The sequence below is a fragment of the Cervus canadensis genome, chromosome 24 (genome assembly GCF_019320065.1).
Source record: "Cervus canadensis isolate Bull #8, Minnesota chromosome 24, ASM1932006v1, whole genome shotgun sequence".
Lineage (NCBI taxonomy): Eukaryota > Metazoa > Chordata > Mammalia > Artiodactyla > Cervidae > Cervus > Cervus canadensis.
In genome coordinates this window covers 40,025,033-40,168,424 of record NC_057409.1, presented here as the reverse complement: position 1 = coordinate 40,168,424, position 143,392 = coordinate 40,025,033, and the positions used below count along the sequence as shown (strand labels likewise).

Below are 143,392 nucleotides of genomic sequence, written 5' to 3'. Positions count from 1 at the left end.
AAAGAAAGCTGAGTGCCAAAGAATTGATGCTTTTGAACTGTGGTGTTGGAGAAGACTCTTGAGAGTCCCTTGGACTGCAAGGAGATCCAACCAGTCTATCCTAAAGGAGATCAGTCCTGGGTGTTCTTTGGAAGGACTGATGTTGAAGCTGAAACTTCAATACTTTGGCCACCTGATTCAAAGAGCTGACTCATTTGAAAAGACCCTGATGCTGGGCGGGATTGACGGCAGGAGGAGAAGGGGATGACACAGGATGAGATGGTTGAATGGCATCACTGACTCAATGGAGATGAGTTTGGGTAAACTCTGGGAGTTGGTGACGGACAGGGAGCCTGGCATGTTGCAGTCCATGGGGTCCCAAAGAGTCGGACATGACTGAGCAACTGAACTGAACTAAACTGAAGTTGATATTGGCTGTTACCTACTGCTCACTAGGTTTAAGGGCAAGTTAAGGCACAAAAGAATGACTTATTTATTCTGAGATCAACCTGAATAGTTATACCAGTCAGACTATTAAGATGTAACTGGTGTGTGTGTGTGGGTGTGTGTGTGTGTAACTCACAGGCTTTTTAGTGACTGGATTGGAATCTATGTATACAAGGGCACATGGTTATATGCTCTGTCTCTGGTTCTAGATGGTCTGAGTTTGAATCCTGACACACACCTTTATTGTTTGGGGCTAATTATTGCCCCTGTATCCCCCTTCTTGGGCTCCCCAGGTGGCTAGTGGCAAAGAACACTCCTGCCAATGCAGGAGACATAAGAGATGCAGGTTTGATCCTTAGGTTGGGAAGATCCCTTGGAGGAAGGCATGGAAACCCCCTCCAGTTGTCTTGCCTGGAGAGTCTCATGGACAGAGGTGCTTGGAGGGCCACAGGGTCTAAAAGAGTCAGACACGACTGAAGTTACTTAGCTCGCATGCATCCCTCTCCTTATCCATAAAAATAGGCAAAAAATAAATCCACTTCATTATTTTGAGAATTAAATTGATTTGCACCAGTAACCTGGTCAGAACAGTGCCCAGGTCATAGCAAATATTTAGTAACTGTAAACTAGTATGAAGAGTGCATATCTGGCCTGTAATATCCATTCATTTGTGGGAAGGTATGTGGCTCAGATGGTAAAGCATCTGCCTACAATGTGGGAAACCCAGGTTCGATTCCTCGCTCTGGAGGATCCCCTGGAGAAGGAAATGGCAACCCACTCCAGTACTCTTGCCTGGAAAATCCCATGGATGGAGGATCCTGGTAGGCTACAGTCCATGGGGTTGCCAAGAGTCGGACACGACTGAGCGACTTCACTTTCACGCGTGGATACAGAATCGATCAGTGCCTCACTACTACATAGGGAGCACTGAACAGTTCTTGTGATGGTTTGCCTGTGAACTCAGGCGCTTGTTCTCCACACTGAATCACTCTCCTGTGGGGCTGGGCGGCAGGTGGTATGCTTGACAACCTACAATGGTGTGTCACCACCACTCCGAGTCCCAGAGGGCGTCTGAAAACCAGCAAGAGGAGACCCATCAGGTTTCAGTTAAGAATCACAGAGCTCTTCTCTCTGTGCTTGTCCGTATTTTTCTGGCTTGTTACCTTCACGGACATTTCTTTTTCTTTATCATGTCCCAGTGGTAAGTTTTCACTCTATTTTTGGACACACGCTTTTACTTCTTCGCCAATTTCCCTCCCCACTAGCACTGATCTGATCTTCATTTGCATCCCCTTGCTCACGTGAGAGAAACAATTGTGCATGAGTGTCAAGCAGATGAAGTGATTCATAGGGGAAGTTTATGTGTCCTTGGAGGCCTCCCACAAGGTAACTGCTGACCCCCATGCATCCCATTCATAGAGCTTCAAAATTTGTTCAGCTTGCTAACAAGTCAGAGAGTGTTTAGAGAGGAGGGATGAGTCAAATGGGGACCATGAACAGATGGAAAAGAGCCAGCTGTTATGCTCCAAGTGCATTTCCCACATTGGAACACGCGCATCAAAGCCTGGCGGTATATACTGCATGCGAGGCACCCACGTAGGATAAAACTGGGTTAATTTACTACCAAGCGCGTTGTTTCTCCATTGCATAATCACAAATGTGCCCCCAAAGAGGCAGTGTTGGAATGTAAGCCAGGGCAAGGAGCCAGCCAGACAGGAGTTCCTGTCCTCATCAGACAGCTTCTTCCGCTTTCCTGCCAGTCCTCCGGGGCCATTCCGTCTGTGACGGGGACACACCTGGATGCCACTCATGTCTGTTGACTTGTCTTCGGTGTACCAGGCTGGTGATGTGTGTGTGTGTGTTGACAGCCAGATCCCAGAGCAAGTTGGTGACCTATTTTTTTTTTTTTTTTTGGTGACCTATAAAGGGTAAGTGACCTGGTGCCTTTGAGTGTGGAAGTGACTCCCAGCTACCCCACCCTATTGCTGCCTCTTGTCTTGTGAAAATTGCTGCTCTGAAAACAGAACTCAGTGTCCCTTGAGAAGGGCCTGGAAAGGCCAGACCTCATCACGTTTTCTTCCAAGGCCTTACCATTAAATCTCCTGCAAGCTTAGGAACAGATTGTCAGAGACCCATTTAGCAGGCCCCAAACACCTCAGTTGCCTCTACTGGGTGAGGAAATTGCATTCAGGGAAAGATGCATCTCAAGAAAGTTGGCTACACAGAATGGGTTTCTATAAAGTGAATTTCATTTTCTTCCGGCTTCCATTACAAAATTGGAAAATTTGTCACACTGGGGGAAAAAGTCTCTCAGGAGACTAAAATGAACATTTGGGGTGAAAAAAAATGACTGTAAACCCACAGCAATGGCACGTCTCTCATTGCAATGAACCAGGAACTGCTGAGAACCACCTAACGGTTCACTTTTCTTTGAATCATTTCCAGCATTTTGTTGGCACTCGTGAACCTCACCCACACACACTGTCAATCTTTTTCCCTCCTCGCCCAAATATATGAGAACTGTCCCCATGACTGAAGGTCCCATTTCCGTGTTCTTGCACCTCTCAAAACTTGGACTGTTCATTCAGTTAGTCTGAATTAGTCTGAATCTGGCATTAGGCTGCAGCATAAGATTTTATTCATTCATTCACTTATTTATACCCTGCTTCATTCCTGTAAATAATTTGATGTACCTTACAGGGATAAAGATTATGACATGGTATGTTTGCATTTCAGATTTACTTCTACTTGTTTGCCCTCATTAAGTCAATTTTGACATTTTAATGTCACAAGTTACAGCATTAAATAATAAATATTAACCTATTTGAGTTGAAAGAGTTTGAGGGGGTATGTAGCCCTACCTCTCTCCCAACATAGCTTCTGCCACATCCTAACCAAGGAAATGGAGAGAGATTTCTACCTCCTCTCTGTAAGAGATGACTATCGTGTGTCACTGTAAGGCTTCCACAGAAAGTCCTCACTTATGACATGAAGCTTGGTGGGCTTCCTCATGAGTGAAGAAAAGCTTGAGTCTATCTGGCAAACTCTGGCACAAATAACCCATTTCCTTTCCCCCTGCCACCACCAGATGAGAACATTTATTTTTCCCTCAGTAGTGACACCTGAAGCATTTCTGACTTCAGTTTTTCTTTCTTTTTAATAGAGATTCCTGGAAAAGCAAGTCTTTGCTCTCTGAACCCAAGCTCCAACCCCCTCCCACCACCACCTGACAAAAACTGTTTCTCTCATTGTCATCCACTCTCTGACTCAGTGGAATTTCCTGAACTTCGTCCACAGAATCCCCCTTCCCCAAACTTCCCCTTTTCTGGATCAGTTCCCCCAGTTATTTCTGCTTTAAAGGCTTTGTAATGGTGAATAAGTCACCGGGGTCCTTCTCTTGGCCCCATGAGGAGTGACCACAGGTCCCCTTTGGGGAGGGGACAGAAACATTGATCTGACAGCTGAGCTGCTGGGCTGGTAGCCAGACACATCTCCTGATCTCCCCACCCATGTCGTGGGGTCAGGCCACCTCTTTCTACAAGGACACATTCTCCCTCAGAAGTGGCGTAAAGCCCCTTCCTACACTGTTTCGGGATCACAGGGCACATCCTCACGAGGTCCAGTGGATTTATAGAGCCTGTGCTCACCAGATTCTGCTGTTGTGACCCCAAGATCTCCGTGACTTAGAGTACAAAGGTCTGTGTCCCCCTCAGAGCACGTGTCAGCACCAGTCATCTGCGGCTCAGCTCTGCTCCTGTGCCCTCTTCATGCTGGGATCCAGGCTTATGGGCAGCCCTCGGTGGGCACATGCCCTTCTTGCTCATGGCAGAGGCAAAGGGCAGTGGCCAAAGCTGACATTGGCTCTCCAAGTGTCTGCTTGCAGGTGACACAGGTCACTTGCCCTCACTTCTCAGCAGCCAAAGCACATTCATGGCTGAGTCTGGGGTGGAGTCATGTCAAAGGGGTGGAGGTGTAACCACACTGGTTAGAAGGCACTGCACACCACAGACCGAAGAGGGATGTACAACACTTTTGCTGCAAATGAGGTGAATAACTGGGACAATCATACAGTCCATCATGGTGCCATTAAAGTTTGGGGCAGGCTCCCATAGAGGAGCTAACTTGTTTATTCCACCTAAAAAGTATCACAGAGTTTTGCTTTACAGCTTTTGGAGGCATCAGCTCATTATGTCTTCAAGTGGTATTGAGTGTCCTCCACAGAATCTCTTGTCCTTTCTTTACACCACACTCTTCACTCCCTCCCTCCTCACCACACACACACACACACACACACACACAAACACACATACAAACATACACACACATCTGGGTCTTCTTGACTCACCCCAGTTCCCTCCCTCCCCTTCACTCCCAGGCTGCAGTCCTTCCCAAAGCTGCCTCCTGTGCCTGGAAAATGTTTAGGGGTACAAAGTACAGATGCTTTTGCCTGGTCCCATTTCTCTGCTGGTTGAGGTAAGAAAGCCTCAGGTCCTTCTGCTGAAAGAAGGAAGGAAGGACCTACTATGGCCTAGCCTCTAGGAGACAGCTTGCTGTTCTTTGCACCCTCTTTCTGAGTGTCTTTAGTTATGGTCATTTCAATAAATCAGGTATCTCCTCTTTCAATAAATCAGGTATCTCCTGCTGCAAGAGTTCATCTTCTGCCAATGGGTCCCTGAGTTTATACATGAGACTCATATTCTTCCCACTCCAGTATTCTTGCCTGGAGAATCCCAGGAACGGAGGAGCCTGGTGGGCTGCCGTCTATGGGGTCGCACAGAGTTGGACACGACTGATGTGACTTAGCAGCAGCAGCAGCAGCATAATCTTCCTGCTAATAAAGCTTTTGTAGCTTTTTAGACTAAAAGGATATCTGTCCCCTTCACAACTTTGGTTACATATAAATTATATTAACTTATCCTTGAGAGTGTGCCCAGCATTGCACTTTTAAGATTTCTCAGCATGTCAGTCCATATGTGTATGCATGGGCTTTTTTTTTTTTTTTTTGCTTTTTTTGTTGTTGATCATTTGCTTTCAGCAGTAAGTGAAATCCCTTCTGCCACTTGATCAACTGGAGCCCAATGCTGGGAACCATCCACACCTGTTGACCTGCCTCACCCCTACACCAGCATCACGCTTTCTCCTCTCTGCCAAGAGTGCCACTATGTTCTTATACTCTTCTGGACCTCCCTCCTACCCAGAAGTTGCCAGGTACAGTTGAGCATCTTCAGATTCCTGAGCCCACAGGAGCTTCTCTCAGCATTGCGCCATTCCTTGTCATTCACCCAGGACCTCACATCACTGGTTAAGTCCCCACATATTTTAGGCAAATAGCCTGGGGTTGTAACCCCCCTCTCATGCTTCCAAATCATCTCCAAAACAGTGCAGATGTCCACCAGCACTTTCATTTTTCAGTTTGCCAAATTTTCTTTCTAAGGTCATGTAAAGAATTCTAGCCTGAACACTGCTTACATCACCCAGTCTCCCCTGAAGCAGAGTCCCCCATACTCAGGGTGGAAAGCAGCCTTGAGACTGGCCCAGATCAAGACCCTAGCTCCACTCAGGTATGCAGTTGTCTTGATTTCCATCCAGAAAGGTCACGACCTTTGACCTTCATGATGTGTGCATCCCTGCCCCTATGCCTATTCCTGCTGCTTTGGGACAAAAAGTGCTAATCTATAAATTGCCAGACTTATAAAGGATGGATGACCATTTGATATCATGTAAAGCTAACTGCTTCATGAAAGAACATTTGTGGAGAAAGGGTTGTTGATACAAATGTCCAGTGAGTGAAGGCTTCATGGACTCAGGGAGGAGAAGGAAGGCGAATCTTTGAGGGAGACCAATCTATTCCAATCCCCCTGTTTTACAGAGGAAGACAAAGATACCCAAAGCACCAAGTAAAACTGCATGCAAGGCTGATGAATGACAGAAAGTAGACTATTTATCCATTAAAGCAGCACTTTCTGCTTTACCATGCCCCCTCCTTGGGCTAATTTTTTTTCAGTGATTTCTTTTCAGCCACAACAAAAAGGTATTTGAGGTATTTCTATTTTTGAGAACGTTACATGGGCTGTATATTGTCACCTTGCTTATTTAACTTGTATGCAGAGTACATCATGCGAAATGCCAGACTGGATGAAGGACAAGCTGGAATCAAGATTGCAGGGAGAAATATCAATAACCTCAGACATGCAGATGATACCACCCTTATGGCAGAAAGCAAAGAGGAACTAAAGAGCCTCTTGATAAAAGTGAAAGAGGAGAGTGAAAAAGCTGGATTAAAACTCAACATTCAAAAAGCTATGATAGTGGCATCTGGTCTCATCATTTCATGGAAAATAGATGGGGAAACAATGGAAACAGTGACAAACTTTATGTTTTGGGGCTCAAAAATCACTGCAGATGGAGACCGCAGCCTTGAAATTAAAAGACGCTCGCTCATTGGAAGAAAAGCTGACAAAAGCAGAGAGATCACTTTGCCAACAAAAGTCTATATAGTCAAAGCTATGGTTTTTCCAGTAGTCATGTATGGATGTGAGAGTTGGACCTTAAGGAAAGCTGAGCACTGAAGACTTAATGCTTTTAAATTGTGGTGTTGGAGAAGACTCTTGAGAGTCCCTTGGACTACAAGGAGATCAAACCAGTTCATCCTAAAGGAAACCAGTCCTGAATATTCACTGGAAGGACTGATGCTGAAGCCGAAGCTCCAATACTTTGGCCACCTCATGAGAAGAACTGACTCATTGGAAAAGGCCCTGATGCTGGGAGAGACTGAAGGCAGGAGGAAAAGGGGATGGCAGAGGATGAGATGGTTGGATGGCATCACCGACTCGATGGACATGAGTCTGAGCAAGCTCCAAGAGTTGGTGATGGACAGGGAAGCCTGACATGCTATAGTTCATGGGGTCACAAAGAGCTGGACATAATTGAGTGGCTGAACTGAACTGAACTGAATATGATGAATAGTGGCTACTTGTTCCCACTTAGACAGGTGTTGGTTTATTTAACCTAGTTTCCATCAGAACTAGTAGAAAAAACATCCAGTGGTTCTTTTCACCCAAGCACACTTGTCTGCTTGTTCCTAGAGCGATCTATGACACCAACAACAGAAGTTATCACTCGGTGGGCATGTGTGTCTTACTATCCATGGCTACCAGGTCTGGATCTTTCCTTGTCTTGCTCAAATCTTACTCTGTGTCATATATAGACTGAAGGACAAGTTATCTCTTCTCATGACCCCAACTAGGGAGCAATTAGGTGCATTCATTTCAGCTCAGTTGCTCAGTCATGTCCAATTCTTTGTGACCCCATGGACTGCAGCACGCCAGGCTTCTCTGACCATCACCAACTCCTGGAGCATGCTCAAACTCATGTCCATTGAATCGGTGATGCCATCCAACCATCTCATCCTCTTTTGTCCCCTTCTCCTCCTGCCTTCAATCTTTCTCAGTATTAGGGTCTTTTCCAATGAGTCAGTTCTTCTCATGAGATGGCCAAAGTACTGGAGCTTCAGCTTCAGCATCAGTCCTTCCAATGAATATTCAGGACTGATTACCTTTAGGATGAACTGGTTTGATTCCTTGCAATCCAAGGGACTCTCAAGAGTCTTCTCCAACACCACAGTTCAAAAGCATTAATTCTTCAGTGCTCAGCTTTCCTTAAGGTCCAACTCTCACATCCATACATGACTACTGGAAAAACCATAGCTTTGACTATATGGACTTTTGTTGGCAAAGTGATCTCTCTGCTTTTGTCAGCTTTTCTTCCAATGAGCGAGCGTCTTTTAATTTCAAGGCTGCGGTCTCCATCTGCAGTGATTTTGGAGCCCCCCAAAATAAAGTCTCACTTTTTCCATTGTCTCCCCATCTATTTGCCATGAAGTGATGGGACTGGATGCCATGATCTTAGATTTCTGAATGCTGAGCTTTAATCCAGCTTTTTCACTCTCCTTTTTTACTTTCATCAAGAGGCTCTTTAGTTCCTCTTCATTTCATCCAGTCAGGCATTTCGCATGATGTACTCTGCATGTAAGTTAAATAAACAAGGTGACAATATACAGCCTTGATGTACACCAATTAGATGCATTGGTGCTTAGTAAATGCTATTGCATGGTGACATATTTTTACTACAGTGGTGGTAATTGTTTGTTTTTTTTTTTTTAAATCAACATCCTGGTGACAGACCCCAGTTTGGCCAACTGATGCTGATTTTTGGTATGTTGCAATATTTCTTTTGGAATCTATCCCCAAGCTCTTCTACAGGCATGTGAGTAAACAGACCACGTGGAGAGAGATGCAAAGAGCTGGCACTTGGACTCTGAGTGTTGCCCTGTGGTGAAAGTACAGAGCTTGGTGTCAGAAGTTTAGAGTTTAATTTCCTGCTCAGCCAACAAGTCTTTGTGTGATAAATAAACGGGTGTGCTATACCCATAGGCAGAAAGACTGTCTACACAGGTCTGGTGCAGGGGGATCTGTTTATTTTGCAATTAGCAAAAAGGTAAAGGGTCTTGTCTGAAACGTTTAGGAAGGATCCCAGACTTGACAGTCCTTCCACGGCCTGTCAGTGTTGTCTTCCTCTTTAAACAACCCTCCTGCTACCACATTTTAAGAGAGTTTGAGAATTTTTTTTCTTATCAACTCTAACAAATATCACAGCAGCATTTGCTCACGTTAACTTTTTAAAATTGTTTTACTTGAATCTGGGATTTCTCTGAATATATTCCCCTTGAACAAAAAGGATCAAAATACAGAAGCAATGGTAACAGCATTTCTGATGAAATCGCCCGGGTGAGTATTTTAAAAATAGCAGTAGAAGAGGGTTTGATTCCTTCCCATCATAATGTTGCAAAAGAGTCTAAATACAGCTTTGCATTTGTTTAACTGAAAGCTGCCATTTCTCCATGTCAGTTGGGTGTTACATCTCAAAATGATGAGCACAGTTAACTTCAGCTACTGTCATTGCTAAAATGATTCTATGAAAGATTCTACAAAGAGAAACTCTGTAAAAACTGGAATTACATAGAGAAATATTTGGGATGGGTTTGCATTTGATATGACTTACATTTGACAAAAACAAGAAATGTGAACATATTGAATTTTCCCGACCTGGGAAAATTTGTCATTAATTGTTGTTGTTCAGTCGCTGTCTTATCCAACTCTTTGTGACCCCATGGACTGCAGCATGCCAGGCTTCCCTGTCCTCACTATTTCCTGGAGTTTGCTCAAACTCATGTCCATTGAGTCAGTGATGCCATCCAACCATCTCATCCCCTTCTCCTCCTGCACTCAATCTTTCCCAGCATCAGGGTCTTTTTTAATGAGTAGGCTCTTCCCATCAGGCGGCCAAAATATTGAAGATTCAGCAGCAGTCCCTCCAGTGAATATTCAGGGTTGATTTCTTTTAGGAGTGACTGGTCTAAACTTGTTGTCCAAGGGACTCTCAAGAGTCTTCTCCAGCACCAGTTTGAAAGCATCAGTTCTTCTGCACTCGGCCTTCTTTATGGTCCAAATCTCACATCCATACATGACTATTGGGAAAACCATAGCTTTGACTATATTGGACCTTTGCTGGCAAAGTGAGGTCTCTGCTTTTTAATATACTATCGAGGTTTGTCATAGCTTATCTTCCAAAGAGCAAGTGTCTTTTAATTTTGTGACTGTAGTAACCATCTACAGTGATTTTGGAGCCCAAGAAAATAAAATCTGTCACTGTTTCCACTTTTTTAAATTTGTCATTAATAATGAGAGTAATAGCAACAACAATAACAATACAAATAAAGATTACATAAGATGATGCAAAGGCTTTTCATGATTTTTACACATTTTGATCTAAGCAGTAGTAGTTTCAGAACCTATTCCAAACAAATAGTTTCAGGTCAATCTACACTTACTGGGTTGGTCAACACTGGGACCCTCATTCACTTAAAAAATACAGACTTCCTTCAATTTAGTGTCTTCTTTTAGATTGTTCATAATATACTTTGATTCACAAAAATGTGATTTCCTATGAGCTAGCTCAAGAGCACATTTTTGCATGAGTCAAGTTGCCGCATGATGGAAACACAGCCCCATGGCCATTGTGTTGACCTGCACCAGGTAAGCAGCTGCAGTGTGACTGGGATGCCTGGATCCTGGTGTTTCTTCTTGGTACATGTGTGTCTGCTCTGCTTCAGGAAGGCAGGAGGGGATGGATACAGAACATTGAGTGTAGAAATCCTAAACTCTGAGTCAATTTGCCTAGCCACAGATTTTCAGGCAATTAGGTAAATGGACTTGAAAATTAACTCATGGGCATGTGTAATGGGCCCCAAGCGGATCTGTTGGTGCTTTCCTTTCTTAAGGATGATTTATCGTTGATTCCTCAATGGGATCGCCTCGGTCTGGTTCTCCCATCCCAAAGGATGTCAACTAGGGTTCTAGGCAAGGAAGGATGGAAGACGTGGGTCATCAATTTCTAATCAAATGCATAATCTTAAAAATTATTCTGAGACAGAAAAGCACACTACTTAAGCCACAACTAAGAGGGGGGAAAATCTGTGTTAAAGTAAGTTTACTGCTGCATTGAAAAAGGTGACTTAAATGAAGACTCGCAAGACTAGTTTTAGGAAGGCAGAATTATCTGAATCCCCAGGGACAAAAAAATAGAAAAACTTCCTCACTAATTCTTTTCTTTCTTTAAACATTCTAAAGGTTTATTGAATTACAGTTGAATTATTGAATTACAGTTATAAGTAAGAAGAAGGCAGTTTGCCCTACTTGGGAGAAGAACTTGTTAAGCTCTTTAAAAAAAAAAAAATTAACAGAGTTTCTGAGAATTCCAAAAAAAGGCAATTCCTAGCACCATAAGCAGAGAAGGCAATGGCACCCCACTCCAGTACTCTTGCCTGGAAAATCTCGTGGACGGAGGAGCCTGGTAGGCTGTGGTCAATGGGGTCGCTAAGAGTTGGACACGACTGAGCGACTTCACTTTCACTTTTCACTTTCATGCATTGGAAAAGGAAATGGCAACCCACTCCACTGTTCTTGTCTGGAGAATCCCAGGGATGGGGGAGCCTGGTGGGCTGCTGTCTATGGGTCGCACAGAGTCAGACACGACTGAAGTGACTTAGCAGCAGCAGCAGCTGCAGCACCATTAAGAGCTATGTAATTTTGAATTTGGTTCACAAGGTTGGCATTTTGGAAAAATATAATACATTATGTTGATACTTTGGTAAATTATTTGGTAATTCATGCTGCTGTATTTAAGACCTAGTGCATAAATATCACATTTCCATTAATTCAAAAAGCATTTATCTAGCATCATTTATATGCCTGAAACTGGGTTAAACACTGGGATTCTCTGATGAACAATACTACTATTTATTCAACAAGTAAAATCAAGCAAGAACTCTGTTCCATTGGAGCCTTGCTATAAAAATTGAACAGAATCACAGAATTTGAGAGCTTGAAAATATGTTAGAGATCACCTAATCCACTGAAACCCACAGAAAGTAATATATTTTTACATGTGACCCAGAACACATGTGTATGTTTATGTGTGTAGGAAATATATACATAAATGGAAGCAGGTTTCATGAAACAATATACACTCTTATTTTATTCTGATCTATTGCATTTTTAAAATGTTGATCACAAATTTCTAAGTTGATTTCATAACCCACTAATGGATCTCAACCTGGACTTTGAAAAGCACCAGTGTAACAAAACTTCTTATCTTAAAGATGAGCAATTAAGCCTAAGTTAGGTTATTAGCCAATGAATAGTCTTGGTTAATGGAAAGACTAACTTAGATTCCCTGTCCAATATTTACTTGTCTCTATCATGTTATCTTATTTTGTTTTTCTCTTAGAACTCCCTGTCATCACCTGAAATGACCTTGCTCCTTGTTGACTTGGGTGTTATCTGTCTCCCCTACTAGGAAGTAAAGCCCCTGAGAATAGTCGCCTTCACTGATGGTCACCATTATTCCAACCATGCAGGCTCAGCATATAGTACCTGTTCAATAAATGTATTTTGACTCCATGAAGGCTCTAAACTGGACCCTGCTTTAGATTCACCTGAATATTTGTTAAAGTCATTATTTTGGAATAATAACATGTTCTAATAAGTGAGGAAATAGAATCACAGAGAAGTGAAATTATTTGACATAAGGCATACACACGGCATCAACAAAAAAGCAAGAACCAGAAGCTAGGTCTCCTGACCCACTTCAGAGCCCTCAGTTTCCTCTGACATGTCTGTCAACCTACATTGCTAATCCAATTATTAAGTTTATTAGACTGACTTGCCCTCAAACACTCCTCACCCCCAAAGTGCAACTTTTCCATTTTCCAAGGGCTAAGGGAGCTTAGTGTTGGAGGAGATGAGGTCTGTGAAAATACTGTCAGTCGGGTATAGCAACAGGAAAACATGCTTCCAAATGTGTTGAAAGGTCAAAAATTACATTTCCTTCTTCTAAATTATGATCAAATCAAATGGGAAATCAAATGCAAAGTGTTTTTACATCCTAGATCCTAGCCAAATTCTAACAAAGAGACAAACTTGCTTTGTCATTTAACTTGGGGGGGGGGGGGGCGGGGCTTGTGTAAAGGGAAGCAAATTGCTTCTGGTCAGAGAGGTTTTTATTTGGCCAAGTTTCCAGTATGACTTTTCAAACTTGTTAGAAACTAAACTCCAGGACTCCATGTCAAAGAAAAACAGTATGAGAGAGAGAGAGAGAGGGCTGAAGAGAGCTTCTGACTTAAGGCTACAGACGAAAGCCCAACAACCACTGCAAAACAACCACTTTTGAAATAATCATTTTGCAACTCACCCCAACACATCAAGCTCCACTGCCCGCTTGACAAAGCCCAGCTTCATCTGGCACAGGGTTAAGGGGCTCCCCATGACAAGTGCACACCAGGCTTTCTCAGAATTACCCCAGCAACCCCCAAGTGTCCCCTGTCCATCCTGGGTCTTCAGTAAATCCAAGAGTCTAACATCAGAGGTCAGTGATTGAGAACAAGTGCCTTTCATCCTAAAAGGAAAGTTTCCACTGGATTTTAGTGAGTGACATCGGGTGTAGAGTTTGGGACAGCCTGGGAATACTTTGTCTTCTGAATCAGACTCAGCAAGTAATAAATACAGGAGGCCGGGCACTCCATTCTTTATCCAGTGACCCTAGACCAGGGTTGTGACAAGTTTTTGTTACCTATCTTAATGTTGGGGAGGGGAAGTTTGGAGATTAAATGAAAAGTGATCAAATTTATTGTGCTCTAGAATCAACTTTCCAGTTCATATTACCTTAGCATAAATGTTGCCCATGCATTCCAATCACAATGAAAAACATCAGGGTACAGAACTCCCAAGAGGGCTGGTTTCTGCCTAATGTACCCACAGGGAAGAGCCTAGAAAACATTAAAGCGGTAGCTAGGAGCTTTAATGAAGTTAACCTGCTGAAACCAGGGCAGGTTTGCCTGAACTACACCTGAAAGCACTTTGATTATGGCATTGGCTTCAAAAGAAACGTGGTCCCTCATTTCTGAGCTCTGCTGCGTTAAGAAAGAGAATGGCACCTTTATATTCACGCTAATTTCGCTGCCTCGCTGAGAGCTGAAAGCATGCTGAGGATGGAAGGGAAGCGGGATGGCCCTCCAACCCCAACCCCCACATCACAAGTCCAAATGGGCAAGGGGTGGAGCTCTGTACCCTTAAGTTTCTAACAGGTCGGAAGAATGGAAAGTCCGGCATGAAAAATGCCTTCCGGTTCACATAAAGATAAGCTTCCGCTTTCTGCTCAAGTTGAGCTAATCAGGTTCTACAGATTGGCTTAAAAGAACTTTTTTTTTTTTTTTTCCGAATAATTCCTAGCCTTTATAAATTTCCCCTCTCTCAACACATAAACTTCCTTTAGCTTTTTAATATTACAACTTCCTTTTATTTTGTGATGTTTTGAATTTGTTAATTTCGGCTTTCTTTTTCATTTTTCTCTTCTGCTGATCTCTCTCCTAAATTCCTTTCCTTTCACATATCTTCCTCTTGGATTTTAGCGCTGCATTTTCTCCTATTGTTTCCTTTTCTGGTCACAGCTGCCCCCTAATGGTTTTCAAGATCATTACTGCTTAGGGCTAGGAGAGAGAGAGACAGGGAAGGGAAAAGGGCTGGAAAAAGGAAGCTGAAGAAAAATATAAAATACGTTTTTGCTTTAAACTTGGAACATAGTCTCAGTATCTCTGGAAGGATACCCAAAACCCGTATCAATAGGGAGATGAGTTGGAAAGGTGAACTGCAAAACTGGGAGACATTCAATGAAACTGAAGTTTTCATTGAACACTTTTGCTTGGAATTTTTAAAATGATGTCCATTTATTACTTACTCTCTTTTTTAAATTTAGAAAATAAATAGAATTCAAGTCTGGAGATGGAAAAGGAGACAGCCTCTACAATTTATCTTGGTGCCTGCAGAAAGCAAGCGTCAACCCAAGATCCTCCCCATCCAGAAACTCAGTTGATTGGCAGCTCAGTAAACTGCGTAGGAGTAAATATGAAGGAAGAGAGTGGGAACAAATGACTCTGGTGGGTGTGAATTAACCCACTCCGGAGCATCCTCAATAGCCAAAGGTCAGCTCCCTGACTCTTGCCTTTCCATCGGGGCTTTCACAGTCAAATTAGCAACTATTGCCATCAGACTGCAACAGTCGCTAGACAGTGTAGATGTCTAATCAGGCACGGTAAGTCGCAGGTTGGGTTTCCTGGGTGACTCAGCCATAAAGGATCCACCTGCAAGTGAAGGAGCTGTGGGTTCGATCCCTGGGTCAGGAAGGTCCCCAGGAGAAGGAAATGGCTCCCCACTCCAGTCTTCTTGCCTGGAAAATTCCATGGACAGAGGAGCCCGGCAGTCACTAAAAGAGCCGGACACGACTTAGCAAGTAAACAACAACAAAGTTACAGGTTACAAATCTGAAAACAGCAATAAATAACAACAACAAAACCCCTTACAAATCAGTGGGGGTTTGAGAGGATATATACGTATGTGAGGGAAGGAAAAGGAATACATCTCAGGGATGGAAGATACACATTTCCAGGAATTTTAGTCTATGAGTTTAGTGAGAGAATGGGAACCTGCAGCTTAATTTAAGATTTTCCTGAATGGTAAAAATTTCCTATCATAATCCCCAAATTTCCCATCACATCATCTATAAATGCCATGAAGTTACAAATAAGTTCTTGGCCTAATCGTCAAATGGAATCTGTATTTTTTTTTTTTTTAGGAACTAGGAAAGGTCTTTGTCCAAGAATCCAAAAATATCTCTTCTGAAAGCCCTACCAAGATGCCTAACATACTTACTATTGCTTATGCCTTGGGAAAAGGTACCAAATGAAACAGGCTTCCCAGGTGGCTCGGTGGGAAAGAACTCCCCGCCAGCACAGGAGACATGAGAGACACCGGTTCAATTCCTGGGTCGGTCAGGAAGATCCCCTGGAGAATGGCATTGTAACCCACTTCAGTATTCTTGCCTGGAGAATCCTGTGGACAGAGGAGCCTGGCGGGCTACGGTCCATAGAGTTGCAAAGAGTCGGACACGACTAAAGCAACTTAGCATGCACACACCAAATGAAATGTTGGGTAAATATTTTATATAACATCTTGTAGAAAAACCCAAATGAACTTTTTGGCCCAGCTCAACACTGTGAAAATGGAATAACCAGTTAAGCCTCATCCATGCATTTATATTTTCTTGGGGGATAAAGGATTATCAGTTTTAATAGCTGATCATGTCTCTGAAATTAAGACTAAAACCAACTTTAAATTCACAAATGTGGATGGAGTCCTGGAAGATCCCAAGCCAAATTTAAAAAAAAACTGAAAAAGGGTGAATGTCATGGAAGAATGTTGATTTGAATGACTTTTCCTCCTACATGTGAGGAAATTGGTTCCAAACTGGTTATCAGACTTTTCAAGGACACCAAAGGCCAGTGGAGGACAGAAGTCCATCTGCCCTAACCTCAGGTTTCTGCTGCCCTAACCTGCTTCTTACCACTGAGGGCTTGAGTCGAGGCCAAGAGCCCAGAGCACTGTGAAAGGCCTGGCTCCTGGTCACTGCTCTGGAAAAACTGTCCAAGAGAGCAGAGAAGGGGCACAGGGTGATGGACAGTAATATAAGCCAGCCCTTTTCTTCCTCCACAGGTAGAAACCAAACATTTTCAAATGTTCCCTCTGCTGCTACTGGGATTCCCTTTTGGGTGAACAAGTGAGGGAGCCTCGGAGACTAACAAGGGGGTGAATTTCTAAGGCTTCTATGGGAAATGTTCAGCTCTGGTCTTTTGATTATCTAAACCTGAGCGGTTGCATTTGTTTAATAGCCTTAACATCAAGCGGAATCTTTTTTTTTTTTGAGGGACTAGGAAATTAAAATTTTTAAATAAAATACAATTTAAAATTCTATTATCAGTCACACTAGGCATATTTTAAATGCCTAATGTTGTTTTCAGTCACTCAGTCATGTCTGACTCTTTGTGACCTCGTGAACTGCAGCATGCCAGGCTTCCCTGTCCTTCACCATCTCTTGTAGCTTGCTCAAACACGTCCGTTGAGTCGGTGATGCCATCCAACCATTTCATCCTCTGTCATCCCCTTCTCCTCCTGCCTTCAAACTTTCCTAGTATCAGGGTCTTTTCCAATGAGTCAGTTTTTCACATCAGGTGGCTAAAGTACTGGAGCTTCAGCTTCAGCATCAGTCCTTCCAATGAATATTCAGGACTGATTTTCCTTAGGATTAACTGGTTTGATCTCCTTGCAGGCAAGGGACTCTCAAGAGTCTTCTCCAACACCACAGTTCAAAAGCATCGATTCTTGGCGCTCAGACTTCTTTATGGTCCAGCTCTCACATCCATACATGACTACTGGAAGAACCATAGCTTTGACTAGATGGACCTTTGTTGGCAATGTCTCTGTATTTTAATAAGTTGTCTAGGTTGGTCATAGCTTTTCTTCCAAGGAGCAAGTGTCTTTTAATTTCAAGGCTGCAGTCACCATCTGCAGTGATTTTGGAGCCCAAGAAAATAAAGTCTGTCACTGTTTGCACTGTTTCCCCATCTATGCCATGAAGTGCCTAACAGCCACGTGTAAAGCACTGACACCTCTTTCAGTGCAGAAGGTTGTACTGGAGAACATGGCTTTTATAAAATTATTTGCCTGTGCCAGATCTTAGTTGCAGCATGCTGGATCCTGGATCTTCATTGTGGCATGTGGGACCTTTAGTTGAGGCATGTGGGATCTAGTTCCCAGACCAGGGATTGAACCCATGCCCCTTGCATTGGGAGTGCAGCATCTTAGTCACTGGACTGCCAAGGAAGTGCCTGGAGAATGCTGCTTTAAAGTGAAGGACGGATGGAGTCCTTTTTGAGAGTGATGTCTCACATGTATAAAAATGAGTATATCAGAGGGAGAGCAGACCCATGCTTAAACCACAAAGAGTAGCAAGAGTGATATGACTTCTTTAGTTTTCTTTGCCAAAGATTCTGGAGATGTTTGAATGAATTTTGCACATTTCACTTGTTTTTTCTTTCTTTTTTTCATTCATAAGTCTCCCTTCTACATGGTCTAGTGTCTGTGTCTGAGAAAGAGATGAGAGACACATACAATAGAGTGAAGATCTCAGTGCTTTATGGAAATCTGTGAGGATTCTGGAAACGCACCAAAATAATATCAAATAGTAACTACATGGTAGCATTCAAATGTATTGAATAAAGAAGAATGTTGATTGTTTAAAGAGTGAGTAGTAAAAAAAAAAAAAAAAGAAAACTTATTGACCAGAAACCCAGACTTCAGCTTCAAACAAAACGGAGACTAAAAAATGAAGACCTATTACATTTCAACTGAAGCTTTGCCTCTGAGACAGATGCAGCTAAACATTAACTAGGGCAGTGTGGTGAATTACAGATTAAGACTCAATTATGTCTCCCATCTCCGCCTTCTGGGGTGAGAGCTTGTCGATGTCAGGGCTCAGATAAGGGGAAACACCGTGTGACAGGTGGCATCTACTGTGGAAGCTTGAAACTTCTGTAACTCTTAGATCCTGTGTTCCCAGGAGACAGGACCCCAATGTCTTACTTGCCTGCACACCTCCTGCAGAGTCATGCTTCCACGAGCATTTAATAAGCACAATACGATGAACACAGATGGAAAACTATACCTGAAACTAAACCTCTAGTAGCAACCAATAGTTCGGTGGGTGGGTGGTGAACGGGCTGGATCCAGCTCCATAAACCCCACCAGCTGGCACTTTAAATATGTTTTTACAAATCTCTTGCACCCATGAGGTAAGGTTTGGTGTCTTCAAAAGGCTCTTTGCTATTTCTACTAAATAAATGTCATAAGGCAAAGCTGGAAATACCACCACTCTGGCATTTGTAAGGAATATTTTCTTGGGGACTTTCCCCAGAAACTTGAATCATCTGCTTCCTATCTAAAAAGTGCCTGGAGAGGAAATGTGAAGAAATAAATACTTGCCCAGGTCCTTCGATAGAAGTGCACATAACTAAGATATGTGCAAACACAGTGTCTCAGAACAGAGCTCCTCAATTTGCAGTCTGATGAACATTTACGTAGAATCACCTAAAATGTGGGTTAAAAATGCAGATTCCCAGATGCAAGGAATCTGATCAGCAGGAAGATGTTGCCCAGGGATCTGAATTTTTTAATACTCGCCCTAGGTGATTCGGATGTAACCTTGGGTTGGGACTGTTGAACAGGAAACACCCATCTCTCCTTAGGGGTGTGGCTAGCCTACAGCTTTCTCTTCCAATCTTCTACAAACCTGTTTTTTGTTCCCCACATCCCTTCCTGTCAAAGGAACGGAATGTGGGATGGGATTATCTATTATTATTTCACAATTAAGGATAATGGTGTAAAAGGTCCTAGGTGAGTCAGTGATTCTACCAAGAATCTCGACTTCACTAGTTAGCTGTTTTCTAGTCAGTTTAGCATTTCTGTTAACTAGTGCATTGTTTCTGTAAATGCCACTAGTCTTTAGTAGGCAATTTTCTCTATGACAGTGGTCCCCAACCTCCAGGATCTAATGCCTGATGACCTGAGGTGGAGCTGATGTAATAATAGAAATAGTGTACAATAATAATAGAAATAGTGTACAATAAAGGTAATGCACTTGAATCATCCTGGAACCAACCCCTCCTCTCAGTCCTTGGAAAAACTGTCTTTCATGAAACCAGTCTCTGGTGCCAAAAAAGTTGGAGACTGATGCTCTATGGGACTCACAGGAGTGAAAGATGTGGACTCACAAAATAATGAAAAGTACTGTGCCTGGCTCACCCCTGCACCTCTGGCCAAAACCAAACCAACTGCAGCCAAACCCCTGAGATTCCAGTCCAGACAAAAACGGGCTGGCAGGTCTGAGCCAGTTCTGGTCTGGAGAATTTCCCTAAAGATTGGATTTCAGAGGGCACTGGTAGGATTTGTTTTTTTGTTCCCAAGAGTCCTAGGAAGTCCTGAATTAAAGCAATTCTGAGTCCTCCCTGAGTCCATGGGCTCTTGTTCACAGTGGACTGGTGAGATCTGGTCTCATCCTGAATCTCCCCTGGTCTGATAAGGGGCTGTGGGCTCCTGGAAGTCTCATAAAAGCACCACCAGAGGAGCTTCTGCAGGTACTGTTACAATTATTTATTGAGTGCTGCCCCCTAGAGGATTAAAAATGGCCTGGCTGCGCTGGGAGTCCCCAGGGCTCTGAACCAAAGACTCACCCTCTCTACCCAGCTGAAGGAAGCCAGGACTTGACTCAAGTGGACTGATAGAAGTCTTGGAACACTCTTTCTGAGGACTCCCAGAAAGTGAGTTAGCCCCTTCTTAATAATGCCTCTGTAAAATTTAAATCCATGACTGGAAATCAAGTCCAGGAACAGAACACTGAAACTGACCCTTCTCCCTGCCATACCAGACCCTCAAAGCAGCCTCATAGGGAGCTTCAGCCCTGAGACCCTAAGAGCAGAAGTCCAGAATTTCATTCTTACGGTTTCCCAGTGGGCTTCAGTTTACTTTTACTTTCTGTCTCCCCTTCATCTGAACTCTGGCTATAATGTTCTCAGAAACAGAATTCTTCCCTGTTGAGCACTTGCTAGGTTGGTTGGTAGGGGGACATGATTCTAAAGGACTCTCTTTATTCGGCCTCTGTCAATGACAGAAGCTGAGATCTCAAATTGAGGTTCAAACTCCAGATTGCCTCTTTACTCCATTAAACACTGGGGGAGCAGTGGTCTTTCTTTACAACTGACATTTAAACAGGAAAAAAAATAGTAAATTTGGAGTCTTCAATAATATGGATGTGCTCTCAAGGCCAGGAAGAAAGGAGGGAAAGAAGGAAGGGGAGAGGAGGAAAAAAAATGAAAGGAATGAGAGGTGGTCTTTGGGCCAGTCTGGGAATATGCACATTGGAAGAACTCACCAGGCCTCGGTTAAATGCCCTTTCAAGCCAGGCGTCTAAGATTAACAGTGTGATATGCAGCCTGTGGATTTACACAGCACCGTAAAGTCCTTGCACGGCTTGGCGCAACTATTTGCAAATGACTTCTGATTCAATTTTGTTTTGGTTATCTCAGTGTAAATAACAGTTAAGTGGGAGTTACAGATTTTTCAGACACTAAAAGTGATAAACAAAGCTAATGGCAAGTCCAGATAAGGAGGAAAACCACCCAGAAGAATCCACCAGCACAGGCAAAGAAATAAATGGAATAGTCAGATGTGTGTGTGTTTCTTGTCACCAAAACTTTATTTTTCTTAATCTGCGGAGTGGCAGAAAAGGTATACGCAGAGTGTTTAGCCTGTTTCTGTTTGAGTCTTTATGATGCTGTAGTAATAGGTGCCCAGTGAAGCAAGACAGTTTGGAACCCACAAAGACATCCTTCGAAACAAAAATACAAGTGTTTTCCCAACTGTTAGCTCGAGGCTCCCTCTAAACAGTTTTCACGCCTCCATTTAAAAAATAGTTGGCATAATGCTGTTTTCTTTCTCTCGGTGGTGTGACCACATTTCCAAGGGGAAAATGTGAAGAGAAGTAGTTTCTGTAGCATTTTGAGAAGAAGCCTTCCTACCTGGACATTTTTGTGGAGGGTTGGCGGAATCCAATTTAATTACCTGAAAATTTGCTTTGAAGAACGTCTTTCCTCTTCTGATAGTTACAAGTTAGGAACACAGGGAAAACTAAATCCTCACGCACAGAGGAGAGGAGTCTGTTTGGGACACAACAAAGGATCTGAGTAGTAAACGCAAGGAGTGTTTGGGGTTTTATTCAGCCAGGGCTGAGCGTGTGTGTCGCCGCCACGCACTGCTGCCTGGGCGAACGCATGGCTGAGCTGCGCCGGGTTCCCTGCTCCCAACACCGTACGCCAACTCCTCTTGTAACGCCATTGCGCGTGGCATTGTGCTGGGCTCTACGTGTGTGGCACCGGAGTCGGGGAATCGGGGGCGGGGGGACAAGAATTTCGTCCGTTTCCCGCGGAGTCTCCCTCGGACGGGGGCCAAGCGGCCAAGGGCAGCGCGCCCGGGAGGTGCCCGGGGGCTCTCCTTCTGCAGGGCATTACGCACGGGCGGCCTGGCGAAACCCGGCCGCCGTGGTGCCAGGGTGGGCGGGAGGTGCTGTGTGGAAGATGGGTGGCTTGAGGGGGGAGCTGCCTTAACTTTGATCCGTCCGCTGCCGGAGGAAAACCGCCGCCGCCCCGCCCGAGCTGGGTGCCGCGGCACTCGCCTCTGCGCCGCGCGTCTCCGCGGCTGCCTCTTTAATCAGGAACACAGAAGGGGCGGGCCCTGAGCCGGCGCGTAATCGGATAGCTCTGCCGCGGCTCTGACATCCACATGCTGCTCGGCCTGAAAAGGCAGCGGGGGGAGCCGGAGGGGAAGCAGAGAACGCGAGCTAGGCACCAGCCCGCAGCCCGCCCCCAGCACATCCTCAGACGCGCAGACACTCTGCCGGGCGCTGGGCGAGGTGGAGGTGAGGGCGGGCGCGGGCGAACTCGGAGAGGGGCTCGCTCACTCCCAGGCGATCCCAGCCGCCGCCGCCGCCGCACCACCGGCAGCCACAGCAGCCGCAGCCGCATTAGCTTCCTTCCTCAGACTCCCCTCGCGAGGCTGGCCAAGCGGGTGTAGCCGTTAGGGGAGGCTCCTGCTAGGGGAACCCGGCGAGGGCGAGAGCTGGGCGGCCGCCTCGCGCTCGGGCCGTCCGGCGGTCTGTGCCTCCGCCCGCGTGCCGGTCCCCAGTGCGGAGGGATGTATGTCAGTGTACGCCTCTGAGATCACACAGCTGCCTGGGGGCCGTGTGATGCCCAAGGCAAGTCCTGGCTTGTATTTTTATTCTTTTATTATTTTTTTTTTTTTTACGCTTGGCTAACGGGAAATACTCGGGAATGTTGTAGGATAAAGGAAATGATACTTTGAGGAACTGGAGAGGACATAGATGCGTTTTGTTTTTAAGAGAGGAAACCCATCCTCTCTTCCCGGCTTGCTCCCTCTTTGCTGATTTCAAGAGCTACCCTCCTCCTGGTGAGGTGGGGACCCAGCAAGAAGAAAGGTGACGACAGGCCGCCAGGACTCAGGAGCGAAACACTGACCGGTAGGAACCTTTGCAGAGGACACTAAGGAAGAACACAAGCGAGCGAAAAACACAAAGACTTGTCATTAAACAAGAAATCTACAAAAACAGCTCTGGAGAAAGCCTTCTCCAAAATGGATATGTTTCCTCTCACCTGGATTTTCCTAGCTCTCTACTTTTCAGGACATGAAGTGAGAGGCCAAGCAGGTAAGCCCCCCGAAAGTTTTTTTTTTTTTTTTTTTTTTTCATTTCAGCATGCCTTTACCTTTAAAAACAACTGCTAACGCAGGGGGCCACACGCAATGGCAAGAGAAGGAGGATCGCTCAATACTGAATAATTTAGAGAGAGATCCCAGTCGGCCCTCCCTAATCCACCACTGCTGCTAAAACCCAACTTTTCTTTCCTGCTAGGAGTATGTGCCTGTGTGTGTGTTTTGAAACATAGACAGAATTTGGCGGTGTTCAGATGTCACATATGGACTGAATCAAAGGTTTAAAAATACTACAAAGCCTTTGCATTACAGTTTTGGGGGATTTTTTTCCCCTGTCTTGAAGCAGAACACATCTCCCATGAGTTTCTTCAACCTAGCCAGCGAAATATAAATCATTTGCATTCCCTCCACTTAGCTACATTGAGCAATGTTAACTGAAGGGCTTGGGAAATACAAGAATCTAGTTTGGGTTTTCCAATGCTGTGGCTTCTTTGCAGAGTGTGTGGATGAGCCTCCGAATCATTGGGCTCAGGCTGATGGAGCAAGTTGTCTCCTGGCTGGGCTCCGCGCTGGGCGCTGCTGCCAACCAAGGCGGTTGGTCGTCCAGTTCTCTTTCCTGCCTCCATATATTTTCTGGGGGAAGTATATCACATGTTCTTTTTAAAACTAGTATTAGATAAAACAAACTGCCTGGCCCTCAAAGGTCTCTCACTCTTGTGAAGTGGTTAGAAACTTTTGGGTAGAATTTGTTCTCAACCACTGCCAAAAAGGGTGTGTGGACAGACTGCAGAGATGAGCACTGCAAGGCCCAGAAGGGTCTGGGGCAAGTATTTGGCGGGGTGGAGCGGGGAGGGAGTGGAGTCTGGCCAGGGGCACTGCTCTTTCTGAGAAGGGCTCTCTGGTTCCAGAAAATCCAGTGGGGCACGTTCTTGCTTCCCCACACCACTTTCCGGGCTGAGCCTTTCTCCCCTCTGACAAGAGTCTCTGGAATCTGACAAAACTCTTGAAAGCTGCTACAGGTGATGGAGAGTGGGGAAAGCATCCCTGGAGGAAATGGAGAAAAGAGAGAGGAGAAAAACGCTTCCTGGAGTGCCCTTACCCGGAGGCACGTCTAAGGCTGCCACCGCAGCGGTAGCGCGAGCCCCTGGCAGCCTCCCGGGTCCTCCCCATCACAGCGGGTTAGTCGATCCTGCGGGAGCCGGGGACTCTTGATTCTCACTCCCCAACACAGGCACGCGCCCCACTTGAAGCGTGGCTGTTTATTTGAGGGAAAGAAAGATACGTGAACGCCCTTACTCTCCAGACCCACACGTTTGCTGCTTTCTTCTCTGCCATTAATGGTCTTCAGAGCAGCCGCAAATCGTATCAAAGAGATGGGTGCAGGTCCCACTTGAGGAAATTTCCAGTGGCTTTCAGTTCCCCGTTCTCTTAATTCTAAATTCCCAGCTTGAGGCGAAATTAAATTACCTCCCACAGACCTGAAAGCGGCATAAATTATGGATGTTTGTGTGATTCGCTCTGTGTGTGTGTGTGTGTGTGTGTGTGTGTGTGTGTGTGTGCCCGCGTGCGCGCGCGGCGAGGATGCCCACGGTACATTATGTATTCAGGCACGGACTCCGGTAGGCCCGGGTGCGCGAGTGCGCGCACACTGGCGTACACATTGGCACGCACACACACACACAACTTCAGGTGCTATGTGCTGTGCGGAGCGGGAGGGGTCGTAAAGACTCAGGGGCCACCTCGTACCCCAGATGTTCTCACATCTGTCCCCGAGCGCTGCGCGGAGTGTGTACGTGTGTGCGCGACACCCGCTCAAACCCACTCCGGCTCTGCCACCTGCCTCCCGCGCTCTCCGCAGAGCCCCCTCCCACCCCGGCCCCGGGCCGCGCTGCGTCACTTCTAGAGAAGCCCAGAGGCGGGAGCGCGGGCTGGTCACCCTCTCTGAGGCCTCAGGCAGCCTCGGACCCAGGGTGGGATCTCCCTACGGGACGCGGAGCTGGGGCCCGCCCGGGGTGGATATTCTGCAGCCCCCGGAAAAGGCGATCGCGAACCGCCGGCTGCTAGGGCTTTTGGTCGGAACAGTCGACTGGCACCGGGGGAGCTGGCAGCGGGTAGTAAAGGGCGAGGCCGAGCTAGACCTCTGACTCACCCGGTGCGCGCCGGCCGAGAGGGGGCCGGGCCCAGCCTGCAGCGACGGTTGAAACCCACTCTGACTAGTTGGGGTGGGGTGGGGGGACGGGCGGAAGGAGCAAGCCGGGGAGCAATTGAGCAAATAACCTCGTGGCCACGGCGCGTAGCCTCTCGCACTGGCTGGAGGCTGGGAGCTGAGTGGGCGTCGCGCACTAGGCTGCCCCAGTCCTTGCCACGCCGGCCGCCTTGCCGGATCACAGCGCCGCCGCCCTCCTAACCCCGCTCGGGAACTCGGGGGAAGCTCCGAAGGCCCTGCAGGGAGCGCCCCCTCCTGCACTTCACTCTGCGCTGCAGTTCCCCCGCCACCCCAAGAGAGCGGGCTCCGAGGGGCTGGGGGCCGGAGCGCTGGCCGAGCTGGTGGCGGAAAGCCGGGGTGGGATTCGGACCTGAGGTTGGAGGCAGAAGGGTGGCAGCTTGAGCCGCGGGAATGCGCGCAACTTTAGTAGCGCTGCGCGCCGGGCGCCCGCCGGTGCGCGCGAACAGGTGAAGAGCACGCGGCGCGCGGGCATTGCACGTGGTGGGGACGTGGTGGCCCCCCAGCCGGCCCTCCCCACCCCCCACCCCGCGCCGTCTCTAACGCCGCATCGATTTGTTTGGGCTACGCAGTAGAAGCAGCCGAGCGATCCATAAACATTCTATTAGGCAAAAATATTCCCAGAGAAAGCAAAACCGGAGCTCCAGCCCGGTTAAGTGGGCCGCCTCCAACTCCTCCAGCTTTGTCCCCTCCTCCTCACTCTAAGGACACCCCCAGGGAGCAGGCTGCGGCATTTCCTCAGCACTGCCCACTGCCAGAAAGTTAAGTCTCCGCTGCGGTCTTCGGCCTGGGAGAATCCTCTGCAGTCGCCGGCGAGTTCCGCCTCCCCTCCGCCGCCGCCGCCTCGCTCTTTGCTTTTCCACTGGAGAAAAAGAAATAGTCACGGCCAAGGCTGCATTTTCACTGATTGATTTCTTTTTAATATCAACAGAAGTTAATGGAGGCGAGGCGAGCTGTGATTAACCGGCTGCCCGCGCCCTTCGCCTGGGGCTAGCGCACCGCGTTTTTTCCCACCAGGTCCCGCCCAGGCGCCCAGCGACCTGGGTGGGGGGCATCCGCGGAGCTAAAGTCCCGGCGGCTGGGTGGGGGGGCATCTGCCGAGCTGAGGTCCAGGGCTGCCGGGGTCGGGGCTGGTGGAAGGAACCGCGCGCCCCTCCGGGAACCAGGGGGTTATGGGGATGGTTATCAGCTTTCCCAGCCAAGTTTAGGGGATCCGGCTCCACTGTGTCATCGCTTCTGCGGCTCCGGCTGCATTTCTCTGGAAGGGGAAGGAGATCGACGCTCGGGTTGATTGGCCGGTGCTCACCGCTCGCCTCCCTCCCACCACCTCCCCTCCTTTCGGTTTCAGACAGCGAGGAGAGCCCCCTGGCGCTGGCCATTCACGGTCAGCGCCTGGCCACGAAACTCCCCTTTGCTAGACTTAATCTCGTGGTCTGCGGGGAACTGGGTTTTGCTAGGAAATCATCAGGCCCTGACAATGGGTTCCTTTCAGATGATGGTAACTCCCAGCCCTGACGTTTCCCAGCCTTCGGGTCTCATCGCTTGGGGCCAAAAGAACACGGACCCTGTAACCATCAACCCCCACCCCCAACCCTCACCCCTACCCCCGCCTCCTACCCCTACCAGCCCCTTGCCTGAAGAGCTTTGATCTGTGGTTGAGTTTTAACACCATTGCCATGGTCCCTGGCAGAAGCGGTCAATTCAGGCTTCCGTCTGGACAGGATGATCAGATAAGAGGTGTAAATTGGCTGTGGGAGACAGGTCTGGGTTCAGACAAATCCACGGTCTAGGCTCGGGAGGAGAGGAGTTTGAAGAGCGTTTTCGGTTTTGTTTTCTTCTGTCTCCCTAAATTGCCCGATGACTGTGGGCAGGCATAAACATTTGCAAGTAGAACTATAAACTCCTGGGTTTGGCACAGACGACCTGCTCTAGACTTTTAGGGACTGGTCTCTTGCCGGCTTTCAATGAGTACCAACTCCATTTTACCCCATAAACAGCCCCTGGAGGTAGTGAAGCTAGTGCTAGTTGCCAGCAGAGCACACAGTGCAAAACAGTGGAAAGAGAAACGCTCCCCACGAGGGTCCCAGGGCAAGCCCCTTCTGGTCCAAGTTGTGCCTGGTCCTATTGTGACTGCCCAGGCAGCCCCGCAGGTCTGGACTTTTATATCATGCTGAGGAGACCTCAGTTAAGCCACAGAGCACCCAGTTGGCTAAATGAAATGTTCGAAGGCTGCAGTGACTGGAACCCTGAGCTATCCAGACAGGTCTCCTGCTGTGTACCAAATGGCTCGCATCTCGTACTGTATAGTTCATGTTCTGCACCTGAAAGGCCAGTTCCTGCCTTCACAGTGTAGAGGAGACTAGGAGTTCAAATGCCAATTCATGAGCAATGAGGCATGAAAGTGAATAACAGCTGGGGAGAGGGCTGTGGGGGGGTCAGTTGGGAGAGACACCGGGCCTGATGGTTCTGAGGGTCCTGTCTGGTGTTTGTCGTTTGCCTCAATGCTTATTAAAGCACTCAAGAGGAGGAGCTGTCTTTGGGTGACCCAAGTGTGAGACAGTTCTGGGCTGTCAGAAGTCAGAGCCAGGTCCATTGGTAAAGAATTTTCAGAATCTATTCCCCAAAAGTCCTGTTTGGAAAGACTTTAGGAAATTAGAGACAAGACTTTCCTTTTTTCAAAAACGGAGCAGAAGCATAATACCTTTTTAATTTCTTGCACTGAGGAGAAAAGACTTGAAAGGTGATGTCTGGGCACTAGTTTGTAGTATCATTAGCATATTTGAGGTGTTTTATCATCTGATACCATCACTAGCCACTGGATAATCTTTGTCTCTTGTCACTTGCCATACTTGTTTGATCCCTAAAAGTTTTTGTATGATTCCTTCCAAGTAAGGAATTAACTTTTTTTTTTTTTTTTTATTAACTCATTCCTGGAAGACATTGTGAACGTTTGTCCTGGAGAACCCACAGCCTTTTCCAAAGCTTTAGCTGCCTCTATGAGAAATGGCTGAAGGGCTTAATGGGCTCATTACCTAATAGGAATCAGTAGGGGTGGATTCCAGGACAGTGGCCTTGTAGTGTGGCTGGCCCTCCAGGATTTGAAAGCATCTTCTAAAGGTTTAGGAAGCTGTCAAGTTTAGATAAGGCTGAGCTCCGATCCTATGGGACCTTGGTTGTATTAATAAGGAGAAATTAATTTTTAACCACTGGGAACATTGCCAAATTATGTGACCTTTGGCAGACCAGCTGTGCTATAAAAATAAATCCCCCATCTCTGAAACTGCTGCTCCTCTCCAGTAGAACAATAACAACCGTGGCATTTAGGATGGAGAAGACTGGGATTGAGGAGACAGGAGAGAAATGGAAACTGCCAGGAGAAAAAAAAAAAAAAAAAAACCCTCTGATATTGTGACACATAGTTTCAGACTTGAGTGATCTACTCACACCCCCGCCACACCCTCCCCCTAAACACACACCCTGGTTTCCAGGAAGCAGAAAAGAGGGCCAGGACGACAAGGAACACAAGGAACACAGTGCCTGTGTGTTGGGAGTGAAGAAGGTGTTAAGTGCCTCCAGCCCACTCACACCCCAGCCTTGAACACATCTCTCATTGTTCACACACAGATTCCTGGCACTGGGAGAGAAAAAGGAGTTTTCAAACAGGGAAAACATTTGTCTGTCTCTAAATGCTATTGAATAAGTTTGTCACTGCACGGTTCCCGGAGACCTTCATCGGACCTCCTGGCTTCTGGAGCATTAGAGCCAGACCTCCTGTCAGTCGCCTGTCGGCTCAGTGATCCTGAATTCCTAATTTCTGTCCACCTCAGTGTCTTTATCTGTAAGTGTGTTTGATCCTAATAGCTGACTGATTTCTAGGGTGTTGGGCTATTTCAGATTACATAGAGTACTGTTGAGTACGTATTAAGCCGCCTGTTCGGAAGTCATTTAATCTTCAAAACAGCTTCAGTGGGGTTAATAGTATCTAATGATCTTAGAAAGACAGAAAGCACACTAACACCCTTGCAGTAAGTTTGTGTTACTTTTATGAGTTTGTTCTTTTTTAAAAAAAATCAGTAAATAATTACTCATTCTCAGCTCTTACCCCACTAGACCTTTGTCTGATTTTATAAGCGTCAGGTTAATCTCTCGGCACCCTGTTCTTCAGAGATGCATGTTCTCTGCTGGATTCTCATCTTAGATTTACATCAGTTCTTTACACTTTTTTTTTCGCCTTGGTTTTCCACTTTCGGAGTTGTCGCCTCTACTGATTTTTTAAATCTCTCTCCTTCCTTTCCTCCTCTTCCATCCTTCATCCCTGAAAGTGTACTCAGCAAGAAGCGCCGCATGGAAGGGGCTCCCCAAATGTGTAATAACTTCTACTCTGGCAGTAAGGCCCCTCAGCAGCTGAACTCAAAAAAGTCGTTGTAAAGACAAAATAGCTTTTACCCAGCAAGACTCTTAATAATCCCATTTCCCTCTGGGTCTTCATAAGAGAGTCATGATCTAATCCAGAAAAAAAAAAAAAAAAAAAGGAGGGGGCTGGGAATAACAAAAGGAAAGCATGCCTTGGATGGGGCTGCTGGCCAGTCTAATGCACACAGCCAGTGATACCCTGTTCACCGCCTCTCAAGATCCTGTGATAGCCAGGGCTCTGGGTTCTGGCCAGTCTTTCAGTGAAGGAGATAAAGGGAATTGTAAATGACTGGACCAAGCGGCAAAAATAATTTATTTTGATAAAGGGGAAAAATAAAACAGATGTGCCTAAAAGGCATCTTGGGGGCCAGGGGAAGGGAGCTGAGGGGGGAGGATGGGTAGAAAGGAGTGAACTGAAATGCAGCAAGAGTTTAGGGATAAAGTAGTACTTTGAAGCTTCTTGGTGCTACTGAAAACAAATATCTAGAACTTGCCCTTGGGAGGATGGGGGGATGGAATGAGGGGGTAAGAAAGCCCTCAGATAAAATTAATTTTACCATTATTAGAATTAAAGTGTAATGTCCTTTGAACTTCGTCATCATTATCTGAGGTTACTGTGTCCTATGAGTTCACACTAGCTCTACCTTGATCTATGACTAGGTATTATTATCCCAGACAAGTCCTCTACACTCCTGGTTCGCCAGTAAAAAATATTTACATTTAATAGCAGCTGTGAGTTGGGAAGGAAGGGTGGAGGCAGGACACACAGAATACTTTGTGATAAGGCTTTCTTAGAATTTGTGATATCTACTGATATTTTGGGTATTACCCTGCTGAGTCAGCGTGCATAGGTGCTCAGTCGTGTCTGACTCTTTGCGACCCCATAGACTGTAGCCCGCCAGACTCCTCTGTCCATGGGATTTTCTAGGCAAGAATACTGGATTGAGTTGTCATTTCCTCCTCCAGGGAATCTTCTGACCCAGGGACTGAACCCACATCTTCTGCATTGGCAGGTGGATTCTTTACCACTGAACCACCTGTTGTTACCCTAGTCAATTATTAACTCATTAATTCATCAAGCCTCACTGAGTGTGATCTTTGGCAAAGACTCTGGGTTTGATGCCGTAAGGTTTGCCAAAGATGAACAGGTGGTCCAGCAGCATGGATAAGGTTCTCTCACACTTTAGAAGATGCTAAAGAGCTTCAGCCTCAGAAGCTGGAAGAGGTTACTCCTGGGGGATCAGGGAGGGTGGAGGTGGCATGTGAACCTGGATTGAGAGTTTAGATGGGTTTAGAGCTGGGAAAGGCATAGCAGAGGACGGGAAAAGGGAGCAGAGAAGGAACACTGGGGAACACTCAGAAATGGCCATTTAGACAGTGTGGAAGCAAATAGTTGCAAATAAGTTTGGAAATAATAGCTTGGGCCAAATGCAAAGTCCAAATTGCTAGGCCAGAGGGTTTGGATTTCATTTACTAACCAATGGGGAGCCATGAATGTTTCGACAGAAGCTTTCTGTTAATCAAAATAAATGAAAACAATTATATTACCTTTTGGAGAGACCCTAAAATTATTATTCTTCTATTTCCTTCCCCAAATGTCTGTTGAAATGGTCAGGAATTGTAATCCCAGATCTCTCATCAATGGCATCAAAATTGCATTTGCAATGTGGGCTGGGAAAGAGTGGACATAAATATCAACTAATGATATTATATTGGCTGCCCTATTGGAATTGCATTTGTTTATGATATAAGATGACAAATAACAAGGTTACCACAGGTGGCATGATTCGAGGTCAGGGGAGGTAATCGCATCAAACTTACATTTTAACGATTAAATGAAGGTTCATTTTTAGAATCCAGATTGAGGAGAGACGTTCCAAAGGCCTGTTTCCAGACCCAATTTCCAGTTCCGTTCTTGGTGAATTCACCAGAGGTGTTTTAGCAGAGGAAGTTTGCCTCATTCCTCACTCCTTTTTCCATGCTCAAGTGCTGCCTTCCTTTCCCACTCTCCCGTTCCCTCCTTCCTGCCCTCCCAGACAGTTCTTTTATTCAGATTTTGAACTTTCTCATTGCAATAGTTCACAGGAATTTTCATTTGCTGTGCCTTCAGGAGTGGATCACTCACTGCCACCCAGCCCCATAAATTGAATAGATTGCATCCCTTCCCAGTTGCCTTAGGAAGTGGTCAAACAGCCACATTCCTGGGCTGATGGATTGGCTCATTTCTTCCCAGCTTAAGCCAAGATACAGATTTTTATGAGACTGTCTTGTGACAGGCTGAAGTCGCTTTGAATAAAACAAAATCCAGCCTCGGCCCACAGAGATCACTTTAAAAGAAGCTTATTCAAGGTTAGTGAGCAAAATTTGGTTCAAACCCTGAGCACAGGACTTAGAAGATCTTCGTGAGAGATTGGAAGAGACTCTTTCTCTGTTTTCTTTTCATGCATCATTGTTGAGAAGCTCACACACAGAACTGTGTATGCCTTATATTTATAAATATACAGCCACAGACTCCGTTAAGAAAAGAAGCTCACGTCAGTAGAGCTAATGTGATTGAAAGAGACATTTAAACTCTCCATAATGCAAGACAGATGCATTCACTGAAGAATCCTAGAGTTTGTTTCAGGCTTACCAAGCAGATGAAATACAATCAACACCTTGCATAAATATCTTGTTATCTAGGAGGGTAGAGAATCTTTTTAATTAGAGGTTCATCTGTGGGTTATAGGATTTTCCCCTTCCATAGGTATACAGGCTATGAAATTTAGAACTGGAACTGAACTTTAGCACCACTCCCCTCATTATAGATGGGAAGATAAAGGCTCAGAGTGGTTTACTAACTACCCAAGGTCACACACACGGCTTTCCAGTGGCGAGATCATACTTGCATACAAGGCTCCTGACTAGTTAACAAAGTGACAGCCTTCTCTCTTTTGAAGTCGTAGAAAGGGCTTCTTCTTTTCTTTCCTACTAATAATTAAATGAAAACAATGCTGTGGTAATAGGATGAGACTGTGCTGTGAATGTATCATTTGGGGATGAAATGAGACTGTTTTTCTCCATCAGGTGCCCTCAGATATATATATAGTGTGTGTTCTAATCCTTGTACTTGTTCTCTTTTCTGTGGCATTTGAAAGTAACAAGGGAACTGAGATCTAATGGGTTTCAAACCCAGTTCCAGGAAGCCCCGAAGTCCTTCTAGAGAAGCTCCGTCAGAAAGGCGGGGAGCGGCTCCAAGGCAGGCATACGGCACTGATTCTGTCACCCATCTGTGCCCACACCCAAGAAGGGCTTCACTTTTAGTGGCTTTGCACTTTGGAGTTCTGGGTCCAGTTTTGATCAAGGGAAAAACAAACACTTCTAAAAAGAACTTTGAAAACGACACAGTCAATTGCGGCCGCTCCCGGAATTACAGTGGAGGAAACTGAGACACAGGCAGGCCACAGGGCGTTAGGAATCCAGGTGCCTGCATCCCCTCCTTTGATAACATCAGCCCCGCCCCCTCCTGGTAGCCTGGTCCCCTTCCCAGGCCCGCCTTTGACAACAACCTGATGTTCCAGTCCCGTATCCAGCCAGCCTAAGTTCCCCGTTTTTGATACGGACTTTTACCTTCAGTTCAGTTACACCGAGAGATCTGACTGGTCTGTGCGGAACAGCCCGAAGTTTGTAGCTGCTGTCACCTGGCCATTGTGAAGTAAACCGCTGTAATCTGATTACTTTCGAGTCCTGGCCATACAGTGTTCCTTTAAAAACAACTCCAGTTGAATTTCCTTAGGAGGCAGACCAGATTTTTTTTAAAAGATCTGCTACTCCTTTTTAATAAATACTTCCTAAAAATTGTATTACCAAGGAATCAGTGCTTTGTCTTAAATTGGGTCCTATAGGAGGCCGAGTTCCTTCGGAAACTGGCAGAGTGCCTTAGAATTGTAAGTGGATGGGTCCAGAGTCCCTTTACCTGATCCAGGAACCGGTACCCCTAGGCAGTATCAGATGGTACTTAGCTTACCAGCAAACAAGGCTCTTTAGTCATGTCTGACTCTTTGCAACCCTGTGGACTGGAGGAGCCTGCCAGACTCCTCTGTCCATGGAATTCTCCAAGAATACTGGAGTGCGTTGCCATCCTGTCCTCCTGGGGATCTTCCCAACCCAGGGATCGAACCCCTCATCTCTTATGTCTCCTGCATTGACAGGTGGGATTTTTACCACCTGCTGCTGCTGCTAAGTCGCTTCAGTCGTGTCCGACTCTGTGCAACCCCATAGACGGCAGCCCACCAGGCTCCTCTGTCCCTGGGATTTTCCAGGCAAGAACACTGGAGTGGGTTGCCATTTCCTTCTCCAGTGCATGAAAGTGAAGTCGATCGGTCATGCCCGACTCTGAGCAACCCCATGGACTGCAGCCTACCAGGCTCCTCCGTCCATGGGATTCTCCAGGCAAGAGTACTGGAGTGGATGCCATTGCCTTCTCCACTAGTGCCACCTGGCAAGCCTCAAACAAAAGCATATGAGAAAAACAAACAAAGAAACAGAAAGATACGAAGGTCAGAAATAACCTGACCTTTTATATGTCAAATTAAAACACCTAAGTAGTCATTATGGGGGTAAATCAGACCTTTGTGACTTTAGAACTTTGTAGTCCCTTGATTTCAATCATGTCTAGAGGTGTCACTTGAATCCTTTCATCCATGGTCCAAAGACCCCCAAGGTCTTTATCTAACCTGACCTGGCCCATCCCTTAGACTTCCCTCTCAGATATAGGAGAAAACCTGCCCTGAACTGTCCAGGCTTGGGTTTGCCTGATTCTCTTTAGGAATGAATTTGCCCCAGGTGTAAGGTATTCACCAAATACAGAAAGAAGTCACTTGTCAACTTGCCAGACAGGCTCAGTAGCTAAAATTCAATGGGGTCAACCTTGCCTCTATATGTGGAGATTGGCCTAAAGGCGTTTGCCCTTGAGTTCAACTCCCTCTTGGCTGGGCTGGACTCCTCTGAAACACATAGAGAACATTTATGCTGTTCCTTTTGGCACGTGACACAGACCTCCTGAGCCCTGGATGGTGCAGGTCTTCAGAAGAAAATCTAGCTCATTTCTCTTGGAGGCATGTTTGTATTTCAGACAGACCCTTCTGTATTTCAGAAGGGTCCCCAAACCTGGAAATGAAAGATCAGTTATCAAGAGGAGGTGGAGAAGAATTAAGTGTGTTTTCTTTACAGTTTTTACTGATGATAGATTTCAAGAATTTAGTTCTCTCCAAGAAAAATAGAGATGGAGATTCTAGTATTTATCTTGGTGGATATATGTCTGTGCAAATGATGTGTGATATTTTATGAGAGGGTGTGAATGTGTGTATAGGACTGAAGTGTGAATTTCTAATAATTATGTGTCCCGGATGTGTGTTCAATATCTATGTGTGTGTGTGTGTTTCTGAGTGTGCGTGCCATCCAAACAAGAATGTGAGTTTATAAATGTTTGGATATTAAAAAGGTTAGCTCCATGCAAGCAAAGCAGATGTTTTAATGAGTTCTTAAATATTTTAATAAGTGCCTTGGTATTCTTCAGATAAAGAAAGAACAGGAGAAAAGAAATGAATTACTCCTATTTCCTCTGGTTAAGTGAGTTTTAACAGCAGAAAATGTAGACTGTCCACTATGGGATATATATAGCTTGATTTTTCTTTTTTAAGTGGGAAATTATTACTGATGTGGGTGAGAAACGAAACCTTCTTATGAAGAAGTTTCCTGTCTTTATTGCCGATTATGTGTGCCCTGTCTTAGTGCTAAAAGCTTAAACTTGGGAGGCAGGGAGTTGAGGAAGAAAAATTCCTCTTTCAGGAGACATGGGAGGGGAACAGGGAAGGGATGCTGAAAGGAGGGAGGGAGTTTGGATGACCAAACAGGAGCTCAGCTCAGATGCCCTGTGATGAGTTCTGTGTTAAAAGGTGTGGTTTGGGGTGAGCCAGGAGCAGAGCTGTCGTTTCAGTACAGCAGCTGGCGGAGGAGCTGCACCCAGTAGAAAATTTCCTCTCCTGCCAGTTTAGCTCATGCAGCTGGAGATCTAAATCCAGACAGCTCCACTTCCTCAGAGGGCCACTCTCAGCCCGATTTCCCACCCGTGAGCAAAGACCAATGGGCCACAGTTTGACCTTCTTGGAAGACGCTGGGTGTCCAGCGTGGCTGAGTGGTGTAGACCCCTGGAAAGCCTGCAGGATTGGCTGCAGGGGGGACGGGTGGCACCCAGCTCCACCACTGGCCTCGTCTCCGTCTGGGCGGGAAGGCTGGGCCCATTGTCCTCCTGGCCTGGGGAGGGCGTGGGGTCATTAGTTAGAGGATGATGTGGTCTCTGCTAACCAGAGGAAATGGCCTGCTTTTGTTTTCCACCCAGTAGGAAATGGGACCTGAATCCATTAGATTCTGGGCAGCTTGACCGCGGCACAGTTTGAGCTCTTGGAGACGCGATGCCTAAAAGGCTACTTGCGTGGATTTGTGTGTCCCAACCACCATTGTGCGCCGTGCCCATCTTTTATGCATTTAAAGCCTGTCAGGCTGGTAATCTAAAGCAGAGGTCTGGAAGACAGTAATACCAACCGACACAGGGACGAGGAGAGTGCACCTGTAGAGTTAAAAAATGCATGACCCTTTCCTCAAAGAGGGAACACAGGAGAAAGCCCCCATCCTGTCTGGTAGCTGCTGAGCCGGAATGCATAATTGACGGACCCGTGCTGCTCCATGCAGATGGCGATATTAAATCGTGATTGATGCTAAGAGAGGCACACATCTTAGGAAGGTCTCCGAGAGGCTTCTGAATATTTCTAGGTCTCTTGTGCCTTCCCGTCTTCTGTTCTACTCTGGGATTAAGCACCTCCCCCCCTTTCTCATTTCCCAAGAACCCCTCCTGGGGATGACAGAACTTCACTCCCAAATATAAGATGCATCAAATGTCATCACCCACCTTTTCTGCCTTTGAAGATTGCCCGCTTCCCTCCTGGCCCCCACGAAGCTGTTTACCGCCAGCCGGGCACTGCTGGCGGGTGGGGGTTGGCAGTTCCTCCCCTGCAGCTGCCTTCCCAGTGGCTGGTCACCCCTGGACAAGGCAGCAGCACACTCTGCTGGTGGTGACCAGGCAGGAAGGACCGCGGATAAAAGCTCAGAGAAAACACACGCACAGAGCACCTTTGTCGAAACTCTGAGATCAGAGCCACTGGATTCCCTAATGCAGATTTTTCCACTCAATGTGTAATGAAATAATAAATCAAATTTGTGGTGCCTGTGGAATTAAGTGTTTGGGGGTTTTGCTTTTTCTTTAAAAAAAAAAAATGCTGAAATCACCCTCCAGGGCCTGTTCTGGCCCAGAAGTGAATATGCTTCCTCTGTATCACATGTAATTGTTACCAGGCTTACTTGTGGGTCGGCACCACAAAACCACTATTGTCAGCGCCCGGAGTCTTGACTTCTGGCCGCTGGGCTGGGCTAGGAGGCACCATTGAATGACATGAAGGATTTATGAGATAAAGACAGAGATGCAAGGTTTGAATGAGAAGAAGATGGGCCACACAGGAGAGACAGGAACAGGAAGGGAAGCATGTTAAGTTTACAGTTTTCTTTTTTTTTTTTTAATATCAGCCCATGTAATTGGGAATATTTATGACTTCTGGAATATTTTCATTTTGGAGAGAGAGAGTGTGTGTGTGTTGTACGTGTGTGTGGCTGGGTGAGTTGGGGGGGAGAATGAGCTGAAATAATCTCTTCCACTGAATGAGTAAGTAGGTTAGTCTTTTGGACTGCCATAAAAGGTCTGTAAAACAGTGTTAATCAGCCACTGGTAGAGAAGAGAAACAAGGAGAGGAAAAAAAACAGACTGTAACATATTTGAAGTTCTTGTCTGCCTTCTCTTCCAGACCAACCCTGTGGAGGTCGTTTGAATTCCAAAGACGCTGGCTACATCACCTCCCCGGGTTACCCCCAGGATTATCCATCCCACCAGAACTGCGAATGGATTGTTTACGCCCCCGAACCCAACCAGAAGATTGTCCTCAACTTCAACCCTCACTTTGAAATAGAGAAGCATGACTGCAAGTAAGCGCCGCCCTGTGCCCTGTACATCCCCGAGACACACCCTCCCACCCCCTCCCCAGGTTCCGGCCACACCCACCACCTCGTGGCAGCACCCCCGGGCCCCAGGACCCAGGTATATCCTGGCCCCCGAAAGGAACCTCAAGAGGTTTATTTCTTTCAGAGGAAATCAAAGCCTGGTTGACCCTGTAGAATGGAGGTAAGAGACTTATTGAGTGAAGAGTATGAAGAATACACCCTAAACTCAAAGGCTGGTAGAGGAGGAGAATTCCACGTGGGGGCAGGGGGTGGACTACCTCATTCCAGCTCTTGACCTTAGGAGTGACTTTCCCCTCAGCACTCAGCTGTGTATGGCTCTTTGCAAGGCCCACCAGGCTCCTCTGTTTGTGGAATTTTCCAGGCAAGATTACTAGAATGGGTTGCCATTTCCTTCTCCAGGGGATCTTCCTGACCCAGGGATTGAATCCATGTCTCTTGCATTCCCCCGGAGATCTCCACATTTCTACTGCTGTTCCCACATGGAGGAACTGCAGCAGCTTCCTTAATAAAACAGTAGCCAGATCCCCACGTGGAGACTTCCTCTCCATGTAGTCATGGAGAGTCAGGCTGTTGTTTTATGAAGCAGCAGCTGGTCCTTATAGAAAGAGAGTTAAAAATCTAAGTCTATACTGGTAGGCCTGAGATGCACGCACCTTGATTCTCGAAATTTGTGCTATACAGGTTAGAGTCTCAAAACTGGTGTTCTGGATTTATTTAACACTCTTCTAATTTTTTTATAAATATCAATCCATTCGGTTCTCACAAGGGCCCTGAAAAGTTGGTATCGTTATCATTATGACTTCCATTTTGCAGATTAGAAAACCAAAGCTCAGAGCAATTAAGTAAGTCACCCCCGGTCACTCAGCTGGGCTCACAGCATTGATTCTACCGTTTTGAAAGTGTGTGATTTTAGGAGACACCAGGCAGACATTGACATCTGTGAGTGCTTTAGAAATCCCGTCTTCCCAGCCGCCTCTAGGGAATCCATCACTTCTCCCAACCAGCCTCATTGCATGTGAGCATCAAAGGGAATTATTTATTTATTTATTTATTTTAATTGAAGGATAATTGTTTTACAGTATTGTGTTCGTTTCTACCAAACACCCACGTGAATCAGCCGTAGGTGTACCTATGTCCCCTCCCACTTGAGCCTCCCTCCCACCTCCCTCCCCATCCCACTCCCCTCCCTCCCCCTCCCCTCCCTCCCCATCCCTCCCACCTCCCTTCCCCTCCCACTCCCCTCCCTCCCCATCCCACTCACCTCCCTCCCCATCCCTCCCACCTCCCTCCCCATCCCTCCCACCTCCCTCCCCATCCCTCCCACCTCCCTCCCCATCCCACTCCCACTCCTCTAGGTTGTTACTGAGCCCTGGTTTCAGTTTGCTGAGTCACACAGCAAATTCATCAAAGGGAATTTCTTTTCACAAAGTTTCTAATTTCTGTAATCTCTATCTCTTTATTGCTTTGGTCACAGTAAGGAAATGGCAGCCCACTCCAGTGTTCTTGCCTGGAGGATCCCATTGACAGAGGAGCCTGGCAGGCTACAGTTCATGAGTGCTGAGCACAAGAGTCAGACACAGCTTAGTGCTACCTTTTTTTCTATGGATACGTGTAGCTACAGAAGCTTATAGAGTAAGATGTTCTACATTCTGCCAACTATTGAAATATAAAATATTTTACTGCATTGGGAACTTTCTAGTTATACCCACATATAAATTCCTACTGACTGTGAACCATCTACATTTTCTATAATTTTACAGCAGTAATCCCTCTAGTTTCCTGTCAGGTAAAAATATATAAAATCCCATTCAGAGTAGTATTCGCTATTCAGTATATATGCCTATGACAAAAATCACATATAGAATAAAAGTCTTGGATGATTTCAAGAAAAAAAGCAAAAACAAAAAAAGAAATGCTGTGTTAACATCAAGGTCCCTATTAGTTAAAGTGAGGTAGGGAGCAGCACTGTATTATGTCAAGAGTGTGAATGCCCTTTGTCTAGTGGGCTCCATCTTAAAGTCTTTCTTCACTGAAACAAAAATGAGAGTTTTCTCTGTAGGACAGAATATGCCAGCAATCCTTTGTTGTTGTTAAGTTGCTGAGTCATGTCTAACTTTTTGCAACCCTGTGGACTGTAAGCCCACCAGTCTCCTTTGTTCATGGGATTATCCTGGCACAAATACTGGAGGTGGGTTACCATTTCCTTCTCCAGGGGATCTTCCTGACCCAGGGATTGAACCTGCATTGCAAGTGAATTCTTTACCACTGAGCCCCCAGGGAAGCCCGCCAATGATCATGTCTTGCTCTAAATAGAGTGCCTAGAACGTGCCATGGCTCTGATGAGTTTTCAGTGGCCCCTTATGATTAATAAATAGTCTGAGCATTCCTTGTGACCAAGGCACTGTGAATACTGATGAATTGACAGAGGAGACAGCTAGCAGGATGTGTACCAAGGACAGGCCTCAGTCTGGGCCCTCACTTCCTTGTGGAGGAGACAAGGCTTCTCTCTAACCAGAGCTAGGTTGGGAGATTCAGTGAATCAGTGTCCTTGTTATCATCCTAGGACGCCTTTGCACCTTCATAACAGTTCCTTCCTAACAAGAGATAGTCTTTGTTGAAAACCAGAGGGTTTCCCAATAGTCTTTGTTGAAAACCGGAGGGTTTCCCAGATGGACACCTCATGTGATGAAGAGTCATAAGATGGAGTTCTAATCCTAGATCCACTCTTGACTCAGTGGATGACACGGGGGAACTTCTTGGTTCCTCTTTGTCCAAGTTAAATGCACAGCCTGCGTATATTTGCACAGCATCTCAGGGCTGCCAATTCCCTGCCAGTGAACGTTACCAAAAATTACTGTTGGAAGAGCTTCTTTCTAAGGTATAAAGCTTCCGGTGCCTCTGGCTGGGATATAGAAGGTTGGCACAAACTGAAGCATGCTGTACTCAGAGCTTGGGTCTGAGCTCAGAGAAATTTGACTAAGCACCTCTCTCAGATGAGGGCCAAAATCTGTTATGCTTATGCCAGCAAATCTCCCAGGGAAATTGCAGAGAGGTCATCTCATGTATATTCATAGTGGCGGAGAGAGAAGCCAGGTTTTTGAAGGGAAAACTCAGGAGCTGGTGAGCGTGGCTTAAAACACGTTGGAAGCACGAAAAGCCAGGGAAACATGCTCCTGCCCTGTTTGGGGCTGTGGGGTACCCTTTCCCCTCAGGACTCAGTCCCAGGGATGGGGCGAGCGCAAGGTCTCTGAGGCCACTGGTAGAGGATCCAAGACGGTGTCTCTGACTGGAGCTGGAGTGGGGGAAACAGGCAAGTTACAGGTTATTCTGAAAAGCTTCTGGTGCTTATCATCCATACCAAGTAGCTTCCTGTTCTTCTCCCCACTCCTCCACTCCTTGCTTCCAGCTTGAACCGAAAAGTTCAGGGAGGTCAGAAAAAGGTCTTTCTGGAGTCTCTTTGTTCCAGTGCCGAAGTGTCAGCAAGACTCTGCTGGGGTCATGCTGCTTCATCTGGTGCTTACCTCTCTCCTCTCCCCCCACTTTCTTCTCCACGCCTCGTTTTTCTCTCATTCTGATTAATTTTTATACTTGAAAGGACACATCGGGTCTCTCCGTCTTTTACCCTAGAGGTGTTTTAAGTCTTCCCTGCCATTTGTGTTCAGGGTAAACAGGCTCCCCTTGCCCCTACTGCCTGACTTCACTTTCACATCTCATTAAAGTCTTAGAAGTTCTGTTCCTCCTCTCTCCCGCTCTCATTTTCCTTCCAAGGGAGCTTCTGGGCTGGGAAAGCACTTACTATCAAAGGAAGCTAGCATCCCTTCTCCTTTCATTTCGGGTGTGTGTTTCCAACTGGATTTGGTTCTCAAGGTCCTTTTGTTGGCGTTGTTCAGTGTTCAGTCGTGTCCGACTCTTTGAGACCCCGTGGACTGCATGTCAGGCTTCCCTGCCCTTCACTGTCTCCCTGAGTTTGCTCAAACTCATGTCTATTGAATCAGTGATGCCTTTCAACCAACCATCTCATCCTCTGTCATCCCCCCCTCCTCCTCCCTTCAATCTCTCCCAGCATCAGGGTCTTTTCCAATGAGTTGGCTCTTCGCATCAGGTAGCCAAAGTATTGGAGCTTCAGCTTCAGCATCAGTCCTTCCAATGAATATTCAGGGTCCTTAGGGTGAATACTCACCAAGAGAAAACTTCCCAAAGATTTTTTGAGAAGAGCATGCAGCAGCAATACCCCTGCAAAAACTGGAAGTGAGCAAGAACATCAGGAAACAAACAAAAAAAAAAAACAGCCTCCCTGTGGAAAAAGGGCAGTGATCACTTGCCCGCCCTCTTCTGTTTTCCCTGTCTTTCTTTGTGCAGGATTAACTGCAAAGATGGCCCATGACCTGGGAGTGGGCCCTGCTATGAGAGGATTAGCCTGGTCACTGGCCCCTAAGCTTTTGGCTCTCTATCCCTTGAAATCCACGACCTAAAGGTGGAGGCCATTGGTGAATAAACCCCAGACAGGCAGACCTTTTCCCCTAACCGTCACTTGCTAACTTTGTTCCATTTAAACTTACCGTCTGCTTGGAAACTTTCACTCACCAGCCCTGGTTTTGCCTGAGTCAGTGCAATCCAAGGCCACCGTCTGCAGTGAGCTCCCCACCTCCTCCCTCTGGCCATCGCCAGGAACCCAAGCCCCCAGCACCCGTAGGCCATTCTGAGGCCTAGTTACCAGTGGGCAAGCAGAAACCAGAAACCCCTATGGCCCCGCCAGGTCAGGGTGGCTGACAGATGGAAAGGCAGGACTCAGGGCTGACTGAGCAGACAAAGCTAAGCCACTTCATTCCCTGCGGTGGGGAAGAGCATCCTGCTACTGCCTTTCACTTGAGTCATCGGCCAAGTAGCTGAATGTTAGGGCGTTAGAAACACATGCACGCAAACTTGAGTATTCTTTCCCTTTCTGGGATCTGAAATAGATGTATTCTTGAAAACCCCTACCTGTGTATGATACAGAGCTTATTCACAAGCACTCGCACAGGCCTGGTGGAGGCCCAAATGAAGCCAGAACCAAGAGTCTCGGTCCATTTGTGCTGTGCTTACTCATTCAGTCCTGTCCGACTCTTTGTGACCCTATGGACTGTAGCTTGCCAGGCTCCTCTGTCTTTGGGGATTCTTCAGGCAAGAATGCTAGAGTAGGTTGCCATGCCTCCCCCAGGGGATCTTCCCAACCCAGGGATCAGACCCAGGTCTCCCCCATTGCAGGCAGATTCTTTATCATCTGAGCCACCAGGGAAGCCCCAGGTCCTTTTAAGAACTGGTTATTTCCAGATGGTGTCTTGAAAAACACGCTTCACAAAGTGCAAAAACCACTAGGAAGACTTGAGAGAATACTTAGGCTGAAAAACCCAGACGCAAACCTGTACTAATAATTGTATATGTGTGCTCAGCAAAAGAGATCTCCTTTACCATGCCACACTGAAATTTCCAGATTCTAAAACACCCTGCTTTAAAGCTCCAAACGTTCCTCTTTAGAAAGATCTCTGATTAAAAACATTCTGTGTCATGTGCCACACTTCCTTGTCTTCTGAAACAGAACAAGTAATAAGGTGAGTTAACTTTTTCTCAATGACTCAGGCTCCTAATTCTAAACTTGAGTTTTTGCAACAGAGGCTGGGTAATGTCATATTTAGATCAGATAGGTTTAGATATGAGTTTTTGTTGACTTTTTACACTTCCCAGGCCTCAGTGTCTTCATCTGCAAAACTGTGTCAGTGATGACTACTTTGCAAGATTTCGGTCTCCTATTTATGTCGATATACAATACATTATTGACCATGTCAGCATCTTTGTACTTCGGGGAAGTGTGTGACATTTTTGCTATCTATACGCTTGCTGTCATAGCGCTTCTGTTATAAGTGCACCCCTCTGACCTGTTTTCACCCTTTTATTTTGGGTAGGATTTTACCTCGGGAGGTTTTGGTGTCCACTGGGACCTCTTTAGTCCTGGGGTCTAGCTTTTGTCCCAAGCCAGTACAGTCCAGGGCCAGCATTCTGGTTTGCCCTAGTCAGCCTCACTCATAGTAGAGCAAGACTGGGGTGCTCTCCTGGGGACAGCGAGCAAGAGCACCAATGCATGGGGTCCTCAGCAGTAGTTGAGCTGCTCACCATCTTTTCTTTTGAAACCATCCCCTGCCCCCATACTGGATATTTAAGGTTTGGGGATATTTGGCCTCTAGCTGAGTGTGCTGGGTAAACAAAGTGTTCTTGTGTTTATCTGTGGCCAGAGGAGCCCTCTCAATCTTAGATATGTCTGTTTTCCCCAAAGTTGGGGATGCTGTCTCAGAAAGAGAGCATTCTCTTAGGTTGACAAGTTGACTACAGGAAACAGAGGGAACATACCAGACTTCAGACATGTGGCCCCACCCCACCCAGCCAGCAAAGATTACATGCACTCAATTAGCATCCTCCACATACAACCACATACAACCTTACTTCCGCAGGAGACCCTGTGAGGGCAGAGGCTCAGACTCACCTCCCTCTCCCCTCCAGCACTCCCCACTGTGTAATATCCTCCCCTCCCCCTAAGAGTCCTAGATTCCTCCAGCTCTTTTAGGGCCTCCTACTCAGAACTCCCTAATCATTGCATATTGCCTTGATCTGCTTGCGTTTTGTTCATGTGTGGTCATCCTGTGTTCTGAGCATGTAAGTTCTCTAAGGGCTTGGACCACATGTATCTTGTCTCTACCCTCTATGGCCACAAAAACCAGTGAAGTCATTGTTACTCTTCCCATTTGACAAATGAAGAAACTTGGGCTCAAAGAAGTAAGCAGCTAGCCCAAGGTCTCACTCTTGAAAGTGGCAGAGAAGGGATTTGAAGCCGGAACACCCTGCTTTTTTGCAACCTGAGCTGTTTACTCTCGCGCTTTATTGTCTCCACCAATACCATGCATTCTGATCAGGGGCGTGATATGAGCCCTGGGATCCAGTTGGCTGAGGAGATCAGGGAAGGCTGCCTGGAGGAGGCGATGGCTATACTGATCCTGAAGAAGTTAACCAGGCAAAGGGGGGCATGGGTATGGCTGGTGGCCCGGGCAGAGAGCATTATGTCCCAGACAAGAAGGGAACCACAGTAATGAAAGGCCATCTTTGTGTCTTGTTGATACAAACCCCCTTCCTGGTGAAGAGATTCCTAGGCAGTGCTGTTTAATTTTATTTCCTGGCCACACGACTTCCAGCATCTCAGAGAGGGGTTGAGGTCAGGAAAGACAGAGATTATGGGAACTCTCTGCTCTCCCACTCTCCCAGGTCAGAGCTTCTGCAGTCTCATACCTTCTATCCAGGGACCCTCCCCCCCAATTTAATGCCTGAAAGTGAGATTTGGCCTGGGGAAGTCCAGGTAACACTCTGGATTAAGCTATGTGCATCAGAGTACTCCTACACCAGACTCCCTCTGAATACACTTCTTTTTCCTGTGAGTAGAGGGCACAAGGGCCCAATGCCCAGTTAGAAGTGTAGCTTCAGCTGGTTTCCGCCTGAGCCTCTGGAAATCCAAGCAGAGACTGGGTTCTCTGTGGTCGAACAGGGTGTCTTATACTCAGGAGAGACCCTCAGGTTGATTACTCATGACATTATTACAGATTTACTGCCTGCCCAAGCTCAGAAATATTCTGATTCCCCCACGGAGCCCATGAGCAGCAATACTTCTCTGTATTGCAACAACCCTTCTAATGACAGAAACAGATTCCCCTCCAGGTACGTGGTGCAATAAACGGGAGCGGTCTGCTGACTGCAGCTCAGCTGGCAGCCGACCCCACACTCACCAACCTTGACCAAGAACTCCACCCAGCAACTAGCTTTTGCTGAAGAAGTGGGAAAACACACCGCAGATTGTTCTCCTCCGCCTACCAAGGTTAAAGAGCAGTTGGGACAGCAGTTATTTTTGGCAGTTTGTTTTTAAATATGCGATGTTGCAATCGCAACTCTCAAAATGCAAGCTTCACTGTGGATGTCCTTCCTAACAATGCGTTTTTATCTTCTGATTGAGAAAATCACTTGAGATTTTCTAGTACACAATCCCGCTTGTTCTGCCTCTCAACCCTGGCACATTCTCTGAACCCCAGAGGTCCCAGAGGGCCAGGATCTCATCCCATGTAACTCCATGTAATTCTCCCATCTAATTACATTGGGTGAGAGTCTGTCTTAAGAAATTCAGTGGGAACTCTGGGTGTGGAGGGGATAAAGAGGAGAAGGAAATAGACCAAGTAGAGAAATTAGATTTTTCTAAAAGAGGATTCATGTGTTCTCTGGTAGTCATGAGTCCTTTAGAAAAAAAATATATTCTCTTTGTTTTGTCCTTTTTAGTGGCAGGGCGATTGAAACCTTTAGATTAAGAGAAACTCAGCAGATAATGTAATTCCGTTCTTCTACTTCTGCCTGGATAAATCATCCAGGAAAAAAATATATATATATTAGCTGCCCTTGTCTTTCCTTCTCAAAAAGAGCTTCCATAATCGTCCTTCATTATAAGACCTACGCCTCACAACTCATCTCAGTTGATTGCAGAGTAGATGGTTGTATTTCATTTACATAATAAAAAAATTTTTTTTCCTAGAAAGAAAATCCCTGAAAATGTGAGCTGGTTCAAAATAAAATTTGACAAAGAAGAAGAAAGAAAAACTGTGAGCTAGGCTTAGGTTTAGAAGGGCAGCAAAAAACTCCAACACGGTAAAGGAAAATTCACATGATTTTTATATGCTTTTTTCCCCTGGCTTTGTAGCCAAGCGTCTCAGCAATCTCTATAAATTTTTTAGCTCTGCCCCATTAGGGATTCCATTTTGTTTATAGGTGGTATGAAGGGATTGTCAGTTGGACAATAACAGCAAATATATATTGAGCTCTCGACAGGTCCCTGGTGCTACTACCCCAAGAACCTGCCATATTTTACTCTCGTAACAACCCTCTAAGGCTGGGACTGCTGTTATTCCCATTTAACAGATGGCGTTACTGAGGCCCGGCAAGATCACACAGATAGTAAGGGCAGGGCTGGGATTTGAAGCCTGCTTTAGCTGCCTTAGGATACCTGTGTCTTTGTGCCCAGAGCTGTCATCTGCTTTCCCAAGGCTTAGGTATTTGGGGCCTCTCTGATTTCCTAGGATATCCTGGACACGGATTTTTTTTTTTTCTCTTATACCTTTTCTTTGCCTCTTCCTGCCATCTGCTCACCTCCGGATGCCGACAGGGCAGTCAAGGAGAGAGAGTGATCTTTCTGTGTCTTTAAATACAAGCTGAGAGGCCTGACTCTCGGTCAATTGTTTCCTTCTGCCTCCTTGTCGTCCACCTCCTCCCCTGTCCCCTCCAGCCCCGCCCCATCCTCTTCAAATTCCCTGCCATTCCCCCACACCTCACTCTTCATCTGGAATCCGAAGATGTGAGGGCTAGTAATAGAGTGTCAGCGGAAGTAATTGATTCCTCACACAGAGAGAATTCTTCTGCCTCTAGTGTCAGTGGAGCTGAACCGGGAGTCTTGGAGGGTGAGCAAGACATGTAAACAGTCCATGGCTGAGCTGTCAGGGCGAAGCCAGACACACCAGAGAGTGAGTGAGAGGGAAAACGGTGGAACAAATAATTGTTTTATTGGAAAGGAAAGGAGTAAATAATATTTCAGCCCAGGAATTGGCAGTTTGAAAGAGAGGGTTGAGAACTAGGAGCAGAAAGAATCCGTGTTGTGGGTTTTAATGGGGGGAGAGGGGGGGTTCCATTGTCTCAAGGTAGGAGGTTTCGTCCCACCCTACCCCCTCCACCCATTATCATCATTATTATCATTAAAATAATTACCGTAACAATTACAGTTGATGAGACCTCGGGTTTATAGAGCACCTTTCATCTAAAAGTTCAAAGTGATTTATCTGTGCGTCATCCCTTTGAGAGCGCTAGGAGGATAAGAAAGTATTATTATTATTTTTTTTGGTCTTATCTGCTGGGAAAGCGAGGTCCAAGCAGATATAGGATTTAGTTCTAGCCTCAGGGCAGGCCGCTGTGGGGGTGCTGACTCTTCTGGGCATCTCCATCGCCCTGCTGCCCATAAAGGCCCTTATGCTTGTGTGGCCCCCACAGCTCATCCCTGACACTGATGCTCCCTCCCGTGGTGTGAGGGTCCCACCAGCCACTGCAGTGATGGCCGTCTCACCAGCCAGCCAGCTGATCTGTGCACACAGCAAACAGCCTGCTCTGGCTGTGGGATAAAGGTCCTTCAAGGTCTGACTCACACTGTTCCCATCCTGTGAGGAGACTTCCTGCAATCTGGTTCCCTTTCTTGTAGAAGCTGGTGTCCTTTCTAGCCATATTTCTTCCCGGTCTTACTGAGCCTTCAGCCAAGAGCACCCGTTATTCTGAACTTCACAGCTTCTACCCCCCCACAAATGGCAGCTGATTCTTTCAGGATAGAGGGATGCGTTTCTGTGATGCGGCAAGGCGAGTGCTGTAATGTGCCCTGAGTGGACAGGCCTGCTTTTGCTCCGACAGCCACGGGGCCTTCAGAACACAGTTGTAGAAGAAAGCTGTTACCCCAGTGGTGGTTTGAGAGGCGGAAGGGGTCCCAGCTGACTGGCCACCGAACGCTCTATTCAGAATTTCCACCCCGGCGTGGCAGCCATCCCTTCCTGCCTGGATATTAGTGCAGGCCCCTCATGTCCACACTCCAGTGCTTTTTGCACAGTAGCGACGAGTTTGCCCCTGGAGCCAGGAAGAAGCTCTGAGCTCTGTAACCTGAAGCTCCTCCGAGTAAATGAAATGCAAAGACAGGGCTCGTCACACCTGCCCGGTCACACCTACTCCTCAGATAGTCCCCTGCTTGGATTTCCGCATGGCACGTTTTTCAGGCAAGTTTTGTATTTTCTGACTTTTGTCATGGAGGCTGGAAGCCAGCAAAGGAAGACAGAAAAACCTTTGAGAACTCCCTTGATCCCTGGAAAAAACATAAAGGATTTTTTTGATGCTGACAGATTCCCTGGAGCTCAGCACACCTCGTTCCCAGCAGGCTCCCATTTTTCGGACAGATGGAAAGGTTATGATTCACTCTCACAATTAGACCCTTTGGGAGCCAGGGTGAGTGAGCGCCCATCCCGGAGGGAACCATTCACCCAGCCAAGGTCAGGGATGCTGACTGCACACCAGGCCCAGGAATGGTGCCCTCTGATTTCCTCTCGGTGGGTTCCGGTTACCTCTGTCCCTACCTGTCAGCCCTGAGAGGCACAGAGACATGGGCCTTATACCCATTTATGAGATGAGGCAAGCCGAGGCATGTGCAGTTGACCCAGGCCAGCTTAGAACAATTCAGCAAGTCTCTGGTCCTTGGCCCTTGGGATTGGAAGGGGTTCACCTTCCCATTCGAGCCCCAGTGAATGGAGACAAACTGTGGGCAACTCTTACCTACTTTCTACTCTGGTATTATTACAAAATGCCAGCATGGGGTTCTTTAAGCTGATGGCAGAGGATGAGGATTTTATAGACGCAAAGGACAGACAGAAAGAAACACTCAACAGTCATGCTGAAAACAGCCTGCCCCAAAACCTTAAACTTCACACTGGCACTGGTTGCCTCGAAAATCCTTCCTTACATAAACAAACGCGTCCTATCCAAGCCAGTCTCCAGGAACAGAGCAGATTTGTGGCCTTGGGGCCTGAGGAATGTGCTTGCTGGGGAGTCGGTCAGTGGAGAGAGGGGTGCTAGGCCAGAGGGTCAGGGGAGAGACGCTGCGGGCTTTGTTGTGTGCCCTTGAGTCTCTGAAAGTTCATCTGCAGTGAGACTTATCAGACACTGTCTGGAGCGGCCTCCTTCCTCACGTTGCAAGGCGTTCTTGGCAGCCTGCTCTGCCAGAAACAATGAGAGACCGGCGGGCCCTTTCCCTCATCCCAGGGCTTCTGCGGAAAAACAACCAGTAATTATAAATAGATGTTATTTGTAGTTTCCATTTTCTTGCCTTCAAGGTTTTTTTGCAATAATTCCTCCAGTTTCTTTTGGGTTGTTCTCTTTGCATACTTCCTTTGCTGGGTGGTCAGATTTCCTCCCTTCTGAAGAGCCCTGGTGACCTGGGTTCTGAGCGGATTGTGAAGAAGCTCAAAATATCAGAGATTTGGGGTGGGAAGAGATAAAAGAAGAAAATGAAAGTGCCAACAACCGGTTTTAAAACAGCACTTGGCACCAAGGCAAATACCCAAACCGAGGCAGTGTGTGAGTCTGTGGGGTTAGATAGCAGAGAATAAAGAAGTTAGATAAGACATAACAGGGATATGAAGTTAGACAACAACAGATAATAATCATAGCAGCAGTAACGACTAACATTTGTTTATTGAGCATTTACTATGTGCCTGGCCCTGTGCTGAGCTGTTGACATGTATTAACTCACAAAATCTGGGGGTTCAGTGCCTAGTTGTTCAAGATCCAGCACATGTGAGGGGCAGCGGGGCTGGTTTTGAACCCAGCCTGGCTGACTGGTTCCAGAGCCTGGACTGGGAAACGAGACTGAAAAGAATTCTCACCAGCTCAAGTGATGAAGCACTGTGGATGGGTTTGTATAGGAGGAAGGTGTTTGGAAACCGCCCTCTATAGCATGGAGGTTGGGAGGCATAAACTGTCTCTAAAGTTATGACTTTTCATTTCATTTTCACCTGTTCCCAAGTCTGCCACACTGTTTTGTAGAACCTAAGTAATAATAAAAATAGCCAGTGCCTCTCAGGCAGTTTCTAAGGCATTTGGTGCTATATTGGGCCTGTGTAGGCCTTTACTAACCTTTCAACAATCCCACAAAGTGGGAAAATTATTATTTCCATTTTATAGATGAAAAAACTGAGACTTAGAGAAGATAAATGCCTGAAGGCATACCACTAGCATGTGCCAGGAACTAGCTGAATCTGTCCACAAAACCAGAGTATACATACAGAGTATGCATTTCCCAGACTATACACACCCTTATAGACAGATATGTTTCTATGCAATTGAAACTTTTTTTTTTTTTTGTGGTCACAGACCCCATCCCTAGGAAAATGTGCACGTACACAAACTGACAAAATTTCTGCATATGATTGTAGGGGTTCCCCAATTTACTGAAATTCATCTGTGGACCCTACTGGAAATTCACAGGCTTAAAAATGTATGCTCTAGATGGTACTTAAGAGCGTGTAAGTACACAGGATACTGTTTTCTCACTCAGGCCATATGTTCACATATGGATATATATGTGCTTATAAAAATACTTCACTTACAAAAATTAATATGTTATCCCATCTGAACACTTAGAAGCTGGATTTTTACTGATGAGACTCAAAACCATGAATTCCAAATCTAATCCCTGCTTCTATGGGTGATTTGTTTGTTAAATTTGGCATTATTAAACAAAACAGCTAAGTTAAAAGAGTGAGATTCTGTGAAGCCTCTAACTGAGATGGAAAGGGTGCTTGGCACCTGCACCTTCTAATGTAGTGCTCTGGCAATCTGGCATGCCTGTCACTCTCTGATCTTTCCTTAGCCCAGAGGACAAAGGACGGAGGCAATGTCAGTGTGCCCTAGAGTAAGACTGCGTGGGCCAAGCCTGCCTCTGACCTTGCCTCATCGTGTGACTTTGGGCAGGTCAGTTAGCCTCCCTTAACTTCACCTGTACATCTGCGAATGGACAGTTATCATATCAGGGTCTGGTGTGTATTAAGTGAGGGTTAAGGGAAATAGTATCTAAATGGAGCGAGGATCTAGCCCATTAGGAATGCTCAGTAAGTGGGAGCTCTTCCCATTGATATGCCAGCTTCTTCTTAAATGTGTGTGGCACCAGAGGAAGGGAGAAATTCAAGGAAATGAAGAGACTTCTTAAGAAACCCCACCTGACAGCTAGCTGATTTCTACAGAAAAGCTGGGTGTCCCATCTGAGCTGGAGACCAGGCGACCTGGCTTTGGACCTGAATAAAGTTCCTCGCAACTTTAGCATCATGCAGACCTGCTCCACAGCCGCTTAGGATCTTGGGCAGCTTCTTTGTTGGGAAAGTTGTGCATGACAGTGTTGTTTTTTCCTCCTATTTTCCCCGCAGGTTTTAATGTAAGGATTAATAAGACAGTGTTTGTAGATGTCTTTGAGCTTCCTGGAAGAAAGGCACTCCAGGAGGTGATAAATTCTCTGGCCTGGATAATCTACTCATGAAATATGGAACTTTGAAAGTGTGAGAAAAATCTCAAATCACTTTGACAGCATTTTAATTATAGTTGATTTGTTTGCCGCTAATAGTGAAAATGCTGTCAGCATGATTTGAGATGTTTCTTCCACTCAAAATGTTATATTTCGTGTTTTCAAGTCACGAGGCAACATTTTGGTTTTCAGATACAACCAGAATAGCTCAGTGAGTGCGCTGGCACACAATGGCAGAGTAGAAAACAGACCAACATATCCAACCCCTCAGAAAGCAGACTTTATCCATTTTGACATATAACATCAACCTTAGGTTCCCTCATTCATTTATTCACTCAACACGAAGTTAGCCCTCCTATGTGCCAGGCACCATGCAAATATCGGGTTGGCCCGAAAGTTCATTTGGGTTAACCCAAATGAACTTTTGGGCCAACCCAACATTATAAATTCATCCGTGAAAAGGTGCGTTTCTCACCCTCATGGTTCTGGTTGTCTAGTACAGGCCCCATATCCTAAACAAATTATGTATATTGACAAAACCTTTCCAGATTACGGTAACAGCCATAAAGGTGATGAAAGCAGGTGAGGTAGAGAATAAGGCCATGCCAGATGAAATGGAATGGTCAGGGCAGACTTCTCGGAGGAGGTGACATTTGCACTCAAAAGAATGAGAAGGTACCAGCCAGAGCGAAAGCTAACAAAGAGTATTGCAGACAGAGGGAAGAGCAAGTTCAAAGGCCCAGGGGCTGGAAAGAACTTCCACGTACAAAACGCAATGGCTTAGACATTTCATGATGCAAGTAGCATGAGAGGAGGCATCGCCTGGTTGGCAAAGGTTATGGCTTCAGGACTTGGGCTCATAGGTGCTCAGCCATATAGACAAATCTCATAGAATGGACACAGTGTTCTTCCTTGGAGCAGCTAAGGACTCTGCGCACATCATAGAAATCCCCTCACAGGCAGTTCTGTGTGGTATCCACAAAGGTAGACTCCGGACGGAGCCACTTGTCATCCAGCCCTGGGAGAAGGGCCTCCACGTGGTGAATTTTCCAGCACAGACTTGGTCGGCTGACCCAGCCTTTGGTGGCCTGCTGGGCAGCATCACGTGTGGAGAGAGTTATGGAAAAAGTCTTTGCATGTTTGCCTAGTGATGAGAAGAAGAGATGAGACTGATGCTTTTTCATATCTCTCCTGTGGACTCTTAAAATTAATTCCACCTTCAACATTCTCACGCCCCAAAAGTGGGTTTGGGGAGAGAAACTTTGAAGTTGAGAGAGAAAGCACAGAAAGCATTCTCTAGACAAATGCTCAACATGCAGATGTTGGGATCTGTGAAAAGAAAAGTAAAAAGGTACTTAGGGAACCATTTTAGAGAGGAGGAAGGAAAAAAAAAAAGAGCTGGCATAGAGATGGCTACTTCAGCTTAGGAAAGTAAATAAATAAATAAAATTTGAAAAGGTAGTGTTAAAGCTTTGAAAGGAATTTTTTCATTTGAGGGAGATTAGGAATAATGAAATGCAAACACAATAGTTAATATGTCTGTGAGCTTGTGTCTGTTTCCTTCCAGAAAATGGATAAGAGGAATGGCTTTTCAGGTTATCCTACTTGACTACCATTGGGGTGAGCTCTGAGTTTGCAGCCCAGATTCATTTACCTGGGTATTAGATGCCAGATGCAAAGTCATATTTATTCCAAGGCCACAACTTCCTAAGTCTCTGCTAGCTCTTCATAAAGGAACCTGACAACACTGAAATTTCTGGAGAGATTTACTCCAGCTGTAGCAAATCCCTAATAATAAAAAATTTCCCCAAATGAGTCAGTCTCACAGGAGGTAAATGAGACATTCTGTGTGGAGTCAGCATGTCATTTGGAGTATGCCCTTTATACAAAAAGCCCAGCCAGAAGACCTGGTGGTGAGCTGGAGTTGGTTCACAGGGCAGAACCCCAGACGCTGAAGGGAAGGGGAATTTTAGCTGCCGGATGGTAACTCTGGGTCGTTTTCCCCGCAAGTAAACCTGATAGAAAAATCCAGTTTTGCTAAGAAGTTCAAGTAAGGGCTGATTATTTGCTTCACAAAAGGATTCACCAGAGGGTCCTTTAAACAACAGGCTCAGAGAGAAGCTGTATGATATGACTGATTTGTGTGAACCTTTTTCAAAAATGCCTCCCTTCACTGATGTGTATGTAGATATGTGAGGATGTATTTACAGCTAGCCATGTTACCCAAAAGGATTTCGGTGATATATCTGTTGAGTCAATTGAGGCAAGTTTGCAGCTGTGACATGTTTTGGGTACTCTTGGTTCATTGCTGATTCTGTTAACCCCCTAAGTGACCCCATGGGTGATTTGGCGACCGGATAAAACCCTCCACTTCTAAGAACAAGCCAGGAGGATGTCAGGGCCTCTCTGTGTCCTTATAGAAACTGGCAACACAACAACTGGACGTATGTGATGGTCTTTTAAAAATTGTTTTAGAATTTTAATTAAGTGTGGGCCATGTCCCTGGCACTATTCTAGGTGTTCCTACAAGCTATGTCTTATTTAGCCCTTATGGATGATGGTTATCATCATGATGGTGGCACTTTTTATCTACAGAATTATGAGAGCTGGGTTATTTTTCTCAACTCTTCTACTTGGGAAAAAAATTCTTAATAGATCTTTATGTATTTTAAAGAAGTGAAGACTTATTATAAACAGCTCAGATAATAGAAAAGAAGAAAACAAAAAATTACAAATTATCCCCCATAAATATATTTCATCACAGTTAATATTTTAGTGTATAGTCTTTCAGGCTTTTTCTGTGTGTATATGCAAGGAAATTTATATACTTACATATATTTTAAAGCATACTTTAAAAACAGTCTACTGTTTTTCAACTTAATGATATACCATGGACATTTTTCCTTAAAGGTCAAAAAAAAAAAAAAACACCTATACCTACAGCATTTTCACTATAGCAATGGAGCTTTCCATTTATAAATGTCCAAAATTGATATGCCCACCACTGTTGTCAGACATTTAGACACATGCTTTTTGTAAACAAAGCATCTTTTCACGTTTCCCATGCTTTTTAAAATATGTACACACACACAAAGATGCATATACATCTTTGCACAATTGTCTGCTTATTTTGCTAGGAAAAATTCCTAGCAGTGGGATTGCTGGATTAAAGAATATGTATATATTAACTTTTGTCACATTTTTGCCAAAATGCCCTCCAAAATGTTTGCACAGATGCACATTCCCTCTTAGACAGCGCCTCACTCACTGGCTCTCTCTCTTAGGGAAAATCACTTCTGCTCTATGGCTCAGCCTCTTCCCCTCTGAAATGGGTGTGGAAACACAACAAATCCCTGTGCATTTACAAAGTGCACACTCACTGCTAGTCTGTGTCCTAGACACCTTCTATAGATTATGTGGGTCCTTTAAATTTCAGAAAAACTGAAAGGAAGGTTCTAGTATCCCTCTTTTGCTCTTATTTTTTCCATTTCTGAGACTCAGAGAGGTGGAGTAACTTGCCTGAGAGTAACTCAGCTAAGGCTGAGCTGGGTTCTGCCTGCCTGTGGAGTGAGGTGGGGTGGGGGTGCTCTTGCCCCCCCAGGCAAGCTGGGTCCTTCTGCTCAGTGGGTACATCCGTGTTCCAGCCTCATGCACCCTGCGAAGGAAGCCATCGCCGTTTCTCAGCTGAGAGGGACTGTCCAGCGGAGCTCATCTCAGTGTGGCAATAACAGGGAGGGATTTTCCAGAAGGTCTAGGGGAATTTCCTTTGAGAAGAAACTGTCTTTTCACTTATGTTTTGGAACTGAGGAAGCACACTTTTAGCGTCAGCACCGTCTCCCACACTGAAAGCACAGACCTAAACAGATTCCCCCACCCCCACTGCCTTTCTCAATCTGTGGCCATCTCTCCGGAGCTCCTGGGGGAAAACCCTGCCATCTCCCTTCTCCAGACTCTAACCAACTTCTGTGATTCTTTTGACTGTAGAATTCCAGCCCTCTGGGGTCTAAGAATGAACTAACCCTGATCCACTCCATATACTCCCTTCGAAGGCCTATTTATTTGGAAGTGGCTGAGCCATCTGAAGTATGGCTTCCAGGGGCTGCAAGGAGGCCTCAGACCGCTCCGGCTCAGACAGGCCACTTCTGCAGGCCGCCAGCTCCCCCAAACTCCGTGTGTGTGGCAGGAACCAGTGGGTACATCCCAGGGAGGATATAACCTTTCCAGTCCCTCTCTTTTCCCCAATGGAAGAGAATGTACCTGTCGTTTTAACAGCTTGATGCAGAATACATAAACAGGGTGGGAGAAGGAGCTGGATGGCTTTCAGTAAATAATGGTACAGTGACCAGCAATTTGAGAGAGCTGGAAGGGAAGAAATTTTCCACATCAGCAGTTGTGACAGGGTGTTCCCCAGGAGCCCAGATAAAGACCACAGACTTGGGACAGTGAGGCTTGCCAGACCACACGCTGAAGCTGAAGGTGTGCATCTGTACAGATAAGATGGCACAGTACCTGTGCAGTCCTGTGAACTTAGCCAAGGATGTCTTTGAGGTGCCTCCCCCTACCTGGGCCAGTTTGATTCTGTTTGAAATGAGCTCCAGTCTTCAGGGTAAGGAAGGCAGCCTGCTCAGCCTCTTGCTGAGACTAATAGTTATGTGTTCAGAGAAGCTGGGTCCCCTGGGATTCACCCCCTCCTTTTGGAGAAAGGTTTTTATTGCCTTATCTAATACGGTGCTGATTCCTTTTAAAAACTTGGTGTTGACCAGATAGACACTGCTGATGTGAACTTCTCAGAGTCATCTCAGGGAGGGAGATGGCCCACGATTGGGGAGACTTTATTACTGACAATTAAAGAAAAGAAGGGTTGACCCCTTCAGTTCAGGAGAGAACTGAAACTTGGGAAAGAGGCAAAAAAAAAAAAAATAAATCTCTCTGAAACAACCCCCGTGTGCCTGACTTGGTGCCCAGCACCTTCCTTGAATTTTTTTCATTCTGTCTCTGTCCCAGCCCCCTGAAGTGAATATCTTTATCTGCATCTTACAGATGAAGTAACTGATGCTCACAGGGGTTAAGTAACATGCAGAGACACAGAGCCAAGAAGAAAAGACTAAGATTCAGATAGATCACGATGGAAATAAAAATGGTGCTACCGAACGAAGAAAAAAAACTGTTTGAGACCTTTGATAGTATGATGCTACTGCTCTTATGTGAGCAAGAGATAAGGCCTTAAAGTCTAGCCATGCACAGAGGTGCTCATTCTCTGTGGCTTTAGTAAAGCCACTTCCTATATCTGTGTTTGCCAGTTTCTACAAGTAAACCTAAGTGCCCTTTTTTATCCATCCAGAACACCTGAATGTCTAGAAGTGGATGAAGAGCCCTGAGCTGGAGGGACACATTTGTCCATTTCACCCCCTAGCAGTGATCTTTTCTCATATGTGCCCCTTTATGCTGTCTGCACCCAGGTATGACTTCATTGAGATTCGAGATGGAGACAGCGAATCCGCAGATCTCCTGGGGAAGCACTGTGGAAACATCGCCCCACCCACCATCATCTCCTCCGGCTCCGTCCTCTACATCAAGTTCACCTCTGACTACGCCCGGCAGGGGGCAGGCTTCTCCCTGCGCTATGAGATCTTCAAGACAGGTCAGCGTGGTCGTGGGTGGGGAGAAGCAGGGACTCCGCCATCGCCACCTGTGTCTGGCCACGGGGCGCTGTGTATCGGGTCTGCCTGGTAGTTATGTGTTCATAGACGAAGCCCAGTGGGTTGCCCTACGTGGTCAGGGTTCCAGTTTTATCCAGCCTGAGAGAGTTGATGGAGAGAAGAGTGCTCAAGGTGAGCCTGGAGACTGTCTGAGCTGAAAAGCCCATTTAAGTTTCCTTCCAATTTAAGAGGGCGAACTGCAGGGTTACTGTTTGGGTGTTTGTGACAACAAAAGAGTAGGGGCATCTATTATATAGAAAAACACATTTGGAAAAAATCTGATTTGTGTGTGTGTGTGTGTTTAATCACAGTAATCTTCATGGTGAAAGCAAAACTTGGTTGAACTTCCTCCAAATTACTTAATAACTTAAATAGCCTTTCTTTAGAACCACATGGGGAAGAAGGACATAATCTTTTCAGTGTTTGGAGTCTCTAAAAATCTTACTGTGACCCCACCACCAATGGGATCATGCAGTCATTTTAGATCCAAATATGACTCCTAGAAATTCCCCCTGCTGATCCACTGTATCACGTCTATCCATTGAATACCCCCTTCCTAAGTGCTGAAGAAGCTGACTCCCTGAAAAAAGATAGCAGAAGAAGAAGCAGAGAACTTTTAAGTTGACTTTTTGCTTTCCATTAGGTCCCCCTTAGATTACTTTGAGACCATAAGAATATGGGCTAATGCTTACTCTCCCTATCTGGGTAGAGACAACTTTGATTCACAAGACGCTGGTTCAGCATCTCCACGGAAGCGCTCAGAGCAGCGTATCCTTCCCTCCGATGTGTGAGCTCATTGACTGGAGGCTAAGTGAAGCCTGTCCTCCCATCCTCCCCTCAGCCCTGCCCATCCCCCTCCTTGGGGGCTCCTGCCCCATCTAGGACTGTGTTTCCCTCTCCAGCAGCCCACGTTTTACAACTCGTGGGCAGTGTCTGCTGAAAGGGGAAGCTGTCAGCCTTGTCATCAAGGAGCCCAAAGCCCGGCGCCTGTTGAGTTCAGTGTGAGGGGAACTATTCATATATATTTTCTTTTTCGCCAAACAATTCTTGAAAGGAAGTGGTAGCTGCTGAAAGCGCTTTTTATATCCACTCTGTCTAAATATTTGCCCGATTTGTCTGCCTGAGAACAAGATCGTAGGATCCAGCAAAGGGGTGGGGCCGAAGGAACTGTGTGGAGCCGGAGTGGGAGCTGGGACTGTCCCAGGGCACGAATCCTGAGAAGGTCCGTCTGCCATGGGTGGTCATGCTCCCGGGTACTTGAGGTCATGGGGACTGACGATCTGAGTGTCGGGTGGCTCGGAACTGGCGTGAGACTTGCAGATAGCCTTATCCACATTCCGTTGGATCCTGTGCGAGATTCAGATTAGTTAGTGCCCCCAGCAAGGATGGACCGCTCATTATACCATCATCTGCTGGGGAGCAGTGGGGAGAGGGAAGAGAGAAAGGAAGTTTCTAAATGGGTGTTGGTGCTGTTCTGGTCGGGGAGACAGCACGTAACAGGTGCGTAGTTGACGTTATTGAATGAATATGTGTAAATAGATACGTAACTTGAAAGGTATAAACTATAATATGAGACAGAGTGAGTAAGTATCAAGGTATGATTAACATGCTATGGGCGCTTCCTAGGTGGTACTAGTGGCCAAGAACCCGCCTGCCAATGCAGGAGACACGGGTTCAGTCCTTGGTGGGAAAGATCCCCTGGAGGAGGGCATGGCAACCCACTCCAGTCTTCTTGCCTGGAGAATCCCATGGACAGAGGAGCCCGGCAGGCTACAGTCCGTGGGGTCATACAGAGTCGCACACGACTGAAGCGACTTAGCACGCGTGTATAACATGCTATGGGTTTGTACTTAATGCATTGTGGTGTCCTGGATGGGATGGCAGTCCAAAACGGAGGGGATGTATGTGTATGTATGGCTGATTCATTTTTCTGTACAATAGAAACTAACACACATTATAAAGCAACTAGGCTCCAATAAAAATGAATTTCAAAAAAGAACATACTCTGGATATGAAAATGAGGAAGCCATCGAGTGGCTTGGCCAGCGGGGGATCTGGGAATTCCTTTAGATAGCCAGGTCCCCAGTGCTAAAGCTGCCACTCAGCCCTACTGGGTTGACCATGAAAATGGCTCCAAGCAAAGGCTTCCAGAGAGCTGGCCCCCAGCAGCCAGAGCTAGAATGGGGAGGACCATGACAGCTCAAATCTGTTTCATACTTCCCAGCTTTGTATTTCACAAAGGACGGTACCACATCCTCCAGAAATCAACATAAAAACATGAATGTTAGCTCTGTGCCTGCCTGCCTGCCTGCTAAGTTATTCAGCTGGGTCCAATTCTTTGTGACCTTATGGACTATAGTCCTCCAGGCTCCTCTGTCCATGGGGATTCTCCAGGCAAGGATACTGGAGTGGGTTGCCATGCCCTCCTCCAGGAGATCTTCCTGATCCAGGGATCAAACCCGTTTTCTGTGTAACAGGCAGATTCTTTACCACAGAGCCACCAGGGAAGCCCCCGTTAGCTCTATACATCATGCAAATTTGAAGGGTCCGTATTAAGAGACAAAACACACAGATATCATCATAACTCAGCGTTGCTGTTTTGAGGGTAGGCTGGTGTAGGATTTTGAATGAGGTAGCAAGTCTGTGGATTACCTAGAAACAAAAGAGGCAGCCAAGAAGGTGACTTGGGCATGGGGAATTGGGACAGTCTACTTTAAGGATGGGGATTGCCTAGGAAGGAAGAAAGAGATTACTGCAACAACAGGAGATAACAGCCCTGCCAACAGCAATCGTTCTTCTGGGGATTGTAAGAAAGAAGGTGGGAGCCCAGTGGCCCCAGAGCCATTCACATGCGCCATCATGCCCGTTGGAAAGAGCAACTTATCCTCAATAAGGCACACACAGGTGCAGGGATGGGGGCGGCTGTGCCAAATTCAAAACTGAGGAGTTTAGGAAGATGAGCGTTCTTCCAGGTCCCTCACCCAGATCTCCACTGTTGGAGCCCTGAGAGAAAATACACAAAGTTACGTCATCCACAGAACATGAAAGAAACGCAGAACATGCTGAAGAAATCCAAACAAACACAGTTGTGTTTGCTAGTCAGATTCATAAAGAGAGAGAAGGGGGAAGTGTAAACACATACACCACTGTGCCGAGGACTCAGGAAGCCTTCGACCGCACATCACCCAGGCAGGCCTCTGCTCAGAGTTGTTATACCGACAGAAATAAACCCGCGGTTCGGTACAGATGGGACCAAGAGGCTGGAGGGGGCGGTTCACGTCTGCCCTGAATGAAGTCGTTTAGGAAAGAGTCTACGTATGTCCACGTACAAAAGGGTTAAGTAAACAACTTGCTGACTTAAGTGATCCCAAATCACCAAATCACGAGCATAGCAGAGAAAGGAATTTTAAAATAATTTAAAAAGTAACATCGGAAACGGAATCACTGGAAAACGTGGGGTTTTTGTCTCTTTGTTTCCTGATTGTCTTCTGACCAAAGTGCAAGATCAAGTTTTCTTTCCTGGGGCCCAGTGAAATTTTAGAAACTGAAATCTCGCGTTATCCACAAACAGAGAAAACCTGGGGTGCCCCCTACTCCCACTTCTTCAATTGAAGATCTGGATTTACCTTTTGTGGTCAGACCCAGCTCAATTTTGGATAAATGCACCATGTTTTCAACAGCCTTGTGCTTGCAGATTCTTCTTCCGCTTGCAGAGTTATTGTACAATTTACAGTGAAAAACCACAGCATGGGCATTTTTCATACCAGAGTCCTTTGGTATGAAATCATTCACTGAAGCAAAACCCCCTAACTTCTATGGACAATCTTACCATTGCATGAACTTGAGTATCTGTTGAGTGAGCTATTTTCTTAATTTTTAATTCATTTAGCACATTGCAGAAAAGCATCTTGGTTTAGGTGGATATCTGCAAGACTCAACTCTTGCCCCAGGGATAGTCACCTTTGCTGAGATCTCTTCTCCACTTTCGCTATTCGGCTGCCTACTTTCTGACAATGACCACAGTCCAAACAGCAAGATGGCGCCGTTGTAAATGGATGAACGATTGTAATGGACAGGCTTGATTTTTCTGCATAAAGAGGATAAAACTGTTTTTCTCCTTCATTCAAAATAAGCCGCAGGATTTGTTGATGTTGTTCAGTCGCTAAGTCATGTCCAACTATTTGCAACCCCATGGACTGCAGCACACCACGCTTCCCTGTCCTTCACAGTCTCCCGAGGTTTGCTCAGATTCATGTCTGTTGAGTCAGTGATGCTATCTAACCATCTCATCCTCTGCCTCTCCCTTCTCCTTTTGCCTTCAATCTTTCCCAGCTTCAGGGTCTTTTCTAATGAAATGGCTCTTCGCATCAGGTAGTCAAAGTATTGGAGCTTCAGCCATAGAATACACCCATGCTTTACAAGTGGGTCAGTGGTAAAGAATCTGCCTGCCAATGCAGGAGACATAAGAGACACGGGTTCAGCCCCTAAGATCCCCAAGAGTAGAAAATGGCAACCCACTCTAGTATTCTTGTCTAGAAAATTCCATGGACAGAGGAGCCTGATGGACTAGTCCATGGGGTCGCAGAGTCGGACATGACTCAGAACACACACACACACACACACACACACACAGCCATATGTCAGAGATACACACGTTTTTTTTCTTTTTGCTTAAGGACATCAGATTGAAAAATTCTCTCCAGTCCGTTACAGGACCACAGAACCTTGGAAACTGTGGATACTTTAGGATCCTACGTTCTCCAGGCCTCCTGGGGCTTTCTAAGTGTCTTTTGTGTCCCCTATGGATGACAGGGACCAAAGAGAGATCCCACTCTAAATTCCCACGCCCAGGGGGTGGGGATTCCCCCTGCCTTGGAGAGGCATGACAATAGGGCAAACTCTAGGAGGGAATGTCAGGAGGCCTTTCTTAGTTCTAGAAGCAACTTGTGAATAGAGTTAATTTCCTCTGGCTAAGTGGCCCAGCAGCCATAAACTCTAACCTTTTGAAAATTCCTCTCGGCCCCCTGAAGGCCTGCCAGCTGGCTTGGCTTTGCTAAACTGCCTCATCCTGAACCACTGAGGAGGCCCTCAGAAGCTGGGGTCCTGATGGTAAACAAAGCTGGGAATACCGTGGTAAACAAACTGGGGGAGAGGTCATCTCAGCTGCTGCCTCCTGGCCTTGCTGCCCCCTGGACCAGCTTGCCTCTGAATGATGGAGTGCAGAGCTTCTGGGGTGCCGCATGAGAGAGACTCAGAAAAATCCTGAAAAGATTAACTCTCACCCCAGGTGTCCCGGGTTCCCACCCTGCCAAGGCACAGTGCTGGCTGGAAGGGCAGAGGTGATGGACAGGTGGGTAGGGATGTCAGAATTTCCTGTCTGATGCTAAAGAAAGTTCCCCTCCCCCCTCCTCTAATTATTTGCATGGCACCTTTTCCAAGTCAGACGTTTGCCGCTTTCCAGAAAGCCGTCGTCAATAAAAAGACTCACAGAGGGGCTGCAGCAGGAGCCATGGATAAAGACATCGCTGCGGGCTAGGATCAGCGTATTGACATCACACAGTTATATTTCAGTGGGATCCCCAGAGGACACTTCCTGCCAGTAAACACCTGGTTTATCTAGTATTTCTCTGTTTTTTTTCCTTCATGCTTAGAGTGCCTGTTATTCTCCTCATAAATCCTGCTCCCTTTTTAAATTTTAAAATCAGAACATAGTGAAATCAATTCTAATTGTGCAGCATTTACATTCATCACATTAACGTGCAAAACTTCTGGCTCCGAGCAGCTCCCTGGGGCCTGCTCCTGTCCTGGGACCGTCCCAGGCCCGCCCTGGCAAATGGTGGCTGGTTTACTGCACATGAGGGCCCTTTTAATATGACCCCACCTAGAGGCGTTAGGGGAGAGGGTAGCTGTAATCCTTTTACGAGCTCCCACTGCGGCACCAGGAGGCGAATGTGTGTGGCATTTAATAAGGCGCCCTCCATCAGTCCTGAGAAAGCAGACAGAAGAGCCTAGGGGAGAAACAAGGCCATCCCCGCCACAAAAGAGCCAGAAGCCGTCCAAATGCCAATGCACTGCCACATTTTTTCCAAACTTTCTGCTGGAGCGGCCTTTAACATCCCCAAACCCTGCTGTGATCCACCGGCTGCAACCCTCAATTGTTCATTGTCTGGCCACTACAGAGCGGCTCGTTTTAACACAGTCATGACATGAATGAGACCCGAGCTCCCCTTTGCCCCTCCCCTGAGGCACCTTGGCTCTTGGAGGGAGACAGGGGTACCAAGTTGGCTCTGGTACAATAGGGGCTAGTGTTGAGGTCAGCAGCAAATAACGGGTCACATTGTTTCCCCTGCTGGCAATCAGCAAGCCTTCCTTAAGGATTGAAATAACTTACATTTCTGGAGCAAGCAGCTGAGTAACTGAGAAAGAAGACTCTGTTCCTCTTTTCAAGGGAATCCATCTTTCTCTCTCCCTCTCTCTCTGTCTCTCACACATCCTTCTTTCTACACCACCCCTCCTCCCAAATCCTCAATTGCTGCTCTTACTCTAATTTATAGAGCAAGCCTGCTCGCCTCCCTAATTTCTCCCCTAAAGATGGTCTGGCTTAAGGGCTTGAAATGTGGATGTGAAAAGTATGTTGCTTCAAGGGCCACTCCAGTGGAAACAAAAACTTCACCAGTAAGGAAATTTGGGCCCAAACATTTAAATAACCCGTGTGACAGACAACAACAGAAAAAGGCATCCTCTCCCACTCTCTTAAGGCTCTGCTTCTCTTTCACCTACAGGCTCCGAAGATTGTTCAAAGAACTTCACGAGCCCCAACGGGACCATCGAGTCCCCCGGGTTCCCCGACAAGTACCCGCACAACTTGGACTGCACTTTCACCATCCTGGCCAAACCCAAGATGGAGATCATCCTGCAGTTCTTGACCTTTGACCTGGAGCATGACCCTTTGCAGGTGGGAGAGGGAGACTGCAAATACGATTGGCTGGACATCTGGGATGGCATCCCCCATGGTGAGTGATGGCACCTCACCAGGCCTTTTTCAGTAGCTTCATTGCCTGTTAATTGCTTTAGTGGCAATAAAAAACAGAGAACAAAGACGTTAAAGCTCCTCAGAGTTTATCTGTGACCCATGATGACTTTCTCTTATCCTTCACCAAGGATGACTTCAGAAAAACTGTGGAAAGGCAGTTTTCTCACTTGGGGATACTTCTTTGCACAAGGATAGGAGGAGACTGGAGGAGGGCGTGGCAACCCACTCCAGTATTCTTGCCTAGAGAATCCCCATGGACAGAGGAGCCTGGCGGGCTAGAGTCCATGGGGTCACAAAGAGTCAGACGCAACTGAGTGACTAAGCATAGGAGGAGACTGAGTAGATACTTGGATGAGGATGAGAAAACCTATATGTCATGTTTTCTTCTCTCCATAGAAAGTGACTCAGTGACCACTCTCTATGTCCAAATAGCACTCTAGAGCCAGACTAAACTGTGGCTCTGATCTTAGCAGCTCTGCAACCTTGGGCAGGTTACTTAACCTTTCTGTGTCTTATTAATATCTGCATAAACAAGCTGCTATCATCATCATTATAATTACTATAATTTTATTATCATTTATACAGTCACAGGCTTCCCTGGGGGCTCAGATGGTAAAGAATCTGCCTGCAATGTGGGAGCCCCAGGTTTGATCCCTGGGTCAGGAAGATCCCCTGGAGAAGGGAATGGCAACCCACTCCAGTATTCTTGCCTGGAGAATTCGATGGACAGAGAAGCCTGGCAGGCTACAGTCCATGAGATCGCAAAGAGTCGGACCCAACTGAGCAACTAACACTAACCAACTAACTCTAGTCATAGATGTTAAAAAAAAGTTCATCCCCCAAGGCCAAGAGGCACCTGTGCTTCTCATGTAGAGACCAGCATGAGTCTTAGGTATATAGTATTGGCGAGGAAAGTCATCTTTCACTTCTATCATCATTCTAAGTATTTTGCACTGTAACGGAGACTTGATGTCTAAGCAATTTCATTTCCTCAGACAAGCATGAGATTTAGTCAGGAAATGTGTTGGAGTTCCCACTCTGCTATTTCCTGGCTATATGCACAATGAGCAGTCATGTACCCTCTCCAAACCTCAATTTCTTCTTCTGTGGAACAAGCATTATAATGATACCTTTCCAGCCCATCTCGCAGGGCTGTGAAAACAGAATGAAGCCAGGTCAGTGAAAATACTTTTTAATGTGCAGGAAAAAAATATTAGGCATTGTTCTGACACTGTATCTCTGGTGATTTTGTGCCAAGGCATTCAGAGTGATGCTCGGTTGAATGACTTGGAATTATGGGAAGGGAGAATGTATGAAGATTGGGGTCTGGCATGTCCATGTCTGTGACCTCTCTTTGTCCTCCCTGTCCAGTTGGACCCCTGATTGGCAAGTACTGTGGGACCAAAACACCTTCTGAACTCCGTTCGGCCACGGGGATCCTCTCTCTGACCTTTCACACGGACATGGCGGTAGCCAAGGACGGCTTCTCTGCGCGTTACTACCTGGTCCATCAAGAACCGCTGGAGAGTGAGTTGGCTGGCTGGGAAACTCTGACCTGTCGTCCCATGGGGACTGTGAGGGTGATCTCTGCAAAAGAAGGAGGGGGAAAGTTGGACCTCAAGGGAAGGGAGCTATAGCCTCTTGCTGGGCAGAGATGAATGAAAATAGAATAAATGTCAGTCTGGGTGCTCATTTCTTTAAAGAAAAAGTATGTATACCAAGAATGAGTTATTCCCAGGGGAAGTCACAGGACCATCTCAAGTCTCAGAATGAAAGGGAGAGTACTTAAGATATCTATATTGAGTCCCCCAAGTGCTATTTTTGGGGGTTTCCCAGGTGGTGCTCGTGGTAAAGAATCAACCTGCAGGAGATGCAAGAGATGTGCATTTGATCCCTGGATCGGGACGATCCCCTGGAGAAGGGACTAGCAACCCACTCCAGTATTCTTGCCTGGAGAGTCCCGTGGACAGAGGAGCCTGGTGGGCTACAGTCCATGAGGTCGCAAAGAGTCGGACACGACTGAGGCAACTTAACACACATGTGTGTGCTTATCTTTCAGTCTGGGGTCATTTTCCTCACTTTCCAACTCTCAGTGACCATTGTCAGAAAAATAGAACAATTTTTTTTTTTTTTTTGGTTGCACCGTGCATGTGGGATCCTAGTTCCCCAGCCAAGGATTGAACACATGCCCCCTGCATTGGAAGCTCAGAGCCCTAACCACTGGACAGCCAGGGAAGTCTCAGAAATGGAGAAATTTTAAACCTCTCTCTATATACATATGTTTTGACATGAAATCTCTCTGGGCCTGGCTAGAGTTTCTCTCACTAGGCTGGTACACTGCTGGACTTTCACTTTGTTCTGCCAATAAACACAGTTTTTTGAGCCTCTACTATGTAATGGGCACTGTGAAAAAACATAGAAAATCTAATCCAGCCCCGAGCAGTCATGGACCTTGCCATCCAGACCATCAGTCTCTTGCCCTGAGCTGTATCTTTAAATCAGTGCCTCGTGGATGCGGACTTCAGATGTGCTGTCATTTTCACTGAGAAACCTAAACGATCACTTGGATGACCAGAGGCACACTTTCAGGATGATTGGAGCTGGGTGAATCCTGCCATGGCCGTTGACAGTTTACCACACGGCAGCCTGGCCAAGGGACGGGTTTCATTCTGGGTTTTGTTTTTTCTTCAAAGAGCTCATGAAGGTTGAGAGACAAGAAAACAGTATTGTGAGTTAACCGAGTTCTGCAGGGGGTCAGTGTGGTCGCCGAGCGACAGAGAAGGTTTGATGCCTGAGAGAGATTGCTGGTCCTTATCTGACACATGCACACACACATATTGACCAGCGTCTGTGGGATCATGGGAAGGACAGCAATTAAACTGACAGCGCAAGGCCAGAGGAAGTGACTTCTGAGCCCAGCTGTCCAGACAGGTGGTGCAGGCTAATATAGAGTGACAGGCGTGTACTCACAGAGAGGACTCCCAAAGACAGGTATTTATTGCTTTGCAATGTCTGTCTTCGGTGCCAGAACTCATGAGACAGTTGAGTGAAAGAAAGAAAGAAGCAAAAGTGCCTCCTGGGTGTTTATTAATAAAGCAGGCTTCCCACGATGTATCAGCCCACCCAAGTCTATCACACGTTTACCTGTTCTTTCAATACTGGTGCATCTGGAGCTTGTGAGCATCTGTAGCCTGCAGCACTAACAGTTCTTGTGCTTTAGATTGTATTTTTAATTTCTATGATGATTCTTATTTATCCACAGCCCGATTTCTTTTAGGTCAAATTTAGTTCCTTTCAGACCAAGAGGGGCTGTCAAGCTCTGTGACTTGGCATAGTTGTTTGTAAAATGTGAGTGTAGAATTAGGTCTTTAAGATGAAGGAATGCCTGAAAGGACTCATCCCTTGAAGGGAGCAGCGTTTTGGAGGTCTCGGGGGTTTAAGGCTGAGAGACCTAACTTTTGCCCTTGACCATCTCTACCCACCAGACTTTCAGTGCAATGTCCCTCTGGGAATGGAGTCTGGCCGGATTGCTAATGAACAGATCAGTGCCTCATCTACGTACTCTGATGGGAGGTGGACACCTCAGCAAAGCCGGCTCCATGGTGACGACAATGGCTGGACCCCCAACTTGGACTCCAGCAAGGAGTATCTCCAGGTACTGACTCAGAGGCTGTGCAGAGTGTGTGCGCTTCGGTGGGTGAGGTGACTGGCTGCTTCACTAGAGTCGACAAAGGACACGAAGAAAATAAGTATAACATAACTGAGAACTCCTCTCATCCATCCATCCTAAGAAATCCATATTCTAGGCGCAAACAGACAGTGCCAGGCGCTGTGCTAAGCTCCAGGATAAAATGGACACTGCCCTGCCCTTGTGAAGGTTACCAGGCCCTGGTGAACTTGCTGGGCTGGGAGGGTGTTTGCCCTTTCACTGTAGATATCCAAGCAACTTCTATAAACAGCTCCAGAACATCCTCATTCTTGGCAGAGGGAGGCATCAGGACGTAGGGGGCATTTTTCTTAAGGGCAGGCTGGCTGAGAAGCACGGCAACCTTTTGTGACCTCTGCTGTTTGGAGGGAGCCCTGCCAGGAAGGTTTTGCCGATAGCCATCAGGAGACCACGTGGGAAATTATCACTACCAGGAATGAAATTCCAATCGCATGGATGCCCTGCAGCATTTTTTCAGACTGTTGCTTGCTTTCCTTCTGAATAAGACTTGCAGCTTTTGTGGAGTAATCCTCCCTTGCTCTCCACACCGGTCCAGCACTGGTCCCCGGGGGAGGCAAGCCGCTAGTTCCATGCTAGAGCAAGGACTGCTTTCATGACACATGGCAGGCAGCCTTGTGACCTGCTGACAAGCCTGTCTTAGCTCTGATGCGACACAGCAGCCTCTGCTCTGAGAAGGACGTTACTGAGCAGACAGGACGTTACTTAGGACAGAAAAGGGAGAAAGACCCCTTAGAAACTTCCAGAGCATTCCACAGAATGAGCTCTAACAGCCCAACCCTAAGGCCATCTGTCGCTCTCTTCTCTTCCTCTCCAATAATCCTTCTCATCTAGCAAAGCTTCCAGAAAGTTCTTACAGCCAGCATTCCGTTGACTGTAGTCCTCGTTTTGAGTCCTAATCGTATGCTCTCTCCTATTGCTCTCCACTTGTTTATCATACACATATACAGCACTATGTACTTCTTTAGAATGCTTAATCATGCTGAGCACATATTAAGTAGCTAATAAATGCTTACTGAATCAAATTTTACCAGGGCGAACTGGCTCAATTTTGATCACAGGGAGATTGCTGTTAAGAAACACAGTGGCCTGCAAAACAATGACACCTCGCAATTTCCAGATGGGTTTGGTGTTGTGGAAGCGAAGGTGGCTCAAAATGTTGGCCATCCTCCTTGTCAGACGAAAGGTCAGGACTTGGTCCATAAGCCTAATTGCTTGGGCAGACTCCACATGCCCTCTGACCCCTTGGTGACCCAAGGACTAAATACACAATGGAGTGAGGGACTGAGGGGAGGAGAAAGAGCTCTGAGCTGAGACTTTGGCAACTAGGGCCTCGTAAGCGAATTGGATTGAACTGGGCTGGATCAGAGTGGAGTGGATTGGATTTAGCCATTGTTCCTGTAAAACAGCATCCACTTTCACTATCCAAGGCAGGTCGTGGTTAAGTAAAAAGGGGTCATAGTTCTAGATGTTCAATGATTCCTTTAAGATAAACAGTCATCCTGTCTGTTCAGATTTGCAAAAAAAAAAAAGAAAGAAAAAAAAAGGAAATAAAACTCAAGCTACAATTTCAGAGGTGTCCATTGCAGTTCGAATATGTCGTGTTTAACTGTCTAGTGGATGCAGACAGATACTGACCACCAATACCTGTGAGTGAATCACAGATGCGGGTTGGGAGTCAAGGACTGCAGTGGTGTCCTGTGAAGTAAAGCCCAGATGCTACCTTGCGTGAGGAGTCAAGACACCCATCCTTCTTCGCCTTTCCTCTCCAGGTGGACCTACGCTTTCTAACTGTGCTCACAGCCATTGCAACACAGGGAGCAATTTCCAGGGAAACTCAGAATGGCTATTATGTCAAATCCTACAAGCTGGAAGTGAGCACCAATGGTGAGGACTGGATGGTGTACCGGCACGGCAAGAATCACAAGGTAAGCCCGTGGCCCCACCACAGGGGCACGCAGGGCCGGAGCAGGAGAGGTGGGTCAAGAGTGGGTACCCCACACGGACAAGGCGGCCTTGCTCCCCAAGGCTCCAGTAACTGATGGAGGCCCCGGAGACACTGACCCTGAAAATACTCTTTCTTATGCTAAAGTGATTGGAAGACACCGTTTTCTCCGACAGCCTGGCTGCTGTCGCATCTTACAGCAGAGAGAGAGCGAGCTCGCTCTCCGACTACAAATGAAGGAGAGAATGTGTTCCTGGCCCGTGTCTCCCTGCGCAGGATTCATTGAGCGTTGATGGCCTGAGTCCCTTCCACATGCTGCGTTAACAGTCACAAAACCCCATGAAACTGCAGTTCGGGGGAGTTACCGAGGTCTGGAAATAAAAGGGCACAGACCCTAAGAGGGAATCACAATGTCCCAAAGGAAAAAGAGAACAATAAATAATGAGGAGAAATTCGGTTTGTCGGGGATGAGATCTGAACTGGCAGTCATGCTTGGCAGTAAGGCGTTGAATCTGCAAGGCTGGTGCCTTCAGCATCCCGGGCTCCCACAGGCGTGTCCTCGTGGGTGATGTGAGGCTTTTGTTGCATATATGGATGAATGTCTGGTCTCAGCTTTCTTACAACACGTGGCATTCTGGCAGTGAACAGGTCTGCAGCTGGCGCTGGCGATGTGCATACTGGTTATAAGGTAGACTCAGTGCGTGCTTACTGGAAATGGCCAGTGGTCTCACCTGGGCAGGGAGGGAGCACTGTTGCTTGTGGGCTGACTCTTGGGTCTCAAAGGGGAACGCTCATCCTTCTCTGAATGGAACTGGGGAGTGAGGGAGAGTGTCTCTCTCTGTGTCAGATTGTGAGTTATCAAAAGGGTACACAGGTGGCCAAACCTTGAGAGGCCGAAGGTCTTTTCCGAACAAGGTGCCCTCAGCCTGTGTCACTGCCCCAAGGCAGCTTGCTCTTGCTGTTGTAACAGGAAACCTTGGGCCCAGAAAATCCCAAACTATAATGTTGGCACTGCTTCACTCGGGAAATGTGAGTTTTTAAAGGAGTGGATTTTTAAAAATTAAGATCGCCATAGTAACATGGCACCATTCATCTGAAATCATGGCTTCTAGATATTATCAGGTCTCTCTCTCTCTCTGTCTCGCTCTCTCTCTCTCTCTCTCTCACACACACACACACACACACTCCCCATTTCACAGATAAAGAAAGTGAGAGACTTAGCAATTGAAAGACTTCCGCATTTTGATGTGTTGAGCAGGTCTGGCTTCTCATTGCCTGCTTTTGTTTCAGGGAGAGTTACTAAATGTGACTTGGACACAGCAAGCCAGAGTCAGCATGGGGTGCTGGGAGCTCTGTGGACAAAGTCCTCATCCCAGCCTGTTCCTTCTCATGCCCTCTCTCTCCACCCTCCCTTTTCCATAAGAAACTGCTAGAACCCAGAAATTCAGCCAGGCAGGCAAGGCCCAGCAGCTGGCTTGGGGTGGGTACTGGGGAGGAGGAAGAGGTTCCCCTAACCACCTCCCTGTCCAGGCTCAATGACTAAGCAGCACTGGCCAGAGGGATACTGTAGCATAAGCCGATTTTAAAAGCACGCAGATGGACTGGGATGCTATTTAAAACACCATTTGTAGGAAATCTGCTTTTGGAAATACCTTAGCACTGCACATTTTGATAGAATGCTGTCCTCCCCGGCTTTATCCCTGGTATTGGTTCTGCAAGGAAGATATTCCTGAGAATTAAATGTAGCTTTCTGGACTCCTTTAGAACCATTCTTCTCCACTTTTTCATACCAGATACATTCTCATCTCTTTTTTTTTCTCTCTCTCTCTTCTCTTTGCCTCCTCTTCTCACCCATGACTAAATTTCTTTCCCTAGAAACCACGGGGTAATTTCCTTCTTGGTACCTAGAAGGGGCAGAAGAATGGAAAGGCTGCCAGTCAAGCACTGCCCCCTCGCTGTGCGCCCTTGTCCCCCCTCGGGTGTGGCGGGCCAGGGAGGAGACCGCCGGGTCCTCAAGTCCGTGGCTGATCTCCGCGGCTCCTTCATTATCGGATCTGCTCCCAGACGTCTGTATTTAATGTGCAGATTCCGCACCGTTCATGGTGTGTCAGCACAGCTCTCTGGCTGTTCGGGTTGAAATAGTTGAGTGAACCGTGCCAAATAGATTTGTCAAGTCTGCTGCAGTTTGATTTGATGCCATGAAGGGGAGGTGGGGTGAGGAGGGGACCGGGGGGCAGTGTGGGGAGAGGTTTCGTCAACCCAGGACACTACCAGTTTCCCTTTGTAGCCGCTGGAGGGTGGGCACCGTGCCAGGCACGCTGGTGCTAAGTGGACTCAGAAGCAGAATTGAGCCAGCAGGACCTGTGAGCAAAGCCCATCAGAGGTGGAGGCGGCAGCGGGCTCTGCTGTGTGGGGCAGTGGGGAGGGGCTGCGGATGGGACCCAGTGCACGGGGTGTGCAAGGAGGGGATGGGGATGTTTGGGGCAGAAATGTGGGGACTTGATTTCAATTCCCTGGTCTCTGTCAACACCAGTGCTGTATACCAAAGGCCAGGGAATTGGGGGAGTTGGAGGAAAACAAGATTAATGAGCACTCAGGGTGGTGGCATGGCTGGGCTAGTCCCTTGCGAAACACTGTCTACAGTTTGAACCCAGACTGGGCTGAGGCAAGGGCCTGCGCCTAGCGGGGGAAGACTTCCTTGAGGCTAGGAAGTGAGGGGGGACTGACTGAAGAGCTCTCTTCCAACCTCCCACGGCCTGGAAGCAGGCTCTTCTTAGGCCCTTTCCATTCAACAGGTAACAGTGAGGCTGTGGATGAGAAAGGCATTACCCTGTCGCTGGGGATATTGCAAGGATCCTCCAGGCAAAATGCAGCCCAGTTACACAGGCTACGTGTACAGCACATCCCCAAATCCTTATCCAACTCCACATGCCATAAAAAATGGAACCTATGATTTTCCTACAGGGGAAACCTTCTTATGCATATTTACTGTGTAACCACAAAGCAGAGAGCTCTTCCACCTGTTAGAGCCCATAGCCAGCCCATGTGCTCCCTCAGATTATACAAATTGCTTCACATATATTTCTTCAGAAACCACAAGCATAAAACTACTGCCTTTGGTTTCACCAGCTGTATTAATAACACCCCAAACACAGACATAGCATTGTAAGTACAATAGCGGAAAGTTGGTATGTATGTCTATAATTATAGGCACAATTATGTACACAGACCAAGGGAGGGGCGTGGAGAAAGATGGAAGGAGCTGGAAGGCACGAGGCCTTGGCTGGGATCCTGCTCACCTCTGAGATGCTGGTTCTGCGAGTCTGCACTGGAGGCAGTGAGACAGAGGCTGCTGTCCGGCCAGGAGGACGTAGGCCATGCCCTTACAGGTCTAAGCAAAAGCCTTCAATTCCAATTGTCCCTTATTGGGTACATGTGAGCATCTTTCTTGCTGATATCACTCTGGTTACCTTGTTCTTAGTCACAGTGTTGCTGGGCTGTTGTGATGTGTTTGGAAGAAGTTTGGACTGAAAGAAAAAGTCTGTGGGGTGCTACCTGTATCCTGAAGGCCAGATTGAGGATGGGAGGGTGAGGACAGGGATTGGGTAAGGCTTGGGTCCAAGAGTTTTCAAAATTACCCGTAATGAGTGGCAGAAATGCACTAAGCTCAATCTTATTAATGTAATGATGACTTCCAAGGGGCTCGGAGAACCCTCAGGCACCGGCTTATTTGCTTCAGAATTTAACAGTGTTTCAGACTGTGGAACTGATGCTCTCAGGCAAAGTAATTTGCTCCAGGGACTTGGGGAACTATGGAGTCCTTGTGGAAGGCACCAGTCACCACGCTTTGAGTTCAGACCAGTCGTCTCATAATCTGATGGCTCACCATCTTGCATTCAGAGGGAAATTGGCTTCCTCAGTGTTCCATCCAGGGTTCAAGAGAGGCGCACATTCATGGAGCTATGAAGACAAGTTGCGCTTTGAGGGCACTGGGCTCATCATTTTGGATTTTGGGCCCCATCATAGAATCCTGAGCTATAACGTTGAATGAAGTCACTTTGGCCACATCCCTTCAGAACAAATAACCACTCCTCCATCACTTCAAAAATCCTCAGTTCTATATTTATTTTCCAAATTAAGACAAATCATTGTGAGAGCCATCTGAGAAATTTAAAACCCTTTCTGAAGCTTTCAGAAACTTAAGAGGAAAGACAAACCCCCCAAATTAATTGGCTAAAAGTTAGAACCATGTGGTGTCTCTCTTCAGACCTTCTCAGATGATGCACTACGTGACCTCGGAGATTTCTCTTTGCAGCTCCGTGCCTCAGTGTTTCTGCTGGCCCAAATGGAACGGTGCCTTTTTTGCTGAAGGCAGAGCACCTTGGGATCCATAGATGGAAGGCTCTCTGCAGATATAATTAATGTATTAGACCCACAGAGCTCTTCTTGAGCAGAAGCAAGTTATCAATTTAAAAAGTAACAAGGCCCCATGGGATATTTATCTGCCTCTCTTAAAACCATAGGTCTGGAAGGGACCTGATAAGTCACCCAGACCTCCCCGTGCATCTGATGGGGCCTGTACGTGAGCTGCCGCAGATAAACCGTACCCCTCAGGCTTCAGTTAGGAATGCAATTCTTCCTTCTATGAAAATTTGGGTTTTTTAAAAAATATATGTATACCTTTTATTGAAGCCTCCTGGCAGATGACTGGCTTTCCCTTTCCCTTTCATTGTAGTAATTTTACTTATTGTGTATAATATTGAGACAAGGACTCAAACCATCAGCTAGTAATGGACATCAAACTTTAGAAGTCATGGATATGATTATATTGTCCAGGGTCATGTATGTTCAGAAGAGGGCTGATGTCCTCTCCAAATTCAAGTCCCCCAGTGTATCTGGCCCCCTCAATTATAACCAAGAAGAATCGAGGGCCCTTGGTAATTAAGTTTGTCCCTTTATCCATTTGCCATGGGATGAGCTCAGACCTTTAGCCTCTCCGCTTAGGAAGCTCCAGGGAAAATTTCATTATACATAAGCTTGGAACCTTTCTCCATCAAGCCCCCATGGCTGGCTTCACCCAACTCCCATGGGTGCTGACTTGTCTCCGGGACTGGAGGCCAGCCTCCCTGGCACTTATAGCCTTGATGCTAAATTCCTCGTGCTTTCCAGACCCACGGCCAGTGGGATGGAGCAGACAGCAGGAAATGTGAAATGGTGCCGTGATTTTGCTTGGGCAAAAGCCCGAGCGTCCCCAGATGAGCAGTGGGGTGAACACTTCGCCGGGTAGATTGTCGGGTTCTTTGCCATCACCGGTTCCCTACTCTGTGGTTTCCTGAGATTTCTTCTAGAAAAGGAGTGCAGTTGTCAGGTATATTTAGCAACCTCAGTCCCTGTACCCTTTTTGCTCTCTTTTCCCCACCTGGAGATGAAAAGGTGCCTCCTTAAATAATGTGGCAGTGTCCTTTCAGGAGGCATTCCGTTGGAGGCCCTTCCCACCCAGGTAGAATGTCTGTTTCTGCCCCACCTTCATGGGAGTACCCCCTCATGGCTCTGATAGTCCACTCTCCTGCCTCCCATCTCGCCTCCAGCCCCCGATCCCTGAGCTGTCCCCTGCGCCTCTCCTCCTTCATGCTCTCCTGTCTCAAATCCTGAAACCCTAATCCTGTTAGTGTGCTGTGTTCCAGGGCTCGGCATCTTGATGGGGGTAACATGATCCAGCAGTAAATCTAATGGGCCCCCCAAGGCACACACAGATGGGGATGTGCACATACTACCCACCTCCACCCCTCACCCCCAGAAAAAAAATTGGCTTTCCTTGCCCTACACCCCACAACAAGCTCCTGCCCTTCTGTCTCCTCCTTCACCTCAGCAACACTGCCTGATGATAAAAACAGCCCTAAAGTAAAGAGGAGGAGATAGGAGGGCATCGTGGTGGTAAATGAGCATTTGGTGGTTGGGGAATTTCTTTGCCCTACCCCCATCCCTTCCCACCCTTAAATTCTCTTTCTCGGTGTCTCTCATAGATATATATTTATACAGGAGAGAGACATCCCTTCTGATTCTGTATCTGGCTAAGTTCCCACATTCACTAGAATGAAAGTAGCTTAAAAAAAAAAAAATTTATAGTCTTTAAGGAAGAGTTTTAAGAGAGAAATGTCAGGACCAAGATTTACAAACAGGAAAAAAAAGTCCATTACCTTAACATCATTTTCCCCAAGTGCAGCAGGCTCCCACCCCCACCCCTACCCTTGCCTGTTTGGTGCAACAAATTAATTAAGCAGGATGGTATTCATTGATTACCCATTTATTTCTCCGTGCAGCCCCGATGGCTGACTTTAGAGAAAATGCAAGGGAGAGTGGGTGGGAGAGGGAGGACCAGCCCTTGGTCCTGAGTGAGGATGGGTCAGTATGGTGGTTCCTGAGAAGAATGTTTAAAAGGTGCTCCTGTTTTCCCCCATCTCTGCCCTCCATTCCTGCCACCTCTCTTCTCTGCTGGCTTTGCTCTGCTCCTTGAGAGTCTTTGCCAAGTAGATTGCAAAGGAGAACTTTGGATGCAATGAAACATTTATTAGTGAAGAGAAATATTTATTTTTCGAAAAAGCAAGGAAGGAGAAAAAGATCTCCTGCATGGTTTCTGCCTCAGGGCTCCAGCACTGTGTTGTCTTTGAACAATTTTCTGCTCGTTGTGCAGTTCCTGGAGCCAGTTGTGTTCACTCTGCAGCAAAATAGAAGTTAATTGTAGGTCACACTGTAGGTAATGAAGGGATGGGCATGCGCAGACTGCACAAATGAAGCCCAGTCAGGTGGGAGGCAGCGCACAGAATGAGGGTCTGCGTCTGTGGACCCAAGGCCTGCCTGACGGAGGCAGGGGAGGCTGCCAGGAGCACCGGGGCCCTGTGCTTCGGCTCTCCGCCAAGAGGCTCAAAGACTGTTGGGTGTCTGCACTGGCCTGGGCACCCGGACGTTGATGGCAGAGATGCCCAGCGTATGGGACAGAGATTCAGGGCTGGCAGAGAATCCACCCTCAGAGAGGACTCCCAGGTAGGCAATGAAACAGTGACTGTTCTCAGTGGTGCCTGAAATCACTGCATGTTCTTCAAAGAGATCTTTGGGAGGGGTCAGCAGGAAGTGGTGGCTATGACTAGAAATGGGGTGAAAGACAAAGAGCAGATGACCTCAGAAACCAAACGTGATGCTTTCTGGCTAGATGTTTCTTATTAGAGTATAAACATACATATATATATATATATATATATATACACACACACACACACATATATACTTCTCTTTTTTGTTTTTTACATAGTCCATGCCTTATGAGCTCACAGACATGGTCAAAACAAACATGTTGTTTTCTTTTCCTGGGTGGGGGAAGAGTGATTTGTAGATAATAACCAAACTGGGATATTGGATGGCAGCCAATTTAATTGGCAGATGCCCCCCTCTCCCAGAGGTGCAAATCAAAAAATCCATGAAGTGCTGCCGGTTTCAGATTCTGTCTTACTGAAAATAAACCAAAGGTCTCCAGAATCAATTGGCAAGTGTTGGATTATGTTCGGAATTCAGCAAGGCACCAAATGGATTATCTAAACCACTTCGTGCCCTGAATTGTTTTTCAAACTTGGTTTACAGAAGTGCACTTGAAGAAATCTTTATATTCAACGTAGCTTTATATATATATGTATGTATGTATATATACACACACACACATATATATACACACACACACGCATTAGTAATTACAACATAATCAATGATATCCCACCTCTTTAGAAAGCTAGGATCACCTTGAACACACTTCTGGTTTTCCTTTGGGTGGGAAAGCAACCATATTCACTTTTTTTTTTAGTTAACAAAAACACATACCATCTGTGACATCCAGCTTTTAAAGCAGATGTTAAAATGTGATCATCACATTTTATATACATCTATCTGGGTGTGCCATACGCTGACAAGTCACTGAGTTTTCTCAGCAATGTGGACTCCTCACTGTGAAGTGATGGCCTGAAAATTCTTGTCCTCAAGGAGGGACTTGAGAGTTAATGGCTTTGAAGGCTTGAACTTTCCCAGTTAAACAGAGACCTATTTGTTACTTGTGCTGTAGCTTCCCGTCTAACATCTGTCCTGGCTATGCTGCTGGCACTAGGGCCAGCGGGGAGGGCTGGCTGGTAAAGTTCAGTGTCTATTTGCAAGCCTGCTATCTACTTTATTTTCCTGAAGGAGAAATCAAGGTATCTAAGGTTTATTGATTTGCCTATAGTGATTCAGTGAGTCGGCGGGGAATAGGGAGTGAAACCAATTTCCTGGCATCATTTCCCAAGCACGCCAACTCCTTACCTTGCAGTGCCTCGACTGGAAGCCAAGAATCCATCTCAGAGAATTTGATCAGAAAACATATGAAGGGTGATTCTGAAACCACAGAAGCATTGAGAAAGTCATAAAGATGTATAATATATGATAGCATTTACCAGCTATAAATAGGGCCGTGCAGGGAGAAAAATAGAGTCCTTATAAATCCATTGGGTCTGGAGAAATAGAAACTGCTTAATGTTTCATTAAAAATGGATTTTCATAAATTGCACTTTGATATCTTTGGGCACAAGACAATATGTGAGGACTAAGGTGTTGTTATTTATTATTCTTCATTTATTAATAATTTGAACTGTTATTGAACCAAAACATCAACAAGGTATATTCTCCCTCTGAGTGGAGCAGTCACTAGGTATTCTGAGTCTGAGCACTATTTGAAGGGTATGAAAATCCACAGCATTTGTCCACAAAAGCACTTAGGCTACAAGGGACAGTGGTAACTAAAATGCCCTGTTAGAAAATGGACACTCCTAGGGCAGTTCTAAATGAGAAACTCTTGTGAAGCAAGCCGTAGAATCTGGGGGCCAGAAGGGACTGTACAGATCAATTCATACAATCTCCTCATTTAACAGAGAAGGAAATGGAGGCCTGGGGGAGGTAGAGATATTTGCCCACAGTTAGGGCTTCCCTGGTGGCTCAGACGGTAAAGAATCTGCCTGCAATGCGGGTGACCTGGGTTTGACCCGGGGTTGGAAAGATCCCCTGGAGGAAGGCATGGCAACCCACTCCAGTGTTCTTGCCTGGAGAATCCCCGTGGACAGAGGAGCCTGGCCGGCTACAGTCCTTAGGGTCGCAAAGAGCTGGACACGACTGAGTGAGGAAGCACAGCAGGAACTAATTAACAACAGAGTCTGGCTCCTGGTTCAGTAGTGTTTGAACTTTTTTCTGCTGCGCCCACCTCAGAGTAAGAGGTATATAAAAAAGTTTATTAAAATAAGATGGTATTGGGGACTTCCCTGGAGGTCCGAGGAGGAGGAAATGGCAACCCACTTCAGTATTCTTGCCTGGGTCTCCCCCAGGGACAGAGGAGCCTGGGGAGCTACAGTCTGTGGGGTCACAGAGTCAGACCCCACTGAGCGACTGAGCACAACCACACATTGGCGATCCAGGGGTTAAGACTTCTCCTTCCAGTGCAGGGCTGCATGTTCGATCCCCGGCTGGGGAGCTCGGATCCCACCTGCCTCATGGCCAAAATACCAAAACATAAAACAGAAGCAGTATTGTAACACATTCAATAAAGACTTTAAAAATGGTCCACATTCCAAAAAGAGATGGTATTCCGTCAGCCAAGGGTCCCAAGAACAGAGGGTAGTTAAAAGCACAGGCTCATGGGCAAACAAGACACTGAGGAGGAACTGGGCTCAGAAACAGGATTGACTACTTGAGGTCACTTTGAAAGAGCCTTCGTTTGGTTCAGGGGTGGGAGAAGAGTGAGCAATAGCAGAAGGAAGGTCAATTAGAGAATCAGCGAGGTGTCCTCAGGTAGATACACCATGTGCCTGCCTCCCTCACTGACTGATGCCACTGTGGGCCGAGATCCAGGAGGCTGACCCCAGCCTGTGGTCACACACATCCATGGGAAGAGCAGCCCCCTCCTCAGACACGTACCCACACGCGTGTGTTCCCCATGCCCACACACAGCCAGCCTCCCCAAGACAGTCCAAAGACACAGTCATTTCCTTACTGAGGAAGGAAAGAAATGGTTTCCTGGTCTTGTCTGCCCAGGCTGAGAAGTGAAGGGGTCAGATAAGATAAAATTGGACATTAAAAACACATAAGACGTGCTGTGTTTCTAAACGGTGCCAGCATGGTGTGCACGCTGCGGATTAGCAGCCGTGTTGAGGTTCAAATCCACTCAACACTCCAATTGTATATTCACGTGGCAAATCAAACCCCCCACCAAGCCCTCCGCCTTGGAACTCCTTAGCATCTCCTGATGGAGGCTACACACAGCCACCACCATCCTCAAAGAGCAGGTCAGTAGTGGGGCCCCCCCACTGCTCACAGCACCCGTCCGAAATAAGCAGAGGGCTAGCCTTTGCTTCTGCCCTGCCAAAACAAAACAAAAAAACAAGCAAGGAGCCGCTGCCTCATGCTGAATTCTAGGAGAACTGATTCATCTCCTTCCTTTGGACTCGGTTCCTCCATCTCTTTCCCCAGAGCGGCAAGGAAGCGAAGGAGGGGGCATGGTGGGGCCTGGGCTGTCCGGCCTCCTGGCCCTCCTCCTGGCGGTTCCTTCCCCAAGATTAGATCACAGAGGTTCAGGCACCTCCTTCTTCCTGTCGGCCTTCTCCCAAGTGTCTGGCTCCAACTTCTTTCCTTCTGCTTTTGTGGCCCGTTTTCTTCGTCTTCTCGCTCTTCTTTGTCCTGAATCACCATGAGGGAAACAGCCAAACTGAAGCTGTGAGGGATGCGTGCGGCCGTCTGTCCTGCTTTGGTGCTCCCGGCAGTCAGCGAAGCGGCAGAGGAGGAAACTGGCGGCCTGGGGCCCAGAGAGGAGGCTCCCCACGGGAGGAGAGCGAACAGCCAGGCTGGAGGGGGAAGCTCCCCTGGAATAGGTGGGCTCAGGGCCAGGAACAAGGGGTTTCAGCACATACAGTGGTCCTCTGAATACTGTTTCGTCTTCTGTTTCCCTCCATTTCTCTTCAACAGGCCACATCCCCTCATTTGGTTGCAAAAGCTATGATGGCTCTTAGCCTTCACCGGCACCATCGGTGGGAGCTATTAATGGCTCTGACGTTTGACCTTTAGCAAGTGGGAAATACAGAAGGTTCAAGGTTGCCAAATGGCAGAGTTCCTAGTTACAGTTCCTAAGGAAGCCAGGACCACGTTGTTAATTAGCTCTAAGCCTTGGTGCTTCTATTCGCTGTTTCCCAGAGCCTTCTACGTTGGGATTAGAATCAGTGGGAACACACCACTCAATAACAGCTCTCCCTCCATCCCACCCAGCTTGGGGATCTCAAGGCTCCAAGACTCCTAACACCGACATAAACACTGCACATGTAAGCAAGACGAGAATCAAGAGAGACAACCACAAGCCTGCAGCCTAAAAACGTGGCAAGGACTTGGGATCCAGACAGACATCTCTGAGCCTCAGTTTTTCCATCAACAAAGTGGAAATAATAGCACTTACTTCCTGGGATGTTTTTTTAGGCCTGATTGTGTTTACACAGCATCTGGCTCAGTGACATTCCAACATACTAGTTTCCCCATTCCCCTTGTCCAAAGCTTGTCCGTGCCCAGACATCTCATGTGTTATAGGTGTCATGAGCTGAAGGAGCTGGTCCCCCTACCCAAGAGGAATGGCTAGTTGTTGCAGAGTTGGCTGTGAATGGATTTACAGTCACTTGGTTGGTAGAGCTGTGACAGGTATGATCTAGGAGTGGTGGTTAGTGGTCTTTCCCTCCACTCTTATCAAGGGAAACCGGGAGAAACTCACGTCCACTTGTTCCAGCTCCTCTTTTTTTCTTTTTTGTAATGGAGAGCACAAAATAGCATAAGGTCCATGTGGCAGTTATTGATCTGGGCCATCTGGTAAGCTCGGACTTGCTCCTACCATTTTGGATCAGAAGCTACTCGGAACGGCCATTCTTACCATAAGAGATGCATCAGTCAGATGGGGATGGGGTGGATTTCATTACAGGGCGGAGACTGCAGTGAGAGGAAGCCAAAGCAGGACTCCAAGGGTTTGCCTGCAACAAAGACCAGAAAGAACCAAGAAAGTGTTGATTGACATAGGGGCACCGGGGTAGACAGTGCCCCCATTTTCTCACCCATCCATGGAGCAGGGAGACCTCTAAGTAACTAACAAAAACAATCGTGATGCACTTTCTGATGATAAAATGCCCTGCAGATCTTTCTATATGCTGAAACCTGAGCAAGCGGGGAAGTGAAGTTCAAGCTAGGGAGAGAGGTCCACAAGCCCTAAAAGATGACATTGTGGTTCCATTTTTATTCCCCTTCTCTCTTGGCTTCTGAAAGTGTTTTCCTTTTCACGGTGCCTTCCTCTGCTTGCTCTCAGGCCCAGAGGCAAAATTTTTTCTTGCCTCCAAAAGTATTTGTGAAGACCATGTATTGTTTTCAAGTTAGAGCAGTGTGAGAAATTACTGTTGTTTTTTTCTTCCCCCACGGCATTTCTAAAACAGCCCCAGACTATAAACCCACTGATTATTTTTAAGCTTAAGGGAAATAACATTGAACAGAGCTGACCCCACTCCGTCAAAGACTGCCTGGCTCAACTACACACAGGGATTTCAATAACATGGACTGGCGTGTGATGTTACAGGTCTTCCAAGCCAACAACGATGCCACAGAGGTGGTTCTGAACAAGCTGCACTCACCGCTGCTGACACGCTTCGTCAGGGTCCGCCCGCAGACCTGGCACACGGGCATCGCCCTCCGCCTGGAACTCTTCGGCTGCCGCGTCACAGGTAAAGTGGGGTCGCTGTGAGGCTGGAGAGCGAACTGAGTCCTGGGCTCTGCTTCCGCTCCCAGCCCTGTGCTAACAGCACAATTGCTGCACGTGGCCTTCACAGGAGGCTTGGTTTTATCTGTGTGGATCTTGAATGCACACGAAGTCTGGCCCCTGCCTTGCTGGGTACCATGTCTTCAGGCAACCTCCACTCTCTCAATGGCTGCATGAATACTTATAGAAGGCCCCCTGTGTGCCAGACGCCACGCTGGGAGCTGGAGATGAAAAAGAGACGGGAATGAGCAGATAGGGTCCCTGGCATGGCAGAGCGTTCGGGCTGGGGGGCAAGACAGATAATAAACAAATGTAAGTATGGGGATAACTTTGTGAAGGAAGAGGAAGAGGTGCTCTGAGAGTGACTGAAGGGACCTCTTGGAACATTGGTCAAAAGTTTGGGGACAGCCTTTCTAAGGATGTGACACTTAAGGTCTGGGCTGAGTAAAGGGTGGTCGGATGGTGACTGAGGGGAACAGCATTTCGGGTAGAGGGAACAGCAAGTGAGATGGATGCAAGGCAGAAAAGAGCTGTGATGATATATATGGAAGTAAAGACCTAACCCCACGAAGGGTTCCATCTAGATGGGCAAACAATCACCCAGCTTACGATTCAATGCTCAGCACAGATCCCCTATGCTCACCACCCCCGGGAGGGTTAGTGGGGACTGTCACCAACAAGGATGTGAGAGCCCTTGGCTAACAGCGTAAGATGCTCAGCCATGCCAGGCACTGTGCTTTTCATACAATAACTAATGGAATCAGTAACTGACTTTTATATAGTAACTAATGGAATCCTTGCAACAACCCCCAAGAAGTAAGTACTACTGCTAATCCTCCTTTAGGCCTAGGGAAACTGAAGCACAGAACACTTCAGTCATTTTCCCAAAGTCACACAGCTAGTAAGTGACAAAGCAAATGTGAATCCAGGCAGTCTGGTGCCCAGCCATGCTCTTAACCACAGTGCTATCCCACCTTGAAATGCAGAGAAGTCAGTGCTGACTTAAAGTGTTTGCCAGTCGGGTTCTTTGACAGCTCCCTACTGATGGGGGTGGTCCCAGTTAACAGGGTACCAGCCTGACCTCTTGTATCTTCCTCCTTCTCTGCAGATGCCCCTTGCTCCAACATGCTGGGGATGCTCTCGGGGCTCATCGCCGACTCCCAGATCTCTGCCTCCTCCACCCGTGAGTACCTCTGGAGCCCCAGTGCAGCCCGCCTGGTCAGCAGCCGCTCAGGCTGGTTCCCTCGGATCCCTCAGGCCCAGCCAGGCGAGGAGTGGCTCCAGGTGGACCTGGGAGCGCCCAAGACCGTGAAAGGCGTCATCATCCAGGGGGCCCGTGGAGGAGATAGCATCACTGCGGTGGAAGCCAGGGCATTTGTGCGCAAGTTCAAAGTCTCCTACAGCCTCAATGGCAAAGACTGGGAGCACATCCAAGACCCCCGGACCCAGCAGCCAAAGGTAGGATATTCCCAGAGGACTCCCTAACCTTGCCCCACAAAGGGAGGTTGATCTGGGGCAGGCTGGAGTGTCGATTTCCCGCCTAGATGGTCATCACCAACTCCTATGAGCCAGTCAAACAAATGTTAACTGAAGGATACTTCGTGCCAGACCCTCTGCTAAATGCTTTTTAATCCTTACAACAGGCTTCCCTAGTGGCTCAGACTGTAAAGAACTGGCCTGCCAGTGCAGGAGACATGGGTTCTAACCCTGGGTCGGGAATACCCTCTGGAGAAGGAAAATGGCAACCCACTCCAGTATTCTTTCCTGGAACATCCCATGTACAGAGGAGCCTGAGGGGTTACAGTCCATAGGATCACAAAGAGTCAGACACGACTGAGCAACTAAACAATGAAAATCTTTATAACATTTCTAGAAGATGGATCTTATGGTCCCTCCCATTTCAGAGATGACAAAACTGAGGCTTGATGTCGTGTCCAGGGTCACACAGTACCTGTGCTAGAGCCATGATTCAGAGCACGAACACCTAACCACTACTGCATACCACCTTGCTAGTAACTTGGACACTCTTAATACCCTCTTTCAGATAAAGTTTCCTTGGAACTGGCCAGATATTCAAAGGGGATGTGGTTCTTGGAGGCTCAACTATAGAAACTTAGGGAATGACTTCCAAAAACAACTGTGTGTTTCTGAGTGTTGCTGAATTTCGTATTTTGCTGGGCTTGACTGCTTAGATCTTTTCCGCCTCTCACAGGGAGACTGGAAAGAGGCAAATGAGACTAACTCCAGGCCAGAAGTGCAGGCCAGCGTCGCCCACTCTGTCCTGCCATTGCAGGGGTAAAGGTCAGCCCTGAACAGGGGGCACCAGGGGGCTCTAGGAAAGGGAGGGATGTCATGCCCCTGTCCCTCTCCACGTGAATCTCCCAGTCAGCCTGGGGCACCAGTCCTCAATGCTAAGTTAACTCTTCATTTTTTGCAGAAGATCAAGGCCTCTAGGAAGGAAGGGGTATCACGTGTCTCTGTTGGGGGGGGGGGGGCCTTTACTAAGCCAACGTTTCCATTCTTAATGCAGAGGCAAGCGCTGGGCTGGAGGTTTTGCAATGCTAATGTAAACTCCCAGCTCCTGATTCCAGTGGCTTGAAAGGGCTCAGGGCTTGATAACTGGAACCTTCAGTGGACGGAACACAAGAGTTGGACCACAGGCTCCCTCCCCCAGGGACAGCTGACCTTGAGTCTTCTTAACCATTCTGAGGGCCTGGGAAAGGAGATGATCTTAGGCAGGCTCAGAGCCTGCTCTCCCCATGGCAGTGCCCAGCTTTTGGAATTGTGGGCCTTCCGCCACATTCCTGGATGCAGATCAGGCACAGCCCCTGGCACACCTGTGCACCGCCTTTCCTGACTCACTGGCTCGCAGGCGTGCTCTGGGTTGGGTTCCCCACGTGACTCGAGCCAGGGCAAGCCCAGCGGTCATCAGCTTCATGTAGTGTGGCTTCAGGTGAGGTTTATTTTGACAGAATGTCTTCTACTAAACCAAGGTTGGGGGAACACAGTCTCAGACTGTCAACATGTGCCCAGCAGAAATAGTCATCAGCCTAGAGAAAGGATGGTCACTTTCCCTTCAGCCTCTCGGTGACCTGGAACTTTCTAAGTCAAAATTGTCAAGCTGGGAGTTTCTAAATCTAGACTCTTAAGCATCAGGGAAAGAACTTCTTTTTCTAATAAAAGGAGAACTTCAGAACAGGCAAGACAGTCTGCATGCCCTTTCCTCCTCCCCAGCCAAGTACAGCTTCAGACTCACTCAGAGCCAAATTCTGCATTTTCAGTTTCACTCCCAGAATAGAGAACAGAACCCAACCACTGCCACTTTCATCTGCTCCCTATTTGCCATGTTTCTGGGACCTCCCAAATGAATAAAAACCTTGGTCTGAGAACGGGGCTCCCTCAGACCAGAATGTGCAGCCACCATGGATTAACTCTGAAGCAGACTTCCAGCCGGACGTAACGGGTGGGGCGGGATGGGGGAGGAAGGAGCAGAAGGGAGTGGTGAAGAGGCGTCCACCCAGGAAGGGCTGAGCGGCCTTGTCTCCCCTGCAGCTGTTTGAAGGAAACATGCACTATGACACCCCTGACATCCGGAGGTTCGACCCTGTCCTGGCGCAGTACGTGCGGGTGTACCCGGAGAGGTGGTCGCCCGCAGGCATTGGGATGCGACTGGAGGTGCTGGGCTGTGATTGGACAGGTAAGGCCCCCTTTCCACTTCAGGTCTCGCTCACACGGTCTCCTGACCCCGGCTTCCTGGGACGGCCCGGGAGGAGGTCAGACTACGATGGGGACAGGCAGAGAGGCAGCCATCCCTGGTGACGCCCCATCAGTTCACAGCCCCACTCCCCACCGCCTGCCCTGCGCCCCACCTTATTCGACCTCAAACCACGGGCCCTGCCACCTCTGGACTTGGGACAGTTTCTCAAGGGATGTGCTCTGTCGATTTTAGAGGATCGTTTCAGTCCTCCACCCCAAGTCTCTCAAAAACAAATCGTAACCACACACCACCCACCCAAATTCAATTAGACCCTGACTCTTCAGGCCAGAGGGCTGTGGCTGTTGATTTAGGGAAGGGGGAAAAAAAAAACCTTGCTCATGATAATAAAGTAATCGGTTTATGTCTGAATCTGGCCTCCAGATGTCAGTGGCTAAGAGACTTCATTTTCATTTCGAAGCTACATCTGTAAAAGGCATTTATTTGCTCGGGAGGGACCCTGTTGCGGGGGAGCTGCTGGGAACCCGCCTTCTTCCCCTTGTGCGGCAGAAGCCTGGCTGGGTCCCGCCTCCACCCAGCAGCAGTGGCCCGGGAGCATCTCCAGAGTCTCCTGAGCAGGATGGGGCCCACTGATCACGGCCACCCTCCCTGTTCCCTGGGAAGCACCCCATCCATCCTTCCGAGTAGGGCCTCCCTCCTCTGCAGGCCCCCGCCCTCCTCCCGGGCAGAGCTGGCACGGATCTCAGCTAAGCCAGAGTTGAGCTGGCGCGCCGAGCCAGAGACAGCAGGAGCTGCAGGCAGGACTGGGCCCCAGGTATCTCCATTTTCCTGTCTGTAAGGTACCTGTCAGCAGCTCACCCAGCAGGGGAAGGTGAAGGATTAATAAGGGCATGTCGGAGAAGTGCTTTTGGCTCCCGGGGAGAAAAATGCCGCCTGTGTGCTGTTGCCGTGGCGCCCAGGAGGTGTCCCGTTGAGGCGTGCCGGCTGGGAATCCGGCCGAATTAGCCTTTCTCACCTCCGGATGGAAGGCAGCCCGGGTGAACGCATTTTAGTGGGAAGACACTTTACTCCCCGTCATGAAGGAGTGAGGCCAGGTTCCCTGCAGCCCGCTGGGTGCGCCTCACCTGTCCTCTTGCAGCCGCTGAAATCGGTCCTCCAGCAGTGACCCAAGCTGGCTGCTTCTGGCCAGCATCAGAGCATTAGAGGTACAGAGGACCCGAGGGCTGCAAGGCCAGTGACTTTCAAGCGTTTCTGACCATCATCTGCAATTTAAAATAAATTTGTATCATGACCCACTTGACTTACAAGCGTGAGTACACACACACAGGCACACACTACCACATGTGTGCATATGGAATATAGAATATCATTAACATAGCCTGGACTCTAGGGACAGATTGCCAAGTTCAAGTCCGGCCTCTGCTGATCTCGGTTTTCTCAGCTGAAGAACGGCGGTGACCGTAGCATATCTACACCCCTCACGGTTGTCATGAGGATTCAATAAAATAATAAAGTACTTAGCCTACTGCCTGGCACCTGATAAACTTGTTATAATAAGTAAATGTGATTGAAACAAAAGTTCCCAAAGCAGTGCTAACACATGAGTACACTCTGAAATATCATAGTCCCTCAGAGTCCCTATTTTAAAATGCTAGTCCTACCCACGAAATTGATCCATAACCTGTTAACAGGGTGACGTACAGCTTGAAAAAGATCACCGATCTAGGAGGGGGAAACTGAGTCCCAGGGAGAAGAGCCACTTGCTAGAGGCCACTCAGCTAGCTGAGAGCTGACTCATACTCCACTCCTGTCCCGGTACCCCCGTGCCGCGCCTCTCCCGAGCTGGCCCGGCTTTATGACCGACTGAACAACCGCTAATGGCCTTACTACCCCTCCCAAGCTGGCCCAGATGACACTGGAGATGGTCAGCAACAGGTTTCTCATTTCAAAGTCATCCTGGCCATTCTTTGGAAGATCAGAGTAGGACCTCGACACCCTCCGCCCAGCCTCCTTCCCTTTGAAGTCTCTGACATCTGGTTTCAATTGCCGGGGAGCGTAACGTGATGGGCAGTTACCTCTAAGTGTCCAGTACAAACACAGTGGACACGGAGGCCGTTGTCATCCCCTCACTTTCATTCATGTGTCCTGCCCTCTCATAGCCTAGCCCGCCCCCCTTGCCACTGGATTTAACATTTTACATCTCTGCCAAAAGCTCACCCACTCTAACATTTCCTGGAATCGCTCTCCCAGGCCTTGTGGCTTTCTGCTTTTCACATTTCCATTCATTTCTGCGATTCACCTTTGTTCCCTTTTTCCTTCCCACCCCAAACGGATAACAGGGAATAGAATGGGCTGGGTTGAGTTGCTGCAGCTAAATAATTTGACAGGGCTACTTCACCTGTTCATTTGTTTGTGTTTCCAATGATTACTTCTAGCCTTGCTGCCGCTAGATGCTCTACAATGGTGTTGGAGATTCTGTGACACGGTGACAAATTTGAACTTACAAATTAGGACGCTCTGAGGTTGTTTGCTATTTACTGTGAGTGAGAGGCAGACATGGCAAAAGGAAGTATGAAAGGTTATGCTCATAGTATTTAATAGCAGAAAGATGGGAAGTCGACCGTGAAAAAGCTATTCAGCGCGTTTAGTGATTTCCTTCAGCTCCCGGCTTTATTAAATGGTATCCTGAAGGGTGCTGACAAAGATGCCTAATTACATACAGTAGCACACACAAAAAAACATATATAGAAATGGTAGGAGCCATGCACAGGCTTTTTGGGGAGTCTTATGGGAGGCCAGCCCCAGGATGAAGACCCCACCTCACAACACGCAGACTTGAACGTCGGTTTCCAGCATTCCTTGGGGCCCCACCTAGCACCTGACTCATGCTTTCATTCACTTCACAAACGGTTGCTGAATGAATGACTGGCAGCAACAAATAAACAAGTGAATGGATGGTGAATGAATCACCTAGAGCCGAGGGCAGAACTGACTGCCTTCAGCCAGGTTTGCCCAGCCAGGTTTGGTTGCCTGCTCCTCATATTTTGAATCAGTTACCAACATTGACAAGTCTGAAGATTTTCCCTGGGGTTGGTGTAAGGTACAGTTCCGGCGAGGCAGAAAAGGAAAGACGACCTCAACAGAAGTAGATTACCTTTATTCAGGCAAGGAGGAGAGACAGTCGGCCTGATGACCAGGCTGAGCGCTGAGAGGGATCAGGGATGCTTCATACTTACAGGGAGGTTTGTGGAAGCGGTGGGATATTTTGAGTATTCTTTTGTTGAGATGACATTTGTAGTTGGGCAGGGGGTAGGTGTAGGGGGTGGTAGGTTTCCGGACAGGGGCTGATAAGTCCCAGATAGGTGCAACCAGCCTGGAGCATCAGGGTGGAACTAAAGTTATACTTTGTTTTCTCTGAAGTTAGATGATTCAACAAGGGGCCTTTGAGACTGTTGTTCTCTTTCCTAGGCCCAAAAGACTCCTTCAGTTGGTTTTTTGTTTTTTTTGCTTCATGTGTGGGAAGAGACATCTTTTTGCAAGATCTGGCCACACTGGCCACCTCCCTACTTGGGGCCATCATGGTGGTGGCTGCCTTTACAACCGGCATGTGGCGTTCCTCTACCACCTCCCCTGCAGCCCTTTACCCTCCCTGCCCCCCAGCGGGCCATCCCCTCTTACAAAAGTGGTTTGTATCCTAGAAGCATTTGTACTTGCCACACCCTGACCTAAAGGCACAGCCCTGAATGCTTTGCACTGAATGGAGTCTGAGTCCCTTGGAGCCCTATTCTTTTCCATTCAGCTTTGTGCGAACAGGAACAGTGTGTGGGGTCCCACCTCCCAGTGGCTTTGCTCTGACTTCAGCCCTTGTGCTTCTGATGATCCTGTAACAGATGGTTAGCTTTGGTTCAAAATAAGCGCCGTCTGACCCAGAGAAGGTAGAGATGAGAAGGCCTGTTCCGTGTGCCAGCTGGGCCAAGCCGGGGCCACTCCAGTGGCCATACGAGGGTCTGTGCACGGACAGGTGTCTTCCGCAGGGTGGAGCTCACTGTGTTAAGCCAGACTTTTTTCAAAACCATTTTTGATAGATGTCGTTCACTACATGTGTCACCCATACTTGTGTCTTTAAGTGATCTTTTTTTTTACATTTTTGGCCATGCCACGTGGCATGTGGGATCTTCCCCAACCAGGAATTGAACCCACATTTCCTGCACTGGAAGCGTGGAGTCTTAACCACAGTCCAGTGTCTTAAACAGAACACCCAGGGCATGGTTGAGTCCCGCCTGGGGTCCGTGTCACCCACACTCATTACGGCCTGGCCTGGCCTTTTGTGTTGGCCTCAGACCCTCTGCAGTGGAGTGAACAGGTGGGTTTGTGTTCATCCCTCTGTCTTGGCTGTGTCTACAGCTAGGGACCATTCTTCTTAACACAGGTTATGGTTTTGACTTCACCAGAGCACACAGAAGTGACTTCATGTGTGTGTGTGTCCATCTTGGCTTTCCTTTCTCCTTCCAACTTGAAAGGCCCACCCTTGGAGGAGAGACTTAATATTTGGCATCTTCCTCCTGCTGCGTGTGACACAGGCTGCTGCCTGAAGGATTCACTCCCGTACTTTGCCTCTCTGCAGACTCAAAGCCCACAGTTGAGACACTGGGACCCACCGTGAAGAGCGAAGAGACCACCACCCCGTACCCCATTGATGAGGAGACCACGGACTGTGGGGAGAACTGCAGCTTTGAGGATGGTGAGGATGGGGTGGTGGTTGTGTTTCATCTGGGGTGGCATGGGTGCTGGCCAGTCACAGTGGAGGCTGGTCCATGGCTGGGGCCAGGAACTGGGGGTCCCTTGGTCAGAGGTCAGGAAGGTGTGGTATTTGGGGCTTGGGGCAGTGGCAATTTACAACCTATCTAGAAGGATTCAGATAATGGAAACACCAGTACACTGTTCATCAGCTGAGATAAGAGCCCATCCAAGGAGAGCTCCATTGAGAAGTCTTCTTTCCGAGCCCTCACTTGCTATCTTTGGAATCCACAACCATGATTGCTGTGTCCACAGCACAGTCAAAGGGAGATCTGGCTGTTGGCTGGGTGACTTGGTCAGTGGAACACACTAGTTGGGTTAACTCAGCAGTTAACCGTAACTTGCCGTATTTCCCTGTGTTTTCACCATCACTGGTAGAGAAGGCATGACATTTACGACTCTTAAGAGTGGACACTGCATTTTCCACAAGGCGAGTGAGGTCAGTGACAAAGGCAGAATTTCGAAAAGTCACTTCAGTTGTCCCTCAACGCTCAGGGCCTCTTCATTTCCCATCGACCTTGTCACATGGGAAATCTATATCATTTTCATTTTCTCTCCTAAGCATATCCAACTCAGATTAAAAAAACAATAATTGGCAGAGCCCAAGAAGGACATCACATTTTAAATCTTCCTGCTAAGGCCGCAGAATATGAGGACATTCCTAACAAACCACAAATTTTGGAACACCTGGCATTTTTGACTAGGATTAAATGCTTGACAGCCTCAATTTACAGTAAATTGCTGATCATTATTAACTGTTCATTGAACCAAATGAGGGAAGATTGGTGAAGAGGCTGGGGAAGTGATGGAGACATAAAAACCTAGCACCCAGTCAGTGGATAGATGGATGATAAAGTCTACGGAACCCATGCCCTTAATCACTGGACAGTATGAGGAACTGTGCTGATGGGGTAGACAGCTCCCAAAAATGGCTACAAAGAAGAATGGGAGGAGAGCCAAAAATACATGCTGAAGTTGTATGACTGCAAAATGATAATTTAATGCATATGCTTTTAGGAATGCGCTTTTGTATATTGCGTGGGCTGTGGGTGGGGGGAACACTCTTGGTCAGGGACAGTTGAATTCAGAATTCTGACATTTTAATGAACTTGTTTTTGTTTTATGAAGAGGAGAAAGAGACTTGGAGAATCTTCCAAGACATGTTTGAAAGAGTTTGAGAGCCAAAAGGGGAATGCATTCATTTACTGTGTGGTGTTGGATTAGCAGAGTTAGCTTGGTGGAGGGTAAAAGGAAGGTTTTTATCTAAATGCCAATCCAAAGGAAAATTTAAGAGTTCTGTTGCAAATCAGAAGTTTAATTTTCCCGCTTATAGTGTGGTTTGTCTCATTTGGGGTTTCTTTAGTGGTTCCTCCCTTCTCTCCCTCTCTCTTTTTTCTTTAGCAAAAGATCTCTTTGTGGAATTGGGTTCCTGAGATACAGTATGCATATAAACATTTGAGAGGAATTATGCTATATTGAATTACTCCATACTTTTGAATGGAAAAATAGAAATTTAGAAGTTGTCGGGAGAAGGGGATGGTGAGGGCGAAGGGCTGACTTTTCCAAGCCACAGGTTGATGTTGCAGTAATAGATTCCATGTGTTTGTTCTCATGCTGACTTTGGCCACGGATGGGCAAATATTAAATATTCTTTCTTGGGAAGGGGAAGAGGCGAGCGGGACCCAGTGACAATCTGCCGTGTGCCCCCAGGCCAGCAGGGCCTTCCCCTCAGAGGTGAGCCCTCCTCACCCCCAGGGTGGGAGCAGCTTGTTGCATCAGTCTGTTGTTCCCTTTTCACTTCCTAACCTGCATTCTAGGTCTTCCCCACGGAAATTCCTCTCTGGGAAGCCTGAGAAGGGAAGTGAAAAGGCCAAAGACCCCACTTCCTCCCTGCTCCCAGCATTGAGCAGCATTTTTCCGCTGTCTCCGCAGCCAAGAGTCCTAATTTGGGTTCCCATTTCCTCTCTTCCCCCCCCCACCCCCACTTCATCACATGTTTGGCACCAGCTCGGACTGGATTTTTAGAGCTGAGTGGAACCTCAAAAGAAACTCTTGGGTTCAGTCTATTCACTTAGAGGTGAACAGCCCTGCAGATGGAGACGAGCCATTGTGTGGTCTCTTCTTAGATTTCCATTCTCTGCTGCCCCTGGAATCCTGGCCTTGGGGCACTCCAAGCCATGTGAAATTATTCTTCCTCCTGATTGGCGCTGAGCTGGGTGGCAGGCTGGTCTGCCCCCACCCCCCTCGTTTTTGCCCTTAACATGCCAAGTTGCCCTCCTGGCAGCACCTCCCCTTGGGGATTCTGAACTGACTGGTCCTCTGAAACGAGAGACCTGGCTCAGGGCGGCAAACAAGCCCTCCTTGTTTCCGAGGTCACTTTCTCCTCCCCAGCCAGCACCTCCTGCATTTCGGATTCCAGCCTCTGCGGTTGCCAGCGGGCTGCCCATCACTGCTGACAGCCAGGCTGGCAGGATCCCGCCTTGCACCAAGGCGCTGGGGAGACATTCTTCTCTGGCATTTAGCGAACAGCGATTTTCACATTTGTCTGCTCTCCAAGGTGGACAGAAGAGGCTGATTAGAGCCTGCAGCCATTTGGTGGCCTCATTTATAATTGCTGACTATGGGAAGCACTGGCAGACTTGGCTTTCATGCCTGGGAAGGATGAGACCAAAGGCTGACCCGAAAGCCAACCATCGCCAAGATGGGTTCAATGAATAAGCAAAGGGGGCCATTGCTTTCGCTGCTCTCCCCTTAGGCCCCGCCAGCGGTTTAAATAGCACCACTGTGGCTGTTCTCCCGGCCCATTTCATTTGCCTTGTTTTGGGTTTTGTTTCCCTTGTAGACAAAGATTTGCAGCTCCCTTCAGGATTCAATTGCAACTTTGATTTCCCAGAGGAGCCCTGTGGTTGGATGTACGATCACGCCAAGTGGCTCAGGAGCACCTGGGCCAGCAGTTCCAGTCCCGACGACCGGACGTTTCCAGGTAAGCCAGCCGCGAGTGACGAGTTGATAGAGGACTTCCCTGGTGGCTTAGTGGTAAAGAATCCACCTGCAGCGCAGGAGACACAGATTTGACTCCTGGGTCAGGAAGATCCCCTGGAAGGGAGGGCATGGCAACACTTTCCAGATTCTTGCCTGGAGAACTCCAGGGACAGAGGAGCCTGGTGGGCTACAGTCCATGGGGTGGCCAAGAGTGCGACATGACTGAAGCGACTTAACACACATGTAACACCAGCCTGCACCGTGTTTTTCAGCTCTAGATTCCCTGGCGAGCTTGCTAATAACTCCCCACCATGGAGTGGTCCTCTGCTCTTTGCCCACAAACCACCAAGTCTTTGCTGACAACCTCACCCGACAGAACAGCTGGTTGGTGGTTCCCAGCCCTCTCTTGTGATTACCGGGCAGCCTGGAAGCTGGGAGGGAGGGAGAGAAGCTAAGGTAAAGAAGAAGAAAGAAAGAGCAGCTGGGAGTTCCTAGGAGAGGGCTGAGTCACTGTCCCTTTGTTCCCGTAGTCAGCGCTCACCAGCACCAGCACGGAGCCTCTGGTCAGCTCCAAGCTGGGTATTGTTCCTAAAATGGCTCATTGGGAAACTCCTGGCCCAAACTCCTTGACTGCTACTTCTGGGTATCATCACTTCTGTCGAAAACCAAGTCAAGGGCCTGAACCACTTGGCCTCTCAAAGAGCATCGCTGCCAGTCCTTGGAATATGAGGAAGCCACCCCCTTGGTCTCAAAGCCTCTCCTGACGCTGCTGACAGAGCTGCTGTTGTTGTTCAGTTGCTAAGTCATGTCTGACTTTTTGCGACCCCCATGGGCTGCAGCCTGCCAGGCTCCTTATCCTCCACCATCTCCCGGCTGCTGCTGCTGCTAAGTCGCTTCAGTCTTGTCCGACTCTGTGCTACCCCTTAGACGGCAGCCCACCAGGCTCCTCTGTCCGTGGGATTTTCCAGGCAAGAGTACTGGAGTGGGCTGCCATTGCCTTTTCCCCCATCTCCAGGAGTTTGCTCAAGTTTATGCCCATTGCATTGGTGATGCGCTCTAACCATCTCATCCTCTGTCGTCCCCTTCTCCTTTGGCCTACAATCTTTCCCAGCATCAGGGTCTTTTCCAGTGAGTCAGCTCTTCAAAGCAGGTGGCCAAAGTAGAGGGAGGGGTTGTCTTTAGCCCTTCTAAGCAGGTAGAAACAAGTGTTATCCACACTCTGTACCATGGCAGGCTTTTATAGCAGTGTTCCAGTAAGGTGTAACCACCAGGATTTTTTTTTTTTTAATCTGCTTTGTAATGCTTGCCACTCTGTGGTGTAAATCCTTCCACTGTGGTTGAACACAAGCTACCAACATGACATCATCAGAGGCGGAGTGGAGAAGTAAGCAACACAGCCTTAGCTTTTTCCATCACGCAGATACAGTAGATATAAATAACTTCAGAATCATGTGTACCGGTAAGGTGTATTAAAATAATTAGGAAGTATTGCACTTTGAGAATTTATTTCCTTTTGTTTTCTAATATACTTTATTTCTGGGTAACTTTATATTGTTCCATTGGTAATGTTTGTGTTTCAACAACTGGCTGACAAAATTCCAGAAAATTCCACAATCGGCTCTCTCAGGCCAGTATGTAGTAGATGTTGCTCCAGCACATCACGAGTTAGCTTTCAATGCTCCTGGACCTGAGGCCCCCCAAAAGAGCTTGACAGGAAAGAGGTTAATTCTAGAAATTAGTAGATCATACGTTGCCTGCCTAGAGAAGGAAAGGGGGAGAGGCGTCCCCTTGTGCAGAGTCTCACCCGCTGCCCCTCACCCCCAGGCCTGGCCGTGGCCCCCCGCCCCAGGGGTGGCCGTGGGACAGATGCTGGGGGAGCACCACAGGCCTCCTTCTGACTCGCCCTGCACTTGCTTTCCCGGAGGGTCACGGCGTCTGCTCTGGAGAAAAACATTTTCATATTTCAAGTGTTTATCTCTTCAGCATTTGAGTGCTCAGAGAGATTAATATCTGAAGATCACCACCGCCCTGGGCAACGGGGGAGAGCACTTACCCTCGTCCCAGCCTTAATCACCCTCCCCCCTCTCGTTCACTGCAATAATGTTTAATTAATATAATGAGCCTCCTGCACGTTGGAAAAAAATACTTATTTTTATAACCCAGCCTGGATTTTTCATTTCATTTCCTCTCCTTTGAGACTTGGCCCAATTAATTGGTTGTTTTTCCCAACCCCCACTTTTTATACAAACGTAAAGGAGATTTGCAGGGTGTGTGTCTGTGTGTGTGCACATTTATAGGTGTGTATTTGTGCGTTGTGTGTGTATGTTCGTGCATGTGTTTCTTTCTCGAGGTATTTGTGGTTGTGTCTGTGCATATATTATGTTTTTATGTGTCGATTTTGTGTGTTTGTAAATATGGATATGCATGTGTTTGGTTTGTGTGCATGTGTAAAATGTGTGCGTATGTGTCTGTGTATGTTTGTGTGTAAGTGTGTTTGTGGTTTATATGCGTGTGTGTGTGTGTGGTGTGTGTATAAGGGTACAGCTTGGCAAAAGCGCTTTGCGTGAAGGGGTGTAGATGATACAGCAAGGGGAGATTTACCGAATCTTATTCAGCATCCATCCTCGGGTTCTTTCTAACAATTCCACCTCCTCCCTTGAACTCTTCTGAGCAGATTTTCTCTAGGAAGGCCTGAGGTCAGCCCTGTCCAGGCTCCAAGGCCGCCAATTTGCAAGTGACGCTTTGGGAAGAGCGTAAGTTACTCTGTTCGGCAAGGTTCCTCTCTGCCCGCTCCTCGCCCTGCCCTGGCCCTCACCTGATGCCCCAGTCGACCCCAGCTACTGGCTGGGGATCCTCATCCTTGCCCCTCATTCCGCTTGATTCATCACAGCCTGCGGTTGGGAGGGCTTTTCAGAGCAATCTCGAAGAGCGGGCAGCAGTCCAACCTTGGCTGGCTGATAGGGACAGAAAGAAAATTAGGGCCATGAGGAGCTGCTAGGTCTAATGTTGTTTCTCCCTTAAGAAACTGAGAAAGAAAATAACAATTTTCCTCTTCCAGAAGAATCCCTGAGGTTTGCAAAAGCGGCCCTTGGACACTGCCTCCAGAAAACCGAATCATAATATTGTCTTCAGAGCCCTCTGTCCATCCTGCGATGATTTAAAGAATTATTTGCTCTATTTCCCACTCTCCTTCTCCTTACAAAACATGACGCTGGATTCTACGCAGGAGAGGATAGAAAGCCCTTTCAGTTCAGGGTGGTCCTTTTTTCTTCTTCTATTTCTTAAAAAAAAAAACAAAAACCTGGGGCCCCGAGGGGAGCAGTTGGGAGAAAGGAAACAGCTGTGCTTGGTTAGGGGCAGGGCAAATGCTGACGGGTTCAGAATCACGGGGCCTTCTAAGTCAAGCCTGAAAGCCACTGTGTCAGCCACACTTCACCCCTCCACAGAGAGGAGACCGCACCACTCTCTAAGTGTGCCGTGTGTTTTATCTCCTTGTTAGATAGGTAAACAAAAGTAATTACACTTAAGGAGGTTTCTCCATCAAGTGCAGAGGGAGAAGACAGGAAAGAAAAAAGGAAATAGCCATGTTGAAATATCATAACTGGCTATTTGATTAGAGCTGTCTGTGGAAACGACTTACATTCCTCAGATGTTTTCTGATTTCGTTCTTTTCTCTTGTTTTCTTTTCTTTTCCTTTCCTTTTAAGTAAGCAATTAGTTCGGTTCTTCTGGCTAGTGGAAAGAGTTGCTTAAGGCTGACAAGACACCCTCTGGTTTTATTCCACTGTTTTTGTTTTTCAAGATAGTCTTTCAAGACACTCAGAATTTCTTTTTTTAGCTCTTTGCTTGTGGCTTAGAAGCCTGGAGCGTGTTCACAGTAGCCCCAGGGGACCCTGTTCCGAATTCCTGGAGTGGGTTGCTGTGCCCTCCTCCAGGGGATCTTCCCGACCCAGGGATTGAACCCACATCTCTCTTGTCTCCTGCACTGGCTAGGTGGGTTCTTTACCACTAATGCCTCCTGGGAAGCCCTCTCTGAGAAGGCACTTTGCCTTTGCCCTGTAACTGCAATGACACTGAGAATGTCTCAGCTAGTGGGAGCCACTGTATCTCCTGCAGACCTTCTCAGGTGCACGGATCAGGAACAGAATTTGGGTGCACTGGTTAGAAACAGAATTTTGAGGATGATCAGATTCAGCTCAGCAAGGAACAAGGCAGAGAGATGCTGTGGCGAACCTGTGTGTCTAGACCTGCCCTGCTTCATATGGTAGCCACTAGCCACCTGGGGCTAATTTAATTTTAATCAGAATTAAATACAGACAAAACTTCAGTTCCTCCATCATACCAGCCACATTTTAAGGGCTCAGTACCCACTCTGTGTGGCGTGGTGCAGATGGAGAACACACCAGTCATCACAGGACGCTGTCTTGGTCAGCACTACTCAAGCACCTTTTGAGATGAACAGGAGGGTAACTTCCAGGGCCCTTGCTGATGCTGCTGCTCCTTGGTTTGGTGCAAATCAAGAGGCAGATCATTAGGGGGATGTGTCTTCTCTTTGATCCCTTCATGGGAGTGTTCAATGCCTGTCACTGTGTCATTCTACCTGAGTAACACAGTTAAGTCAGCAAGTGACATAGACAGTGTCAGAACTATCCCATTCAATCAAAAAGAGTAAATACTAAGTAATAGCAATTATAGTAATAAAAATTGTTTTATTATTATTATTATCTTCAGGAATGTGACAAGGGTATGCCAGGTCAGCCTCAGCATCTTCAAGTGTGTGGTCACCCTAAATGTGTGTTCTTTGATATGTTTGTTGACCTAATGAAGTATGACTTCAGTATTACTTCATTTCAGTAACTTTAAGTCGTGGAAGTAACATAAAGAAAACAGGCAAAAGCTATTGGGACTAGTTTGCCTTTCTAAAAGGACAGAGCTCTGCCTACCTAGCATTTGTATGTTTATTAGATTGAGAGACCAGAACCTTTACTCTGGATTCAAAAACAAGTGAGAGTAAGTCAAGAATACAATGTTCTGAAATACTCAGATTTTACAGGTGGTGCCTATTCCATCAGATGTAGGGCTGTTTTAATGCACATTGGGCTGCTGAATAAACTCCAGGAGCATGGAGGACCAGGACTGTGATTCACTGTGGGACATGCACAAAAGAGGATTAAGTATAGCTGGGGATGGTCAGTAGATGGTCACAAAGGAATCAGTGAAAGAGATGAGTCACTTGCTTACAACGGGCTTGATTTGGGGTGGTGAGCTAGCAGTGACTCTTTGAATTAAAAAGCAACTCTCTGAACTCAAAAGACCTTCCTCATAGGTGGGGCCAATGGCAGCAAACAGTCCAGACACGGAATTGCCATTAGCTTGAATTACCTTCAGAAAGCAGTCACTGTGACTTGGCTAGGGCACAGCCACTACAGATTTGGAGATGGGAACTTCTCAGGCTTAGACCAGGCTAGATTAAAATTAAAGAGCAGGAGCAGCTGGGCTAGAAGAAAGCTATATTTAAGGAATAATATCAACTGGAAAAGGAAAGCATAGTGGCCCTTCTGTATGGAAAGTAGGGAGGAAAATATCTCTGACTCTGTAAACAACACAGCAGTAGAGAGGAGAAACTATTTTTCCTTATCTTCTGCAAGTCATGATTGGTTGAGTGTGCAGATTGACAGTGAAGCGGCAGTGTGATAAAGAATGTCTCCATTGCAAACCTTCATAAAAGCTGACATACCAAAAAAATCAGCTCCAGATAGACTCCTGCAAAACCCAAGGCTGAAACCTCAAATGTCCACAAACTGGTCAACTGTAAACCTTGAGAACATTCTGTGGAGTTCATCCAAAGTCAATGTTTCCCTTAACCAGTTGTTAATTTGAGGACCTTAGCAGACATAGGCTGACCTTGGGAGGCCAGCTGAGGGGCTGACTCACGTTTTAAGCATGACCTATAGGAAGAGACTCTATCTCCTGCAGCACTAAATAGTCTTTCAGATGGCTATTCTAGCAGGAGGGCAAGATGCTAGCCAGGAGATGTGTGTGTTGGACAGATGGTGTGTTTGGCTTTGCGATAGCCAGGAGGATAGACTGGTGATTTATTTCAGGGTTTGGTAAGGTGTCGGCGCCATTGATTCTGTTGCTGTTGGGCCAGGAACATTCACGTGATCACCCAGCATTTATGCAGCTGAAGCCAGATGTGGTCGTAAATTGCCAGGTGAAATGTCAGGAGACCCTTCCTAGAGACAGCAGCAGGTTAAGATGCCTGAGCGACCTTGTCCTCCGCACTTCCTCTCTGCCCTTTTGAACTCCTGTTATTCATTCCCTTGTGATTGTTTTCCCTGTGTCATGGGCAACAACAGATGTTTTGAGTCAAAGACCTAGCAGAATGCCTCCCAAATATATCAGGTCCAGGAGGAGAGGGATTGTATCTCTGGGACATTTTTGTTTCATTCTCTTTCAGCAGCTAAATGTATTTCCTCTACATTGTTTTCTTGTTGGAAACCATCCATTGGCAACATCACTGCCATCAAACTACAAAAAAAAAAAAAAAGGCGGGGGGGAGAGAGAGAGAAGACAACCTCTAGCAGGCAGACCTGGTTCTTAACCAGTCAGTTGTCATGTTTTGGGACCTCTTAACCATCCAAAGGGCTTCTCCTCTAAAGTCCAAGCAAATCAGTAAAGTAGTCCACCCATGCAAGGCCAACCCTTTGCTCTATCAAGTCATCAACAGTCACTGTCTGCTAAAATTTCCTCTGTGTTTGGCAGTAGTGGGCCATAAGGTAGAATGTTCCAGAAGAGCAAACTCCATGGACACGGCCTGTGCTTCACTCACAGCAGAGACAGGGATGCCGGGACTTAAAGGAGCTGAAGTACTGAACTGAGCAAAGTACACCTCTAAAGAAGCCAGGGTTATATTTCCTGAGGAAGCAAAGACCAGGGTCTTAATTCTTCAGGAGTGAACTTGTTTCTTAGTCAGAGGACAGAAATTGGCTGTACTTCATGGGGGAATAGAAGGATGACATGTGTCTAAATGGCAGTGGGAAAACTTAAAACTGAATTGAAGACGTTTCTGACAGTTAGGGCTGCACCTCCCCGCCCCCACACACACACAAAAACACATTGCCAGCATGGCCTTTGTGAACCCCTGCTTTGGAGAATTCAAAGCAAAGGTGGACAGCTGTGCTGGGGTGTTTTCAGTGTGGTTCCTCTGGCCAGCAGGGCTGGCCCCTTCTAAACAGTCTTTTGGGGCCCCACTCTCATTCCAGAATCATGTATTCTTTTATTTTGTCTACTGTAGATTGACCCGAAAGACATGTGGTCAACAACGCCTGGTATATAGCATGGGGCTGGCCCATTTCTGGGGTTAGGACATATCTGGAAACCGTCTTATTCCAGAGAACATCTTTCCTGTCCTTGAGCCAAACCTTACTTCCTTTGAGTCTCCAGTTGGTCTTCCCAGGTTATTGGGGCTCTTTGGACCCTTTTACTTTCTAAAAGAAACAAAAAAACCCAGCAAAGCTAAAGTTCAATACTTCGGCCACCTGATGCAAAAAGTCAATTATTGGAAAAGACCCTTATGCTGGGAAAGATTGAAGGCAGGAGGACAAGGGGGCGACAGAGGATGAGATGGTTGGATAGCATCACTGACTCGATGGACATGAGCTTAAGCAAACTCCAGAAGATGGTGAAGGACAGGGAAGCCTGGCATGCTGCAGTCCATGGGGTTGCAAAGAGTCAGACATGACTTAGCAGCTGAACCATAACAGAGGCAGAGTGTTCAGAGATGGTAGTTAAAATAAAGATCATAGCTTTTATGGAGCTTCTGCTGTGCCCCTGTTCCTATGTAAAGCACTTTAAAAGGCTCTTTCCATTTCCTCCTCCTCCCAGCCCTATGCAATAGTGCTATTATTGTATCCATTTCACAGATGGGAAGACTGAGCCTTTAAAAGATTAGCAAAGCTTCGGATGCCAGCCCCCATGAGAGGTGAGGCTCTGGCGATTTTACTCGGTCCAATGAGGGTTCAGATCCTACTTCCATGCCTCTCTAGGAGTGGTCTGGAACACACTTTTCAATTCTCTGAGCCTCTGTTTTCTTTTTGGTAAACATGGAGAACATCATACTTATTTCACAGGAAGGTTACGGCAGGCGACGAAGCCCCCCAGCGTGATGTCTGGCACCTCGAGGTGCTCAAGTCACATCAGTTCTCTTGCCCCTGTCCTTCCTCTCCCCCTCTCTGGGCTCCTCTTGACCAAAGTCATTCCTTCGTGATGTACCGCTTCTAATCAGTCCTCTCTCAGTGACAGGCGGGGACGTTTTGCAGCTCAGCGTCCTTCTGACTGATGTCTCCTGCTAATTCCTTAAATTTACATATCATCTTTCTTCCCTTGAGCTCATAGCACTTAACAGACAAGTGGGGCACAAGTGATTTCACTAAGTGAAATTCAGAGGCCTGCTTGTCTAGAGATTCTGCAAACCAGTGGATTAGCTCAGATGTCAGCACTGAGTTATGATCCTTCAGCTGCTCGTGCTTAGCACGCCACCAGCATTAACTCCCTGGTCTTCCAGTGGTCCTTTAAATCATGCACAGTGATTATCATCTTATTGTGAGAAAGGGAGAGAAGAGAGGAGAGGAAAAGTGGGAGGGGGTGTGGGCCAGCTCAGGTCCCCAGGAGAGGCAGTCTGTGACACCTTTGGCCTCACGGTGCCTGAAGTTTTAGCAACAGGATGGGTAAATAAAGCAGACCCACAGAAAATCCAGCCAGCCTGGCTTTTTACACCTCCACACACATTTTACTGACTAAATTCTAACCATTATGCTATGATTCCCATGCTGCTTAAGAATGTAAATTCACACAAGTGACAGTATTTCTGCCAAGCAATTTTCAGACAGCCAGTGGGTCTTATTTGTGAAACTGTGAAGGAAGAAGGCTGAATAATAAGTCTCTGAAATCTGGTTTCCTTTACATACGAGGTGGAAGCAGTTAAGTCTTGGAAATGACTGGGGCATGGGAGCATCTGGGGGGTTGTCACTGGCGGCTCGGTGGACTGGATGCTTCCACAGGTCACCTTGTTTTAAGATCTGCGTATCAGTCATAGGTATATTTACTTTGCAAAAGCTATTGTGCATTTTTACTTATACATACTCATATTTCAGTATAAACGTTCCTTAATAAAAAGCAGAACGTCTCAAAAAATCACCTCACCTTTGAAAAGGGCTGTTGGCCCAGTAGGATGGGAGGGAATTGTGAGATTATATGAACCTGAGGGATTACAGAGCCCAGCTGATTTCCTGATCTGTTCTTGTTTCCAATAGACAGCCTCATAACTTTCTTATCCATGTGTTTATCATTCATTCATGGGAACAGAAAATTTTGACATATATATGTATGTGTCACTATCTAGGGGCAGGGAGAAGAAGCATTCTTTACCCTCCTGTGTGTAAGGCCAGGACCTTATAGTCTAACCAAGGAAATAGAAAAGACATATACCAAACAATTTAATTGCAGTACAAGGCAGGGGGCTGAAATGCATGAAAATGGCCTCCAGTCTTTCTAAAAACCAGGTAAAATCAGTGGTATGGTCAGTAAATGCTTGAGTTGTTGAAAGAAGAGAGGCATTAATGTTGACATGTACAGGGTGGTGAGGAGAAGAACTGGCAAAAGTGGTGGGGTGGGGGTCAGGGGGAAGCAGAGAATTACAGGTAAAAGGAGAAAGGGGAACAGTGCCCAGTAGAGAAGCCAGTTTGCCTTAAATCGTATGTGCGTGATCACGTGGACTTGGGACACGGTTACCGGGGACACAGCTGACGTGAAGGGCCTACTGCCAAAGGCAGAGAAACCTGAAGTCCAGTCCAGCTTTGCTACTCACTAGCCTTTCTACTTCGAACAAGTCACTTGAACCTTTCCCAGCCTCGGTTTCTGCATCTTGTATACGGTAAGATTCATAAGACCCAGCTCACAAGCATATGGTGATGATTAAATTATAAAGGCAGATCAACATGCTTTGTAACCTATAAAGCAGTATGCAAATAGGCCTTATAATTATTATCATCAATAGTGGTAGTAATGAGATCTGATAGGAGAAGCATAGGTTTAGAAGTTCTTTGAGTGTCTGCTTGTGACACCAGTGTCTCCTCCTCCTCAGCAGATCACCATCATTGAAATTCTCTGCTGTAGACAGCTGCCTCTTTATCTGTGCTAACTCTGGCCTTGAAGAGCTCCCATGGTGCGGGGTATTGGGCCCATGTGCCTCTAGATGGTTAAGGTACCCCAAACTGGAATCCTGACTATGCATCCTAAACCGGTCTAATTTGACTTCAGGGGAGGGTAGCTTCCAGAACAATAACCACAGAGAATCTAACCAGAAGGGACTTAGGGGATACGGGGAGGAGGGAGAGAGGTGGCCAGGAGGAGGGAAGGAGCTGTTTCTGGGCCACTGATGGGAGGACTCCCACAGGCTCTGCTTTCACTAGAAAGATGATGTTGGCAGGTATATAGCAGCACACGGGTGGCCCAGGAGTCCCCTGCTGATTCTGGGCTCTGGAGGCCCTGCCTGTCCTTCCCTGACAAAGATATTCCCAGTCCCTGTTGAGGAAAAAAAGCTCTGTGCCCACATCTCAGATTAACATGATCCCGAGGCATCTGATGTGCTGGTTATGCGCTGCAAAAGGGCCACCGCCGTCTTGCAGAAGTGTTCAACATAAGATGTTTCAGGGCCAAAAGGAGACAGTGAGATTTTCTGCTCAGATGCCATCCTGTTCTCTGTGCAAGTGGTCAAAATGCTCCTGCATGAACTGGATTTACCGGTGCAGGTCCCCACACCTATGTCTGCAAGGCATGAGGTCTGCCAACAGGGGAGTACCTGATGTATTTAAAAGTGCATCAGCCAAAAGACACATTCTTCAAACATTTGGATGGGTGAAACCTTCATCTCCCAATGTGTGTATGAAAAGTGAAAAATGAAAGTGAAGTCGCTCAGTCGTGTCTGACTCTTTGCGACCCGGTAGACCATAACCTACCAGGCTCCTCTGTCCATGGGATTTTCCAGGCAAGAGTACTGGAGTGGGTTGCCATTTCCTTCTCCAGGGGATCTTCCTGACCCAGCAATCGAACCCGCGTCTCCCACATTGCAGGCAAACGCTTTACCATCTGAGCCACCAGGGAAGCTGCTAAACACATAGCTTTTGTTAGTGATGATGACAACACCTATTTTATTGGGGCTGTATTTGCCTGACTGTCTCAGAAAGGCCACATTCAGGCCTCCCCAGGGTGGGGCAGGGAAGGGAGTGGGGTCTCAGGTCCCTTGCATCACCCCTTTGTTGTTCATTGTTCAGTCACTCAGAACTTTCTGACTCTTTTCAACCCCAGGGACTGCAGCACACCAGGCTTCCCTGTCCTTCACCATCTCCTGGAGCCTGCTCAGACTCATGTCCATTGAGTAGATGATACCATCCAACCATCCCCCACTCCTGCTCAGCCAGCATTCCCTGCTCTGCTTGAACAAGGATGCCGGGCTTCTGAGCTGCAGTTACCAGAGCCCAGGCTTCATCCAGGAGCACTGCTGGAGACAGAAGGTTGTAAATGTCTTCCAGTTGGACAGTGCCCAGCCAAGATGATAAAGGCTGGAAGCATTAACTACCTGGCCAGAACCATCCTCTAGTCTAGCAGTCACTTCACCCCGTATTATTCAGTTCATTACAGCGCCCTGGCCCTTTGGGTAAGCCGATGATGATTAAAATGTGGGCTTGGCCTCTCAGAATCTAGGGGGGAAAGACAAGCACCAATACAGCCAACCAAGACCTAAGCTGGATGGTACTAGGTGCCATATGTAAAAGGTACAAAGGAAGGGATGCAGAGAAAATTTTTAGGCAGGAGGGACCTTCTTGACATAAAGACTCAAGAAAGGGCCTTAAGGGGATGCAGCATTTGAATCAGAGCCCTAAGAAAGGAACACAGAGCCTGGAGAACAAGTTCATAAATAAACAAAGGACACCCAAACTCTGCCCCGGCTTACCCCCCGCCCCCCGAGGGGCCATAACTGCCAGCTGGTGTCCTTCCCAAGCATTTACCAGGGACCTCTGTTTGGGTCTGTTTCCCCCTCCAGATGACAGGAACTTCCTGCGGCTGCAGAGTGATGGGCGGAGCGAGGGCCAGTACGCGCGACTCATCAGCCCACCGGTCCACCTGCCGCGGAGCCCCGTGTGCATGGAGTTCCAGTACCAAGCCACGGGCGGCCGCGGGGTGGCGCTGCAGGTGGTGCGCGAGGCCAGCCAGGAGAGCAAGCTCCTCTGGGTCATCCGCGAGGACCAGGGCGGCGAGTGGAAACACGGGCGCATCATTCTGCCCAGCTACGACATGGAGTACCAGGTGGGGTGGCGTCGGGAGACGGTGCGGAGATCCGAGGGGATCCTTGTGATCTGCGTTTCAATATTTCAAAGGCCGTGCCCATTCATCATTAGGGAACGCGGTTAAGCGCCGCTGTTTTCATTGTGTTTCTCCCGTTGCCATGGCAACTAAATGACACTCTTATTTGTTATTCAGAATGTGCCTATCTCTACACCCAGACTTGGTTCTTTGTTCCTCCTATTGCCTTTTATACTGCTGAAATCTTCCCCAACAAATGTTTCTTCTCTCCATTTTATTTTAGATTGCTATCAGATAGGCTGACAAAGGAACACAGAAGCCAGGGAAATGAACACAAACAAACCCTCCAAACAGGAGAAGAGAGGCCCTGGGAACCCCTGAGACTCAGAGGAAGAGAGGGCAACAGCCTCCCCGCCCTGTCCCAAGTGTTCAGGTGTTTGTTGGTGCTTAGCGGTCAGCAGACCAGAGAGGTTCCTAAAGGAGTGGGTTCTCACCCTGCAGCTCCAGGAGCTGAGTTCTATTATCTCTGCCCCCACAGAGCAAGAGACTGAGGCACAGATGGGGATGCGCAGCTGTGGCTGAAACTTGGGTAGAGGAGGCGATGTGCAAGAGGTGACTGAGAACCAGCCAAAGCATTAACCTGCTCCTCCCCAGACGAGAGGCAGCAACAGATGGCTGGTGAGGCAGCCAACTGCTCGCTCAGCTTGCCGGAGGACGTGTGCTCGTTTGCAGAGAGAACCCGGGGAGGGCGAAATCGAGGGCTGACTGGAGGCCGCTGAGCCGAGAGGCTCCTGCATGCAATCCGCAGTCACTCTCACGCTTGCAAAATAGCCTGAGTCCCACCCCCACCTGCCTTCCTACTTAGAAACCTCAGTGTGTTGTGGAGCTGCTCCCTGTTGGTATATTTTTGTCTCACCCACTAGACGGTGAGATTCTCCAGGCAGAGGGTCTTGTCTTCTTAGCTTTTGTAACTGTCAGGGTGCCTGGCACATAGTAGGTGCTCAGCAAACTAGTGGTGAAGAAAAATCACTTACCTTCTAGCTGTAATAATGGAGCCATGAGACACTGTTACCCCCAAGGTCATTCAAACCTGTACATTTCTCACATTACCCCTACCTGCTCATGTCCTCTTGAGTTTCCAGATACCTGGGTTGAGCATTTGAAAGATTTGTGAGAACAAAGAAAAAAATCAAACATGGCTAGGGAAATTTCAACTCTCCTTTAAACATGCTCTGGTTGTAGTCCTTTTAGTCAATACATTCTAGTTACTGGGCAACAATACCCACCACTTAGTTATATATATGTATTTTTTAATCCCCTTAAATATGCATTTGATTTCAACCAACTCATTTTAAATTGAGATTTCAAGTACCAGAGCCATGTGGTCAACAGATGTGTACCAGGTGCAGTAAGGCGCGTGTGCATGCGTGCACATGCGCACACACACACACACAGATTTTAAGCTACAGTTAACAGAAAACTGGAAATCTTTGCACTGTTTGCACCAAGAAGCTCAGTTAACCCTGGCGCTTTTTCTTCCTGCTTCTAGATTGTGTTTGAGGGAGTTATAGGAAAAGGACGTGCGGGGGAAATTGCCATTGATGACATTCGGATAAGCACCGATGTCCCGCTGGAGAATTGCATGGGTACGTGAATATCTGTCTCTTCGTGTCGCCTCGTGTCGAGGGCTGGGATCCACAAGGGGAGGCAGCACCTTGTTTTCAAACACAGCTGTTCCCCCGGCGGGTGGGGCAGCACCAGTCCATGCAGGAGGCGAGATGTGAATTCAGTGAGAGCTTAGGCTGCAGTCAGGACGGGAGAGGTGTCAGAACGGGTGGAGTCCTCTACCCCTGCTCCCATTCAGAAAGAGACATGCGCTTAGTATGTGAAGATTCAGGGTGCCAAGACCCCATCATCAGACTCCAGCTTTTAGCAAAGAAAATGCTAGAGGACAAGAGCAACTGCCAGTCAGAATTACATGCTGGAAAGGTTTGATGAATTTAATGGAAGCCTTCACTGGTGAGCAGAAATAGTACATATGTTATATTGAAGTGATAACACAATTACAGGCAGTTCTTTTACATGAATGAATTGCAGGGCGAGCTATGGCATGTGAAATAAGAGTTCAGATTTTGCTTTGAAGCTAATATCTCTAATGCCCAACATGCCAGAGTTGTAAGATTACACATTGCATGCCCAGTGACCAGCACAAGAAAGACACTGTGTCCTTGGACAGAAGTGCTGAGCACCCAGGCCACCTAGTTCACCCCATGGACCACCTCCCATCAGAGCCATGGACATTCCCAAAAGCAAGAGGAAATCCTGAGAAGGAAGGAGACCTACTTTCAGTCCGCAGAGTGACTGTAATAATTCACCAAGTGCTTTTCTTGGCACATGGGTCCCGGGTGTGTGTGTGCCTGACGATGTCAGAAGCACCTGGGACCGCCCTAGTCCCTTCAGGCAACTCTCGGGGCCCCGGGCATCTAAAACTAATCCAGGCTCTGAGAAAGTAATCAGTGGTAAGTGACTGATTACAATGCTTCAGGGACCCATTACTCTATAAAGGACTTTTTGTTCCAAAGCAACTTTGAGAATCTTTCCCACCTGGCCCCCATGACAACGATGTGTTAGACCCAGAGCCTGTGGCGGGCATGGGAGACTTTTTGTGGGATAGTATGAAAAAGCTTGATGAAACTCATCTTCATCATACACTGTGTCCACCTTATGTATTTCTCTCATCTAACTCAAATTTTTTTGTTTTTTTGTTTTTTTTTTCAGAACCCATCTCAGCTTTTGCAGGTGAGAATTTTCAAGGTAAAAAAAAAAAGTTATTTTTAAATTTCTGCATGCCTTTTCCTTCCTCCCATGTGATGTGAATTTGGCCGAGGCGATAAGCCTCCAGATTTGACAAAGCTCCCGAGAGAAAAATAGATGCCACACCTTCTCACCGCTAGATGGCGCCAGCAACACCTGTAGCTATGGGGAAAGGGCGATTGAGAGCTTCACTGTCTCTGGATTAATTAAAGTTTAGAAACCTATAATAGAGACAAATAGGTTACAGATAAACCTTTCAGCTTTGCATTGTCCAATGGAGAGCAATGAGGCTGAAAATGCATGAGTGGTGAGAAAAGAGAGGCTGTGGGGAGACTGAACCAAAAAAAAAGAAAAAACGTCAGTAGTAAATTAAAAGTGAAATGAGGTGGCAATGATTTATTTTCGACCAAAGATGGTTTCTTTCCAGTCAGAGGGCACCAAGGCAGCGGTCTCAATTAACCCTCCGCAAGGTACACAGTTGTGTGAGGGAAGAAAGTTAGGGGAAAGACATGAGGAATGACAGTCCTCAGCAGAGAAGGTTGCAGAAACCTGGAGGCGGTGTCTGGTTAAGGGAAGAAGGAGGCTCATTTGGTGACTGGAATTAGAGCACTTGAAATACAGGACTGAAAAATAGAAAGCGACATTTTATCCCTAATAAAGTAACTAGAGAACAGAGCAAAGAGAGAAGAATGTGGGATGCCTGCCTTATCCCAGGAGGGAAAACTAACCTCCAAACTTGGGGGTGCTAAAATGCAGTGTATTTCACATCTCACCCTCTCTGGAATCCTCTTGGTTGACACCGCTAACGTTTCCACCCGGGTTCCAGTACTAAGTATTTGGAAACCACTCTGTAAAGGCTTCCCATGAGTTGGCCCGGGTGTATAAGCACACTCAGAGACACTCACCCACACCTAATAACAGAACCTACTTTATGCAAACAATCCCGAGGGTTTCGATGCCCTGTTTACATTGGCTGGCCTTAACCCCACAGGTGACAGCATTTCAGAGATAAGGGAAGTCGTTTTTATATCTGAAGTCTAGACTCGTTATCTTCGCTCTCATTAATCTGTCCAGCTCCTGGCTGGACAGAGATGAATTCCTGGTTCGCCACCTAGATGTGCTCTCTGACTTCAAATCATCTCGCCCAATTTGCCACTCATCACCCACAGCGCTAAGACAGCAGATGAGGGAGAGGGCCGCAGGATGGGGGGTGGGAAACCTATCTAGGATGTCTTTTCTTTCTTCCTCACCCTTCCTGGCCTCCCTGAGTCCCATCCCCACTCCCCATTGCACATTTTTCAAGTATTAAGAGTATTCCTGTGCATGTGTTGGCGCTCCGTGGGTGTGAGATTTTCTGTTAACGTGAATGTAAAAGTATCGGAAGGAAAAGCTGAGATCAAAACTGAACGGCTTGGATTACAGTTGAATTCAAGTTCTAACTTTCGGGACCCAAGGTAATGTAGATCCTGGGGAAGTAAACTTGCTTACGTTGTTTCACGTGACTTTGATTGCTGAGACTCAAAGCTCCCAGGAAAGGCTGGTTAGGGCCTTCAGCCCCCACGGCAGACACTCTGCTGTGTGAACATGGATGTCTGGGTCCATGACTGACAAGTTCAGTGGCTAAGTGGTTTGCTTCTGTGAGTGAATAAACAAACCAGGGCACATGTGCTGTCGCGGAGGCTGTATTTACCATGAGGCTACACAGGCCAGTCATGTTCTCTTGTAAAATATATACGTAAATAAAATAGCCTCAGAGCTGCAGTGCTCGTTTAGCCAAAATAAACACAGGGCTTAGGGACCCCAAGGTAAGAATTTCCAGTGTGCTTCCGATGGGCTGGTTTGGGACTCCAGCACAGGCAGCCCTTGAGTGGCATGGATTGCCCCCACGGCTGTGGTCTTGGGAAATAACAAGCATCTTTGGAAGGAGGAAACCAAACTCCAGAGACTTGGCTCGGGAGTCAAGAGCAGGATGGGAATTGAGAATGGACAGTGTCGATCGCGTTGGCAAGTTTTACATGGAACTCTGACTTGGTAGCCAGATGAACCCAGGGCCAGGGAGGCTTCTATTGGGCTGAAGCCCCTCTGACTTCAGTAGACATCTCTGGGTTTTGACTTGAGCGAAGCCTTCCATTTGGGAGAGGAAAGAGGACATTCGCTCTACCTTACCAATGACCTCTCCGGGTCAGGGTGGTGGCAGCCTTCTCTTGGTGGGAGGGTGAATGCCTTGGGAATTAAACCAGGCTGTTCACTCAAATAGAGAAACAGAGAAATCAGGTTTGGGCAAGCAGGATATGGAAAGCTGATGGTGAAACCCTATTAACAACAGGCATATATTGTTAGTATGGTGGGGTTTTTTTTTTTTGGAATGTAGATTGTTTTTCTTTTCCATTATAAATTTACCATGAGACAGAAGCAATCTCATTCTTTATGAGAGACCAATGTGTACTAGGTAAACCTTTAAGGCAATGCAACAAAAGTGGCTTTCTGGACTGAGGCTTATTAGATAGTCTTGATCTTTTATATTTTGAAGTGTCTTTCATTTTCTGCCTCTTACTCATCTCTTGCCATGGAACATTTTCTTTTTATTCGAATCACCTTGTGTTTTCTGCTTGGTATATATGCTTTGATTGTGTATCAGGATATGAGTCAGTAGTGAAGAGAAACAAGCCACACTGAAAAAGAGAGCCATGTAGAGAGGGGACAAGGAGATGGAATGAATAAGCTGTGTTGTCATGTGATGTTTAAAACGACTTTTTTGCTGTTGTTCTAAACAATGTGGCCTGGGTGTGCTTTTTTTTTTCTTTTTTTCTAAGCAGTGGCTATAGACATAGTGCCATCATGTATCTTTTTCTAGAATTTGAGCTTTAACAAATGAAAAACTGTGTGTAAAAGAGTGGGGGGAGGTGGAGAACTGAAAAGTGGTGTAATTAAGGTGATGGATTATTTCTTCTTAACCAATGCTTTCTATTTTCAATACGAGTAAAAAGAATAATAAGCCAGTAAAAATACATAAAACCCGTAATCTAAGTTCTGCAGTTGTTTACCAGGTAGTTATTTTTAGCAGGTTGCAGTGGAAGCAAGAGCTCTTGTTCATGTTCGAGGCTGTGGGCTTTGAACAAAGCGGGAGCAGAGAGACCCATGGGAGTCCCAGGCACGGGTGGGAGTGAAAGTGAAGGATTCAAAAGTGCCGCGTCAACCACTGATGGATGCCAGGAGGGACATCAGTAGCTCCTGCTCCCAGCTCTGAGCCTGGGTTTGGGTCTCAGACCAGCTCTGAGGGCTGCTGGCCCTACCTCTTGGGCCTCACTCGTGCAGTCCTCTGCAATTTTCATCCAGGTAAAAGTAGAAAGAGGACATCACAGGCTGTCTCCTGGGCATAGAGGGGCCCATTTTGGGGCAGTGACAGCTGCCTAGGGTTTGACCCTGTGTCTCAGGTTTTCAGGTCTGTTTAGTTCGTACCAACTGGCCCATCTCTGCCATGTCTCTTCCCCATCTTTCCATCCCCGCCCGCATCCCCGCTTGATCTGCCAATCGGCTGCCTCCCTGAGACTTTGCTCCCCAGTGTAACGCCCCCCTATGCCAGGGCACAAGACCTGGGGTGAGCCTCAAATTCTCTCTCTCTCTGGCATCCCTTTCTCCCACAGCTCTTTTGACTAGAAGCACTTGCAAGACACAGTGAGGGTTAAATGGTGTTTTCGCCGTGATCCTCTGATGAAAGGCAGAGTATTCCCAGCCCCTGCCAGGGCTCCAGATAGGCAGCTGTGGGCTGTGACTCCTTCCCCATGGCCCCCTCCCCCTGAGGTCCCCAGCTGCCGGATCAGAGCTAGGTGTTGCTGAGCCGGGGAGCCTGGAGAGGAGATGCGTGTGAACCGCTCACTGCCCGCCTGCTGCTGCTGCCCGAGGGGACCCCAAGGCATCCTTTGTGAGGTTCGATCCGCAGAGGCCTGACACATCGCCCTGCAAGTTTACCATTCATTGAAGCCGCCACCAACATCAGTTTCTCTAAGGGGAGAAGAAAATTTTTTTCACTGACTTTTCCTCTGTCCAGGAACAGAAGGGACAAGCCTTAATTTAAAAGAAGTAATCTAAGTGTCACCAAAGAGAGGACAAGTGTTCAGACTTCAGGCAGCCACGGATCTGGGTTTAGGGGTGTCTTAGACAGGTGTGGGGGGGCAGGCAGCAGCATTCCTACTAATTAAGTGGAAATCTCCCAATGACCACCCCCCCCGACACACACACACACACACACACACACACACACACACACACACACACACACACACACACACACACACACACACACACACACACACACACACACACACGTACTGAGTGCAAGGCAAATGGAGAGTCATTTCTCAGGGAAATTTTATGCTTCTGCATTCTTCTTCCAAACAGATCGGTAGGCGTGACCACGTTCCTCGACCCTCTTCTATAAACTTCTCTAGAGAAGCCAGCTTTCTCTTTTGTTTGTTTAATCTCACAAATTAAATAAATGTTTTAACTGAAATGCCCCTTCTCCAGCACTTCGTTTTCAACCTACACATACAAGACTGCAGACAGGCCAGGCCTGAAAGAGTTCTGATTTGCAATGAGCCTCTTTTTTTCCCCCTCCAAGAGAGATGATTTACATTAGGTATCTTTCGAAACATTTCTCTTGGAAACCTGGATGACTCCTCCAGGTCCGGAGGACATTTCATAAACTTAGCTGCAGAGATGTTTTCGCTTTTTGGTGATTCAGTGAGAATTTGACTGAGACAGTCTGCAGACAGGTTCAGACAGAGAAAGAAGCAGAAAGGGAGAGGTCTGCTTCCTGTTCCACCCCGTGTGGTTAGGGCAGAGTCTGCACACTTCTTCTGTCAGTGGACAGATAGTGAACATGTTGGGCTCTATGACACTCTGTGTGGCTGGGACTCCCTGCGCCTGGGCACAAAGGCGGCCATAAGCCATATGTGATGAGGGTGGCTGTGTTCCAAAATGTACAGAAATAGGCTGAGAGCCAGATTTCGTCTTCTGACCCCTGGGTTCCAGCACGGGCGGAGGATTTGGTCCACGTGCTTCCAGTCCTGACCCCACCACTTCCCAGCTGCGTGTGCCTCCTCCAAAAGCTCTGGGCCATCTCTCGGGTTCCACTCTGTGCTGCCCCCGTCCTCCTCCTCAGTTTTCCTCCAGGCAAAACCAGGAGAAAGTCACTTATCCTCTCAGGTTCTCCACTTTCCCATCTGAGAGTCATGAAGAATAAAGATGATTAGTTGTCCAATTCCTGGCACCCAGGAAGTCTCCACTCATTAGAGTGGTAGTTATGCTCACATTTCCCAATTGCTTATTAACTCAGTAACCCTGTTTGCACAACAGGAGTGGAAAGAACCTACCTACTGTGTAATTTTTTTGTTGTTATACTCCCATATTGCTTCTCGGCCTTTTGGCTAAGATCAAGTGTATTATCCTCCTGTGCAGGGCTTCTTAGAATCTATTGTTTCTCAGAATTTAAATTCTCCACCTTCACACCACCCCTTTCTCCAGGAGCTCAGAACTTTTACAGGTAGAAGCCTACTCAACCTTGCAAATACACTTGGAGTTGACTATTTAAATTTCTGTTTCTCATTATTTACACAATGGGAAAACCATATACAGAATTAGAAGGTGGAAATTCATGAAAAATAGAACAGGCATTGAAAGCATCTTTCAGTTGGGGGGAAATCAAAATCTGTGAGTACATGGGGGAAGTCTGAACAATCAAAGGGACTCTTCAGGTGAGCACATCACCAGTGTTGGACAAAGTTGAAGTCACCTGCGTTTTTTCTCCCATCCTGGGGGACGTGTCTCCAGCTCCTGAGTTGTGAAGCAATGGCCTGGGCATCTCATGGCTGAGGGGGCAAGTGGGGCTAAAATGCAGCCACTTACCAGCATCTGCCCGAAGAGGGCACCTTTTTGCATTTTAATGTAGAGGCATGGTATGAGCTAACAATCTAACACTTTCCAAGAATAACTATTCTGTGAAGTACCATTAGGTCATCAAGGTTTTTTCAGGGAAGTCTGAATGTTGGTCCAACATGCATTCCTCCATTCAGCTGTCCACTCATTCCTCTAGCCACTCTCCACCCCCCACCCCATCTATCCATCCATCCATCCAACATTCCTGGGATTGCTGCCCTTATCTTGGAAGGTGCTCTGGAAGAGGACTTAACCCCTATTGACCTTCCTTTTCTCTGGCTGGCAGACCACAGCCTTATTAGCATACAGCCCTTGAAGACTGCCGCAGAGCCAGATTGTAAAACAGCGGCCTGTGGGAGTTGAGTCTCTTTAGCTGGAGAAGGTCCTAAGAAACTCTGGCCCCCAACTGCAGGTCATCAAAAATTGCCTGAGGGGGATGAGAGGAGGACTGTTAGCTGTATCCTCTCTTTTCTGACTGCCTTAACATTAAAAACACAAATTCACATAGTATATTTTCTCATTTCTCCAAACAAATGTCCAGGGGAAATGCTTAAGGAGCCAATATGATGTCGTCCACCAAATGGCTTCTGTCACTAAAAGTTTCTGCATGGTGATCATTTCTGGGGAGGGAAGTATTAGCAGGAAATGGGAGGAAGGTTTTATGAGAAAGTGGAGTTTGTCTCCCAGAGCAGAGCAGAACTTGAGGCCAGGGATCTAGCTCTGATTCTGAATCTGTAACCCACACAATGTGACTTCTCCAGCGCTCAGTCGGTACAGTCATGTCTGACTCTATGCAACTCCATGGACTGGTAGTTCACCAGGCTTCCCTGTCCATGGGGTTCTCCAGGCAAGAATACTGGAGTGGGCTGCCGTGCCCTCCTCCAGGGGATCTTCCTGACCCAGGGATCGAACCTGAGTCTCTTATGTCTATCTTTGGCAGGTGGGTTCTCTACTGTTCCCTAGATCCTCCCCTCTGTGCCCCGGCTTTGTGGATATCATAAGCAACACTAGGAGTCACAGGAGGAAGGCCTCAGCCCCAGCATTTTGAGCCCTGGGGGTGGGAGAGAGGCAGTGTATTTGGTGTTGAGAACCAGCGCTGTGGCTGAAGAAAAGCAGCTTTTTGAACTGAGACTGTGGTGATGGTGGGGACGAGAGCAGTTATGAGTGTTTCATGCTTGACAAAAATGAGCGCTCCTGCTTTGTGGTCTGGTCAGGCACTTCAGAGGGGGAGTTAATTCCTGCGGACTTACCGCCTTCCTTCCCTCTCATGGCTGAGCAGCTGCCTCATTAGAGGGTGGGTCTCACTGTGGAGCCAAATGGAAATCAGAGGCAGACCCGAGGACACCCTTTGGGGAGAGGCAGGTGGCCCAGAGGAACCTGGAGTCCATCTCTGCACACTTTGTTGTTTCTCATGCGTTCTCCTGAGCCCACATGAAAATCCAACAGCAGGATGGTTGCCAGGCAGCAGATACTCTTGGTGACCTGAATAATGAGTTGACACCACGTCCCTGTGACTCACGAGCTGGCCATTTCGAGGAGCTGTTTTCAGGGCCTTGCTTTCTCTTTGTTTCAGTATGGTCACAAAAAGAGGGAGGGAGGGAGGGGAGGAGGGCTGGAGTGAGGGAGCTTAGCTACAGTAATGAAATTATTAAAAGGTGGAAATGGTCTGGGAGTAAACACCAGGAGAGGAGGAGGTAAGGAAGAAGACAGGATAGAAAGGGGCGTGGTGGTGACCCTGGGATTCTGGGATCCTTTCCACCCCAGGGGTGGCGGCTGCAGCTGCCAGGGTGTATACTGGGTGACACATTCTCGACATAGCTCCTCCCAACCCTGTGGCACTTCTGATGGGCTCAGAGGCCCCGACGAACCCTGTACCCTAGCACAAGGGGATTCCCTAAAGCTAGAGGAGTCAGTGATTAAGAGCTGGAAGAGTGGACAGGCTCTGAAAGATTTTCCAAGAAAAATGCTCTCATTTTTCTAACACTTCTGAGAAGGCATCAGAAGGTCTGATTCACCCCTCAGCTATCCCCCAAATCAAAAAGAGGTGCTCCAGGGTTCAGGTTGCAGGAATCGGCAAACACTGACTCAGAAATAGGAGTCTTCACCTCAGTTCAGTCTTTTTAATCACGAGCATTTATGGATAGTCTTCTTGGTGCATACATACCCTGAGGTAGAAACCAGGATGAGAGCGAGTGCTTCTGCTTGAGGAGTCCACGTCTTGTGAGGGAGGCATGAAAATATCAATGAGCCTTGTCTGCGTCTTGAGCAGAGATGCACCCAAGGGTAGGACCAGCGGTCCAAGGAGAAGGCAGCAGCATCTCCTCCCCCACCACCGTGGCTCCCACCGGGGGTATTCCATGGATAGAGAGGACACATCTTTCTGGCCACCTCTACTTGATGTAAGCAGCTAGGGAGGAATTTTTCATAGGTTAAGCATACATCATTTTTCAGAAGTAAAGATCATGTCTGGTTTTGGCAAGCTCAAAAGCTCCTAGTCCCATTTGGGCCGGATTCTCATCTGATGTAAATCGTTGGGAGAAGCAAGTTGTAGCCCTGTTTTGCATTAAATGGGACTCCAGCCAGTCTTTCCCCAGAGTTACCCTGGGCTTAAATCTACGCCATCATCTCCATGGCAACCAGAGGCTGGCCAGTGAATGTGGTTGCCTTGTAAATCCTCTGCTAGCTTCTCTTCCCTCCTCTGTCTTTCCCGTGATTAGAATGTTCTCCTTCCCTTTGCTCTCACTTACTCACTGTCACTCTCACATACCTACTGTCGTTTTGCACCCACATTTTTTGGTTGCAACATCCTTCCAATCAGCTTTTTAAATCCTCCATTCAATTAAAAAATGAAGATGTGTTAGTCATTGCTTGACAGTGGTAACTGACCTGTTTAGACAAGACCAGGCTGATTTCAGTGGCCATGGAAGCCTTGGCAAACCAAAGTGGAATTCCCCTTCAAGTCTAGCCAGCCTAATTAATACATTGTTTGAGAATGCTGGCCAGCCAGACCAAATATTGTTATTTCCACCCATTCGGAGAATCAGTCCTATGGAATCCCAGAAGTCATTTTAACATCACTTGCATGTATTCCTGTGTGTATGCGTGTGTGTGTGTGAGAGAGAGAATCATAATGCTTCTACATATTATAGAGTATTGCAGTTAAACAGAGAGAAGAAAAGAGTTTTGGAATCACATAGCTCTTGGTTCAATACAATACTTATCACTTGCTGTAAAACCATTCATTATTTCCTCATCTGTAAAATGGGTCTGAGAGTACCTACCTGATAGGGTTGTAAGCAGGAAGTAACATCGATCACTGAAAAGTGCCTGGCCCACCCTGAATACTCAGGACCATCTTGTTCCCCTGTCCCCTTCCCTATCCACTCCGAAGCATGTGTGTGTTTCTTTTCTTTTTTGAATTAGTTTTGGACTAGTCTGCATGCTCTCAGCCTAGCAACCCTCTTCTGTGTCTCTCCACCAGGGGGCACCCTCCCACCGGGGACCGAGCCCACGGTGGACACGGTGCCCGTGCCGCCCATCCCAGCCTTCTGGTATTACGTTATGGCCGCCGGGGGCGCCGCGCTGGTGCTGCTCTCCGTCGCGCTGGCCCTGGTGCTGCACTACCACCGGTTCCGCTATGCGGCCAAGAAGACCGATCACTCCATCACCTACAAAACCTCCCACTACACCAACGGGGCCCCTCTGGCGGTGGAACCCACCCTAACCATTAAGCTAGAGCAAGACCGCAGCTCGCACTGCTGAGGGCCGAAGCAAGGACCGCACCCAAATCAAACAAGAAAGACTGCAGACACGTTGCCTCGATTTTGCACTTTTTCCTCCTCGCCTAGTCTCTGTGTGAACGCTCAGACATCTCTGTCTCTGGGCCCAAACCCTGTGCGCTCGTATCCATCCCGACCGTTCTCCTCGGGTTCTTTTGTTCTCCTTTTGTTGATTCCAAACCGCCCAACCCCAACTCGACAATGCTGCATCTTGGAATACGAGAAGACACACGCCCCTAAGCACCTCACAACTCACGGCTCAGCTGGTTTCCTTCCAGAGACTGGTTCCCTGTTTCTTCCCCTTGCCTTAGCCCACCCCTCCTCTCCGGTGGGCAGTCCGCCAGGAGACGTGGGGGAAACCCGGATCTGTGTGTGTGTACATAGTATACATCTGCGCCTGTGAATAGCTCTGTGTGTGCGTGGGTGTGAGAGAGGCTGGCTCGGGGGGAGGGGAGTGTGTGCGTGTGTTCAGAGAGGGCCCCCGTTTAACTCACGTGTTACTTCTCCGGGGGTACATGTTCCAGAAAATAATATAACTGTTCTAGTTCTGTTTACTTGGAGAAGAGATTGAAGCTTTTTGTTGCCTTATCTAGCTCCGGCTGGATTTCTGTTGGCTTACCATTGTCATCTCCAGGTACCTAAAACTAGAGGCCACCCGAGAAGGAATGTGGCCCCTCCCATCCCTGTCCCCAGGCCCCACCCACCTGACCCAAGAGGAAGGGTCTCCCACTGCACTCAGACCCAGATGTGACTCCCAGCTAGTCCCGTCTGGGGTGTCTCTGACGTTACACAGTAACAGCCATTGGGTGCCTGTGGAACCATCTCTTCCTTCCAAGCCCTGAAGCAAATTTGTCTCATGTTGCCTTATAAAAGAGAAGCTCATAATGAATGTTTAGCTTTTATCAGTTAAGTCCAATCTTGGAATAAGTCATAGAGAATAACCAATCTGAGACTGATGTAGGAAAAGCAGTAGCCTGTTGAGAGCAGGAGGAAGTGGAGAAGGAAGGATTGAAATGCTGTCTTTAAAAAAAAACCCTCACCCCAGGGGGTTCATTCGGCCCACCGGGGGATGGGGTGGAGTAACAAGGTTAAAAAAGTCTTCTTTGGTATCATATGGATCATGGTTAATAGCATTTGTAAAATATGGGGGGAAGGGGGTCATTTGCTTTCCTTTCATGGTGTTAATGTGTGCCCGAATCTATAGCCACTAAAATATAAGGCTGTTCCCCTGACTTATTTGAATACTATGAGAGAATAAAAAGTTACCATTTGTTTAAATGTACTAATGTGCTACCCCTTAAAGCATTCATAGCATCTGGTAAATACACCTTCATAGGCTGGCCTGGCATTTCCAGATGTGACTGCATTGTCAGGAGAAGGTATAAGGAAGATAAATCCGTTGCTGCCCATTTGTCCTTTCTAAGCAACCCAGGGAGTCTTTCTAAGCAACCCAGGGAGAGGGATGTTAGAGATAAACTGCCTAACGATATTGTACGAAGGATAGATTCAATAATGAAGCCAATTTCATTGATAGAAAATGCATATTTTAATGAGATTCTCAGCGTACTGGGGCTTAGGCTGGGGGTGTTTGTTTCTCACCTTCCTGCTAGGAATCCACTGGGGAAGTGTAAGATTCTCTCCAAAGATGGTTGCCTGGGCTGAAAGCCTCCAGATACCTTCTGAGAACAAAATACTAATGATTTTTTGGCTGCTTGTAGGAGAGAGACTTAGCATTCTTTTGGAATATTCACATAGGTCCCTCCAACAAACGCACACTCAACTTTCGCATCTGGTTTGTTTCATCCTCCTGAAAGAATGGTGCTCTCCCACTCTTACTCTATTTCAAAGAGCTCGTCTGTCTCAACCACAGCAGCCCTGCCAAGAAAAGAAGATGAAAGGCTAGAGCGTGAGCTACCTTGAGATTTCAAGAAGTGTCTTACCCCAGCTGAAGATGGAGAAAGAAAGAGGGGGGAGAGAGAGGAGGGGTGGCAGGATACCATGGATACCTTAGGATGACTTTCATGCCCATCACTGAGGGCTTTTTATCTCAGGTGTCCGTATCCAGTGATGTGTTTGGGGCCAGGCATTCCCTTGAAATGATTGACATCCCTATAGGCACCCCATGGAAGCGTGGTGTCGGGAAATTACACCTGGGAAGTCCAGCCAGTGTAGCAACTGTCTGAGTTACCATACACCCGTGAGGATTTCCCTTCTTTAAAAGAAGATGACAACAACTTTGTGCATTTGCTGTATCTTTATCTGATGCCCCATGGTGGCGTCATCTTTATGTACATGCTGTCGTTGAGAATATGAGACTGCTCAAATCTGTGAATCCCATAATGCACTTCAGCTGGGGATGTCGCATCTCTCTCTCTCTCTCTTCCTCTCTCTGTCTCTCTCCACTCTCTCGGCCCCAGCAACTTTCATAGTATTATCCAGGTACTATGCTAAAAGGGCAGCTCTTCTATAATGTCATGCCTTGCAGCTTTAAAAAGCAAAATTCTGTATTTCGTGGAGGAAGGGAAGGGTCCCTCTCTTCTAAAAAAAAAAAAAATAGACTGGACAGGTGAATGCATGCATGCATGTTTAGAGTTGCTTCTCAGAAGACAAAGAGGTGATAGCAACTATTAAAAAATAAATGAATGAAAGGAAGGTCTAGCTCGGGCTGGCAAAGTTTTTGCCTTAGTAGAGCTTTCATGTTAACAGTTCCAGGAGGGAAACCCTTATCTCTGGGGTGAAAAAATCCCTTTCTTGGTATTATGCTAGCAATTGCTATCCCTTAATTGCCTGTGAAGGCAGAAGAAAGAAAAACAGGATCATAGCATTGCCATTGACAAAACAGAATGCTGAAACTAAATTATCTTTTCCCTTGTCCCACATTTTTGGGATTAAAGCCAGAATAGGATAGGAAATCCAGTAATATTTCTGAGGTTGATACCCCATCTTTAAGAAGACTGTGTCTTTAAAAATGAAGCTAGCAGGCAAGTAAACACCTAAATAATGGAAAATTACCAAAGAACAACAGCAAAACAAGAAAACTTAAAGATTTTTACTTCCTATTCTTATCCCCATGCCCTATAACTGTGACATAGCTTGCATTGCTCAGTTGCCTGTGTGTCAAAATACCTTGTGGACGTTGAAAACTATTTGAAAATGTATTGTGTGGAATGTAATAAAATGATGATATTTTTATACAAACATCTGTTTTTTTTTTTTTCCCCACCTTGGCTTATGAGAACAAAGTTCAGATGTAGGCTTTGAACAAACTGATGTTTGCAAAGTTTATACATCACCTCCTGAGCTAGAGGGCATTTCTGTGGGAAGGAGGTGGGTTTTCTCCTTGAGGCTGAATGCCAACTTCTCCTTCTTTTATTTTTATTACTCCTGCTTGTTAGGAGTTTTATCCAATTTGTGCAGCTGAGCCAACTTTTATGATTGGTGTGGGATTTTGCAAAAGTTGCTAAGTGCTAAATTACTCCATGTGATTCCACAAAATTTCTCTTGATGGCAAATCCCTGGAGATGGGACTCTACTTTCAAAAGGCCCCCGGGGCTGGGACCAGCGAAGCTGAATCATGTTCTCAGCTCTGCAGAGACAGATAGTTTCCTTTGGAGAAGAAGTGGCAACATCTTACCCCTTGCCTACCAAATTATTACTTCCACGGGGACGTCGATCTCCAATTTATGAGCACTTTCCCAGACCAAACGGGAACTTACAGTATGTTCAAAGCTCAAAAATATTCCAGACTTTGGAGCAAGTAATGAAGATAATTATATGATTACTGGGAACCTAGAAATATCATGGTGGAATATTTTATAAAAGGAATATTCTATAAAAACTTTGAGGAGAGGAACTTGGGGAAACTTACTGAAAAGCCAGATCTTTTGATAAGTATTTGATGAGTATTTAGTAGCATGAATTATGACTATAAGTTTATGTGCTCAGTCGTGTCCTACTCTTTGCCACTCACCCCATCCCTTGGACTGTAGCCCACCGAGCTTCTCTGTCTATGGGATTTTCCAGGCCAGAATGCTGGAGTGGGTTGCCATTCCCATCTCCAGGGGATCTTCCTGACCCAGGGATCGAACCTGTGTCTTCTACACTGCAGGCAGATTCTTTACCCACTAAGCCATTGTGGAAGGCCATATTTAGTGACATAGTTATATAAAATATTTTATCAGAGAGTTATTAGGGGCAAAAAAAAAAAAGATCTAGGAAAGACAGCCTCACAGCAATTCAGTGTTTCTAGATGGTGGTCAAAAGTGATGATGGAAGAATTTTCCACCCCCCTAAATTTATGGGGTGTATTAAAAGTATCAACCCCAAACCCGTCCTCAGAGTCTGAGAACATTCCTAATGGCCTCCAAGGAAAGGAGCATGTCCAAAAAAGCCTATTTCTGCCAGGATCCTGCTTTTCTTCCTTTCTAAACCTAGAGCCAGGAAGAATTGCTTTTTTACAGCTATCAACCTGCCCAAGTGGTGCTAAAGAAAACAGGTTTCTGGGTTTTCAGATCTGCAGTCGCTACAGCTGGCTCACCGGAGATGTCACTGTCTGTCCTCTGCAGGACAATAGAGTTGAATGTCCATGAGCCTTGTTTTTTCCTCCAACGACGAGCATCATGACCCATTTTGTCCACATAACAGGTGGCTATCCTTAAAGCCATTTGTTCCTATTAGCAAAGGATGAAAATGAAAGCATCTCAGAAGCATTTATTTCCAACAAAGAGCCAGGCTCAGTCAACATTTTCATAAGCTGGCCTGGGACCAGGTTTGCCAGTGAATTAAATTAGCCATCGTGTATGCTGTATTAGCATTACTGTTTTTGCAGCCACCTTTGAGAATTTCATCATTGCTTTTCCTTGGTTCTGACCCCAAGGCTTATTCTATACACATTCTCTCTCTTCCCCAAAAGAGCAGAGACTGTTAACAATTCTGATCTTAGGCATCCAACACTGCACTGTTATCAGTATGGTATTTCAGACCTAACCCAAGCATAAATGGTACAGAAATTGTATTTCCATGGATCATAAACACCAGATGTCAAGGCCTAGTAGGGTCTGTCTTGGCTCCTACCTGGCCCTTTATGATGGTTTAAATGTGCATTCCTGGGGTTGAAGCAAGACCCTGCCCTCCTAGCCCAGATACCCTCAGCCCAGCCGGTCAACTGTGGTCCTCGGTTTGTTTTTGTCACCTCTCTTCACAGACTGTGCAGTTGTTTGGCACAAACGTTGTTGGCCTTTCTATCATCTCTGATGAAAAGAGCTTCATTTTCAAGTTTTAATTTGTGCGCTTTGTGGTCTCCATATCTGAGCCAAACTACAGACCTGTAGGTGTGGCTGGTGTTCCCGTTGTGTGTGCATCACTGGGGCTCTTGCAGCTGTGATTTGCCTTTCATCCACTTCAGTGACGGCCCAAAGAAAACACAAACAAAGCCAACCAGAGGAGAAGGAGGGGAGGGGAGGCACCAGCTGATGGCCTTGTGATCTGCCGGGGAAAGATCGCCTTACACAAATAAACTAAAAGCTAGGAGCCGTGTAGGATTTGATGAAGCCTGACACAGATCAAGTGCATGGAGTGGGTCTTCAGGTTAGATATCATCAGACACCTGGACCCTCAGAAGGCATCGGGCCACAGGCCACAGCCGGGCTACGTCTGCACTGTGTGGAGAAAGGAGTTCCTTTTGGCCCCAAACTTAAGCCTGGAATGGGTACAAGATTTGGGCACTTGCCAAAGAGCAGACCCCCTCTTAGTATGGTTTCTGCTTGGCACAGTACACAATCTTGGTGCTTCAGGGCAAACAGCAGAAACCATTCTTGACCTAAGGCCAGTGGGCAAGAGACCCAGAATCCTTCTACTCACCAATAAAATAGTTGTTCCTGGGCTTTGCTGTCACTGACCTCCAAGCTCCCAATAAAACTAAAGTCCCATGGGCATCAAGCCAAGACATAGTAAAGGCCATTTGAAGAGTCAGCAACAGACATGCTGGAGGCAGGACTGGTCACTGAGTAGAGAAAACACCTATTCTTGGAGGCTCATGGCCACAGTGATTATTGATACTGAAGAAGGTCATTGGGGTAAACTTTAGGATGGTATCTGACTAGGCTTCCTTTCATTTCTTTTCAACTTGCGAGTTATTTGTGGCTATAGCCTCAAAAACTGCAAATTGTTTTTTTTAAAAAAGAAGTTCATTTCATTGTTAACCAGTTGCACTCCCCTCCCAGAGGGAACCATGAGAAATTGTTCAAGGTATATAATTTCAGGGCTTGTTTTATACCTTTACAAATGTATATGTTCATGTCTAATTATGCAGTTTGCTTTGGTTTTGTGTAAATAGTATCAGCGTTGGGTCACTTGCCTGGATAATGTGCTTCTTTTCCTTTGAGAAAGTCTTGGGGCTACTTTGTTGCATGCCTGACAGGCTTACACAATTCTTTTTAAATATCCTCTAGCATTTTGTATCATGTGGCTGTACCATAGTTTATTAACTGCTTCCCTGCTGGTGGGAATTCAGGTTGTGTCTAGTTTTTCTTACTATAAACAATATTATATATATATTATAAACAATACTGTAATGAACATCCTTACAGTTGCCTCTTTGTTCACGTTTCTCTGGAATAGAATATGTGGGTCAAGCGGTGTGCCTGCTTACACTTTAATAGATGCTTTGGAAGCCTGGAGTGTCCTTTTTAGAGTGAACCTGCCTCCATCTGAGAGGCTAAGAAGCTAGTGGACAGCCTGCCTTATATCCCCTATCATGCGCAGAAGCCACATCATCTCTGGCTCTGTCTCTCTAAACTAGGGGGAGTGCTTGCAGGGGAAAACTTTAGGACACTTTTAGCTAAAGGAAATCTTAATGGCAGGGATTTTTTTCAGTGCCGATTTGTGGAGAATGTGGGCCTGGCTATACGTCGCAGCTTACTGGAACGGGGGCCACTGTGCCCCAGGAGTTAATTCTATCCCTGAGTTCAGCAGTCAGAGCCCTGTTCTCCATGATTAATGAGTTCCACTTGGTTTCTTCAAAGAGTGACTGTGCTGTGCCTTGCTGTTATTTATTTATGTTTTCTACTAAAAAATTCATGTAAAAAACATTCTTTAAGGTCAGTGCACGGTATTGTGCTACAGACGAAAATATTCCAACAGCCACAAGCCAGCCCACATGCCCGTGGAAAGTCACCAGTCCTCGGGACCTTGCACCTGAGGCCCCCAGCCATGACCACAGCCCTGAGGGAGCCGGCTTGCCCAGCTGAGAGGATGCACCCAGCTCCTTTCTGGGGAGCTTCAGGGCTAGTGTGACCTGAGGAAAGGCAGTAGATGAGGTGGTTTTCCAGCGGGAGGTTTCAATGTGCAGGTGAAGCTGCTCGCCCCAAGTGGCTCCAGAAAGGAATGGCAAGTAGAAGAGAAGCCAAGAGACCCATTAGTCCAAAACACCATTTCTTTTAAAAGTTGTTACCCTGATTTCTGCTGTGCGCTTAGACCAAGCGGTCATGGTAGTGTGACTCTGAGCATAATGGATAGTGTGACAGGCATACAAGAGATCTTTGCGCTTTCTCCAACCTGCCAAAAATCCAGGACTGCTGCCTCTTGGGCATGAGGCTAGGGTATAATTTTTTTTGGGGGGGGGTTGGTTATAACTCTTGATGGCTCAGTGCGGGGGAGCAACACAAGAATGAGATGTGAATGAGCTAGAGCTATGTCACCACACACACACACACACACACACACACACAAGCTTGTTTTGTCTTCTGTGCGTAATTGCGCAAAACTGAACCCCTGTGATGTCGTTAACTGATGTACCCAAAGGCAAAGGCTGTCATCCGGAAGAGGAGTGATAGGGCTCCAGGTCTGGCTTTCAACAGCGGCAATTTCTTTCTCAGGCGGCAGAACTCATTAACTGGACGCCGAACTGGAGTCCTCTGGAACACGATAGAGAGCAACCAATTCCAGTAATGACAGGAATGCAGAGAAAGCTTTGAACCTGAGCTGGCCTTGACCAAAGCCCTGTTCTCAGTCAGCCCTGCTGGTTACCGAGGCTCGTTTCCGCACAGTCTGTTAAGAAACTTCTCCTCTCTTTGCGTCTCCCTACTGCCACCAAGGGGCTGGGAGAAGGGACATAAGAACCTTGAGGGATGCGTCGTCTCCTCCTTGCTTTCTAGGGCACTTGTGACAGTGGTGTGTGTGCCGTGTGCTACGTTGCTTCCGTCGTGTCTGACTCTTTGTGACCCCACCGGGCTCCTCTGTCCATGGGATTTTCCAAGCAAGAATACTGTAGTGGGTAGCTATTCCCTTCTGCAGGAATCTTCCCCACCTCGGGATCGAACTCCCATCTCTTATGTCCCCTGCATTGGCAGGCAGGTTCTTTACCACTAGCGCCACCTGGGAAGCTGGTACTCAGGTGGAAAGATAGTCACTAGGACCTAGACAGGGGCTGATGTGGGGGTCCAAGGAGCCCCATGGTGCTTCATCTGCCTTGGCCAACTGAAGATCAGGAGCCCGAGCTCAGTAATACTGTCCATGGGAAGCCTTGGGCCCTCACCACTGTCTTGGCCTCCTGGCTCTAAACACCCAACAGGGCCACTGTCCCATCCTCTTTCCTCAAGAAGGACCTGTCCCCACTGATCTTCATGCCACTGAATTGGGTGTGGTTCATCTTCAGCCCCCGCTGTTCCCCTTCTGCACCTCTCCTGTCTCTACTCTTTAATGTATTTTATTTATTTGTTTGTTTGTTTTTGCTGCACTGAGTCTTCTTTGCTGTGAGGGCTTTTCTCTAGTTGCAGCAAGCGAGGGCTGCTCTTCATTGCAGTGTGTGGGCTACTCATTGCAGTGGCTTCTCTTGTTGCAGAGCAAGGCTCCAGGTACTGCGGCTTCGGTAGTTGGGGTGCACGGGATTAGTTGCTTCACATCTGGTAGAATCTTCCTGGATCAGGGACTGAACTCATGTACCCTGCATTGGCAGATGGATTCTTAACCACTGGACCACCAGGGAAGTCCATCTTCCCCTCCTCTTGGTGGCCCCTTTCCTTATCCTCGGGCATTCTTACACTTTCTTCACCTCCCTCCACCAAGGCCTCCCACCAGAAGAGCACGTCAGATCTCTCACGTGCATGTGAGCCTGCAAAGTCGCTTCAGTCATCCGATTTTGTGCAACCCTAGGGACTGTATCCCACCAGGCTCCTCTGTCCATGGGATTCTCCAAGCAAGAATACAGGAGTGCGTCACCATGCTCTCCTCCAAGGTATCTTCCTGACCCCAGGATTGGACCCACCTCTCTTATGTCTCCTGCATTGACAGGCAGGTTCTTGACCACTAGTGCCACCTGGGAAGCCGAGTTGCATTTATACAGGAGACCAAACTTAAAGTCGGGGCTTCCACTTACAGTAATGAAGAACATCTCTGACTCTTCAAAGATCTAGAGCAAAGAAAGCGAAGAGTAGCTAAAGAGCCTCTTGATGAGGGTGAAAGAGGAGAGTGAAATAGCTGGCTTAAAACCTAACATTCAAAAAAACAAAGATCATGGCATCTGGTCCCATCATGGTAAATAGATGGGGAAAAAGTGGAAACAGTGACAAATTTTCTTTTCTTGGGCCCCCAGATCACTGCAGATGGTGACTGCAGCCACAAAATTAAAAGACATTTGATGATTGGAAGAAAAGCTATGACAAACCCACAGAGCATATTAAAAAGCAGAGACATCACTTTGCCAAGAAAGGTCCATCTAGTCAAACCTATGGTTTTTCCAATAGTCATGTAAGGATGTGAGAGTTGGACTATAAAGAAGGCTGAGTGCTGAAGAATTGATGCTTTTGAACTGTGGTGCTAAAGAAGACTTGAGAGTCTGTTGGACAACAGGGAGATCAAACCAGTCAGTCCTAAAGGAAGTCAACCCTGAATATTCATTGAAAGGACTGATGCTGAAGCTGAAGCTCCAATACTTTGGCCACATGCTGTGAAGAGCCAGCTCATTGGAAAAGACCCTAATGCTGGGAAAGATTGAAGGTAGGAGGAAAAGGGGGTGACAGAGGATGAGATGGTTGGATGGCATCATCGACTCAATGGACGTGAGTCTGAGCAAGCTCAGAGAGGCAGTGAAGGTCAGGGAAGCCTGGCACACTGCAGGTCTAAGAGTCGGACACAACTGAACAGCAACAAGAAGAGCGAAGGAGAGATTCCAGAATTTTCCTCCATCAGCATTACTGGGTTTTTCCAGCCTACACGATCATGAAGCCTCTGTCTATAATTAAACATTTTACTGGCTGCCTCCTTTTTCTTATTTTCATGCAGATTGTTGGGGCTCAGTGGAGCCATTCTGGCCTCAGCTGCTCATCCGCCTCCACACTTGAAAGTATTATTAGGTCATTTCACAACCTTCTCATTTGTAGTCTATATTTTCAATCCTTTTTAGGGTTTCCTTCTGATAATTCAACTAAAAATAATTGAAAATCATGTTCAAAGTCTTCTTAAATATCACAGATCAAGCCCCCTTTTCTTTTCCAGCTTGAAATCATTTGAAAACTGCAAAAAAATTTTTTTCCATGACTCTGCATACATTTGGCTATAGTTCAAGAGATAAAAACCCATGATAAAGGATCTTCTGGTGGTGTTTCTAAACTCAAGCCAAACCCAGCACAGGATGAAGGGCTTTCAAGTAGCCTGACTCTAATGGAGGAGTTTTGGCAAAATTTTGATCTACCTCTGAACTTTTGGCTCCTTATGGCAACTGGGGATGAACAAACTGAATTAGGGAAATTAAGTGTGGTAGGGAGTAGGAACCTTCAGCCAATACTAAATATTAAATCAAACTAAACACATTGAAGAGCCAAGAAATATCTGTTAGTCCTTCATGATTTCTCATTTGTTTAGATCACAGTGTTGCTTCTCCTGCTGGGATCAAAACAAAGTGGCTGAGAGAATTTTCTGAAGGCTACTCCCATTTGGATGGTCCAGTGATTTAACTGACCTGAGGGGTTCAGGAACGTGGAATCAAACTCAACAAGGACTCTCAGTGGCCAAGAGCTAATCCCAAATAAATCACAGCCCCAAACAAGGTGTCGAAAATGTGGCTGACTCTCAGGTCTGCTGCCGAGCTCTTCAGTGACTTATTGCATTTTTCTACTCTCCTTCCTCAATTTCTTCCTCTTTGAATAGAAGTGATGACACTTGGTACCTGTGAAAATGAATGATTTCAATGATTTCCTGTGTAGGCATGTCTTTGATCCTTGCTTTAAAAGCTGATTGCAGTTTGATGGGTTGAGTGAACATGTGGTTTAAGTGGTTTCTCACCAGTCTTTATCAGCCCCACCTTAGCTAAGTTGGAGTCTTTAAATTTGGGATAGCACTTACCCGATCTGTCAGTTCTTCAGTTGCCAGTTAGCAGGATAGATTTCTAAGCCAAATGAGCAAGTATTGAAAACATGGGACCTCATGGCTTCCGCCCCCCCACCTGTCTGTCCTTTGCATGGTCTTCTCCTTCCCCACAGAACTTAAGATGGATGACTTCAGGTGGGAGGCACCCAGAAGAGGACAGACCTGGGGTAAAGACTGGGGCAGTGAGCTCTTTCCTGTAGAAGCTGCCTTATCTAATACCGGCCTTTTCCGGCAGCCCTCAACAGAAGGACCGTTGTAGCTTTCTCATTGTCTTCCTATAAAGACGATAGGGTTTTAGGGCAGGAGAGAACATCAGTGCTTACTGTACGGAGGAACAAGCTGAGACTCAGGGTGCTTAGAGGCTCATCCTAGCCCCCACACCTGAGTGGAGTGGTGGAACTCTGATGAGCAGGCAGTCTGCTCCCAGGGCAGTGCTCCCAGCCCAGTGCTCCTCCATATCCCAAAGTGCTCCCCTCCAGATGCAGTCCTGAGTGGGTCCACTCATGTTCTGGGTGGCCGGTCTGTCATCAGCTTCCACCAGGCCTCTCAAACCGCTGCTTGGAGCTGGCCTGGAAGAGACTCTTCAGAGAAAAGCCAGTACATGTTGGTGTCCTGATCGGTGTGCAAGTGACCCAGGGGTGGATGGTCTTCAGTCATTTATCCAAAAGCAGCCAGTGGTTTGGGGCAGGCTCCTCACTCTGTTAGTGATCTTGTGAAGCTCTTTTTTTTTTTTTTTTTTTCGATGTAAAAACTGAACAGAACAATGTCAATGAAAATACACTTGCAGTGACCACAGCATATGAGAGATGTAGTGAAAGGGAAGGTCAGATTTTTCTGTAACTGTAGAAAAGCATTCTAACCCCAAAGGATCCTAATTTAGGAAGGGAAAGAAAAAGATGAGGGAGAGAGCAAAGTGTGTGTGTGTGTGTGTGTCTGTGTGTGTGTAAGGAGAGAGGAAGGGTGGGAAGGAAAATCTAAATGAGAGAGAGCATTCTTGTTTGAGACCTACACCACACTCAGGGGGAATTTTCCACTTGCAGGCCAGAGTGTCTGGGGTATTTCCCCTGCCTGGCATGTGTGGTCTTACACTGCCAGGCAGTGTTCCAAACCCCTCTGGGAGATACACATCTCCCTAGAGGAGGCTTGGTTCGTGACCAGTATGGCTCTTCCTCTTTTGTGCCACACCTTTGTGATTTACTGACAAGGATGCTGGAAAATATTCAACTCTTCCTGGGTTGGGGGGCGGGGGCGGGTGGTGGTTCCTGAACAGTCCAGAGGATGTCTTGGTAACTAGCCACTATGGGGTCTTTTGCTCTGGAAAATCAGGATAATAGGAGACAGGTAAGACCTTGGATCACTCTTCACTGGGTACCTAACCCACCTCTCAGCAATGCTAAGGGAAGCAAGGGGACCATTTGGCCTGAGATGCAATGTCAATATGAAAACGACCAGGTTTTCCTGAATTGGGTTTTTTGTTTGTTTTCTAAGTAGTGGCTACTCTAATCACTTAGTTTCTCAAAATTCTGTTAAACTACCTTCCAGGCACTCATGAGTTCTTCTTCCTCTTGCTCTGCTGGTCTGCAGCAGCTGGTGCCGGGAGGTGGGCAGAGACGTGACTCTGACGTAGGGAAGTATAAGGAGGAGATCTGTGACCAGGCAAGGCAATCTCTTTGAATTCCTCAGTGGATCTAAAAAAAATGAATTCATGCCCCAAACCAAGAGATCAGTGTACAAACTTAGAGGCTCAGGTGCCATGTTTGAGACCGTCCCTACCCATCAAACAGGAAAAGGAGCTGGACTCCCCGTCCCCTCCCACCCCTGGCAGCAGCCTCCGTTCCAAAGCCGCTACCTCGTCCTCCCACATTTTTCCCAGCATTGGCCCACCCTCACTTGCCCAGTCCCTGCCCCCAACCCCGTCAGCGCTTTGAGGTCCCCCAACAACAAGCCCCCTTTCTTCTGTGCTATTTTGGCACAGGTGAGTCCTTACTTCCCAATCACACTGAAGGGCCTTGGTTGTAGACACCAGGTCCCATACATCTTCATTTCCCAAACTCCTCTGTATGGTTCCCTGGCACATAGTCGACCCTCTTAATGAGAACTGGCTGACTGGCTGTTAGTCATTAAGTGAACACTGCTCTGTGAAGAACAATGAAAGCCAGCCTCCCTCTCTGGATAATGTCTATCATGGAAAACGTGAAGCCCCAAATTTCAGATCACCGCATCCTCACATTCATGAGACTTCTTGGTGAGTTCCCATCAAAGTGGTGAGCCAGCAATGCAGGCAAACAGCCAGACACTGTGTATCCAGCCCGCTGGGATGAAGGCAAGGCAGACTGTCTTCTCTTTTGGAATGGTCTTCCCAGGTGGTGCAGTGATAAAGAAGACGTCTGCCAATGCAAGAGACGTGGGTTTGATCCCTGGGTAGGGAAGATCCCCTAGAGGAGGAAATGGCAACCCACTCCAGTATTCTTGCCTGGAGAATTCCATGGACAGAGGAGCCTGGAGGGTACAAAGAGTCAAATGTGACTGAGCACCCACACACACACACAGGGAGGATATAGGTGAAATGTGCTGTTCTGCCCATAGCCAGAGAACTTGCATACACATGTGGAGGAGTAGAAGGAGGAGGGTCTTCTTTGGCCCCAGTACAGTACTGAGAGTCTGAATTCAGATTTTGGAGTCAGACTGACCTGAGCTTGAATCCACACAGGGGCCCGGAAGGAAGCAGGGTCACGTAAGCACAAAGGTTGAAAGTGGAAGTTGTGTGGGTGGTAAGATGCATTCTTGATCTGTGTTCTCTTAAAGGTGGGGCTCACTGCACTCTGCATCAACCCACTCACAAACACACACGCCTCCTGAAAGAGTCCTGGAGTGTCCTCTCCAAGTTTTTCCTCATTTAAGAAGTTCAGTTCCAGGTCCCTGCCCTGCCTCTCTTCCCCAGCCAGACCTCCATGTGCTGGCCGTCCTGTCCCCTTCCTGGGAAGGTGCTGCTTCCAGCCTCTGCCTTGAGCTCCTGGCTCACCCCTTCTCCCTCCAACCTGTCCTTGCCTTTTCTTTACTAGAACTACAGGGACCCAGTGGACATCCACACATCCTGCCAGCATTCTGAGGAAACAGGCTGAAGTTTCTCTCTTGGCCTCAACAGAAAAGGAAAGTGGCCCATGAAGAGCAAAGAGGCTTCTGAAAAAGAAAGCTCTTAACCAAACACAGATATCAAGAATATTAGCATGGGGACTAGAGAAAATTGCTATCAAAGTAAATGGCTTTTTGTACAAATGTTCCCTTTATTGGGATTTTCCCCAGTGTGTCATTCTTTCTTTAAGGCTTCATGAACAGATGCGCTTTTGAAAATGTTGATTAACTTATCCTTTTTTTGACCCCTTCCCACTCACCCAAACTCCTGGGAGCAGTGATTATGCAAAAAGCCAAGTCAAGCCTCTAAAGTGTTCTTCACCTGAAGTAGCCTTTGATCCTCCAGGTGCAGAAATCTCAGCCACATCTGGGTAATCAATTTCATAGAACCTTAAAAATGGACCTATTCTTGGGGGGGAGGGTCATCTCATCCAGTCCTCTGCCCGCAGAGACAAGTGGCTGTGATCTCCTGGGACAAAATGTTCTCATAGTCATTACCATCCTCTTACCCTTTTTCCTCCAAGATCAATGCCACATCCACTCCTTTCCAGCTGGTGATCAATAGTGTGTTAAGAATTCTTCCCTGAGGGTGTGAGATGGAGCAAGATGGCACTCTAGCCTCCAAAACTTTGTCACATCCTTGGCAGAGATGGAATCCCTAAAAGCAAGAACAGGATTTGGCCCAAAAGTCACTGGCAGGAGCCCTGCAGTTTTCATCCTGGGTTGATCCACATATTCTTTCTTATCGAGCGTTCTGCTGCTTTTAACCATGAAGGTGTTAAGAGGTATAAGCATCCCATAAAAACGATTAATTGTTAGAAATGTGATGGTTTTCTTCCATGTTTGTTTTTCTCGTAAGGTTTAAAAAAAAAACAAAACCCTGGGTTGATTTCCACCAGCCTGATTTGATCCCTGTGACAGACACCACCTGCCTCTTGTTGATTCACGTTTACATCTTCATTCCAAGGGCACAGCCTGCATTGCAGAGGCCTGGAGAATAACGTAGGGACGGGCACTGAGGTGGGAAGTTGGCAGGGCCTGCAGGTACTAGTTGCTGTGCTATAAACATGCCAGGAACAGACTGGATTTCTGGAGGATCGGTGCCACATGGCATTCATCCTTTCCAGTGGGGTCTTGGCATTTTGTTTTCCGCATCCCTCACTAGTGACGAAGAGGATGAGACTGTGCTTTGGCACTTTGGCCAGGAGTGAGGAAGACTTCTAACAGGGTGAAAACTACTGCCTCCAGGGAAAGACTGAATGTCAAGCATGGCAGTGATGGATCGATCCTCAGTTCAGGTCATGATCAAGTAGATCTTCCCCGAGATTCTGTGCAGATGAGGGAGAAGTTCAGGCTGGTCTGAAGTCCTTTTGTTCCTCTTGTTTGATAGTTTAGCTCTTTGGAAGCTTGAGTTTGTGTTCAGTCTTGACTTTTTTGGATGTAAATTCATCGTGCTGACATCAAGGTAGCTCACCTGACTTTGAGTTGAATGAAATTTCTGAAGGGCCACATACATTCACTGGTGCCACTTTGACCTGACAGCCGGGACAGGCATAATTAACTCATAAGACAGGAAGAAATGATAAGAACCTGTTCTTCACCACATATTTGATTCCCTTTTTTTAATATTTTACCATCTTAGACAGGTAATTTCCATTGGCTCTGATTTCTATAAGATGGACAGCAAAGTGAATAGAGACCTGTATTAGCCACCCCCCTTCCCCCAAAAAATTATCATAAAAAAAGAAAAAGATAGACAGTGATAATAGTGGAGAAAATTCGGAGTAAATTAACTTAGCTCTATTCAAGCCTGGGCGAGTCAGGTTGGGTGCCTGTGTTTGATCTATTCTAAACTGTGAAGAAAGCCAATGAGAAAAATAGACTGGGAAGGAAAGAGAAAAGTATTAGCACGGATATGTGGGGGTGGACAGGCGTTATAACATTCTTTCCAGTTCTAGTTCTATAAATACACTAAAGCATATAATGATGAAATGTGACTTACTTAAATTCCATTTTTTGCAATCCAGAGGAGGAAAAACTCTGATACTTTGTGTCCACTTAGATGCATCCATATGAGGAGGGGCGGTGTGTTACACCAGATGAACATCACAGTCGTGCAACTGATGATGGACATGAAAGACCACTGAAGCTGCCTTAGATAAAACTCAGACCTACGTTGGTTGTAAATAATAGCTGTTATAAAGATACAAGCTAGCATCTACTGGGCACTTAAAGCCTTTCTCATTATTTCTGTTCTGGTTGTTGTTGGAAGTAAAGTCAAATCATTTGAAGGAGGACGGATCCAGTAATGTGCATACTAAATGATCTAGAAGCAGATGCAATTCTTTAGCTTCCCACAGTGCTGGGAGTCATTGTCAGCAAGGTGGCATCTCTGCCCTTCAGCCACTCGAACCTGTTATGACTGATTTTTTTAAATTTTCTTTCTTGTTATAGTGGACATCCCAGAAATACATGGGAGAGAGGGCTACGAGGATGAAATTGATGGTAAGTGTTGCTATGGTTTAGAACATAATCATGAAAGTCAAGTTTGGCTATAAAGCCATCAACAAAAATAATGCCCAGGGTATGGGAGGGCCAGAATTCAGAACTATCAGCAAGAAATATGTGACAAGAATCCAGAGAGAAATGAAGAAGCCATCAATTTCTCTGTCAAAGTCAAATTTAGAGAGTTAGAAAGTTTATTGAGTTTCCTCTGCCTAATCTGAAATAGGTCCCCTACATTGGGCAACTTTTGACACTGATGAAATTTAAATCTGAATAAAGTGAAGTGAAGCCAGGTTCCTCTATACATGTCACTGCTTGAACCCGTTGACCTACTTCCAAAAAGGGCTTAGTGGATAACTGTCAGTGTGAACATTCAGGCATGCTAACATTTCTGATTCCATGGCTTTCAGGAACCAAGGTGGGGCTTGTTGCAGGATTTAGGTCTCATCCACACTACCTATCTCATTTTTCATACTTATTCCGAGCTCTGTTTTCCTACTTTAAATACACATATTCCATGAGGCTGAAGCAGGAGTCCTGACTGGAGGGCCACTGAGCAAACACCCAGATGTAATATCTTTCCTCCACTCGGAGGAGCCCAGGTCTCTCTAGGCGTCTGTGAGAGCCAGAGTTGATCTCCAAGAGAGATCACTAAGGTTCGCCTCAAAGAGCAGCTTTAGACCAAGATTGATGCCTCTAAGAAGAGCAGTTTATAGAGCTGCTTTTTTTAACCTGACCTTAATCAAACACTTCAAGTGTAGTTATAGAAACGGAGTGACTAACCCAAACAGCACCTTGTTAACTGAATGCAGACTCCCCCTGCAAAGCCTGGTCTGACGTTCCTTTTATGGGCAAAGCTGCACAACTGGCCTTCACAGAAAGGCTGCGATGGATCAAGCAGCAAAAGCCCTAGATGGGGTAGAAAGAGTAAAATATGAGGACGCAGAAAGCCTGACTTCTAGTCCTAGTTTAACTCTTTGCTAACTCTGGGCACTTGAGTGAGTTACCTAATCACTTAATTTCTCAAAGCCTCAGTTCCTCATCTATTTTTTTCAAATTATAGTATCACCCTGCCTTCTTCGTGGGATTATTAGGAAATCCCACACAATTTGCCAGAGATGTGGTCATGCCTTGATCACACTATAGAAATGTATTAGTTTGCTTCAGTGGCCATGACAAAATACTGCAAACTGGGTGGATTAAACAACAGAAATTTATTTTCTCACCGTTCTAGAAGTCCACAATCCACAGTACCAACAGGGCTGTCTTCTTCTGTGGCCCGTGAGGGAAGGATGTGGACCGAATCTTTTTCCTTGGCTTGTAAATGGCCATCGCCATGTTTCCATGGCATTCTCCCACCTGTATCTGCCTCCAGATTTCCCCTTTTTACAAGGACACTGGTCATCCTAGATTAGGGCCCACCCTAAGGACTTCATATTAACTTGATTACCTCAGTAAAGACCTATCTTCAAAGTAAGGTCACATTGTGAGGTACTAGGGGTCAGAATTCAACATCTGAATCTGGGATAACACATAGCAGTAAAGGAAAGTTTAGGTCGTGAGGTCTGGTGGATCCAAAAAAAAAAAAAAAAATCTACTGCTTGGATGACCAGGAATGCCAAATTGGGAAACTCGTCATGTTAAAATAATCTCAGCCTGTTCTTTGATTTAACATGAAGCAGCTGGAAGTAAGGGATAAGGACACAAAGGAAGAAGGGGGTACGGAACAGAGGGCCATTCCAAGAGCTCTAAAGGCACCCTGTGAAAATCTAAGCTCACTTAATGTGACTCGAACGGTTTAAGTATCAGATACTTAGACCATACTTACTTTGTGCTGGACACCAAGCACTGTGCAAATGTTAATTCATTCAAACCTCTTAACAACCCAGTGAGGTTAGTAGTAGTGGCATTTCACAGATGAATGAACTGAGGCAAAGAGCAACTAAATAACTTGCCCAAGGTTACGCAGCTAGGACAAGATGGGGCTGGGTTTTGAAGCCAAGTGGGGCTTCCCTTGTGGCTCAGCTGGTAAAGGATCCGCCTGCAATGCAAGAGACCTGGGTTTGATCCCTGGGTTGGGAAGATCCCCTGGAGAAGGGAAAGGCTACCCACTCCAGTATTCTTTCCTGGAGAATTCCGTGGACTGTATAGTCCATGGGGTCACAAAGAGTCGGACAGGACTGAGCGACTTTCACTTTCAGTGTAGTTCCAGAGTCGAACAGCTTAGCCTCAGGTTCTGAAAAACCTCTGAATTGGGCTTGGGGGGAGTCTCAGTTATTTCTAAAAGAAGCAGTGTCTGCAGTCTCTCGTGTCCTTTACGTCCTAGATGACTATGAGGTGGACTGGAGCAACTCTTCTTCCCCGACCTCCGGGTCTGGGGCCCCTCTGGCTGACAAAGAGAAGAGCTGGCTTTACACCCTGGACCCCATTCTCATCACCATCATCGCCATGAGCTCGCTGGGCGTCCTCCTCGGGGCCACGTGTGCAGGGCTCCTGCTCTACTGCACCTGCTCCTACTCCGGCCTGAGTTCCCGCAGCTGCACCACGCTGGAGAACTACAACTTCGAGCTCTACGACGGCCTCAAACACAAGGTCAAGATGAACCACCAGAAGTGCTGCTCAGAGGCCTGACAGATTGCACCCAGACCGCACCTGACGTTTCATTCCAGCAAGAGGGGCTAGTGAGAATTACCATTTTTTTTTTCCCTTTGGAAACTGAATGCCATAATCTCGATCCAACCGATCCAGAATACTGACGGTGTGGACAGAACAGACAGGCGAGTCGAGGGAGGCGGGGAAATGCAGTCTTTCAGGGGGCTGGGACCCACCTGAGACCACGTGGCTGAATCATTTGCTGGGACAAGGATGGGCGCTCATCTCTTTGGTGGTCACAGTTCTATTTTGTTTGTGAGTTTGTTACTAGTTCTGTTTTATTTCTTTGGTCAGTGAGCAACTCAAAGAGGCAGAAGAGGATGACTTTTCCAGAATAGAGCAGAGTGGTGATCAGTAGTCTCTGCTTTTTCTTCCTAATCAACACTTGGAAAGCAAAGGGTCTTTTCAGACTCTCCATCTTTAGAGAATAAACTCCCCAAAAAAGCCGTCCAGTTTATCCTACCCTCAGATCGTCTCATGACTTCCGGGATTTCTGTGGTATAGCTTCTGCCAGCCAACTTGACAAGCTGCCGTTTCCAGTCCTAGCATTTCAGTAGGATGTTGTTGCCTTTAACTTTTTTTATCCAGGGGAAAATTGCCATTTTAGGGTCAGCATGAACAGCTCTTTCTTATATGCGATTTAAAACAAACCAGAAAGGAAACTTCACACGTCAAAATCCATAGAAGCGCCTCCATGTTAGAAGCGGACAAGCCTTAACGTGCTTTGTGAATAGGAGCCATTCATTCAGTCCAGACCCAGAACTTGTGGCTGTGAGGCTACTTTGTGGGGCCTCTGGTTTTGCTTTTTCTTCTCCTTCGTCCTTGTTCTCCTAAAGCATACGCACATGCACCACATGCACACACACGTACAAGCATGCACACACACATATATACCCATGCATACATGCTCATTATCAGGTCTCTGAGCCCCAGGAAACAGCATTGTTTGACAGTCTCTGAGACGGCGCGGGGGAAATATAAGCTATTAGTATGTTCGTCCATCAGTGAGACATCACTAGTGACAACTGATGGGAAAGGAAGAGAACAGAGGAGAGAGAAAAAGAAGTCCATCGTCTGTGATCACGTGATAGCAAAGACTGAGAGGACTGGAAAAGACATTCTGATGTATCCGTCTCTGTTGGGCTAGTCAACACAGACTTCTCCTTGGGGTGACAGCTGCCACCTCCACCTTTCAGAAGCATCAGTAGCTCTACAGTGCCCGAGAGCTGGTTCTAACCAAAAGTCTGCACACCCTGTGGACCAAAATGCTAATGCTGCTTCAACCCCAGAGAGACCTGTGTTCTTACATACACCCGCACACACACACACACCAATTTATGTATTTTTTTATTAAGTGCCTTGAAAAAATGAAGAAAAAAAACGTATTTTTCCTTCTATGTAGAAATCAGCACCATACAAGTTAAGGCATTCCTCTGTTCCTCTTCCCTCACCCAGTGGCTCCACGCCCAGCTTCCCCCACACCACTGATCCTATGGATGGAGTAAGGCCTGCCACCCGAGTGGTAATCGTAGCCCTAGATGACTCTCAACTGCTCTAGAAGGGGAGGCATCTGGAATCGCATAAAACTGCGTGAAGGAGAAGATTGTCCGCGTCAGGATCCAAATCTTGATTTTGTAGTAACGCCTACAGCTTGCCTGTGTGCTGGAAATACATTTGAAACCCAAACAGTATGCCCAGCCTATTGCTAATCAGTGTGAACTGTCAGACCATTTTTTGCTGCTATGGTCACTCACGATGTCATTTGTCTCATACCCAGGTGAAAGGGGAAGGGTGAATGGGACTGGCTGGTTCCTTTCAATGTTAACTTATGGAAATGCTAGTTCAAGTGGTAATGTCACAGTGTTCCGTGTGAAGAGAGGGAGCGTTCATACCGACAGCTATTTATTCCTGTCTCTGTGTGTCTTTGCCAGTCTTTGAGTTCTGTGTGTGTATGTGAATGGTCACGTGGGACTCAGTGGTGTTGTTGTGACTTTGACCTAGGCCCGAGTGTCACTGCTGATCTTGGCACTCGTTGGCACAGTGGTAGTTAGAGGTGAAAAGTGAAGCTGTCAAGCCCAAGGCCTTAGCTTCAGGCCCTCCTGAGCTGAGCGTGTGGCAGAAGCAAGTTCTTAATTAGCCCACTTCCTCTTTGCCTTCCCGTGTAACTCAGTGTTCCGGAAGGTAGCACGTCCAAGGGTTTCCAGAGTTAACCTGCAGAAGAAGAGAGTTGAAAAGTTGACACCGAGGGCCCTGGCCCTCTCAAGTCCCATGGGCCATTCTACAACTCCCCAAAGACCAGCCTTGTCTCCAACCCGCAGTTCACCTCTCAGTTATGTACAACTCAGCCTACATCCCTCTAATGTCCTATGTCCATATTCACCGTTGGCTGGTTTGAGGCCTTGAGTGGGCCCCGGATGCTAAACAAAAAGCAGGCCAGCCAGAGCTACATGTAGATACCTCACCAGCCCTCGAGGCTGGTCTGTTGTAAGACAGAAAGGCAGCAGGACCCCGATTATAACCTGGCCCGGGACACCCTGGTGCATTTGTCGTTGCTATCTGCAGGTAGGCTGGCCGACCTGTCTCCTTGACTCCTCCCCCTTGGGAAACCCAGCGCACAGTATTGATCTCCTTTTATGCCTTGTACTGAATAACACATTACCTCCACGCTCTCCCGGACTGGGCGGTCAACAGGACCACAGGGCTGCTTCCTCTCTTAGGTGGGCATGGGGAGTTGACAGGAATGAGGGTCCAAGGAATGAGCATGAATGGCAAGAAAACAAGGGGAAAAGTTAAACTGTCACACAGGAGGTTAACTTTTCCAAGGTTAGCTGTTAAAGGTATTTGACCATCCACTGGCTGAGCCAGATCAAGGGAACTTGAGAGCTTTTACTGTGATTCTTCAATGTAAAAAATAAACAACAATGTCAAGCTGTGTTTATATGATTTGTATAAAACCTTTTTAAGATTACTATTTAAATAAACATTATTCCAGAGATATTTTTCTGCATTTTTTTATTGGAGGCAAAGAGACTTGGGTTCACCTTGGGTGACCAAAAACATCCCAGTTTGCCTGAGACATTCCTGGGTTTTAGCTCTGAAAGTCCTGTGGTCCTGGGAAATCCCTCAATCCCAGCCAAATCGGGATGGTTGGTCACTCTCTTGGGACAATGCTTCTGAGCACCTTTACGTGCCGTTAGTAAGTAGATTGGCTAGATGGCTTTTTATAAAGTGAAAATATGATATGGGAAGGTAATGAGCTATGTGGCCAAGTAGACCATTTCAGCTCATAGACTTGCCTGGTAGATTCCTGAGACTGTGAGCCCTACTAATGTTCCTCCTCCCTGGCCATCACCAGTCCCCTGTGACTTTTGACTCTGCTGTTTCTTGTCTATTGAAACATTTGCTTGTCAATATCTCTGGTGATTTCAAGGTCTATAACAGTGTTTCTCAAAGTGTGGTCCCTGGACCGGAACTATTAGCCTCACTTGCGAAGTTGTCCGATGTGTACAGTTTCAGACTCCACCCTACATCTACTGAATCAAAAAGGAAGGGAGGAAGACCTAGAGATTTACATTTTAACATGCCCTCCAGGGGGTTCATGGGCTTCCCCGGTGGTTCAGTGGTAAAGAATCTGCCTACAATGCAGGAGACTTGAGTTCCATCCCTAGGTCAGGAATATCCCCTGGAGGAGTAAATGGTAACCCACTCCGGTATTCTTGCCTGGAGAATCCCGGGGACAGAGATGCCTGGCAGGCTGTAGTCCACGGGGTCCTAAAGAGTCAGACACAACTAAGCAACTGAGCACATCCATACCCACCAGGGGTTCAGATGCACCTTCGAGTTTAAGAACCTCTGGTCTAGGAGAAAGGAAAAGTAGCCTGGCTTCACAAAATGATCAGAGATCTTTTCACCTGTGGACTTTGACCAGGGAAAGCTAAAGGAGACCCAGTGCTCTCCTAGGCAATGTCCGCTTCCAGGGGAGGAGGAGTGAAAAGCTTTACTGTGAACTTCTCAGCCTACC

At 47.1% G+C, this 143,392-nt stretch overlaps 1 protein-coding gene, 2 long non-coding RNA genes and 1 pseudogene across 6 annotated transcripts; 2 read left to right on the top strand and 2 right to left on the bottom strand.

The window, feature by feature from the left end:
• Window positions 1-22,273: 22,273 nt before the first annotated feature.
• Window positions 22,274-142,368, top strand: NRP2 (neuropilin 2). 4 transcript variants are annotated; one of them, XM_043445653.1, is made up of 17 exons: window positions 22,274-23,205; window positions 37,740-37,917; window positions 57,562-57,743; window positions 64,584-64,814; window positions 66,206-66,361; window positions 68,320-68,489; window positions 70,331-70,486; window positions 83,159-83,303; window positions 84,447-84,796; window positions 86,891-87,035; window positions 91,678-91,794; window positions 94,693-94,833; window positions 106,935-107,197; window positions 108,744-108,840; window positions 109,973-109,993; window positions 136,669-136,719; window positions 139,046-142,368. In XM_043445653.1, exons 1-17 carry the CDS (start codon window positions 23,133-23,135, stop codon window positions 139,348-139,350), a joined length of 2,781 nt encoding a protein of 926 aa, XP_043301588.1. In that variant the 5' UTR covers window positions 22,274-23,132; the 3' UTR covers window positions 139,351-142,368. The 4 variants fall into 4 exon arrangements, with proteins under 4 accessions (XP_043301588.1, XP_043301587.1, XP_043301590.1 ...); XM_043445652.1 differs by having other exon boundaries at window positions 109,973-110,008; XM_043445655.1 differs by lacking the exons at window positions 136,669-136,719; window positions 139,046-142,368 and adding an exon at window positions 119,424-122,919.
• LOC122426605 lies at window positions 26,022-36,900 on the bottom strand. Its single transcript, XR_006265196.1, has 2 exons — window positions 36,794-36,900; window positions 26,022-26,692 (listed from the first exon to the last, which is right to left on the bottom strand). It is a non-coding gene; the product is annotated as an uncharacterized LOC122426605 (long non-coding RNA).
• LOC122426606 lies at window positions 77,137-81,277 on the bottom strand. Its single transcript, XR_006265197.1, has 3 exons — window positions 81,143-81,277; window positions 78,841-78,912; window positions 77,137-77,218 (listed from the first exon to the last, which is right to left on the bottom strand). It is a non-coding gene; the product is annotated as an uncharacterized LOC122426606 (long non-coding RNA).
• Window positions 115,415-115,524, top strand: LOC122426937 (annotated as a pseudogene).
• Window positions 142,369-143,392: the final 1,024 nt, after the last annotated feature.

Excerpts from the sequence above, each read along its gene's own strand:
- NRP2 (XM_043445652.1), top strand. The coding sequence starts at position 23,133 with ATGGATATGTTTCCTCTCACCTGGATTTTCCTAGCTCTCTACTTTTCA. Across the intron at positions 66,362-68,319 it reads CCATCAAGAACCGCTGGAGA|ACTTTCAGTGCAATGTCCCT; the intron begins GTGAGTTGGCTG and ends TCTACCCACCAG. Across the intron at positions 83,304-84,446 it reads CTTCGGCTGCCGCGTCACAG|ATGCCCCTTGCTCCAACATG; the intron begins GTAAAGTGGGGT and ends CCTTCTCTGCAG.